At 49.7% G+C, this 142,610-nt stretch overlaps 1 protein-coding gene across 6 annotated transcripts; it reads left to right on the forward strand.

The window, feature by feature from the left end:
• Positions 1-7,252: 7,252 nt before the first annotated feature.
• On the forward strand, positions 7,253-114,981 carry Atp11a (ATPase phospholipid transporting 11A). 6 transcript variants are annotated; one of them, XM_075986174.1, is made up of 31 exons: positions 7,253-7,425; positions 58,677-58,799; positions 64,862-64,951; positions 65,576-65,656; positions 68,664-68,771; positions 69,715-69,843; positions 70,765-70,868; positions 71,118-71,168; positions 73,618-73,682; positions 74,265-74,346; positions 75,625-75,775; positions 76,643-76,840; positions 79,999-80,172; positions 81,511-81,680; positions 83,653-83,724; positions 84,219-84,292; positions 85,417-85,520; positions 90,122-90,303; positions 92,294-92,545; positions 93,757-93,934; positions 94,733-94,835; positions 95,013-95,158; positions 95,674-95,733; positions 96,674-96,801; positions 97,782-97,917; positions 98,364-98,387; positions 103,210-103,275; positions 104,052-104,155; positions 105,543-105,708; positions 107,954-108,038; positions 111,231-114,981. In XM_075986174.1, the coding sequence occupies exons 1-30, from the start codon at positions 7,387-7,389 to the stop codon at positions 108,029-108,031; spliced, it is 3,438 nt and encodes a 1,145-aa protein (XP_075842289.1). In that variant the 5' UTR covers positions 7,253-7,386; the 3' UTR covers positions 108,032-108,038; positions 111,231-114,981. The 6 variants fall into 6 exon arrangements, with proteins under 6 accessions (XP_075842289.1, XP_075842288.1, XP_075842286.1 ...); XM_075986173.1 differs by lacking the exon at positions 107,954-108,038 and adding an exon at positions 110,088-110,197; XM_075986171.1 differs by lacking the exon at positions 107,954-108,038.
• Positions 114,982-142,610: the final 27,629 nt, after the last annotated feature.

The following is a 142,610-nucleotide window of genomic DNA, read 5'->3' on the forward strand; positions in this document are numbered from 1 at the left end:
TGATGGTTTGGCTTTAAGAAGTAGCAAAATCCGCAATGGCCAAGGGGTAGGATAGCTCAGAGCTCATCCACATAGGAAAGGATAAGGAAAACGCAATGATGTCAGTCATCAGACACAGGGAATGAGACCCTGCCACGTGGAGGGAGATGGAGGGAGCCAGAGCGCAGAAAGACAAGGGCCATGGTTTTTTCTAGGTGGAAACCAAAAGACTTCGAAATGATCCACAAGAATGGTGGGTACTAGGTATTGGGGGTGCAGGGTGAGCTGGGGAAGAGTAAAATCGGATCTGGGCAGGCTTCAAGCCTGTGGAGAATGTCCACATCGAACATTTGTGTGTTCTATGTTTTACCAAAACAGAAAGGATTTTCTAGCCCATGAACTTTGCCTTCTGGACTTGAAGTCAGAATAATAGAAAATTAACTCGTAAAATTAGCTCTCATCCTAGGACACTAATTGATTTTAATGTGATAAAAATGATGTGACGTTGAATGTATCCTTCAAACATTTTGATTTCAGGGCCATCTACACAGCTACACAACATCACAGCAGCCATCATATCTCTCTCTGGGACATTATTCTGCCTTCCCAACCGAAGCTGCCTCATTAAACACCAATTGCCCATCCTCCCCAGCTCCTGGCACCCACAAGTCCTCTTTGTTGCTCTGACTTTGGTTGCTCTAGGAACCTCATATAAATGAAATTCTATAGTTCTTATTTCACTTAGCATAATGTCTTTAACAAAGCAGGTGGTGTGTGTGTGTGTGTATAGCAAATTCACAAATACATGCACAAAAGCTGGAAGTTGATGTTAGTTCTCTTCCTTGCCATCCTACACCTTATTTCTTGAGCCAGGTCTCTTACTGAACCTAGAGATCAATGCTTTTACCAGACTCCCTGGCCAGCAAGCCCCCAGAATCTGCCTGTCTCTGCCTTCCAAGGGCTGGAATTACAGACACACATTTACTGGCTTTTTACTCGGGTACTGGAGATCTGAACTCAGAACCCCATATGTTACCGACTGAGGCGTCTTCCTTCCTCTCCCTGTTCTTGTATTTTCAGGGTGAGTTCTCCTATGGCTTTGGACTTGATATGCAGCTGAAGACTGACCTGACAGTCCTTATTTTCCTGCCTCTGTCTTCCAAGGATGGGGATTACACAGGACACTGCAACATCAAGGTTCTGATTTCTCAAAACACATATTTTTGGCTTTGATATAGGTTCTCACTCTGTGTCTGAGACTAGCCTTAAGCTCCTGATCCTCTGCCTCAGCCTCCCGCGTTCTGTGATTCCAGGCACGCACCACCATACCCAGCTTCCATGTTCTGAGCACACTTAGGTAATTTCCAGTTAAATCTGATAAAATATTCTTACAAATTACAATAAATGGAAGATATTTTAAGGAAAAACATTTTATCTTCCTATTTATAAGAGCAACGGGGCAAGAGAGACCATTTTCCTTATTTTCTGGAAAGCACCCATAAATAGACCGTTCTTTAAAGCCATGTTATATCATATCCAAGAGGCTCGCTCAAGCAAAAACGCAAATTGCCTTGAATAATGACGAATCGCTAATGACTGTCCAACTCGTGTTTCAGATAGCCTACCATTTATTTAGTTTGCCAGAGAGGTCCTAACAGTTTATATTAAAATTGCTGTTCAAATAAATGGGTACAACAATTTGCTTTCATTTACTTTGTTGGTAATTTTACACACCACAGAACTTGTTTTGTTTTCCTTTTAAAGAAAACTGGGATGAAAATCATTGATCCTTCAGAGAACTAAAATAAGAGGGTGTGAGGGATAATAGAACTCCTAACATATTTTCCTTTTACACAGTCTCCTTTAACATGAAAAATAAGAGAAAATATGATGTTGAGAAACAAACTAACCCCCAAAAGTCTCGCTTCATGGGGGACAAGCAACCTCTTAGGAAAACAGAGCCTCAGGAGGCACCAGGACCCCACTGATGCTGGAATCCTCTCCCGACTAAAGAACTTGAAGAAAGAAAGACCCAGCATGCTGGGGAGGCAAAAACCTCAGAGACCTGTCCAGGAGAATTCCTGGATAGGAGCTGTGTTTACAGGGCTTAGCTGAGGAACTGTGTCTATATGGGTTAGCTGAGGAGCTGCATTTACACGGGTTCGCTGATCAGAATCACAGCAATGTGGTGAGGTTGGAATGCCACAGCTCCAGTCCAGAGGCAGTCCCTGCACTAGCTCTAGTCCCCGGGATAGCCTCTCCTTGGCTGCCTCTGTGTCAGAGGTAACATCCCATAACTAGTAGAGGAAAACCCTGTGGAATCTATTGGCTTAGCAGGACACCAGCTTCCACCACCCACAAAGCTAAAGGACACTATCAGGTGGCGTCCGAGGCCCACAGAAAAGCTCTCCCGTCTTGCTGTACCCACCCGTGTGTTTTAAACTTGCCTGGGTTGATGACTTCCTTTGTTTTGTGAAACTGTAAAACTTCATGCCCAGTGATGGTGCACACTTTTAATCCCAGCACTTGTGAGGCAGGGACAGGTGGAGCATGAATTTAGGAATAGCATGGATAGGCTGGGGAGATGGCTCAGCGGTTAGAGCACTGTCTGTTTTTTTTTTTTTTCAAAGGCCCTGAGTTCAATTCCCAGCAATCACATGGTGGCTCACAATCATCTGCAATGAGATCTGGGGCCCTCTTGAGGAAGAGACCTGGTCAATCATCCTCATCAACTTAGACCATGAAATCCAATATAGACAGCTTAACAGAACCACCCTATACCGGCTGCCCATGCATGCCCCAGCATTGCCAGGGCATATTTCAATTCAATTCTGGATGTGCTAGCTGTTTTTTTATGTCAATTTGACACAAACCAAAAGTACCTGGGAAGACAGAATCTCAATTGAGAAACTGGCCTGTAGGCAAATCTGTGGAGTATTATATTTGTTTGTTTTTTGGTGAGGTTTTTTTTTTTTTGATTGATGATTGATATGGGAGGGCCCAGCCCCAGCCCATCAGAATAGTCCATACTGTGTGGTACAAGAAACACAGGTTGAGCAAGGCATGAAGGGCAAGTCAGTAAGCAGTGTTCCCCCATGCCCTCCGCTTCAGTTCCTGCCTGTAGTTCCTGTCCTGACTTCCCTTTGCAGTGAGTGTGACCTGAGAGTTCTGAGAGAAAAAGAACCCTTCCCTCCTCAAGCTGCTCTTGGTCAGATTGTTTAATCATAGCTTAGAAACTGTAACCAAGACACTGGGCTACATTGTCTCAGGCTAAATGAATAAGCTCTGGCTTTGCCCCACAAACACCTCCTAGACACATTGTAAGGATGTGCTGCAGAACCTGGCTGCTAGCACTAACCCAAGGACATTCTGAGTCTGGGGCTTCCCTCCACAGCGTTGCTACACAGCCAAAAAACCCCTCCTGGATGAACTGCTGTGGACTGTATGCCTTTCTTTTCTTTGGCAATGCTTCACGACCTCCCTCTGTACTTCCTGCTGACGCTCAGTGGCTGAAATGGCAGCCTATGTGCAATTTAATCCTTTCACAATTTGTCAAGCACCTGTACAGACAAGGTCCCTAGCTGTGCCAAAGAGACGAAGATCGATGACGGTAGCCGTCCCCAGCAAAGTCTCTCTCACCTGCTCAGGGCTCAGCATGCTGTAACTGCTAACTTTAAAAAGCACTGGTGCTAAATGCCTGGGACAGAGTAGTCTTGGACAAGCACTATAAAAAGAAAGAAAGAAAGAACAAAAAAAAGAAAGAAAGAAAGAAAGAAAGGAAAAGAAAAGAAAAAAAGAACTTCCCCAAGTGATAATGCTCTATGAGGGTTAGAGGAGCTACTTGGAGCAAATAAGTACACGATACTCAATGATGCCATTAAAGTGCTAACAGGAAGAAGCCATTACCCGGAACTAAAGAAAACTAAGAAGGTGGAGAGAAGGGGAGGGGAGGGGGAATTTACCACAGAAGAATGATCAAGTAAGATCTTATTCTGCAGAAGAAGATTCCAGACAAAATGGTCAGGGAGCTGGAAGGGATTGTGGTGGGCCCAGGAAGTAAGATGTCCTCCTGTTGGATGTCACCTGCTGTCTTGGGGCAGCACTTGTGGTGACCTGGAGGCTCTCATGGAAATATGGCTTATTGGTGCTCCTTGTGGAGGGAGGCAGAAGGCATGGAACCTCACTTTCTCCAGGAGAGTGTGGCAGAGGAAATGCTCTGGAGACTCCAAACTCAGCCTTTAGTGGCTCTGTAGTCTCCATTGGCTCTTGAGAGAGCCAACCACCATGGGAAGAAGCGGAGGCTAGAAGCCATTTGAAAAGAGGAACAACCCACCCCCAAGCCCAGTTCTCCATCGAGAGACGCTGTGCACAGGACTCGAGCAGTGGGGACATCCTACCTTGGCAGAGCCTCCAGAAGAATGTGGCAGCTTGGAGATTCCCAGCCAACACCAGGGAGGGCAGGACAACCTGCTAAGCCTGGGAGCCCCGACCCATGCTGGCCGTCTGCTGCTTAAACACCTCCTGCATTCAAGCAGCTTGTTACACAGCCTTGACTAACAGGTTCACAGAAGGAGTTGAAGTTCCTGTTATTTTAACAGCGTCCTAACTGTTTGTTTGTATGGGTTAAATGTGTTGACATTTGTTGATAATGGAAAATCCAACTCACTTGGTTTAAACTTACTGCATTGGCTCTTAGGTCTGAAAGCTTCTGGTTAGGACAGGTTAATGGATCTGTGGTATCCCCTGCTCAACTCACTTTCTCTTGCTTCTATCCCCAGCAAGAGTACATTCCTCTCACTCATAGGTGGTTTTTAAACATAAAGCAAAGAAAACCAGCCTACAAATCACAATCCCAGAGAACTTAGACAACAACAAGGACACTAAGAGAACTTACATAGATCGAATCTACATGGGAAGTAGAAAAAGACAAGATCTCCTGAGTAAATTGGGAGCATGGGGACCTTGGGGGGGGAGGGCTGGAGGGGGAAGGGAGAGGCAGGGAGAGTAGCAGAGAAAAATGTAGAGCTCAATAAAAATCAATGAAAAAAATTTAAAAAAGAGTACATTCCTCAGGCTACCACCCAATCCTCTGATGTCTGCAAGGAGGCTACAAAACATTAGGCACCGCCCCCAGACAACAGCCTCCCTTCTCGAAAGGGGACCATGCTTTCTTAAGACTGAGGCAATCTTCACGAAACATCCTCCCAGCAAGTTCCTCTCCATGTCCATTAGCGTTCTCATTTTGAACAAGCCAGCCACTTGATAGGATGGTGTTAGCTGAAGGAGGAGGGGGGGAGAGAGCACCCTGAGCCCCACAAAAGGTGAAGGCTTGAAGGACAAGGATAAAGCCAACTCCTGTTGCATCACTTGGGACTTGCTTTCCTCAGTATGGAGAATAAGCTGGGCATGAGGGCTTATTCCTGCACTCCCAACACTTTAGAGGCTGAGGCAGGAAGAGTGCACAGAGTTCAAGGCCAGCCTGGGATAAAGATTCTGTCTCAAATATCCAAATGAGAAAAAGATTAAAAAAAGGGGGGGGGGAAGGAGCACACGCCTCTGAGCAGAGCAGATATTCTCTAAAGATAGGAAGTCTTCATCCTGAGACAGGTCTGTGTCAGGCTAATCCATTCCAATTGTAACTCGCCACCAGAAACTACAGTTTGTACGAGCAGTACGGAGGTCATGGCAGAAATGAGATGGCATCACCAGGGACATATGACCATGCAGTCGTGCCCAAAGGACCACCAGGTGCAGGAACCACCCACTAGTCCCCAGTCACAGGGCCTGCTGTTTTCAAGAGTCCACATCAAGCTAGGAGTACCAGTGACAGCTCCCTTCCAACACCAGCAGGCTCATGGCAAATCCAGGAAGACGGGAGAGAAACACCTCTCCAAGACTGGTTCAGTGTCTGCAGCTGGTGCTATGTGGTGAGACACGCGTGGAACCTAGGTGAAGGGCAAGGCAGAGGGCCATGGTGGGATGTGGTGGGGGAAATGGGAAACTGAGCTAGTGGCTTAGGGGACCTTCCTGTTTAGTCACCTGTCACTTGTCTGTCCGTTGTCATCTGTGTCTAATCCAAACTAGTAGTACCAGATCTCCCCCCTACGCTGTCAGATGGGTCTTTTTTATTATTATTATTATTTATATATTTATTAAAGATTTCTGTCTCCTACCCGTCACCGCCTCCCATTTCCCTCCCCCTCCCCCAGTCAACTCCCCCTTTCTCATCAGAATTCAGGGTTCCCTGTCCTGTGGGGAGTCCAAGGACCTCCCACCTCCTTCCAGGTCTAGTAAGGTGAACATCCAAACAGCCTAGGCTCCCACACAGCCAGTATGTGCAGTATGATCAAAACCCAGTGCCATTGTTCTTGACTTCTCAGCAGTCCTCATTGTCCGTGCGTTTCTAATCTCCAGTTTTGGTGCTCCTGATTGGCCACGGAAGAGCCTCAGTCCCCATCGGGTTCTACGGTTATCTGAAGCAAAAGCAAAGGATTTGGAACCAGTAAACATCAGCTAGGTTAGGAGGACCTGGAGGTAAGGAAAATTGTGCAGGCTGTGTGTGTGCTGCTTCACACTTGGGACTGGGGGTTTTAGCGGTGGTGATTTAGCTGAAAGCTAGTAGCAAGAAGATACCTGACAGGGTGCTGGACCACCAGGCAAAACCCAGAGGCCTGGGTCTGGATGGAGGACCTGAGACGGGGCCTCAGCAGCAGGTAGAAAGTAGTCCTAAGAGCTGAATCAGGACGTGTTTGGTTGGGTCTCCAAGGGAGCAAGTCCTAAAAGGGGTGGTGGTGGCTGCTGCACCGTGCAGCCACCTGAGGATTCCATGTCTTCTGTCCACAGCAAGGTGAGAGGCGTGACCCACAGGCTCAGGGACTCAGGCCCCACCGCACCCGCTATCGGCCTTGGGCTCACAGCCAGGCGTCCTTTCTAGAACTGGAGTGAGCAAGGGAGATGGGGAACCGGCACCCGACGAGCCACCCGAGGGCGGTGACAGCGCCCTCCCGCCCGGCTGGGAGGCGGAAGCAACAGGGCGCGGCGCGCGCTGGGGAGTCGCGGCGCGCGCGCGGGGCCGGGGCGGGGGCTGCGGCGCGCGCATGCTCACACAAGGCGCCCGTGACGCGCGGGGCGCAGCGGGGCTGAGCCGGCTCCAGAGGCGCGGCGGCCGCGGGACGAGCAGGCGCCGAGCAGCAAGCGCAGGCCGCGCCGGCCCGACGGGAGCAGCGCCGGTGGCGGGCCGCCTCCTCCGAGCCGCCTGCGTGCGAGCCGTGTCCCTTGGCCGCCGGCGGCGGGGCATGAGCGCGGAGGGGCCGCGGCCGCCCCCCGCGCCGCCCAGGCCGTGACCGGGCGGGGGGCGGCTGCACTAGCGCCCGCAGCCGGGGTCTCGCGGAGCCCGGAGCGGCAACCATGGACTGCAGCCTACTGAGGACGCTCGTGCGCAGATACGTGAGTGGCACGCTGGGCCGGGGCCGGGGCTGGGATCGGGATCCGGATCGGGGGTCCAGGCCGGGAACGTCCCGCCGACCGGTCAGTGCTGTGCTCCACCTGCGCTCGGCCAGGCCCACCCGGGTAGGCAGTTGCAGCCCTGTGGATCCCGGGGTTAAGGGACATCCATCCCGGGGGTTCGCGCCCAGTTGTAGCGGGGCGGGCCCGCGCGGGGGACAGGGACCGACTGGAGGATGCCTACAGGGCTCCGGGGAAGCGGGGGAGCCTCTGCCGGGGAGTCAGAAGTGAAGTTTGCCATCTCCGAAAGTAGCCGGCCAGGTCCGAGTGCGCAGTTCCCGGACCTTCTGGATGCCGCTGCGCGGGTAGTGACGGAGCGTGCCTCACCGGGGGAGATCAGGGAGGTGGCAGCCAGCCACGGGTCTGGACGGAGCGAAGGGGTGTGTACAGAAAAGAGAGAATGTGCCCCGGGACGGAGCATCTTCCCCTGCGCTCGGCACAAGGACCTATTGTCCGGCAGCTGGCGCCGGGTGGTCACAGGTTTGAGGAGCGCGTGCCGGGCGCGGGCTGGGTACGGAGGATCGACCGGAGCCGTCTCTTTCTGGCTTCTCTGAACACTTGGCCTTAGATGTGGGTTTTTCCTGAGCGGGGAATGTACCCACTGTGTTTTCTCTAGTTAATTCCCTTCCAACTTTGACCTTTCAATAAGAAAAGAATGAGACTAAGAACTGAAGTTCTCCCGCGTGGGTAGTGAAAGGCGGAGGGGTGGTCGTCTTGTTCCCAGTACAGACTTCCCTGTGGCTTGTGCCAGGTTCCCGGGGACAGAGGACACGTATTCGTCCCGAGTGGGTGCTGTCTTTTACTTCCGAACTGCCCCCACGCAGGCCTTCGGCTGTCTTAGGTTTCCTCAATGTAGGTAAAATGTCAGGTTAGCTTCTTTTTGCTGTGCTATTTCACCTTTGAAATGGCTTTTTCTCTCAAATCTAGGAGGTAGATATTCCTTAACGAGCTTTCCACTCTTAATTATTTGATAATGCATCTGGAATGCAAGTTATGGGATGTTATTCATTTTTTATCTCATTTTTTTTTAACCTCCTGCTTGCAGGTGTTTTCTTGACTCCTGTCATATGCCTGGTCACAGCTAGTCATATCTATGACTTTAAACTCGAGTCTAAGCCATGAAATTAGTTTGACTTTTCCCAGAAACAGTTATGATTTTTCTTGTAATATGGTTATCTTCCAAGATGTGAGATTATATTTTCTTTAGTAAGAGTAGAAAAAAGGAGATTGGATATTCTTATCTCATGGAACTTGCAAGTTATTCTGCAGAAATGAGCCTCTCCTGTTCCTCCTTCCTCTCCTCACACCGTCCAAATTTCTGAGATGATAAAGGCACAGCTTCCTCTGAGGCCCGAGGTTGCTAAAGATGGAGTCATCAGTCCCCGGAAAACATTGTCGTGTGTATTTTGTCTTGGGTGAGTGCAGGCAGGTAAATGAGAGAAGTCTTGTCTAGGCGAAGCCAGTAAACACTGCAGTGTACCATGCTGTCTGTTTGAACAGCCACACAGTCGTGAAGGGGTTCACAGCTCCTCCAAGCTCCTCTACCAGAAGGTAGCCAATGTCATATTGTGTACCCTAAACATTTTAAAGAGCGCATGAGGAGTTAGGTATGTGAGGTGGGGAGCGTGGACCTTTGAGAGGAAGCAGTAGAGCGAGTACCTGGGACAGGTGGTCTCTGCTGTCCTGCTTTGGGGCCTTTGTCAGAGGACAATAGCAGCTTGGTCTTGTAGTTCTTGTGCAAATTCAGTGCTGTAGTCCAGAAAAGGACTAAGAATGGGGCCTGGGTCCCAGGAGAGGCTCAGCAAGTTTACCCCTAAAGCTGACTACTAGGGTCCCCTAGGACCTGGGCGGCCTTTAGCCCTGGGCTGCCAGTGAGAAGTTAGCAAGTACTTGGATGTTGAGCAGGGTGGAGGGCTTGGTACTCTTCCAAACATTACTTTTTTTTTGAGAGAACCTCACTGTGTGCCTCTGGTTGGCCTGGATCTCACTATGTAGACCAGGCTAGTCCTGAATTCACAGACATCTGCTTGCCTCTGACTCCCTAGTACCGGAAGTAAAGGCATTGGTCACCTGGCCTAAGCCCTTTAAACTTTAAAAAGAAGGGGGTGTTGGTTGGTTCCTCCAACCCCGCCAGGGCTTTGCTGGGACAGTAGGTGGGAAGAAATAGTGGTGGGTATGATTTTTGCAACGATAAACAAAATAATTTAAAGCAACGTGTGGAGTACCTGCTGCTGGGCAGCCAGGAACAGTTTCCTAGGCTGCTCCTCACAAAGGCCTCTGGTTCATGCAGAGGGGATTTGATTTCCCCTCATATTCCTGTAGGTCAAGAGCTTCATTATGTCATGTCTGGGTGATTGGTTTATTAGGTTTTAGGACTTGCCAGAGCTTTTGTGAGCCTCTCTGCCTTCCAGAATTTGCACGCAACACCCTTTGTTCAAGACAGAAAACCGGGGAAAACCTGAGGGCTCTCCTTCCTGGGTGATGTCTGATGATTGAATACAGGATTTCCTGAGAGTTAGGCTAGTGCTCTACCCCCTAGTCATAGCCCCAGGTCTTTTTTACTGAGACTCCCGAAGTTGCTCAGACTGATCTGAAACGTTGTATCCAGGCTGCTCTCAAGCCTACTGCCGTTTTGCCTCAGCCTCAAGAGTAGCTGGGGTTGTAGGCCTGCACCACTACAGCTAGCCGATTTAAAATTTTCCTTTCTTTGATGTGAATGGCCTCCTTGCCTGCATGTATGTAAACACACCACGGTCATGCTTGATGCCTGCAGAGGTCAGAGGAGTTGGAGCTGACCATTAGGAGTGGGTGCTGTGAATTCAAACATCTGGGAGAGCATCCGGTTCTCTTAGCTGCTGAGCCTCCTCTCAAGTCTCCCATTTTTTCTGTATTAGAAAAAGACGGTGTTGGCTCCTGAGATCTTCAAACACTTACTCTATACTTCCCCAAAAGTTTAGAAATTTGTAAGCTTGTATCATCATCTACAGCTTCTTCCTCCTCCTCTTCTTTTTTGAGAGAGGGTTTTACTATGTAGCTCTGGCTGTCCTGGAATCAGTACATAGACCAGGCTGGCCTCAGACCAGAGATCTGCCTGTGTCTGCCTCCTGAGTGCTGGAATTAAAGGCATATGCCACTCTGCTCGGCTTCATCATTTTTATCACCAAGTGCTTTGTAGCATGGACATTAGGATACATGATGAGCTTGCCCTTTGTCTAAGAGACTTAACTCACTGGCTCGCTGTTCCTGATCCAGCTCTGAGAATCCAGGCCTTCCTCTTCAGCCCCCAGAGTCCGTATTCCCGGACATAAAGTGAAACCACTTAACCACCAAGGCCCTTCTGGTATTTGAAATAAGTGGTTCCTTAGGCATAAACCCCAGGCTAATGGATGGTCTTTCTCCAGCACGGAGGCAGCAAGCTATAGGGTGGACTAGTAAAGTTTGTAATTAACACACACTTAACAAGGCAGTAGCTAGGCAAACTTGTCCAGCACCTGCCGTCTTCAGGCTTTGGTGTGTTCTGATTGGCCATTTCTGAGCAATCACCCCAGCTGTATATTTAACTTTTATGTTTCATTCCTTGCCTTGAATCTTCCCCATTGCTCTACATGGAGCCCTACTGAACATCTTCTCATCAGGACAAACAAGCCTCAGATGCCTTAATTTCATGCCAGCGGCTGGATTTAATAACCACGGGGAAAGAGGCTTCTTGTGTCATCACAGCCCGTTACATTTCTAGAAATAAGAGCACTGTCCTCAGTTTACAATCAGCTGAGATGGCGTGCCTATTAACAGGCACCGTGCCTTACTACCCAGGAACTCGGTCTGCAGGTGGGTTCCAAATTGAACATACAGATTGTTACTGGGTGCCTGCGCCTTGTGCCCGACACAAACAGGGTGGATGGAAGATTCCAATGTCTCAGACTTACAAATGTTCTTTTAACCAAGTTAAACTCAGGTAAGAGTGCTATTTATTTGCAATACAAATCGATAGAAAGCCACTTTTTACAGCACTGGAAATACAAGATTGAATAGGTACTATTTTTGCTCGACTGGGATGCTGATGGCTGAGAAACTCAGGGTCGATGTAGAGCTTTGGAGGTTAGGCATCTGTCTCCTGGAGCCTCACTCGCATCTCTCTCTGCCTCCGCCTGTATCTGGGGCTGCTGGTGAGATTCTTCAGACTGTTTCTTCAGTAGTGCCCACCCCCCGGTGCCTGCACTGTCTAGGACACAGCCCTTGCACATGGTTCATGCTCCGTAAGTGGTGCCAGTGTGGAACTGACACCACGAGTCTGTGCTGCCCTGTTTTTCAGCGGACTGCTCCCCCTCTCCATGGGGGCAGCAGACAACCTGCCTAGATGTTTGAGAAGAAAACAGACAGCACATCTCCCTGTAGAGCCCACAGCCTTGCTGTTTCTGTCCTGGCCTGCCTCCCTGGTTTGGGACAGTAGATTCCATTTTGATAGAGCCCAGTTCTGACGCTTGCATTCCCCATCCTCTTCCTGTTTAGATGACATCACCGCCCTGTGGCACGCAGTCATGTCTTCCTCTGTCTACCCTTTATCTAATGGTTGACCAGCTGTAGCTGACCAGACCGTCTTCCCTCCCACGTTGTCTTTGTCTTGCTCCTGGGGTGCTTTCCCCAGGGTCTTCATGACCTCACTGTGGCTCACATGCTCACACTTCAGTTGGATGGAGCTTCCCATCCTTGGGTAGCCACCTCACAATGGAGATGCAAACTGAGCATAATAAGCAAGTGTTAGTGGTCGGATGTGTTCTTTTTTTGGCATCAGAGATAACAGTTAAAAGGAAAAAATAGATTTTTGGCTCCTAGTTTCAGACCAGGCAAGGTGCACTGAACAGAAAGGTAGGATTCTATGGAGGATCAAAGGGGCTTGTTTACTTCTTGGTAGGTAGCCAGGCCCCTTCCAGTGACCCCCCCCCCATCCTTTTATGAATTCATCACTATATCAATTCGTTGATTGGGTCAGAGCCCTCACAGTCCAGTTACCTCTCCATGATTGACTCTAGCAGCTGGGGACCAGCCCATGAGCCTTTTGCAAGGGAATGATTTGTATCTTCACCATAATATTGGTTTGACCGGCCTTGTTGGGCAGCATCCTGAGGACCTCAGGGACCTACTGGGTCTGGACTGGGTAGTGTGTCCAGTGGAGGAAAAGGCCAATGCAGAGGCTGTAGGGCCCTAGGTGTCTGGTACCTTGTTGCTTGCCTGTGCACACTTAGGATTCTTGTGGACTTTTCTTCCCCTGCTAGGATCCTGGTCTCAGCACACCCCTTGTTACTCCCTTGTCTTGGGAGGGGAACCTTCCTGAGCATGCCAGAGATCTGTGCTTAGCCCTTTGCACAGCTGCTGCTCTGTGACCTCCAATGGGTGACTCTCACCATCCTCTTAACCGTGGCTGGAGGAAGTGCTGCAGAACCGTTCTGAAGGGAGCGCCATGGTGTGACCAGGCACTGGGCCCTTAGCAAGTCTTTCAACAAGGCTTGGTCAGCACTTGACAGACTTGAAGGGAGCACCATGGTGTGACCAAGCACTAGACGCTTAGCAAGTCCTTAAGTCTTGGTGTTGGCACTTTGGCAAACTCTAGATTCTGTTTCCTTAGCTCTTAACAATGTCAGCTGGACCTGACTCTGATGGCTTCTGGCCCTTCAAGCCAAGTTCCTCAGCTCTCAGCCTTCCTGCCTCTGATGATGTCCCTGTGCCTCTCATAGGTGTCTCCCCGGGGCCCCTGCTAGCCAAAACTACCAGAACTGAGCTCTTGAGGCTTCATTCCAGTTTTCTCTGTCAGTTCATTGGACCTTGGGGCTGGGGGAGTAGCACCAGTGCCCTCCACAGAGCCGGGTTCAAGAGCAGAGCTCTGAAAGTCCCCAGAAGTTTAGATTGTTGATGCCCAAGAGTTCCCTCTGTGACCCCTTGGAATGTGTTTCCAAGTTCTGTGTCTTTTGCAGGAACCAGTCCTAGATCAGGTATGGATCAGGTAATTGGCCCTGGGCTGGTTGGGTTGGCTACTCAGTGGCTGGAACAGTAGTTGAATTTCCTGTTGATATTTAACTATAGCTGAGTGTCTGCTAGCATTCACACTTCTTGATTTTTCCAGAATACTGGTGGGTCCTTTTCCTTATGGCCCTTGCTGCTGTGGGTAACAGCTGTTTAGGGACTGCCTGTGCTGGCTTGGGCTGTTCTGAGCTGCCTGACCTGTCTCTTGCATGTGACCTGTCTCTCACCCACTGATAAGGATTCAGGCCTTTCTGGTTTGGGCCCCCAGGTAATGAGGGTAAAGCAGTTTGTATGCTGCTTTTCAGGTTCCTATTGTGCTTTGTCTGATTCTCTCTCTCTCTCTCTCTCTCTCTCTCTCTCTCTCTTTCTCTCTCTCTCTCTCTCTCTCTCTCTCTCTCTCTCTCTCTCTCTCTCTGTGTGTGTGTGTGTGTGTGTGTGTGCGCACGTGTGCATGCACGAGCATGCTTGCTCTCTCTCAGGCTTCAGTGCTGTGACTCACTGCTGAAGAGGAGAGTGGTGTGGATGTCAGTGCACAGCACTTAACCTCAGTGACCTGGGCTCCTGGTGGCCCAGGCGTGTGACCACTCTGCCCATTAGTCACTATCTCCACTGTCAGTCCCTTAGCTGTTCCTCAGCACTTTAACAGCAGAGCGAGGAGCTGTTGATGTCATGAGTAGCACATGAATGTTTTCTTCCTCTGAGCCCACGTGCTGGAATTGTTAGTGGCAGAGCCCCCACAGAAATACCCTGAGCCCTTCATCCTCCAGGACAGAGGTAATTCAGAAAGAATTGTATTTTCGAATTCCTGTTCTGAAAACTGCGGTAACCACCTTCTAACCTTCCTGATGCTTTGCTGTAAACGGTTCCTCTGCTTCTGTATTTTAAGTTTTGTGGGTGTCAGAACCGGGTACTTCTTGGGATTATGTTGAGAGGTTCGTGCACATTGGACACTGAGGTGAACCATACTTTGTGGGTGACTTAAGCTACTGGGGAGTGAGCTATCTTCCTGGAATTGAGCCATGTTGCTTTTGGGGATGAGCTCTGCTTCCAGGATGCAAGCCAGGTTGGGGGAGGGAGGTTCACTTCTGGAGTGACCCATGCTGCCAGAAGATGATGTGGTGCCTGTCTTGTTTGGTATTAGTTGTGGCTCAGAGTATCCAAAGGAACATCAGCCCTTGGGGCTGGTGTCCATTGAGACCCAAGCCAGGTGTTTCTTGTTGTTGAGACAGGATCTCACTAGTAGCCCTGGGTGGCCTGGAACTTACTGTGTAGACCAGGCTGGCCTCAAACTCACAAAGATCCGTCACCCGCTGCCTCCCTAGTGCTGGGGTTGAAGCCATGTGCCACCACATATAGCGCTATCCAATTAAAAAGTTGTTTTTTTTTTTTTTTAAGGCAGAGTTGGCCCATGTAGCCCAGGCTGGCTTTGAAATTCTTCATCAGCCTTCTAAGAGTGCTGGAGCCACTGTGCCGGACCTGGTTTGTGTCCTGCATGCAGAAATTTTCAGGAAGAAAGGTGTTACTGGCAAGAAGCATTATGGCCTTTCAAGTCTTGACCTTGCTCACCTGGCGAGTGACTTCAAAATCCTAGCCCTCTAGCCCTCCCTGTGAGTCAGACCCTCTGTGGTTCTCAGGTGATCCAGGTGGCCATTGAAGTCACCTTATCTCCCTAGGGAGAGGGAGGGAAGGGGTGGAGGCTGGTGGGGTGGAGGTGTGAAGAAGAGGCAATGACAGAGGCAGCTGCTTCCCTGAGGGTCCAGGTCTGAGATCAGATAGCCCTGTGAAGGGCTTCTGGAGTTGCTCACCAAAGTCTGTGTGCTCATAAGGAATTGTTTTTCAGCTTGAAAAGGGGATGAAAGTAACTTTTATTTTCTAGTTGGAGGATAAAGAAGAGATTTTTTTTTTTAAAGAGAAGATTTGTTCTGTGAAAACTGTACTTGATTGGCCTCCCAGCTCGCCAATCCCAGAGAAAGGGGAAAGGCCCCAGGTGAGAGAGTCGTGGTTAGATGGGTCTGGGTCCGCAGGTGTCTCTGCTAGTGGAGCAGATTCTTCTCTGCTGTCTTATGGGCATGCCCTCCCCTGAGGTTGGTCTCCAGACCCCAGGAGGAACACAGTTCTGGGTTTATGTCATGGGGTGGTTACAGATGCATGGGCCTTCTAGGAGGTCGTACACCTGCTTTGCCCAGCATAGTTAATAATCTTCCACAACATCCCTGCCATAGAAGTGCCTCAGTTTGGCAAGTAAATTAGGTGACCCTCTATTAGATGGACAGTGGACCCAGATTATTGTGTTCCCCTGTCCCCAACCTTGCCGAGAGGTGCATGTGACCTCAGGGCCATGCTGGCCATGCTGCAGATTCATGGTAGATCCTATTACCTTTTTGGAGAGGACACAAGCCTACTGCAGTCTCTTGAGTAGGCAAGTGGGGTTCAGGGTGGCTTGACCCTCATTGTCACTGCTGTGGTTCTGCTCCTGCCTCCTTGTATCCTTTCCCTTGACGGGACCTATCTCACTGGGAATCCTATGGTGCTGGTCACACATTGCACCTCCGAAATCACATGTGTGTAGCTTGGTGGTATATGCAAGTGTCCGAGGAACATTCTGGTTGGTATTTGGTTTATGCAACACCCCATAGAGACAGAGAGTCCTAAGACAGGCACATCCCCTGTTGTGTTTAGAGCCTGGCCAACTGCTGACGTGGCCTGACATCCATGCGCTGATCTGTGGCAATACTCTGTCCCAGCGATGGCAAGCCTCTGAAGCTGCCTCTCTCTGAAGTGCATCGGACATTATGTAAAGATGACGTGTGAGCCCTGAAGAGCCCTCACTGCCCTGACTGCTCCGTCCCTGTGCTGACTGCAATAGCATCGTCTCTGTGAAGTGTCTCCTCACTCAGGGAGGAATCCATGTCGGGGACTCCTGCCCCGTCCCATTCCAAACAAGGCACAAAGCCCTTCGGCCTCAGATGTCTTCTGGCTGCCTGCATCTGTCCCCTCTCTGGCCAGCTAACTAAATTTGTCCTCTCTAGGTGAAGTCAGAGCAGGCAGGCTGGAGGTTTGCACGGAGACCTCAGAGGTGTTTATATAGTGGGTGACAATCTCTCTCTCCTGCTAGTGTCTCATCAGGTGACATCTGCAGCTGGGGTTTCTGAAATGGGGATTGATGGGCATTAAGTCGGATGGCTACGTCTCCCAGTGCCAAGGATGGGTGAGAAGGGAAAGGGCTGCCTCTTGCTGAGTCTGTCAGTGTCAATGGCTCTGTTGGTACCCTGACAGCTTACAAGCAACACTGGAGTGGATGCCATTCACACATCCATGAGCTGGGCCTTAACAGCCCACCTTAGCAGGAAGCATTCCTTGGGTCTGGAGGCTGCGCTATTAGCAGGGCTGGGCTCTGATGTCCCCACCTGATCGAAAGAGAGGCTGGTCCTCCCAGATTAAGACATTAAGACTTTTTATCCGCCTAATCTTCAAGTTTGGTTAAATATGACAAGGGCTTCAGCACCTGAACTTAGGGATAGAGTTCACCCTGAAGCAGTACATGGTTTAGGAGACTGTTTAGATAGTGTTCAGACCAGTGAATTTCAAAGTGGATACTTTGTTTGCTTTCTGCATTACCAAATAAATTACAGCCCTTTCTACAAAATCTGGGAAAACGGCATAGACTAGACTTAGTGATTTGTTTTTGTTTTTAATAATGAAATAGGTGAATCTCTTACTATTACATGCGATCTGATGACTTAATCTCCATCTTCCTAGGGGTCTGGCAGTGCAGAGGGAGTTAAGGCAGTAACGTAACACCTTGTTTTGGTTCAGATGCATAGCATCTGGCTTATTGACCAGACAGATGTTGCTAGTTACATCACAAAGTGGATTGGGCCTGCCTGCTAAGTAAGGATACAGGCATGTCCACTCGACCAGTAGTTGGACTTTCTACCTCTCTCGTCTTCAGGCTGGCATTTCTTTCCTGGAGAACATTTAGAATTGGTTGCGGGGAGGTGGGCAGGAAGTGAAGGAGTCTACTGGGGGCTGCACCATCTGCACAGCTATCTCTGGTAGCAGAATCATAGCACACCTGCACACCTTGGCCCTCAGCTCCTCGCCAACAGCTGTAAGTCCCCACGCTTGTCATTGTCGTGTGTTTAAAGAGCCAGAGTCTCACTGTCTGTCACTTGGAGACTGTTATATCAAAACCATCTTCAGTCACGGCTCTCCTTCCAGTCAGGTGTCACCTGGACTCCATGCTTGTGACTTCTGGAGACTTCAACCTTTGACTGAAAATGAAACAAGAGGATTTGCCTTTTCTTTTTCTTTCTTTTTTTTTTCTTCAAATTGAGCTTTTTATTGATTCTTTGTGGATTTCACATGATGCATCCTGGTCCCACTCATCTCCCCGTCCCTTCTCATCCACCCTTGCAACTCCCATGCTCCTCCCCCCCTCCCCCCCGGCCAGGGTAAAACAAGATAAAATTAAGAGAAAAAAGTCTGACTATGGAAGCTGTCGTGGGACACAGTGAGTCACATCATCCTTTAGTCCATACATTGTGACATGGAAGTGCTCATTGGATGTGTTCTTTGCATTGAGTCATTGGTCTGGTTTGATGTCTCTGGCTTTTGCTATATCATCAGTATAGGGCTCTGTTGTCCTATACCATGGAGGTCCTATAACTTTGGATCTGCAGGACCAACCCCTTCACATGCTCCATAGATGGGGTGGATGATGGGATGGACCAACTCATAGCTCTGGTTCTTGGTCTGGGTGGTTGTTGAGTTAACCCACTAGCTTTCTTCATCCTCAACACCAGGGTGAGCTCTTTGGTACGGCCCCAGCTAGCCCACCCCATGTAGTAAGCAACAAGGGGCGATACTGAGTCTCCTGTTCTTATGTCCTCTGGTTGGCTCGCCCACACTGACACCACCAAGGCCAGCTCTACTGTGTTGTCTAGTGAGGTGTAGGGACCACTTTGCCTACTGTTTCAGCTGGTGAGAGGCAGGGGCAGCTCAGGAGAGTCTGTCTTAAGGAGGAATTCCACCCAGCTGAGGTACCTGGAACTTACACAAGGTGTGGAGCAAGGCCAGGGCAAGAAACTGCTTTTCACAGATATTCAGCCCCACCGGAACAGGGGAGGGTCTGAGCAGGCTTGTTGTCTCTCACCCCAGATCTGTGACCTCCTCCTCCCAGGGTCCTTCCCGCTGCCTGGGAGGAGGACGTGCCTTAACAGTTAAATATTCTGTGCCCAGGGAAAAGAGGATTTCCCCAGACTATTTTCAGCAGGGGATTGAGGACAGCAGACTTCTGCTGTGAGGATTTCATCCAGGTTTTTGTGTAGTTTTTCAAGGTCTCAGAGAGCATCTGCACTTGAAGGTGGAAATGAAATGATAGGAGGGTCATTGATGTGGACGTCTGTGATTTGAGGTCAAGTCTCACCTGCATTTGTCACTCCAGATAAAATGTTTTGCATTTAGAATCAACATTTGTCTCTAGAAAGTATCGACTCGGTTGTTTTGGTTCAGACAAATAGGAACCTTCAAAGTAGTGCGTTTTTCCAGTAATGAAGGACTCTGCTGTGAATTGGGAAGTATCATGTGTATGAAGAAGGCTACTGTGGTGGTCAGTGATCAGAGACCTTTCAGTGGTCGTTCCTGATCACCATTTCTTGGATGTAGAATACGAATAAAGCATCATTGGGGAGTATCTGCAGGCACCTGTGAGTGTCCCACACAGAAACCTGCCTGCACAAATCAGCCTTGTTTGTTTTTTGTTGTTGTTGGCTTTTTTTGTTTGTTTTGTTTTTTAAGACAGGGTTTCTCTGTATAACAGCTCTACCTGTCCTGGAACTAGCTCTGTAGACCAGGCTGGCCTTGAACTCTCAGAGATCCACCTGCTTCTGACTCCCCGAGTACTGGGATTAAAGGCACACACCACCACCACCACCGCCCGGCCAGTCTTGATATTTGATGCTCCTCCCATGGTCGTTGAGTGTGTGATGTGTGCACTACACATTCGGTAAAGCAAACTGGAGACTGGATACCACGCAGATAATAACTGAGTGAACACGGTGTTCTGGTGTTAGAGGATGGGAGGTGAGGTGACCAGAGTTGTGTCCTAAAGAGGTCTGGGCCCGTGGCCTTGCAGCCTGTGGACCATCAAGCAGAGGAAGCTTGAGACTTGGAGACTAAGTGTTGTAGCGTGGAGCTGGGTAGACACAAGAATGAGCCCTGACTTGTCTGCCTTGGAGTTTTCTGTCTTAAAATAGGTAATATGTGTTGTATATTGAGAAATGTTTGCTTGTCTGTATTCTTAAAGCCTAGGTTGTCTTTAAATGCAGGGTTCAGTTCCCCCTGTGCTGGAATTACCAGGGTACACTGCCATGCCCATCTTTTTATACAAGCTTTAATTCTATCTTGAAATAATATGGCTAAAGAAATAAAATTACACAATAGAAAAAATCAGAATAATTTAAAAAATTGGATCATTGTTAACATTTTAGATGACACGGTGTATGTGTGTTCGGGGCACTGCATGACATTTTAGTGTGACCAACATGTCTACACATACCTTTTCTTTATGTTGCGATGGAGCAGCATCTATATTAACTTTGCTGGTTATTTTGAAATATTTCCCTGACTGTTGTCAATTCCTGTGTTGCCTGTCCCTGGCCTCTGTGTCTTTCCCTGTACTGTCCTCAGACTCTCCCCAGTTCAGACACTGTTCTGTTCTCTTTCTTTGACATCAGTTTCAGATGTCACATAAAAGTAGGAACACACAGTGCTTGTGCTTTTGGCCTGGCCTAGTTCAGCTAGGGAGTGGCTTTTCTTCTAAGGTACATGCATGTATGTGTGTAAACACCTAGACACTTGTGCCTGTGTCTAAGTGCAGGTGTGTGCAATACTACACATGTGGAGGTCGGAGGCCGACTTTTGGTAGTCCTCCCTCTGTGTTGGTCCTAGGGATCAAACTTGGATCGGCAGGCTTGGTAGCATGAGCCCTCACCTGATAAGCCATCTTGTTCCCCCAAAGGGATGAGTTTTAATAGTCTACTGACATGTTGATTTATTGATTATGAGCAATTTTATTGTAGTAAAATGGTACCCATGATACTAAATTTACATTTAAGTGCAGTTCCCATGGTATCAGACAGCACTGTTTTGCTACCATTAACACAGCCCATTCCCAGAACTTATTTCAAATGAAGCTGATTTGTGGGCAGTTTTAAATATGAAATTTATTCTACATTTGATATTGTATACCTTGATTTTTGAGGAAACACTTTTTTTCTTTTTAATCTATAAAAACTAAAAAGATAGCTAGGCATAGTGGCAGAGGCAAGTGGATCTCTGTCAGTTCAATACCAGTATGATCTACATATCGAGTTCTGTGCCAGCCAGAGTTACCCAGTGAGATCCTGTGTTGAAGAAACAAGACAAACCCAAACAAACAAAACCAAAAAAGAACTAACATGATGACTGAAACTTGAGCACCAATTAAAATTTCATGGAGAATGTAGCAGGGTAGGGTTTCTCTGTTAAGTGATTGGCAGTTCTGAGCCAGGCAGGGTAAGATTGCACCAGGCCTCATCCACTGCTTGACGTCTGCTTAGGCTGAAGGCAGTGAGTGGAGACTGCCAGAAAGGGAGGTCTGCTAACCTGGGCAGCTCAGGAGCAGGGGTGGCTGTGCCTGGGTGCTACAGTGTTAGGTCCCTGTGTTTTTTCTAGGTACACTGTCGCAGTCAGAGCCATGACATTCTGTCTCTTTTGGCTTGAAGACATTTTGATACAAAGAAACAGTAAGAAATGGATTGACTACATCTACAATTGCATTTTTTTAGTAAAACTGTTGGGTCTGTGAGAACAATGTCAGACTGCTTAGAGATTTTTGTTTTGTTTTGTTCCTGTCTTTGCAATTGAAATTTTTTCTCTATTTCATAACTTTGTTGCTTTTTAAAGGAAGGTATATTAAAGAGTTCTAAGTCTTCTTGTTCCCAATAAGGTTCTGTGTGTGTGTGTAAGAAAGAAACTTAATTGTAACATTAATTAATTGAAAAATTGGGCTAGCTGCCATGTTACTTCTGTGGGTTAAGGTTCTCCCTTGTAGTCCTGAAGTGAGTTGAGTCTGATGGGCACTTTCCATAGTAGCCAAGGAGACACTGTCGCCCAGCCCATCCAGCTGGGGGCTTTCTTACTGTGGGCCAGCTGGTCTGTGACTGGCTTTACTTAGTGAGTAGCCGCTGCCTGTGTGCTGAATGCCTCAAGGCCTGAGTCTGTGTAGAGAACTCAGCAGCACTTGTGTCTGATTTCATTTCATGTCAAGAGGTGGGGAAGAAGAAGAGAAAGAATTTTGCCCGCGTCTCCCTGTAAAGTAGCAGAGGCTGGACTTTGCAGCTCCAGGGGGCCAGGACCAAGTGTCTATTATGGATCCAGTTTAAGAAGGAAGGTAAAATAGGAAGCTTGACAGGGCAATGGGAGCACATGGATACCACCAGCCCTGTGGGGAGCAAGTCTTCTCAGGCTCAGGTCTGTGTGCCTTTCCCCTTCTGACTCCTTCCCAAGATGGGGCTGTCCTCAAGGATGTGCCTGGGGTTCTGTGTACTGGCCTGCCCCACTGGACTTCATCAGTGAAACTGGCTGGTCACAGGGTACTGACTCTGGCCACTGTGGTGCCCAGCCCTCCTGCCTGCCAGTCCCCACAGTTCCCTGGAACTAAGATCAGGGGTACATAGAGGCCTGGATGAGTCCACTCATATAGCTCACTGCAGCCCCTTGGCAAAATGAGGTGCAAGATAGAGTGGGCAGCTGGCACCAGCACTGTGATTGACCTCTGGAATACTTTCTGTGGTTTTATGTGGAGACATGCTGGAGACCATGTCCTCTGAGCAGCACCTACAGGCCCTGTAGACCCTTCTGGAAAGACACTTGCTCAGCAAGAGCACACGGTCCTGATAGACTAGATATGAATGAACATCAGAGCAGGTGTCTGCCCCTGCATGACTGGTGGAGCCCCTCTCTGTCGAGTGTAATTCCTGTGCAGGCACCTACTCTTTCCTGCCTATCTTACCCCCACCCCAAACACATACCTCATAACACACAGTAGTCACCCCATATCTGCTTGGTGCAAAATTGGCTTTTTCCAACAGGGTGTAATGATCTTGGATGAGGCAGGCACAGCCACTCCCTAGAAAATAACCGCCTGGAATTTTCCTGTCTCCTTTCTACCCGTGGGAGCTTTGCATCATGTGTGAGGACTTCGTATCATCTCATTGCTGTAATTTTAGCAATCAGGAAGGAACCAGAGGGAAGAGAAAGGGCTTAGGGGGTGCAGCTAAGCCTTTCATGGTCAGCATCATTGGGAGAAGTCCCAGCAGGAGGGGCAGGCAGGACCTCGAGTAGTAGCCTTTTCCAGCCTCCAGTTCAACTACCGTGAGGTCACAGGAAGCCATGGCTCCTCCTATACCTTCAGTTTGCAAACCACGGTGAGGGAGGTTGTGTCCAGTTGGCCAAGGCAGCAGTGGTGGGGAGAGGGCCAGTTCTGGATAGGTACTGCTAATGATTATTTGTGTGTGTGTGTTTGTATATTTATGCATAGATATTATACACATATATGTATACATACATGCATATACACACACATATATAACGTAATTCTTTATTGAGTCTTTGGGGATTTCACATCATGCACCCCAATCCTCCTCACCTTCCAGTCCCTCCATATTCACCCCTCATCCCTGGACCCCCGAAAAGAACCCTCTCCAAATAATTAAAAACAAAACAAAATAAACAAAAAAACTACCTCGCTCCTCTCTCTCTCCAACACCTCTTCATTGGTTCTAGTAACATTGGGAGCCACAGTGTGTCACACAGTACACCCTTTTGTTCAATAAACCCCGCCCACAAATGTGCGTTGCAATGAATCATTGGTCTGGTTCAAGACCTCTGACATCTGGTACACCATCATCACTGGACCCTCACTGAAACTCCTCTCGGATAGCCTGCTGTTGCTCTGAGTCGTGGGGATCCTGTTACAATGATCCTAAACACATGAGCAGACAGGTCATGGCCAAATGTTGTCCTTCCGTGTTATGACTCTCTTCAGGGCTCCAAGGCCTTGGTAACACGACCAGAGAAGTCTCCAGGGATGTTCAGGTGGAGTCATACATGTCACCTGGGGCCAGGGAGAGTTACTGTGTACCTGACCCGTGGGTCTAAGGCTTTCATGGCAGAGGTCAGAGTGGTCACGGGGTCTTCTTTCCCCCCAAAGCCACTTAAAGCTTTGTTGGAATTTAGACTTAGCACTCAGTACAATATTATAAACATGGCTTGAAGTAATCAGGAAAATTGTTTCGTGTCATTGTTTTGTTAAGAATAAAAACTCAGGAAGAGGAAGACATGGATCCAAGGCCACCTTCCTGGCTTTGATGGGGCATCTTTGTACTCAGCTTGCAAACGAAGTAGCAACCCTAGTTTTCCTGGACAGGTCATCAGGACAAGAGACTGCCATGCCACCGAGTGAAGCCAGCTCTGTCTGATAGGAAGAGGTTGACAGGGGTCTCTCCATCTCTCCTCTGCATCTTTGTGGAACCAGGGGAGATGCCACTCACTCTTTGGAGCTAGAGTAGTGCTCTAAGCCAGAGGATGCTTCGCTAGTGCAAGTTAGGGGGCTCGCACCCCAGACTGCCATTGGAGGCGCAAGCCCCTATTGATGGTTCTAGAACCTTTGCAGAATAGGCACTACTGGCTTGGTCCAGTGCAGCTGAATGCCTCCTTGAAGCCTGATTAGTGCAGGAGTCTTCGTTTTACTCCAGGTGCAGTGACCACCAGCACTGGGGCCGTCCATACCCTGTCTGTGGCCATTTATACACTGCCTGGTGACAGACTGTGTCTCCAGCTGCCTGAAGCCCCCTAGGGCACCTCAAAGGTAAAGGTGTGTGGTGAATTCTCTGCTGTACGAACTTGGAACCCATAGAGTAGCAGCCTAGATGTGAGACTAAGGAAGCACACCAGCCCTCCCATGCCCACTGGGAAAAGGGCACAGGTGAAGTCCCTACCTCTGGAGACCATGCAGGACACAGGGGCCTCCTCATTGCTGCTGATGGACTGTGGTGGCTGGAGTCGAAGGCCTACGGGGAGAGGTTTGCCCGCAGTTCTGCAGTGAGGAGGATGGACATGAGAATAAAGGGACCAGGAGATACACAACAGCTTCCTTCCTCCTCACAGCTGTGGAAGTGAGGGGCTCCCTCTACACTTAGATAGGCTGGGGGCTTTCTCTGTCGGCTGGGAGAGGTTGTGGGCTCTTGTCTGTCTGCAGTGAAGGGGCCGGGAGTCTTGTCAGAGAAAGGCTGGAGACACTCATCTTCCGGAAGGAGGCAGGCCCTGCTGGGGGGGGACCCCCTAATAGTAAGTAACTTTAGAGCTCTTGCAGGCAGATTCCTGGATCCATCCAGCAAATGAACACAAGCTGTCATTAGCCTGGCCCCTAGCCACAGCTCTTACCGTCTGTCTGCCCTGTTTGTGTGTCCCTAGCAACCTGTGAGCGTCCTGGTGCAAGGACTGCAGGGAACAGAAAACTCACCCCCTAGCTTTGCAGACTGGGAGTAGCATGCATTTTCTTGGGTGATTTGAGAGGCTAGGAGGAGCAGAGAATCTGGGAAGCTTCAGAGCTCACAGTTCATGCTAATCAGATGCAGAAGAGCAAGCTCAGCCGAGAGCCTCTGGAACTCAGTTCTCCAGGAACTCAGAAACCTCAGGAACATGAGCTTTTTGCTGAATGTCCAGCTTTAGACCTCCTTTACGATGTGTCAGTCCCATACAGTCCCTCACTTAGGTGTGGCTGAGCCTGACTGTCGTGGTGAGAAGCTGCTGCTCCATTTTTTCAAGCTTGACTGCACTTTGTTTAGTAGCTCCTGAGCATCCTCTCAGGGCCAAATGTTGTGCCAGGCACCGGGAATATTGACAACAAAACAGGAGAGTCGGTTCTTCCTGCTGGAATTTAAAATCTAGTGAGGGAGTCACAGAGTTGCCTTAAATAACTGATGAGCAACAGGCCCTTGTCACCACATGTGGCACACTGGGGCACCCAGAGGTGAGGGCCTCCAGTATTATGCTTGTCTTGTATGTTGGAGATGCTAGGAGGCTTCCCTTTTCTCTCTTCAGGAGGCCTTTGGGCCACTGGCCTGGGAGACAGTCCCATGACTTGAGCTTGCCCTTATTTGCCTCTGGTCTGCAACCAGGGCACACTGGCAGGTCAGATTCAGGGCTTAAGTAACCAGGGGGATGGGACCTGTGGTTAAAGGGCGTGCCTGCAGTCCTCACATTCCTTGTGGGAAGGAGTCTTTATTCTGCAGCCAGGGCTCTCCTGCTCAGTGGAGGTCATAAGAGTCCTTTCCTCTCTTCTGAAAGGATACTGTGGCCTGGTGCCCACTTCTTTCAGGGTGCAACCACAGGCCAGGTATGAGGAATGTGGTAGCCCCAAGCCAAAAAGCCTGTTTGCAGAGCAGTTGACTGACTCTTCAGAGAACAGGTATGACTGCTAGGGACAGTCCAGAGGGGTTGGGCTGCATGTCACTCTGAGTCATGTTGTCACTGCCCACTGACCCCACTGGCCTCTGTGGTTCCATCTTTCTCTCCCTCATTGCATTGGTTGTTTGGGTGAATGATGGGGATTTAGTAAATGCATAAACACACAGGCAAATGAGGAGAGGATGTGCAGTGCATTTCTGCCCCTTGTCTGTCTTGAGTCAGCTGCTCCTGTGTGGCCCTCGGTGGCAGCATTTTGCATACTCTGTCCTCTGCTTAGGTTGATCCAGGGTAGGGGTCCAGGGATCATCATGACTCAGACACTTGTTAGTACACCTGCTGAACAGCCCTTCTAATCTCTGTTCCCACACTGTTTCTGTGATTCCTTTCTGAGGCCTTGTCTCCCTCCTTGTGGTCTCCCCAGGTTTCTTCCTGCTTGTGGAAGGTACCCAGGTCCAGCTCCTCCTTCTGCATTGCTCCAGAGTGGCTAGGGTGTCCACATGTGAGCAGTGTCAGAAGGGGCCATATTAGTGCTCTACTATTTTTAGTGACCCTGCTATCTTTAGCTGAAGTTCCCCAACAAGGCCAGCAACTGCCGCGTCTCATAAGAAGTCTAAGAGAAGGCAGTTCTGGCCTTGGTCCTTCTAAAGGTAGCAGGGAAGACAAGGGCTCTGTTGGAGGTTCTTGTACATGGTTCCCTTGGCCAGTTATGACTAAATATGGTTGGAAGCAGATTTTGGGAACTGACCATTTTTAAATAACTCCTAATAATGATTTTGTAACAAAATAAACATCAGTATATGCTTTCATAATAGCCACGGTTTACTGCTAGTTCAGAGACTGGAGGTCCTGAGGGCTGTGCAGCAGCCTGTTTCTCTGTGGGACACTTGAGTGGCAGTAACCATAAATCATAGGTCCTGCAGGTCTTTGGCCAGCTGCCCCTAGGGTGGAGGACATTATGCAGCAAGTGACACGTGCAACTCGTAAGAGCCAGTCTGGGAACATCTCTGCTCCCAAGACTCTTGACTCAAAGAAAGTTCCTGTGCTTGCCTGGGTCTGTGTGACTCCCCGAAGCCTCTTGGAACAAAGGTAGATCAGAGATGAGGACAACAAATTCTTGCCCGGGAGCAGGTTACTAGCACCGACTATGTAGTGATTTGGGCACATCCAGTGTGATACTGATGGCAGATTCCGGAATGATAAGACCCCTCAGTTTCTGGCAGTGCTGTAAGGAGATTGGGCACTGCACCCTTTCCAGAGCAACAGGCTGGACAGCCACCGGAGCCTACACGAGTTGGGGTGATGGGATCATTGAGAGGCATGCATGGTGAATGACAGAGGGACATGGAGGGAAGGTAGTGTCTCATAGAGATGTGTTTACAGTGGACCGTTGCACAGGTGGGCTACAGTAGGTTGTAGAGCTGGCTGGCTGAGATGCAGAGGTATGCAGTAGTCAAGGGTTAAGCAAGTGGCTTGTTTAGGATCTTAGGTTGTCCATGGTGGTGTGGTCTTCTCAGGCTCTTCTCAGGGAATGGCTGTCTGCTCTGCTGGGTATAGAGCCAGGTGTAGTGTAGTCTGTAATAGACCTTTAAACACTTAGAGATCTTTCAGATTATGTGTCTGTGTAAATTTGTCAGGCGAAAGTTAATAAGTATCCTTCCCCTGTTGGCAACATTGGGCTCTTTACTGTGATTAGCCTTGGTGTCACATACACGACCTGGGGCCTTTGTGCTGTACCCAAAGGGTCAGCTGGTTTCTTTGGGAATTCGAGTGGTATTAGGTTGATGAGACAGGGGCCCCTGTTGGGGGAGGCTGTGGAAGACTCTAGATCTGAGGCCTCTGTGGTCACATAAGGCAGCCTGGTGGCCTTGGAGCAGCAGCAGCTTGTGTGCATGTGGTCTTGCGTGTTGATCTTGAGCAGCAGCAGCAGCAGCAGCAGCAGCAGCAGCAGCAGCAGCAGCAGCAGCAGAGTCTGTGTGCATCTGGTCCTGCATGTTGATCGTGAGCAGCAGCAGATTGTGTGCATCTGGTACTGCATGTTGATAGTGAGCAGCAGCAGTAGCTTGTGTGTATCTGGTCCTGCATGTTGATTGTGAGCAGCAGCAGATTGTGTGTATCTGGTCCTGCATGTTGATCGTGAGCAGCAGCAGCATTCTGTGTGCATCTGGTCCTGCATGTTGATCGTGAGCAGCAGCAGCAGCAGTCAGTGTGTATCTGGTCCTGCATGTTGATCGTGAGCAGCAGCATTCTGTGTGCATCTGGTCCTGCATGTTGATCGTGAGCAGCAGCAGATTGTGTGCATCTGGTCCTGCATGTTGATCATGAGCAGCAGCAGCTTATGTGTATCTGGTACTGCATGTTGACCACCATCTGGGACAGTCTCTCTTGGAAGAGAGAGAGGAGAGAGACCATCACTTGTGCTCATGACTGTCCCATGATACCGCATCTTCTTGGGTAATCTAGGAGCAGGCACTAATGTAGGTGTAGGTAAAGATGGAGGGAGATGGGCCTGTCTGGGAAGCAGCAGAGGGGCTGGTGGTAACGGGGCCAGTATGGAAGGAAATGGGGACTTTTAGTGTTAGGAAGAAGAGATACAAGGCCTGCCCCTCCGCCCTGTGCGAGGCAGCAGCCATGGTGACCTTATGTCGGGATAGTTATAGCTGAGGTGTAAGGCCTGTGGTTAGGGTGGGTCTGAAGCCTCAGAGTTGTACCTGGTACGTGGTGGTAATTACCTCCAAACTGCCTTTCATGTAAGGAGTTGGTAATTTTTGAGGGTTGGGGTGAGCTGGATCTGAGAACCCATGCATTTAAAACATTTTGAATTAACAGATTCTGATTATTACAGCAAGGGATGAAAAATTCTACTCAAAAACACAAGAATAAACACAAGCTTAAAGCTGTGGTGTGCTCCTGTGATGTCTGGAGGCCAGAGCCTATAGTCCTCCCTTGGCCTCTCTATCTCCAGCCCACAGGAGCTGCAGTTCCAAGCACACCTGTGCATTTGACTTAGGTGGGAGGTGTTGAATTGCAGAGCTACGTTAGAGCCCTTCTGTTTTAAATTTGGAGCAGTAGACACACAGTGTTTACAGCCTGTCCATATCAAAACTTACTTATATCCTTTCCATGTTTTCTTCTGAAAATATGTTACATTGTAAAAGTCACACATGGTACACGGCTTAAGAACTGTTGTTGTTGAGCACAGTTAGGCTTGTAGTCAGCAATGTCTCCACCGGCTCATTTCTTGAGTACTTGGTTTCCGTCTGGTGGTCTCTGGGAAGGTGGAACATTAGGAGGTGGAACCTGATGGGTGGAAGTAGGCTGGCAGGAGTGGGCCTTTGGAGGTCTTAGCCTGCCCTTGGTTCTGGCCTTGGTCCCTCTGTCCAGAGCAGCATCTGCTGAGTACGTTCACTGTCGGAGACTGGTCCTTACCTTCCATCCTTCCCCACTGTGATGGCTGATAGCCCTACAGAAGCGGTGAGCCTAGGTCAATATTTCCTCCCTTGGTTGATTCTGTCAGATATTGGGGTTATGGTGATGAAGTGACTGATGGAGAATATCTGTGTCAGAGAGATGGGGTTCTTCCTGTGACCAGACTCGACCCCATGGTGCCTGGACCTTCAGGACTGGCTTGTGGAAGGAGTTCCTAACAATTTGGAGCTGAAAGCTGGAAACGCTACGATGCTGGACATGTAGCTTACTGGATGGTGGGAGTTTGAAAGATCAAAATGATGGCAGAAATGCAGATAGTGACGGTCAAGCTCATGAGGCTTCAGATGGGAAGGAAGATGCTTTTGGGTGACTTGGACCAGCAGGTCATTCTTCAGTGGCAGGTTCCTGGGGGTGGGAGGAAGACCAGGGGATGAAAAGATAAAGGACACAGGAAACTTTGGGATCACGGAATCTTGGACAAGCGGATGGCTCATGCCAAGCAAGTTTGTAGGAAGCACAGCACTTTACAGTTTGCGAGGGACAGGGGGAGGTGGGACAGGGGAGGGTGGGGAGTGGATGTGAGGCTACTGAATCCATCTGACAGTGGGATGACATCACCAGGAAGCTAGTCACGCATGTTGCGCAAAAAAAACGCAGGATATCTCAAGTGCACCACAGGCGAAACTCACAGCAGCCTTAGGACTGGGGGGATAAGTCAAGATTTTAGGGTTTAAAGCTGAAGCTCCCACAAGGCCATTATTGGCCTTGCGTGTTTCTGGTTTCAGGCGAGGAGCTATGTTCCTTCTCCATAATCAGGGCCTCAGAGAAAGACTTGGATCAGCCTGGCTCCCTGCAGACTGTCAGGGATTGTCCTAGAGACCATTGGTGCTTCATTCTGGTGGAGCTTACCTCGGCTCTGCCCATGTCCTGAGGGTTTTTGGTGAGGTTGAGTTCAAAAGTAATGAACTAACCCATTTGATGACAGCACAGTCATCAGGCTGTGGCGTGTTATCACCAGCTCCATTTAGTCAGATTCACAGTGAAATTGTGAGAGGGAAGCAATATGGAAAGATCTGGAAGATGTGCAGTTTGACTAGCAAGAACACGTTGATGTTGTGGGACGAGTGAGCATGGACAACGCGGCTGTAGTTGCTCAGACCAGCGCCTTGAGCAAGACACCAGTCACTCTGTACGGAGACCCCACCCATCCAAGGCTCTGGTGGGTGAATGTGCAAGCACACCTGAAGTATTTCTCTTTTTAAAAGGAGACTGTTGGGGTCCTCTGCTGGAAAAGGACTGCCTGCGTGCTCTCCTGGTTCAGCCCCACAGACGCTCTACTGCGATCATGCAGAAGGGCACAGCATTGCCCACGAGGTGCTGGATGTTTAGGCATGGAGGACTCGGGGTTACTAGGTGACAGAAGCTTATAGCAAGACTTTTAAGGTGAGCCTGGCTGCCAGACAGTGCGAATGGGGTTGTGTTCATACGAGACGATAAACATTTTTCATGACCTAAGTTGTTTTTGTCAAGTGTTGTGGTTGTTGCAACCTAGCAGTAAGAGGTTTAGAGCGTAGGTGTTCATATGTCTCCATATCTCTGTACCTCCATGCACATCTGAGGCCACGGCCCAGTGGGCCCAGTCCTCACTTTGGCTAGTTGTCATGGTAGCACTGGTTATAGATGCCATCAGAACACAGGTCCCTGTCTTCCAGAAACAGGGCTCACATGATAAGAATTTGTCTTGTTAAGTAAGTATGTGTGTGTATGTTTGTGTGTGTGTGTGCACACGTGCATGTGTGTGCATCCAAAATCTGCCTACTTTGCCCTTAATTAGAACATCTCTGAAAGCCAGGCGGTGGTGGTGCATTCCAGCACTCGGGAGGCAGAGGCAGACAGATCTCTGTGAGTTCAAGGCCAGCCTGGTCTACAAGAGCTTGTTTCCAGGACAGGCTCCAAAGCTACAGAGAAACTTTGTCTTGAAAAAACCAAAAGGGGGGAAAAAAAAAGCTACCATGGGACTTCATGGAGCATCCTCCTGATGCAGCAACCTGGATTGCTAAGCGCTCTGAGCAGGCCTCAGCTCTAAATACAGCGTTAAGTAGTATGAGCCACAGTTGCTTCATGGCTTGGAGAACCCAGCTGATGACGGGAAAAGAATTCTAATTAGAAACAGGGCTGCCTCTTTCCAGGAATGGTTTGAAGTTGCTTATGTAATTAAATGCAACATAAAGGGGGGGGGGGCAGAACAAAACCAAACCTGAAAGCAAACAAGCAGGTATTAACAAACCCCTGAGATGAACTTAGCTTCTTGTTTTATGAGTTAAATTGAAAAACAGAAATTCTCTTTGTGTAATGAAAGACTTTCCGTACGTTTGTTTGGGGAAATAAACTTTTTCACTCAAGGGGGAATTAATTGTGCAGGACGCTGGGAAATCCACACACTACACGCTGTGGTTTTGCTAATGCTTCAGAAGTGTTCAGAATACATTTCTTTCTCTTTAAATAGCAAGTTGATTTTTCTGAATTTCCTGAAAGTATGGCATCCCACACAGCTTGGCTGCAACATTCTTTTGTGTGGGCGAGGGCTCAAGTTTTCAGCATGGGAACTGACACAGGTAGAGAGGCCTGGAGAAGAGGTCAGGATCCCGGCATGTTATGGGTAGGTGGCCAGGTAGAGGTCATAAGTGGGATGCTGCCTGGCCCTCCGGGGAGGTCACCAGTGCTGACTCTTCACCCTTCCTCGTCGCATGTGGTGGTCAGAGTACCATCCCACCAACTCCATCATAGTTCAGTGGAAGGAGGAGATAGTCAGCATTTTTAATCTTCAAACATCAGCTGCTGGCTATAGTGGAACCTCACTGGTTTTCCCCTTGTATGTTGCAGACACCTGTGAACTGTAACATTGTTAAAGTGTCCCTGACACTGTGTAGACGTCAAAAGAGATGTCATGCAGAAGGATTGTTCTGAGAGCTGTAGACATTTCGGGAATTACGTCATTTTGGGACAGATTTCTGAATCTGTAGCAATGTTTTCAGACAGTGGAAGTGTAAGAGAGAAACTGAGCACTGAAAACTTTTGCCATCAACCCCAGACCTTCCGGTTTAAACCATGAGAACCTGGCATCAAATCTCAGGGTTTGTGGAGAAGGGAAGAATAGTATAGCTTTAACCTGTCAGAGAGAGTCCCTTATAGCAAGTGCGGTACACTGCATGTACCAACATAGTTCCCAAAGTCATACACCTCTCTGATAGGACAGGTTACATAGGTGACTCACAGATTGTTATAACAATCCACCAAGCCTCCGTGTTCCAGGGTCACAGGGTGCCTGACCTCATCACCCGCCCAGGTCGGGTTATTCCAGTGAGTTACATTGGCCACAGAATCTGCTCAAATGTCACAGATGTTGTCGAGAAGTACCCTGAAGAGCTTGTTGGAGGTTTAGGGTGGTGGCCACCCACTTCTTGCTGCAGCCATGACAGAGAGCTTGCTAGCTTGCATTCCTCCCTTTGTGAGCTTGGTGGCCAGGTCAGGTGTTGCTCAGACCTTTGGGCCCCAGTTTTCTGAACTGTAAGATTGGAGTAACGATGGTGATAACCATACAAGAATTGGAGGACCAACCAGCTACCGTGGCAAACGCGTGGTTCTGCCTTGCATGCCGCTGGCATCTGGCTGTGTTGATGCCACATCAGTGTTTGTCATCTAAAAGTAATCCTTTTTGGATTGTCCCCACCCAGAAATGTAAGTTTACATATAATACTCTAAAATTATTATTTAACTTTAATAATATCAAACAAAACCCCTTGTAGTGTGAATCTTTCCTGAGTTGTTTTGGTGTCAGAACCCTAGGAGCCAGGGCTCCCCAACAGAATTCATAGAGAAGGAATGGCTCACCCTCCTGCAGCAGGAAATTCCTGCAGTAAGGAACTTGTACCCTATGGTGCTATAGTCGCTGCCTGTTCCCCACCTCTCACACTGCAGCATGGTCTCCCAGCTCCATGTAGCAGGCATAGGTGTACCCTGAATCCCAGGTCCTCCTTATTACAGGAGAGAAGCTCCCACCTTGTGGGTCTGGGGTAGGCAGGGTGTGAGCCCCATCCTCCTTGGCCTCTTATCTCTGCATCCACCCCTATTCTGGGCCTGGCCTGTTCCAGCCTGCTCTGACCCTGCAGGTGTCCTGAGCCTCCTTTCAGGGCAGTTAGGAAGGCCAAGGATAGACAGCTGTTCATAGACTCCTCCAGTGATCTGGACATGGGTGGGTGGTAGGAGCATCTTCCCCACACTGATGAACCCCCTGCCCACTGCTGCCCCCCGCTACCTGCATGCTCTCAACCCTTGTTTTCCTGAGCCTGAGCAGAGGGCGGTAATCAGCCTTCACCCCTTCCTCAGGTTCCCCTCTGTACACACATGCAGGGCATGGCGGTGTTGTTTGAAGGCCTGTTCTTCCCTCTGCTGCAGCACGGTGGGATGTGGATCTACAGAGTGAGGTGGTCCCTGGAGCGCTTGTAGTTTCCTGTTTGCCTAGACATCTATAAAAGCAAATTCAGTCTAATTTCATGCATGAAATAAAAAAAATCTGCTCAACCAGTGCCATGCTGAGGTGTGTGGAGGAGAGCAGGGGTAGCAGACTGTGGCGTTTGGTTGTCCTTCTCCCTGTGGGGCTGGTCATGGGCAGACGGAGAGCGTTCGCTTTGGCTACAGTGCAGAGTGGGGGTGCTGTGCCTGCCACCTAGCTTTCAGCTGAGAACGGGCACAGTGTGTCACTGTTAGAGATCTGGCCACAGTGGGGACAGGCTGATTGGGGTGATCTGAAGACCTAGGGTGTGGATCTTTCTGTGTGCTGACTTGAGCCTCCCTCCAGGCTGACTTCACAGTTAGCTTCTTGTCCACTCCATAGCAGACATGGGGACTCCTGCTCCCCTTCTCACTGACACCAGCATCTTCGTTATGCTATGTGTGGCAGCAGGCTTGTGGTTTCCTACAGTGTCTAGCCTGGTTCCTGGCCCCTCAGGTCCAGCCCACTGTTGGTAGCCCTGCTGCTGCAGATGTGTCTCCTTTGTATTTTACATTCTCTCCCACTTTAACCATCCCCCTTCGCAGAAGCGAGTGTGTCCTTCATCCACAGGAAAGAGCTGAGCAAGACCTGGGCTTGGGGTACGTCTGTGCCCGCTACATGACCTCACCCTGTCGGGCACACTGCATAAACCAAACCTTCAGATTTGGTGTTGGTAAAGCTTCATACTCACCCCCTGAGGGCCCTTGAGAGTCGAGTCAGGTGGTGTCATGACCTTGACCTTGCTTCCTGCTGCTGGGTCTGCTGGGTCCTAGTGCAGACTTCCTGGGCTTGCCAACATGTGGAGTGCTCAGTGAATGGCTGGTAGGACGTGCAGGCTGCGCAGACCCAAATGACCCCCGTAGGGATAGTAGCTGCATCAACCCCCCTTAGGGACAGTAGCTGCAACAACCCGGTGATTGTGACTCTCTGAGCATATGACCTGGCACCTTCTGCTCTTACAGAGGTCCATGGCACTTCTGTGGATCCTGTCCAGCCTTACAAGTCTTGGCTCTGTGTTTAAAAGCAGCATTGACTGGGCAGTCTGGATGGCATCCCATCCCAGCCTTCTGCTGTGATGCCATGGCCTCTTTCTTTCTTTCTTTCTTTCTTTCTTTCTTTCTTTCTTTCTTTCTTTCTTTCTTTCTTTCTTTCTTTCTTTCTAGAAAGCTTTTGTGTTATTTTTAACATTAACTCTGAAAGCCTTTCACTATTGAAGAACTATCCTTTAGATTAACAGTGAACTCAGAAAATGTACCTAGTATTGACTAAGGAGTTATTGAATATTTACAAGGAGCTGCAGTTGTTTTTCTATTATTATATTAAAAGCCCTGAAAAAAAAAAAGCCCTGGAGGTAAAAATGGGCAAAGGAGATACCCAAAATGAGAAGGAAAAAGCATCCATCATGATACTAGAGACAGTGGAGGCAAGCGAGGAAGTCAGTGCTCAATAAGTGGGGGCTCTGCTGGAGCACCAAAGAGGAAGGTTACCTGCATCTTCAGGGACACGTGACTGACAGCCAGCAAGCTGGGGGCAGCGCATCCCTCACTTGTGACATCAGTTCCTCGGGCTGCTTCCTTGCTAACCCTGTGTGGACAAGGCTCTCCCCTGGGAGGATGCTGAGGCCACAATCAGGCAAAGACAGAGCTGATTTGCCTGCCCCTAGGCTGTGTTTGTGTGGCTTTCCCATTTTACAACATTTAAAATCTCCGTCTGAGCTGCGTTTGTAGAGCAGGTGGCTCTGTGCCACAGTTTCTGGTCTCCCAGGGTGGAGTAACACTGCCTGCCGTTCCGTTTTTTTCAGGTGTGAAGACACAAACAGTAGAAAGTTGCCCCTTGCAGAGGTGCCGACCTCGGAAGTGTTGCCCTGGGTCTTGCCACTCTCTGCTGTGAAGGCTAGCTCCTCACTAAATTATTCCTCATTCCTTTTTCTGACCCAGCCACTCCCCAGCAGAACTAATACCTGCCGGTGTGCGTCTCCATCCCCACTGTGGACCTGTTTGTTCTGGCGCCTGTGTGTGGATCTGTTGCTGTTTGTGCTGGTTTGTTTGCCCAGCACTGCCGGCAGGGTGGCCACATACCCCTTACAGCCCTGTGTCCCTGACGGTGCTCCCTTCTCCTGGTGTTGCAGGTGACACATGGTGTCACATTGCTGTGTCATGGCATGTCCGTAATTATGAGTATGCTGTTCCTCTGGTGTTTTTGTGTCTATGAATACCTGTGAGAGCGCCTTAAACTCTGAGTTGTTCACATGTTTTCTTGATTGTTGAGAAGTTTGTTTTTACACTAAAACTTTTACTGTTTGTGCCTTGATTCACACCTGAAAGACAGGAATGGCGGTGGCCCTCTATCCCGAGAGATGCTGTGAAGATTAAGCACCAGAAACTGTGTGTTATAGAGCTTCCTGCTCTATGACTGCAACTCATATAAACTCAGATGCAGACTTTAATTGGTGTAAAATGGGGAAGCCCCACAAATGCAGCCTAAAATTGGACTCTGGAATAATCTCAGTGCCGTGAATAGTTCTGCGGTTTTTTACTTGTCTTTTAACATTTGGATGTGGTGTGTGTGTGTGTGTGTGTGTGTGTGTGTGTGTGTACTCACATGCATAAGATAGTTATATAGCTAAATTACCCGCTGTGGTCTCTGGCATGGGTTTTTCAGAGAAGGTTCATTCTGTGTCTCACACTGACCTGGAACTCACGATGATCCTCCTGCCTCAGCTTTTCTAGTGCTGGAACTACAGGTTTATGCCACCATTCCTTGCTTGGGATGGTCTTTTAGGAGACCATCTGCCCTTTCTTGGTTGCAAGTCCCCGGGCCATTGCTCACAGGGAATGTGACTCTGGCAACTTCCCAGGAACATGTTCACGGCCTCCTTTCAATGTATAGCATGGGTGAGCACTTGACCTGAGATCCCCTCGTGTTCTGCCGGCAGTGTCAACCCTCGGTACAAGGTCTCTGCTGCTGTGCAGGAGTCTCTGCAGTGTCAGACCACTGTCCAGGCCTCGTGCTGTGTCACAGGGTCCCTGGGTAGTAGACCTGGGGTCGTGGTCTCTGACAGTCCTCAACTAGTGATGACAAGGCCCCGTGCACTGAGGTTGTAATAGGGGAAATGTGAGCAAGTGTTACATAAAGTTCACATTTATCTTGGAGTAAGGACATAGGACCAGGCAGTTCGCCAAGCCGTCAACAGAGCATGAGCAGGGCCTCCATCAGTGCTGCTTGCCTGTGCCGTCCAGCACCTGTACTCAGGACTCTCGCCTCCAGGCTGCGCTTGCTGCCGCTGCAGCCACTCCCTTACTCCGTTATTCCCTTACTACTCTGCACTGGTGTCTAGAGAGGGATGTGGGCCTGGGGCTGTTCCCAGCCTGATGTCAGAACACTGGGGAAGAGGAGAGGCTTCCGGAGGGTGGAAAGACTCCCCCAGATTCGTGGTGATTTTGCACTGGCTCTCTGAGGATCCTATAAGTCATATGGATGAAGTGACAGGTGAAGACGTTTATCTGATGGTGCCCATTCCTCTCTTGTGAGTCCTGATAATGAGAATTGGCCTTCAAAGGAAACGTGAAAATTAAAAATTTATTAATGGCTCATTTTCACAGCAGTACATTAACCAGTTTGGCGGCCTAATTCACTGCATGTTAATTGCATGTTTCAAAAAAACTACGTTTTATTTTATTTAAAAAATATATTGTAGGCTGGAGAGATGACTCAGTGGTTAGCCACTTGCCACTGTTGCAGAGAACTGGGATCAAGTCCAGCACCCACATAACAAGTGGGGAACAACCATCTCTGATTCTCATTTCAGGGGATCCAAAGCTGTCTTCTGAGACTTCCTTGGGCACTAGGCATGCATGTGGTACACATACATATAAAATAAATCATGAGGTCCACCACTTTGTTGCTGTAGACACTGAACATCTCCCTCACGGTTTCCATCCCAGACCCCCAGAATAGCAGGAGGGGCTTAGGGAGCCCTACTCTCTTGAATACCATCAATAAAGTTCATTGCACCCCTCAAAAAAATAAAAAAAAATAAATAAATCTAAACAAGAATAAAATAAATAATTAAGGATTTGTTATATTTAATGACTTTGTGTGTTTGTGTGAGTGAGTGCACACCTGTGTGCGAGCAAGTGCATGTGTATCTGTGGGCGCACACTTGTGTGTGAGTGAGTGCGTGTATGTGTGTGGCCACACATTCCACAGCATGTATGTGGATGTCATTGTCTGTGGGTTTTGGGAAGTAAACTTGGGTTGTCAGGCTTGGTAGTAGGTGTTTTTGCCCCCTAAGCCATCTACCAGCACCAGCAACCACATTTTAAAACTTAGTTTTGTGTGGATTTATTCCCCAACATGGGAGTACCAGCTGCTGTTTATTTGGGTAAAGGATGCAAAATTATGACTGACTGAAAGCATTTGAAATGAGCCCCTGTCCATCACAGAAGTGGGGGCAGGGAGTATTACAGGACAAAGCAGCTCTATGTTCCCTGTGTCCTGCACATTGGTGACAGACTCAGGAAGCTGTCACTTTGAGAGTAAACAAGGTATAGAACACCCAGTGTGCTTTGCTGGTGTGTGTTTTTAGGTGCCAAGCAACCCTTGTCTTCAGCTTTTCCTTGTGCCTGTCTTAGTTGGCTCTGTGGATATTTGTGAATACTAGAAGGTGTATTCAGATCAAAAATAGGTCTTGTTCTTATTTATTTAGATTTGATGTTTTACCAACTCAAGCTGCGTTTTCAAAACCTGCATAGGAGAATTGATCTGATTCAGGAAGTCTCAGGTTCCCTTTTGGAGCTGGACCACCACTCTCTCTGCCTGTTGGCTTGAGAGCATCCCACCACCACCCGGACTAACCTTCTGAGGTCATCCTGATAAGGAGTGCTTTATTTTGGCTCAGAAGTCTTGGTCCATAGTTGTTTGGTCCCATTACTTTGGGCCCTTTCTTACAGACACGCCATTATGTTGAACACAGAGCCAGCCAGCTGCCAGATGTCCAATAGTCTTAGGTCCATTACTGAAAACTAAATTATATAAATGAATAATTAAGCAAGTTATGTTAGAAGCGAATGTAAGAAAGACTAGGAACTTACACTTCCTAACCCTGTCGCTGGACTCTTGCCACTTCTGCTTTGGTGGATGTTCCTCTCTGAGCCCTGTGGTTTGTGACACACTCGTCTGTGTCCACATTATCCTGTGCCTCCCAGAGCCTGGCGCGACGCTCTTTCGGCATTTCCTGGACAGTGTTTCCAGTGAGCCCACAGAACATGTCACATTCTGACTGGCACTGAACACATGTAGCCCATGTTGCTTGGCTTCCATTAGTTCTAGCATTTCCTTTTCACCTGAAGATACTTGAAATGAAGTGAGCATACTGCACACACTTCCTCCATCTGCCAGGCTGCCTCCTCTCACAGGCAACCAGAGAGCTGCCCCAGTGATGTCAGCGTCTGCGGGATGATGTGTGTAGGTGGCATGAAACTGTGGTGGCATCTTACAGAAGGGCTGTGAGCACAGTGGACCTGGTGCCTTGGGGCCTTCTGGAGCCAGCCCCTTTCCCTGGGCACAGAGTGACTGCTTTCCACAGAGTGTCTGATTTTCACAAGCACACAGTGACTCAGATGCAGCAGTCAGAGAGGAAATTGACCCTGGAACTTTTAATTTTCTAGATGACCCTTTGGGCTAGAATGTAAAAATCCATTTGATAGAAAACACTGGGTGAACCTGAGGTTTCCCAGCTCAGTGAGTGAACACTACCAAGTGCTTCCCCTCTTTGTGAAAATGACAAGCTGTTTAGGGACTGGAGAGCTAGCACTATATCATGGTTTGTTTCCTCCCTAAGAGAACAAAAGATTTGCTCTGAAAGAGTGAGCTCAGGTGCTGCTCACACGTGAAGTTCCCCAGCAGAGCTGAGAGGTGGCTCAGTGCTAGGTGTCTGGCAGAACAGACAGCAGATGCCCAGAAAGGCGGGAGATCCACACTCCTGCCTCTCTCCTGGAGAGGTGAAGCCTGGACTGAGGCTGGCAGCCTTGGGGAGGTGCTGCGGCTGAGTGACTAGGGAGCTGTGACGTGACATGGACAGGGCTTCTTAACTCCCTCCTGGGGCTGAGCGCTCAGAGCTTTCACACAGTTTCAAAGGGCGTGCTCGGTTTGATCGTGTGTGGGAGTCTGTGTGGACAACAGGAAACAGGAGTAGAGTTTCCACTCCTACTCCAGGTCACCCTCCACTCAGCATGCACATGGGTTCACCTTCTGAAGTACGTGGGTCAGGTGGTGGCGCTTTACCTTGATGGATTCTCCTACTCTGGGCTCTGTATTTGTTCGGTTTTGGCTGGTTTCGGTCAACATAATGTCATCAGGATTCATGCATGTTAACAGCAGATATGGGAGCTTCATTCTTTTATATGGCTGGATTGTTCCACTGTAGGACGGGCCACATTGTATCCACTCACCAGTCTGTAAAGATTTTACAGGATACATACATGTTATGCAGATATGGGAGCTTCATTCCTTGACATGCTGGATTGCTGCACTGTAGGACGGGCCACATTGTATCCACTCATCAGTAAACATTTTAAAGGCTTCTGCTTTCTGCAGTTGTTCTGAATGAACAATTTAGCAGCGAGCGTTTGTGTTTACTACTTTGGGGACACCTGCTTTTGATAACTGTTTTCCAAACTGATCATTTCCACACCTGACAAAGGGCAAGCCACCATCATTTCCTCATTATCCTTCAAACACTTTACATCTCTGTTTCCTTTCATGGTCACGTGCACGGCTGTGAGACACACCCTAGTGCGGAGGACGGTCTACTTTCTACACTCTACTCAGACCTGCAGAAACTCAATTCTGTTAATAGGAGGAGCCATGTCCCAAAGCACCCCCTTACACCATCTCTAAGGCCCCCAAGCCTCACAGCCCCTCCCCAGCTATCTTCTTGCTCAGGTGCAATCATTTAGACTTGAATCCGTCTTGCTCTGAGGTAGAGGTTTTCAGCTGGGAGTGATTCTGCCTATCCCTCCCACCCCAGGACACTTTACAGTGTCTGGAGATTTCAGAGTTGACATCCATGGAAGACAGTCATGCTCTGTTGGTGCTGTCTGTGAGTCTGTGCCCTCCCCCAGCAGACACCTACACATGTTCTTCACATGGTCCGCCTTGCACAGGCCCGGCCAGGGGGATGAGACCTTCCTCTTCACCCTGTGTGGGAATTCGTTGAAATCAGAAGTAAACTCTCCACTGTCATCAGTAGCTCTGTGAGTGTGCTCTCCTTTACCAAGGGGAAATTGGAGACAAACACTCTTATTCTGTTAAAGATGTTTCCAAGATCGTCTAGAAGGTTTGCATTAATTTCTCTAAGCTTTTACTTTTCTGTTGTTGTTTTGTTTTATTTAATTAGACAGATTGGTTTTTTCCAACCAGACAAAAGGAAGTTGGTTCATAAATGGGGTCTAATTGCACAATCCCTTGTTGGTTTAACAAACTCCCCTTGGAGAACCGTCATGGCTTGCCTGTTTCATAATGGCTCATGAAAGCTGATTTCGCCTTAAGAAAAGAAAGAAAAAAACAACAGAAAGCACAGCCCTGTCCAGTCAGTGCCCTGTGCTGTTCCTGCACTGTGGACTGGTGGGCCCTGCAGCCAGCCCTCTGCTCTGCAGCATACCTTACAGTCAGACGCAGGAATGTAAACCTGGTGGGCCAAGGGTACCTGTGCCCCCTGAGCAGGGCTGTACAGGACACAGACACCACAGAAACACCTCAGCCTCATCCACATAATCTATCCAGACACCAGACAAGGGACTGCCCTTGGTTTTCTCTTCCAAGGTAAAGCTCGTGGGAGGATTGTTCAGGGAGGGGTCTTTAGAGGAGGATTCTGATCTCTCCACAGAGCAGGTATAGGACCTGCTGCAGGGGCGTGGCCTGCGAGGTGCCCTGTTCCGTACAGAGGTGCACCAGTAAGGGGAAACTTGAGCTGGGCTCAGCAGGAGGAAGATAGCAACAGAACATAAGTGCACTTCAGGGTTCCCCCTCTGAGCACGCCTGTTGCAAGGGTCCATCTGAACTCAGACTCGGTTGCCAGTTCATGGCAGCTCACGCAGGTGCTCAGTAACAGCGGTGCAGAGGCTGCACCGTTGTCTCCGGCTCGGAGGCTCCAGTCCCGTGCACTTATTTGTTCAGATATGGCTATGAGTCAGTGCTGCCAATAAATATTTATGGCTTTACCTGAGTTTGATAAAAATCCAGCTGATGTTTGAAATATGGTGGCCTGTGAAAAATAAGGAGCAATTTCCCATATAAACTTAAGTTTGTTCCTCTTGAGGGTGCTGGGTGTGGGACTTGGAACAGCTCATACCCACTGGATGTGACCACAGCTGGATTCTGTGGCCTGTTCTGGGTCTGATTTTATAGAACCATGTGACACAGCGGGCCTACAGCAGCTGAGGTCACTCTTGACAGCTTGGTCTTCAGCCTCCACCTGCCCCTGTGAGTATCTTAGGGTTGTAGGGTGACTCTCCACCCTGTTCTTTTTCCCTGGGAACATGCCTGCCATGCCTTGGTGGCTAAGACCTGGAAGACACTGGAGAGTCTGGCAGGTCGGATCCCTGTTGCCCATAGTTTCATCTGATCGAGGCCATGAACACGCTGCTCTTCTAGTCTTTTCCTAGAGTTGGGTGTCAGCATCTCGATCTGGTCATGTGACATGTGTCTGTGACCTTTGAGTTCTGATGAAGGACAAGGTCAGAATCCAGACCCCACAGTTACCAGGTCACTTCAGCTCACTACAGGGCTCCTTCATTAACCAGCTCAGCAGTGGAGCAGACAGCCAAGCAGACAACCACCAAATCTATATCCCCAGGGAGGAGAAGTTGATCATGTGCCTTTAGAGCCATCAAGGTTTTGGAAGTGTTTTCAGAAACACTGGTAATTCCAAGTCATCAAATGTGAAACTGTCATTCTGATGAGGCACCAGAAGCTAAAGTGCTGTCCTTAACATTGTCTGCCTGGCTTCCTGTAAATTAGCATCATTACCTGTAAAGGAACTTCTACACCTCTGTGAGAAAAAGGAAACCAAATAGAAGGTGAGGGCCAAGGAGATGGCTCCACCAGGAAAATGCCTGCTGTACAAGAAAGAAGACCCCAATCCAAACCCCTCAGAACCAGGCCGGAAGTGTGCATCTGTGATCCTGGTGCCGTGGAGGCGGAGGCAAGGGGATCCCTGAGGCATGCTGGAGTAGAGCCAAACAGGCAGGCTTTCTGGGCTCAGAGAGATTCTCATAGTCTCTCTCTCTCTCTCTCTCTCTCTCTCTCTCTCTCTCTCTCTCTCTCTCTCTCTGTGTGTGTGTGTGTGTGTGTGTGTGTGATGTGAGTGGTGTAAGGAAGCCCACATTAGGGGTAAGGGAACACTCCTTCATTGTTGGTATGAGTGCAAATTGGTACAGCCACTTTGGATATCAATATGGCAATTCCTCAGGAAATTAGGAAACAACCTACCTCAAGACCCAACAATACCACTTTTGGGTATATACCCAAAGGATGCTCATTCATACTACAAGGACATGTGATCACCTATGTTCATAGCAGCATTATTTGTCATAGCCAGAACTTGATAACAACCTAGATGCCATTCAACTGAAGAATGGATAAGAAAAATGTGGTATGTTTACACATTGGAGTACTGCACAGCAGAAAAAAATAATGGCATCTTGAAATTTGCGGACAAATGGATAGATCTAGAAAACATCATATTAAATGAGGTAACCCAGACCCAGAAAGCAAATATAATATGTACTCACTCATAAGTGGCTTTTAGACATAAAGCAAAGAAAAAAGAGCCTACAGTTCACAATCCCAGAGAACCTAGACAACAAAGAGGACCCCAAGAGAGATCTAATCTGCATGGGAAGTAGAAAAAAGACAAGATCTTCTGAGCAAATTGGGAGCATGGGGATCATGGGAGAGGGTAGAAGGGGGGGGGGTTGTGGGGAGAAAGGGAGGGCAGTGGAGAAAAGTGTATAGCACAGTAAAAACAACTAAAAAATTTAAGAATAGTTGAAAAAAAAAAGGAAGCTCACATCAATAAGAGCTAAGCCCACATTAATAATCAGACAAGCCAGTAAGTAAAAGAAACTTGCACAGGACAGCAATGAAACTTGCTGCCTGGGTCAGAGGGTAGAGGTAACAAGAGTCACGTGAACATGGGGTTCAGTCCTTCTGGCCCGTCTTGGAGAGCATCTTCCCCTGCAGCTCACCATGCCTAAGTTACAAACCTGGATTCTGTTACCTGGCGAAGCCTAGAAGCCTCTCTACACAGCACAGTTTGTAAATGGGGAGGGGGAAAAAAACGGGAAAAGGTCTCAGAGTTGTGTAAATAAATCGTCCATTGATTCTATGGGCTATTGGACAGAGGTTGAAAGGAATGACCTGTGTGTTTATCAATACAGATAAGTCATTATCTCATTTCTGTTGGTACAAATGTGATACTGATAACATCTACCACATGTACAGATAGCGTCAGGGGAGGCACTTATCCACATACACAGGTGGATAAGAGTGTAGCCTCATCCCAGCCCCACTGTAGCTAGACACAGATGTAATAGCATGCTGTGCACACTCAGACTACAGGGTTGGCTAGACTTTGTGGACCAGGGAGAATGGAAACAGGAACCATGGGACTGCAGCATCATCTGCTCTGCTGTAATTTGTTTTAATTTGATTATTCATTTATTATGTGTGTGCACATGTGGAGGTCAGAGGGCAGCTTGCAGGAGATCCTGGAGTTTGAACTTGGATCATCAGGTTTGGTGTCAGGCACTTTACCTACGAAGCCCATTGCTGGCCCATCCTGGTAGTTCTTAATGAGCCTCGGAGGAATGGGAAGCAAGTGTGACTGGGGTGCATTGTATGGAATTTCAAATAATCAATAAAAATATATATTGGGGAAAAGAAAAAGAAAAAGGCAGTCTTGGCACAGCCTATAATTCGAGTTTGCCAGCCTAGGTTGCATAATGAGACCCTTCTCCAGCATCCCCTGCCAATACCCAAAACACAAAAAAACGCCAGATGCTCTTAGCGCTTGTAGTCTGCAAGTGAAGGTTTGGGAGTTTGTCCCTTGTCGACTTTTTTCCCTTTGCTAAGGAAGTGTAATGATTACCTCAGACCCTGGGTTCATGGGAAGGCCCAGGCCTTTCCCCTTTGTCTTCTGACTGTGTGCCATCCTGGCGGATGTGTCAGTGTGCTTCTGTTTGTCCCTGTCTTGAAGCCTTTCTCTTCCTGTCCAGGCTTTTTCACTGTATGCTCCATCTCCTCTCCTAGAGGTCCTCTCTCTATCTGTCTTGGTATTTCCAAGTGCTGAAGTACAGGACCTCCCAAGGCCCAGGATCAGGCAGCATGCAGCCAGTGGATGTTCTGACAGGCCTGTGGCCCAGCCAGGTTTGGAAGCTTGGGGCAGATGTTCTCCACCAGCACTGAATTTGGGAAGTGCTCGCCTGAGTTGACTGGGTGCTGCGCTTCTAGTGGCCGTCCACTGGGTCTTCCTCTGTGGTGGTCCTCTGTGGTGGTCCTCTGTGGCCAGGGCTGACTCCAAGCCTGCTGGAATCAGACATCGTGTGGATGTCACACCAGAAACAACCAGAGTGGCCATTCTTGTCTTACTTCATGTGTCCTTACTAGCAGAATCCCCACACTGAAACAGTGACCTCCAACCCCAACTGAGTTCAAAGGAATAGCTAGATAGAGCCCTCACAAGTCAAAGGCTCATATTTCCTGCGCTCCAGTGGCAGAGTTTGTGGATGAGTCTTCCTGAAGGTCAGTGTGGCTCAGACCCTGAGACCCGCAGCCTCCCTCTTCCTGATCCTCTCCCTGAAGTTGGTGAGACCCGAGACTTGTTTGAGGGGCTCTTACTGCTTTCTTCCTGCTCTGGTGTCTTCTATGGAGCAGTAAGCATCCCTGCCATGGCCGCCTCTCCTGAAGGCATGACTGGTCTGTGTGCCGCATAGAGCTCAGGGAGAGGCACGAAGTGCAGACTCCCCACCCCTGGGAGCTTCGTGAGGAAGCTACCTTCTGTGCGGCCAAATTTGAACCTGTTCTATCAATCCTTCCCTTCTCCACTCCTAGTTGTAGAGCTACTGAACTCGGGCTCATATATACTAGGCAATGTCCCACCCTAAGCTGCGTTCCCAGCTTGCTTTTTTCTTCTATTTTGAGATAGAGTCTGATTAAGTTTCCCAGGCTAGCTTTGAACTCACACAGTTCAACTTTTCATCCTCCTGCTTCAGCTCCTGAGCAGTGCAGGTGGCAGGTGTATACTACCAGGCCCAGCTAGACTGTTAATTTCGAAAGGTACTGACAATAAAAACATACTAGAACAATCTTTAACTTGATTACTAAATACAGAAGCCACCCTCGCCTGTAAGGATGACCTGAAAGACAGATGTCAAACAAGACTGAAAGTCATTTCAGATGGGATCAGCAGTTTAGTTTTGGGTACCATTCTGTTACTGTCAAAATACTGGATGCTTCCCAAATCCCTGGGCTTCTCTAGCCCTACATACTCCATAGTCAAAGGCAGACTTTAATTCAGAGACCTGAGCCTGGTGGATCAGCAAGCGCAGCTCTGTCTAGGTCTGTAGCAAGGCTGAAGGAGGTGGCAAGCAGAGAGGAGCTCCTGCCACCCCCACACCTCTGTTCCCAGGCTGTGAACTGTCAGTGTGAAAAGCTCCATTATTAGAAATGTCAGGGGAAGGATGAGTTTGATTTGTGGCTGTATTTGCTGCGTTAGCTAAAACCTGTCCCAGCCATGTTTTAATAATGTAAACCAGAGCTGGGAGGTGGTGGTACACGCCTTTAATCCCAGCGCTCGGGAGGTTAGAAGAAGGTGGATCTCTGTGAGTTCGAGGCCAGCCTGGTCTACAAGAGCTAGTTCCAGGACAGGCTCCAAGCTAGAGAAACCCTGTCTCGGAAAAAAAACAAAAAACAAAAAATAGTGTAAACCAGTTGTATTCACACAGGAGTGCCTCGCACCCCCATAGACTGGAGCTTTAAATTACCCATGCGTGCCAGTTTCCATGGAGATACTTCATAGGGCTTGCTGCCTTCCAAACCTGTTCTGCTGGGTGGGGAGGCGTCCTCTTCCCTTGTGTCAGGAGGCCTATGAGGACTGAGGCGCCGAGGAAGACTCGGCCATTTTCTTAATTCACTTGCCTCTCCTGATTCATTCTGGGGTTCTGGAAGGAGTGATGAGGACAGGGACTCCAGTCAGCACAGCACCCTGCTCTTCACGCCACCTAGCAGGCCTGCTCACTGTCTTACGGTGGTTTTCTATCGGGAGCCTAGTGCCGATGATCCACTGATGCTCAGGATGCCTTGGGCATCTTGGCAGTTGACATTTTAATAGCAGGACTGGGCATTGGCATTGATATTTCATAGTGTTGGGGACAGCTTACATGCTGAGAATCATCCGTACTTAGAGTTGTCCTGAGCCCATAGCCCAAGTCACATGTAAAGTACAAGTCAAATTGAGCTGGTTTTCACGTGCACTGTTCCAGGGACACCACTGTAGTATACCCAAAAGGCACAGAAACAACCCTCCTAGGCTGTGACATTGAGCCATTGTCACCACCTCATCTGGTTTTCCATTAAGCAAGTCTTGGCCCAGGCACCACCTCGCAGAGATTACTAGGCAGAACCAAGAGGCAGAGAAGCTTTGTGTGGGCGCCTTTGCCTCCCATGGCCTCCTGCTTCAGGGACAGCCATTGAATAGAAGAGGTCCGTGCAAGGTGTGCATGTTGTGCCTCTGCAGTTTCTGCTCCTCCCACTAGCCTGGAACCCGCCTGGCAAAGAGCTAGCCATAGATCACATAAGCTAGACCAACTCTACCCTGGTGGAGGGGTAGCTTGGGAAGGTGTGGGCACACGGCTGGTCTTGTCCTAACCCAGAACCGCAGGCTCCTGGGATGTTGCCCGTGCTGCACCCCTTTGTCGCCACCCTCTATGCACCTCATTTGGCCTCTTCCCTGTTTGATCGGCACTACTCTGAGTGTGCTTGTATCATAGAGCCGAGATTGAGAAATAGTCCAAAGAATCGAGAGGAAAACTGGCATTTCTTAAGTGAACTTCAAACACAAGTGGAGATGTTTAACCGTATTTTCATGGTGAAGATTTGTTTCATTATATTTTCATGGTGAATCATAGCTTTTGAGAGTGAAGACCTCTTATGCTGACTGAAACATGCATGCTCTTCAGAGCATGTGACCAGTTCAGTGGGTGCTGCCAGGTTCCAGCCAGAGGAGAGCACGGGGACCTGAGTGTAACCTTTCCCCTATTGGTACTGAGCTTCGCAGCTCAGGAGCAGCAGGTACCATGTTCCTGAGTATGTATGAAATGCCTCTGCCTCACCTGAGGACCCTTCTATGACAGCAGTGTGTCCCCAGGATAGCATCTCAGGCATGGACATGGACTTCTGAAGTGTGAAGTTCTTAGGAAGGCACTGGTAGGCATAACTGCCTCTTCTATCGTGACGAGTGCCCTCTGCCTCCCTCGCTGGGGACACACTATTGCCATGAGGCCCTCTTGTACCCGCCCCCCCTCCCTTGGGACAGCATGCAAAGAGATGCTGCCTGGATCGCTGTCTCAGCATCTAGGGCTGTGGCTGCCCTAGCAATGCACCTTAAGGGCAGAGACTCAGGGATGTGCTTTTCCTGTCAGTTTCTCTCTGATGAGGATGCTGTGTGGGAGTGGGAAACGACAGCACACGGGCCTTTGCCTCCTGGTTTCCTGCTTCAGTGTGCTGCACTCGAGTCTGCCATGGGGATAGATGAGACATATGGAGCAACAATGCATGCATGGCAAGTATCCTGAGAATGCAGGGGATGCTGGGCTGTGATTCTGGGATGAGACATATGGAGCAACAATGCATGTATGGCGAGTATCCCCTGAGAATGCAGGGGATGCTGGGCTGTGATTCTGGGATGAGACAGATGGAGCAACAATGCATGCATGGCGAGTATCCCCTGAGAATGCAGGGGATGCTGGGCTGTGATTCTGGGATGAGACATATGGAGCAACAATGCATGCATGGCGAGTATCCTGAGAATGCAGAGGATGCTGGGCTGTGATTCTGGGATGAGACATATGGAGCAACAATGCATGCATGGCGAGTATCCTGAGAATGCAGGGGATGCTGGGCTGTGATTCTGGGATGAGACATATGGAGCAACAATGCATGCATGGCGAGTATCCCCTGAGAATGCAGGGGATGCTGGGCTGTGATTCTGGGATGAGACATGTGGAGCAACAATGCATGCATGGCGAGTATCCCCTGAGAATGCAGGGGATGCTGGGCTGTGATTCTGGGATGAGACATATGGAGCAACAATGCATGCATGGCAAGTATCCTGAGAATGCAGGGGATGCTGGGCTGTGATTCTGGGATGAGACAGATGGAGCAACAATGCATGTATGGCGAGTATCCCCTGAGAATGCAGAGGCCCAAGTCAGGGCAAGGGGGCTACCTTTTAGACACCTCCATGGGTGAATGGTTCAAAGGAGGGTTCCCTATGGAGGGTCATACATAACTGCCTGTCCTTTGGAGAGGGTCCAGGGAGTCCCCACTGTTAGCCTACCACAGTCATGGTATCTTTGTGGGACTTCTGGAGCTGTAGACACCCTCCCCGTTGAGTGGACCACCTCCAGCCTAATCTGCTATTTGGTGTCCTCACGCCACAGTGACTGTCATAGTGAATGTAGATGAACTTTAACATGCCCCAAATGCTACTACATCATGCTGCCAGTGCAAGTAACTGTCAGGGGTACTTTGCATTCTTATTTTCTTGGCAAAAATCTAAGTACAGTATTGTTCTTCCATGCAGACCACTGTCCACGTGCCATCCTGGAGTCTAGTGGGTGATGATGCCAAATGCAGCCTGAGTACCACCTCACCCTGGTGAGGTTTGGCTTCCCTGGCAGTCAGACAGCACATCTATGTCACCATCTTGGCTTGGGCAAAGATTTTAGGTGTGTGTCTGCTTAACTGGGCTGTGCTGGGTCATCACCATGAGGGTGGAGGTTGAAGTTGGCCAGGGTCTTATCTGACCCTCCAGGTCTGCTTTCTGGGGGCAGCTCCTTCTATGCTCAGATCCGCTTTGCCGTTTCTTTCCTCCCAGGATTTATCCAAGGATGGTTTGTCTGGGAAGTTTCCTCCCTGTCCTATCTTTTTATTCCATGCTAAGCAGGAACTTTCCCCAGAGCTGCCGCAGCGCCAGTGATGGGAGCTACGTGAACCTGGCAAGAGCGCCTGTCTGCTTAGCCTGTGCCGCCTGCAGTGTGGCCGTCATGCCCGCGTGGTGGGAACCCTCGGAGCTGAGGCTCAGCCCCAGTTCCAAAACAGTGTTGTCTCCAAGGTCTCAGGGTTTTGTTTGTGATTTTTGAGATTTCTCCAGCTGAACTGCTTTCTGAAGTAATTGTGTGTGGTGTTGTTACCCAATTTGTCAGTATTTTCACTAAACAGTGTCCCATAATTACTGACTCAGCCCTGCACTTGTCTTCATTAGAAATATATTCAGTATTTTGTAAATATGCCCACAGTGCAGTTGGAAGGTATATAATTTCAGATTCTTAAAACTCACATGTGTACCCACAATGTTTTCTTTTTGAATTTGGGTACATTTGCTGATCTTTCTGGCGCATTCATCTTTGGAAGGAGGGAACCAGTTGTAGAAGATAAATATAGACTTGGCTCTCATGCCTGGCCACTCGTGACAGGTTTGGCGTGACTTTGGGAGATAAAGGGCTGGGTACCGCTGTGGACTCTCTGTCCTGCCCCGACCAGCCCCGACCAGCCCCGACCAGCTTCGCTGCTCTCGGAGCTGCGTTGCCTGCCAGCCCACCAACGAGAGGCCCTTTCTGTAGGGGCTGCAGTTGACTTCAGACATCTGTTGGCTTCATCCCCGCTTTCCTGTCAGGAAGTAATGGGAACCACGTTGTAAGTTTAATAACTAAGGACACGAAGATCTGTGTCTAGCATGTTCATGGTTCGTGGGCAACTCTGTAGGTGGAGACATTGATAACTTTTCCATCTTCCTTATACCTCCTCTTGGGTGCTTGGCCCTCCTCCTCTCATTAAGTACCATCACCACCCATGCCTGACAGGCAGTGTATTGGTGCCACCAGCACTGATCTTCTGCACTCCAGCTCATCTCTGTTCTGAGTCTGGCACCATGCCAGGGCTAGAGGGCCAGGCAGGATCTGCCAGGACCAGAGCTCTAGGGCACAGGTGAGTGGCAGCAGAACCAGCGTCCCTGTCATCTACAGCCAGGCAGGCATCACGGCCTCCAAAAGACGTCTTCCCCTTTGGCCAGTGTCAGCTCAGTCTCCCCTGATGCCGGAGGGCAGACTCTGACCTCAGAGCTGACACCTGGGTTCACAGTCCTCCAGCACCCGTTACCCTGCGCCACCCAGGGGAGAGTGGGTCCTGTGGACAGACTGTTGGTAGCATACGCACCACAGGCACATGGCCCAGAGACATTATTCATCTGCATGGTGGAAACAGCTCCCAGTTTCCCGACACTAGGCCTGAAGTTACTATTAATTCTCCAGTCAGCAATGCTGGTAGTCCTGGCATGGCTCTGTAGAACCACTGATTAAGCCTTCAATGCTTTCTTATGAGTCACTGGAGGCCAATAGGGAAGCTGCGATGCTGCCCAGGGCGGTCCGCCCACCCCCTGCCATCCTCACCAGACTCCTATCAAGGCTAGAGAGAAGCTGCAGCTAGTTAGTACATGTAGCAGGCAGGATCTCAGTCTGCCCACTGCGGGTGAGTCTGGAGGGGGTTGGCTGCCTTAGCCCCAGTGGCCTTTCCTCAGGCTGGACTGTCATCCCAGTCCCGGCATGCTGGTCATTCTGTGTAGCTCCCGCTGTCACTGCTCTTCCCCACCCACCTGTTCACCCTGCACCACCAGAAACCCCAGGAGCTCAGTGCCTCCTGCTGCTGCTGTGCACAGTGAGGGCGAGCCCAGGGCAAGCCAAAGTCATTTGTGGTTACAATTTCTCTTTCTATTTTAGTTCTGGATCCGGGAAGTTATGTTTTAGGCAGTGAGTGTTTAATGGTTTTCACATCGACTATTTCCAAATCAGGTGGATGGTCGATGTCCTTTTGCAGTCTAAGTGATCTTGTGTTTAGGAATCGTGTTCACGGCAGAGGAATACCCCATGAGCCTTGCAGGTAGCTAGAGGGGCAAGTTGAGTCTGATGAGCATGACAGGATGGCTTCCGGATTTCTACCCTGGCCTTGAACAGGCTTGTTGGGGTTCCCCCTTCATTGAGCACCTTGGACCTTGGCCACAAGTCTAGACATGAAGAAGCTGGGAGGAGATGGCTGCCTGAAAGCTGCTGAAGGCTGCATTTCCCCTTCCTGTCCCTGAGGCAGCCCTAGGGCTGCAGAGCGAAGGACTCCCTCTCCCAGGATAGACGGGACTGGCCTGGACTATGGGAGACAGAGGATGTACTGGGGAGGGGGACCCCATCACAGAAAGTGGCCATGAGGGAGCAGGAGCTGGCAGGGCACCTCTTTGACCTGAGTGCGTGCTGGACAGGGGATTTTCCATTTACAGTCATAAACAGACACCACAGCAGAGATATGTCACTGGATATCATCCTCAGGAGGAACTGCCTTCGTTAATCGATCAGGAATTGAACTCAGTGACATGTTTGTCCTGTCCCCACAGTGTAATTTGGTTAGTGGGTTTCGCTTGTTTCAGCTGAAATTCGAAGCTTCCATTAGGTGGCTAACGCTGGCCAGGATGGACTTCCTGTGTATTATTTAAAGCTTGCCCCTGTCCCTTGTGCTGACTTCTGTAGCTGAACTGGAGCAGCTGATGACTGATGGTGGAGGTGGGCTGCTGGGAGAGGTGGACTTTGTGACTGGGTCATTCTCTGGTTGAATTTTGAGTTCCCATGCAGATTGTCCCTCCTAGGGCAGCAAGATTGTCATCCATGTGCTTGCAGAGGCACCTGTGAGGATTCCTTCTGGGCCACCCACCCTCCACCTGGCTTCACTCCCCCATTCTGCTTCAGGCATCTCCTTTGGGGACCCACTGAACTCAGTGAAATGCTTCATTAAAAACTAGACTCGGGGCGGGGGCTGGGAGCTCTGGTACCACCCTTGTAGAGGACCCAAGTTCGGTTCCCAGCGCCCACTCTGGGCCTTCACAGCCACTTATAACCCCAGCTCCAGAAGATCTTACCGTCTCCTCTGAGGGCACCCACACTGACATGTGCAAACTCCCACAGAAACACGTGATGAAGAAGTAATTTTGACTGCTGTTTGGGAGGTCCTGAGTTCAATTCCCAGCAACCACATGATGACACACACCCATCTATAATGAGATCTGGTGCCCAGAACACTATATATATAATAAATAAATTTAAAAAAATAAAATAAAAACACAGCTAACCAGAAACTCTCCTTAAATCTTAAGAATATTGCCTTTTCTTCTTAAACCTGAGAGAAGACAGCATTTAGGAAGTCAGCTTCCTTCCTTTCCCTGCAGTAGTAGAAGGGGAAGGTGTGTCCTCAGCCTGAGGGGAAGAGCAGAAGCCATTAGAGTTTGGCCACGCCTATTTTGAATCATGACCTGACTTAGAACCTGGTGATCCTGTGACGAGCCTGTCTAGAAAGCACAGTGCAATGATTTTGTGTATTTGTCAAGTTGTGCCGCTGTAACCACAGTCTCACGTACCATACTCTTATCCCTACAGCGAACTCCTCATCTACACCCTCCTCTCCCCACGCCCACCCTACCCGGGCAGCCATTCCTGCTGCTTCTTATAAGTGGAACCACATGGTCCCCACCTCCTGGTGCCTCTTCCGAGTGCCTGTGGCCCTCCGTGGCCGGCCTCGCCTGCCTGAGTTCTGAGTCCAGCACATGACGTGAACATCCTAGTTCTCTCTTTCTTGAAGCTCCTAGTCACAGAAACACTTTGTGTAGTTGCTGTCCTGCAAGGATGAGGTCCTGGTCTGTCATTGTGTGTTAGCTGCTTATCTCCCTCAAGGTATGGTCCACTTAGACAATGATGGCCACAGGTCCAGTCCGCCTGTGTGACACTTGTAGGTGCAGCCATACCCTGCAAGAAGTGAGCTCTGTTCGCCTCTCTGCCCTGTGTGGATCATAAGTGAGGGCCGATCTGTCATGCCCGATGACCTTTACCCTAAGGTCTGGTCACTCACCCTCCTTGCCAGGGTCAGGTCCAGTGATCAGCAGAACTCTGGTTGTTTCCCCTGGGGCAGGGGGTTGCGGGGTGAGTGTGGGTAGTTGGCAAATTCAGAGTAAGCTGAAACCACTTTCCATTTAAAATTGGATACATTGGCCTTGAAATATGGGGGCGTGCAATGGGAAACTGGGCTAGTAGCAGTCGTGCTAGCCATGTATCTCCCTGTCCATCATTCCGGAGGGTCCAGAATCTTCACTATCTCTGGATAGAGTAGAACCAGCCAAGAATTGCAAAGGGTCCCAGACTTCCAGGAGATGCTTTCTCCAGTGAACAGGGCGTGTCTTCAGTGGAACCTCCATAAGTGAGTTTCACTTGACTGAGGACCTGATTCCTTCTTTACTTTTCCTGTTCCTGATGACTGGTTCTCTCATCAGCCTGAAAACTAGAAGGCAGATTCTTCATACTGAAGCCCACGTGTCTCCTGGCTCAGAAGTGGTGAACCGTCTTCCCTGAGAGATGCTTTGAGATACTATTTATCTCTAGAGATGGAGATGACATAATCCACAGACTGTGTTCACAAGTACACACAGACACGCTTGTCCTTGGCTGAGGGAAGATGTGAATCTGATGTGTGCACAGCAGAGTTCTATGTAGTGCTAAGACCATCACTGTCCCTGGAGAACTGTCCATTGTGGTCCACATGTCTGCCTACAGATCCCTGACTGGAGGGGGTGGAGGGCAGCCCCCAGCCTGAACCTTCCCTCCCAGAGGAAACTTCCGGGATAACTCTGGAAAAAGGTGGCAGAAGGCTTGTGCCTCAGAGCATCGCATCCTGCAGATGAGGGGTCATGGGACCCTCTCGAGCCCTGCTTGAGTGATACCCCTCAGGTGCTGAGACTACTCAAGTTCTGAGTGCCCTCGGGCTTGAGGCCAGGAGAAGAGAGTGGTCAGTGCTGCTCGTGTTCTCCCACAGCAGGCTGAAGATGGGTGGGAAGCTGGCTTTCTAAATCCCTTTTCTATAGGGATTCAGCATTGGGATGTTCTCCCAATGCAGTTTAGAGCTCTGCGTGCTTCTTTCTTCAAGCAGGGGAGCCTGCTCAGCCTGACGGAAACCCGCTGTCTCCAGTCTCCCCCTACCTGCTAGAAGAACTTCCCAGGGTCTGTGTGGGGACTCAGAGTCACCAGAGATGAGCTGTCCTGTGAAGGGCAGTCAGCAGAAGCTCAATACCTGCCCAGACCGTAGGACCCTTTAGGAAAACCTGCAGAGTACAGCAGTCATCCTCCAGCAGCTCTGCCTTGGTCTTTAGTGTGACTGTGACAGAAATGTGTACCAGTCCATAGTCAGCTGGGGGAGGGGGGCACACCAGGGGTGGAGAACACTGCAGCTCAGGTGGGGAGAGGATACTAGGGTGTATACCAGTCCATAGTCAGCTGGGGGAGAGGGGCACACCAGGGGTGGAGAACACTGCAGCTCAGGTGGGGAGAGGATACTAGGGTGTATACCAGTCCATAGTCAGCTGGGGAGAGATAACCCAGGGCTTTGAGAGGGATGCAGTGTGGGCTGGGTCTAGCTAAAATCACAGAGTTCCATCATACAGGGACACAGAGACACGATGAAGTGCTGTGATCGCGACTGGTAGGGGAACGACAAATGATATCTCTACAATTTCTTTCCAGTTTTTTGATTAGTGGCAGGATGATGAGTCTTCTTGCTAGAGTGGCTTTGTCTTTAGTGTATTCTAGAACATTTCTTGTCCTGCTCTTGTGAGCTCTACCAATTGGACGCTCATGCTTACAACATGAGTGACGTTATTGAGGTTAGACCGTTTACCATCTGGGCACAGTGTGTTTGGGAGTAAAACATCCAGGGACTCTGTGCCCCTCAGGTGTGTTAGGTCACCGTAGTCTCCTGTTTGCTTGTCCATTACCCACAGTGAAGTAATGGACAAATAGTGCAACTGACTATTTGAAAAAAATCTGTATTTTAATTTTATTTTCTTAAAAATCCATCTGACACCAATATGGCAAAAATATTAGAGTTATTTCTGTGCTTCAGAGTTCTGTGTTTGAGTTGTTTTATATTTGTCGCCTATAGTCTGAGTGGAAGTGAGGGCTAAGGACAGTAGGCAAGTCTCTGGGCAGGACATCAGCCCATTGCCTCTTTGCTGCACTTGGCAAAGGCCGTTGGGGTTGACTCAGTGACACACACCTGCTTGGTTCTCACATTTAAGAAAATGCACCCCTCAGGCTAGCTGCAGGCTGTTCTGCTCACGAAGCCTGCATCTTCCCAGGCTATAACTCTGGTGCTCCTTTGCTGAGCCTCTGAAGTGCCTACTGGCCTTTCTGGGTGCAGGCACTGCCCCCACAACCTGCTTCTTTCTCTCCAAGATCTTTGGAATAGGAGGTCTTAGAACCACCTAGTCCTGATTCTGCAGTGATAGGCTGGAGGGTCTTCTGCTGACTTGTCACCTCTGCTCCGGTGATGCTCAGGACAGAGCCTGGATCCTTGCCTTATCATGAAGTGCTGTCTAACCGTTCTCGGGGTTATTGATCTGTTCTTTTTAGTACTTTATTAATTAGTCATGCGAACAAGGTCCTGTGGCTGGTCTAGACTCTGTTGCTGCTACTAAGTGCCTGTTTGTTCTGGTTGGGCCAAACCCTAACAGCCTTCTTCCACCCTGAAGGTCTTCTTGCTAATCTGAAACCCTTGCTGTGGTCCGCGCCTCCTGTGGTCCACCTGAGTTGGCGTCCGTCGAAGACAAGTGCTTGCAGATTTTATTTTAAAAACCGAGGCAGTCAAATGATTCGTAGGAGCTCTGCTCTGGCTCCTGGCTTTGGTCAGGAAGAGCAGGAATTAATATTTAACTGTCTGTGTTAGCACATTGAGAACAGATCCTGACCTTCAGTGTCTCGTCCAAACCCTCACTGCCCTGTGGTTAACCCTTCCCAGGTTAGTTCCCAGCTCAGCTCAGAGGCATCCCCAGCCACTAAGCCTAGTGCATCTGTCACAGCTGCACTGATGGGCATGAGGATGAGACCTTCCCAGGATCCAAGATGTGAGAAGAGCATCGAGGAGGGGCCAGAAGGAGCCAGGGTACCCCAGGAGCTGCTCTGTGTGGTCACAGCGATTTTCTCCAGGGCTCCTGTTTTATAGACTTGGAGGTGTTTTCACCCCAAACATCTCTCCTCCTGAAGGGTAGAGAGGAAAGTGTTGTTCCCCTCTAAGTGGATGTCCCTGGGGCTGTGGTGTGACTTCAGCCTTCAGAGTCTCAGTGGGGACTCATGGCTATTCCTGAAGCTTAGTGTGATGGTTTCTGGGGATGTTACCAGGCACTGAAAAGTGTTGTGCCTTCTTCTCTTACCCCTGTGTTACAACACTCTCCTCAGTGTAGAGACCTGGCCCCTAGGAGTGAGGAGCCCCAGGACAGCTGTCTTCTCCATGAGCAGGGAGGGGTGGAGCCCTCCCGGCCTTCCTGGCAGAGGTCTTACGTGTGGCTCTTGATGAGTCTTTGGTCCCCATCCCCTATACTCATCAGCGTTTCCACAAAATGAAAGGCTAGAGAGGAGGCACATGAAGTCATCTCTAACTGGGCGGGGCTGCTGGGCTTTTACTCTAAGGTAGTACCTTCTGGGCAGCCATTAGAGGGTTTGGTTTAGTTGGAAGCTCCCTTTGAGGAGCCAGATCCTGAGATCCTGATGAGGGAATGCTCACTCGGCTCATTGTGGGCTAAGACCAGTCACTGCTCTGGGAGTGGCCATGTTGTATCTGACCCCAGGGCTGGGAAGTTGGCTCCTGTAGCAGAGGCTCCCAGGGATGTAGCCACAGTTGGAACTGTTTATTCTGCACAAATAAAGCTGGGCCCTTTTGAGAAAAAAGCGCAGGTGGGAGCATGCACAGAGACAAAACGAAACACAATAGCAGAATGTACACATTTATGCGTCTTGCAGCCATAGTATGGGACAAATGGGAAGGGCTTCATGGCCTCAGCAAGCAGGTAGCTGATCAGAGGGACTGATGTTTAAAAAGACTGGAGAGCCAGGAAGGATGTGGCTGGAACAGAACACAGGAGCCAGGCTGCTAGGCAGTACCTTCACTGGCTGTGAACTGAGAGTTTCCCCAGCAGCAGAGGCCGCCCAGGAAGGTGATGCAGTGTTCTGTGCCTGGCAGCTAACCACTTATTTGAAAAGCACAATCCCCCAGCCTCATGCAGCTCCTGTCGGTGCCCAGTATGAGAGTGCTTTGGGCCTCTCCCTGAGCGGAGAGCCACTCACTGTGTCAGTGTCTGCCTGGGGATTTGGATAGAACTAAAATCCCTCACCTGTAGGGCTAAGCCAGCCATGTCCAGGCTATGGTAGGGAACCCGGGAGCCGCATTGGCCTCCGGGACATCAGGATGGTCTCTGTTTTCAGTGTGGCAGCATGGTGGGGAGGGTCTGCACTCCAGGCTCCCTGCCCATGCTGACGTGCTCTTTGCTCCACAGTGTGCAGGAGAAGAGAACTGGGTGGACAGTCGGACCATCTACGTGGGACACAAGGAGCCCCCTCCAGGGGCAGAGGCCTACATTCCACAGAGATACCCCGACAACAGAATCGTCTCCTCCAAGGTAGCCTCACTTTCTGCTCTGAGTTTCTGCCTGAGGGAGGGTGCACAAAGGACAGCATCTCTGAGCAGCCCTGGTGCTCCTGTGCAGCTGCCCTAGGCTGTCACTCTCTCCCGCAGTCACAGTGCTCCTGACTACTGTCCTCGTGCCAGGCAGCACCGCTCCACTCCTACAGGGCTGTCAGGGTGCTTTGCTGGGCCTCACCCTCTCCACTCCCCTTTAGTCTCCCCCAGTAGAGCTTCAGACTCGAAGTGTAAGGCACGAGTCCCATCTCAGTGCTGCCCTTTCCCCATACACCACCTGGCTGTGGACTGCCAGCTCAGTGCCACAGAATGGGAGGAAGAGTGCAGCTGGGTCTCCTCACTCAGTGATTTCAGACAAGAGGATGAGAAGCAGACATCCCCCAAAACATGCATTTGTGTAACATGTCTGTACACTGTGTGTGCATTGCACGTGTTGCATGTGCGTACCGTGTTTGGGTGTGTGAGTGTGTGTGGCCAAGGTGCAGATATGTAAGTGACACCCAAATGTTCTGAGATGCAGGTAGGGTCCCAAGAAGGGAGCCGGTGTAATGGGCACCTGGTTGTTATGGCATGCACTGCTCTCTGAAGGAGCCGCTGGCACCACAGCTGCTCCCGTGAATGTGCTGTGAGGTCAGCTGAGCTCTCTGAACTCAGAGCCCTGCATCTGTTGAGAAGGTTTTATGACCCTAAAGGGTACCTTCTCTAGGATTTTTTTAAATATGGTTATTTATTTTGTAACAGCACCATCAAAGAATTTGCAATAGCTTTTGTCCAGAAGCACAACACAGGCAAGTAAAATACACTCCTTAGTAAGACCCACCACACGAGTGTCCCCTGAGGTGACACGGGCTTGATAACGAGGAGACAGCTGACAGAAGCACGCCTCCCGTCCCATCTGGGAAGGGGAGTCCTCCGCTAACAGACCCAGTACCCCCCCTACCATGGTGTGTGCATGCAGTGCATGTGTCCACGTGTGTGTGTGTGTGTGCCATCTGCATGTAGACATGTCTGCCAAGGCATGCTTGTGAAGAGCTGAGCATCCTGACTGAGCTGAGAGCAGTGTTTGGAGAGCGAGGGAACCCCATCCTCACTCCTTTGCTCTCGGCCATCTGTGGCCTGTTGCCCACGTTGACTCTGAGAGGCTTTATCTTCTGTTCTTGTCCCTGGAGAACAAGAACGACCACAGCCTTCTTGTTTTCTGGAAAGGAAATCCACAGAGAGGTTGTGTGGGAATTGCAGTTCCCAGGGGTGTTCAGGAGCAATTTCTCCTAGAGAGGCTCCTTCATACCAGGAATCTTTTGAGCAGGAACCAACAGAATTAAGTCAACACTCTTGGCAGAGAGTGGCCAGAGGGAGGACAGGCCAGGAATTGGCAGAACCACTTGAGCCCGTAGAGCCTCCTAGCAGGCTCTCGGCATGAGGAGTGAGCACCTGTGGCGCACACCAGTGCCTCATCTCAGTGACAAGTAGCCAGCGATGTCTCCAGAAAGTAAGCACAGCCTGGCCCTTGGACAGGAGGCAGGGCTCTGGGCCTCCCCTGACACTGGGCTTATGCAACCCGAAGTGCAAGTCTGTGAGGCATTGCCGGGAATTTATAATTGTTCCTTAAATAGCAGCTCAGGTGCATGGGAAGTGCTAAGTTGTTCAACATCGTACAAAGGCTCTGTAGATTATGTCTATAGTAGTGTGTCCCTGCATACAAGGCTGTTTGTTTCCACCTTAGAAATGTCAGAGTGCCTCAGAGCCTAGCAGCGTGGTTAACAGAGAGCAGTAACAGGAACGTCTCAACATGCCTACCGTTGCATTAAGCCCCAGCCTGTGTACAGGCAGGGGTGTTGTTACTAGTGTAGCGGTTAACCAGAGTTTCCATTTCAGCTGTGGGGACTCACTCTCATGGAAAAAGAGAGATGGAAATGACTGCCTTCCTGGCTCCTCCTGGCCTCTGGCCACACATGAGGTCCCCTGCCCTGTGTCTGGGGAGACTGGTCTCAAGGACAGTGCTGCTCATTGCCTTGTGCAGAATGGTCCAGGGCATGAAATTCGCAGGGATCCTTGCTTTGCCTTCAGGAGGTTGCCAAAGTAAATACTGGCTCCACCGGCACTGCCTGCTGCCCCAGCCCATACCCCGTATGCTCAGGATTATTGTGAAACTGATTACCTCTGCCACTTTGGAATACAGTTTTATTGATGGATGTTTATACAAATGACTCCATATTTACCATGTCGCTTAAACACTGAGCAACCTTCTGAGGCTACAACTTATTATGAAGAAACTAAGGCTTAGGGGCAGGAACATGTCCGTGACCACAGGGAACATAAGTGACCTTCAACCATTATGTTCTCGGAGCATGGACTTCCTTCTGCAGGGCCATTATCCCCCATGGCTTGTGATATACTCACCTGTCGTGATAGACCCTCATCTCCCAACACCAGCAGTCCTGCATAGGTAGCATTGATAGCCCTTTCCTGATCACAACAGATAGTGGTGTGTTGACTCCACGCGAGCTGATTACGGGCCAGCATCTGGCTCTGTGCTTTTGTGGGGTAGTCAGGTACAAACCTGTGGGCTGGTTCCATCTCCAGTGGATAATGGCTGACACTCTGGGACCTTCTTGTTTCCTGGCTGCTGGCAGAGCAGAAGAGTGCCTCGTTCCTCCCGTTGTGTCCCATGGCAATGTGTGACAACGTGTAGAATAGGTAGGACTTCTGTGAGCCATCTTCCAGGCCAGGGACAGAAAGCCAGAGATTAGCACACCCAGGGGAGCAGGAGGCTGTATGCACATGAAACATGTCAGCAGGGGTACCGCTGCTCAATGACAGAATACAGAGAGACCAGTGGGTACCCTCAGCTCAGTGTGAACACAGGCCAGTGGGCACCCTCAGCTCAGTGTGAACACAGGCCAGTGGGCACCCTCAGCTCAGTGTGAACACAGAGAGGTCAGTGGGCATGTTCTGCTCAGTGTGAACACAAAGAGGCCCATGAGCACCTTCTTGTCAATGTGAGAACACAGACCAGCAGGATGATCTGCTCAGGATGAGGACAGATAATTCAGTGGACCTTGGCCTAAAGTCTCCATGAGTGTGAGGAAGCAGGGCTTATTAACTATCTCTTGGAGTTCAACATGCCTCAAGACATCCTCACAGGGGAAAAAGATGCTGTGACCTCCTCCTTTTTCCCAGCCCTCTTATAGCCCCTTTACAGCAGCCGCTTGGTTCCTCTCCCTCATCAATGATAGCAGACTTTTCCAGGTTGGGCTACTTTCCACTGCTGATCTGAGAGTGGAAATAGAAGTCGATACGTGAGTGTGGATGACAGTGAGGCATTGTGTGCTGGCCACGATCTCCACAAATACATAGACAAGCACAGAGCAGTGAGATAAAAGATGTGGCTGACCTGCCACTATCGCATTGCTGGTACCAGCTCTCACAATAAAGTGCTCCAGTTATGGGCTGCACGTGTGCACATACGTGCATGTGCACGTGAAAACCATAGGTCAAAGTTGGGTGTCCATCTCAATGACACTCCACTTTTTTTTTTTTTGATACAGTCTCTTCCTTGAACACGTAGCTTACTAACTGATTAGACTGGCTGGTTCCAGGGTCTTCCTGTCTCCACCTCCTCACTGGGCATTTCTGTGCCTTACTATTTGTTGGGTATTGGGAATCCAAGCTCTGGTCCTCATGGTACACGGCAGGCAGTTTGTCGACGGACTGGGCCACCTCTCCAGCCCCTTGTTTCTCTGTTACAGAGGCGTCACACGTTTATGGACATTTAAATTATCTCGTTGATTTCCTGGTATATGTAGTCAGCAGTAATAACTGATTAACATTTTGTGAACTTGGGATTGCATGGTGGTTCTCAGCCATGGCTTGGTCTTCATAGTGGTGGTCTGCAGAGCAGTCCTTGTTCTCTGGCACACGGTAGAATCTCAGGGCACTAGAACAGTAACACTCAGGGACCACGGGTCCAGACATGCACACAGCCCTCTGCATGGAAATGCACTGTGTACACCAGGGTCACCTGCTGTGTCCCACTCACCTCCTCCAGGGACAGCCCACAGAGCCAGTTCAGCCACACCATGGCGCAGTCGTGAAGCCATGACCTTAAAGCCACCTGTGCTTCGTGGCTGCTACAGCTCAGGATTCTATGGCCTGCATCATAAATCCCAAGTTCTCCTCTATGATGTAGACACGCCAGAGGCGCATGGTCTCTTCCAGATTTTGATCCTTTTCTTTATTTCCAAATAAATCTTTCTTCATTGACTGATAGGAGAGTATCATCAATGTGTTTGGAAAGATTCTACCAGAACTTCCAAATAGAAAATATTTATTTATTTACTCATTGTAATACTGGGAGTTGAACCCAACACCTTGTACATGCTAGTCAAGTGTTCTGCTACTGAACCGTGTTCCCGGCCCCACCCACAGTTCTTAAAAAAAATTATAAAAATAGAAACATATTAAAGCTCTTCCCCATATACAGCAAGTGGTTGGTTACCCCATACTGAACTGTGTGCCGGCTGCTGCACCTGTCTCTCCCCTTTATCCTCTGAGATCATTTTGAAAAAAAATCCTGATGCCAAATGATTGTCACCTATGAATATTTCAATAGTGGAAACATTGGGTTTCCATCTATATGACTTTGTTGCTAAGTAACAGAAATTTAGGGGATTTTTTTAAAACAGGGTCTCTCTATATAATCCTGGTTGTCGTGGAACTTACTATGTAGACCAAGCTGATCTTGAACTCAAAGAGATCCACCTGCTTCTGCCTCCTAAGTGCTGGATTGTGTGTGTGTGTGTGTGTGTGTGTGTGTGTGTGTGTGTAGAGAAATGTATATGTGTGGGTACAGGTACCTGTGGAGGCCAAAAGGCGGCATCAGATCCCTGGAGTTGGAGTCAGAGGCAGTTGTGAGCTGCTGGTTGTGGGTGCTGGGACTCTCTTGATTAATTAATGTGAAAGTGATGAATCTTGGCTTGGAAATAAAGTTGACTTCATAGGATGGGGCCTAAAAATCATTTCGTTTGCCTTTAATCCTAGGCAGGACTCGGGAGGCAGAGGCAGGTGGAGCTCCACAAGGTAGAAGCCAGCTGGTCTACAGAGTGAGTTGCAGACAGCCAAGGCTACACAGAGAAACATTGTCAGAAAAACAAAATAATAATAACAGAAATATAAATTCCATTTGGTGGGGGAATTTTATAAAAAAACACAATATATTTAAAAAAATCCTATGTTCATCCTAGAAATGTGACAGAAGAAGGACACACAGAGACACCGCCAGTACAGAGGGCTTTGTCTTTACTGCTTCCTGAGAAAGCAGTGCTCATGGGCAGGAGAGGGCGTTGTTAAGACGTTCATCCCATTGACATGATCTGCAGAGTCTCCACCAGTGACTCTGAGGGTCTCCTCATACTCCTATATTCATGCGGAAAGGCAAGTGACCATGGATAGTGACACACAGAAAGGGCGTGGTGAGGGCAGCACTGTTCTCAGCACAGACAGAGTGGTCAGTTTGGAGAATACGGAGTGTGGGAACCACCCTCTTTCCTCACCCTGCAAACACAGCCCTTGCATATGGCTGCAGACAGATGCAGCCCCCTGCAGCGTGGACACCCTACCCTGCCATCAGGGAAGCAGTCTCCAGGCAGCTCAGACTCTGTGTCTTCTGCCACATCTCCCCATTGTACTGGACAACAGAGGAGAGATGAGAAGGCTCAGGAAGTGGCTACTCTGGCAAGGGTTGTGCCAAGTCTCCACTGGGCACTGAGTGTTGAAATGCTCTATACACACACAGTAACCACTGCCAAGTGCTTTGCTTTCTGCCTTGACCTGATTGGCCGGGGCATTTGGACGTGATTACTTCGGAGGGTACCTACCCTCTGTCTCAGCACCTTGACAGTGTACAGCATTGACAGAATGTCAATAATCTAAATTCTGCTGAGTTTGTATCTAAAACCGAACATTTTCTACTCTGCACCCCTCCCTGCTCTTATGTGGTAGAACACGGCGTAAGTGGCCTACTTTTGCTTTTGTTTTACACAGTACACATTTTGGAACTTCATACCCAAGAACCTCTTTGAACAGTTCAGAAGAATAGCCAACTTTTATTTTCTCATCATCTTCCTGGTGCAGGTAAGGAAGGTCCTGGCTCACTGTCTCAGTAAATGTCATTTGTTTCTCAAGTAAGTGACCTATAATCACTTAAAATTAGCAAGGATGTGACACCCCTCATCTGCCATTCATTCTTGGGTTCTCTGATTCCAGCCCCAGAGGAGACAGTGCAAGGTCTCCAGCCACACCTGGCATCTCCATTTGCTCATTCTTAGTACTCAGAAAATGCAAAGCAGATGTACATCCAGAGAGACAGAGAGGCAGGCCCCAGCAAGGGTGTGGGCAGGGAGCAGCAGGTGGATTACACTCTGTGAACAGCCATGTTACATTTCTCTACACTATTCTAAGTATGGCTATAAACGACTGTAAAGTCTCCTCAGCATGGGCTCCGTCAGAACTAACTCAAGCGTGGCACCTGCGGAGTGGACTAAATGAACCAGTGTATCCAGAGTCACACGTGTGCCCTCGCCACGGGCTGAGACGGCTTCCTTAACCACACCCCTTAGTCAAGGAGTCTCCCTCAGCATGATAGTCACTAGGACAGGGCAGGGCAAGGAGGGCGCCAGCAAAGTGCTTTAGGTAGGTGGAAGCTGGCGTGGGAGAAGGCGTGTTTTCAAGGTGACTCCCTGGCTCTTGTCCTCACAGTTGATCATCGACACACCCACAAGTCCAGTGACGAGCGGGCTCCCTCTCTTCTTCGTCATCACTGTTACGGCCATCAAGCAGGTAAGACTTGCCTGTGCTTTCTTGTGCTCGAGGTCCTGTGCAACATGGCGTGTTTCGTCTTTTCAGTTAGGTTGGGGTTGGGTTTCTGAGGGCTGACTGCAGATGTGCCGTGCCATTTTTTAAAATCAAAAGTCTGTGCCATCAGTTTGACTTAGCGCAAGGATGTCAGCCAGACTCCATCATCCACATGCGGTACAGCTGCCTGTTATCTCCTTACCGTGAAGTCCTTTTGCCTCCCCCCTTTTCACGCTGTGCTTTGGAGCAGATTATCAAGCACAGCCTAACAGTTGTGCTCCGTCTCCTCCGTCACCACGTATGTAAATGTTTCAGGTTCTTACTCAAGGAAGATTTGTCTGATGCCCATTTACTTTTAGCCAGTGGTTTACTCATATCAATATGGATTTATAAGTATTTATTTTAAACTTTGCGCTATAATCCAGTAATGCTTCAATGTTTAAATTGTTCTTGCTTTAGCCATTACTGGTTCATTCAGTTAGATTCTGTATTCCTTTAACACGCCTTTCCATTGGGTAATGTATTTATTTGTTTTGTGTGAGTGTGTTGGGAATTCCTTTCTCACTTGTTGAGCTAACATTAGCTATAAGACAGCACAGCAAAGATTGAGACATAATTTCAGTGCTTTAAATAGGGTAAAATGCTGTTTACCCTAGCATTTCCTCAAAAGTTTTATAATTATTAATTTAGGTAATGTTGCATGCTAATTTTGAATATGATAAGTATATAAGCTGGATTGTCTATGTGTTTATTCTGCGTGTGGGTATTCAATAACAGTTAGTGAAAGACCCTTTTCCGCGTTTTAAGTGTTGTATCTATACTGAATTTGTTCAACTGATACGTCTCCATCACGAGACTTTCTTATACACTGGCTTCATTACTGTAGGTTTGTAGTAAAGTTTTGAAGTTGAGTGTATAGATGGAACAACTGTTATTTTTGGCCTCAACCCTTTCATTTTTGCATAAATTGTAAAATCAAATTGTCACTTTTTAAAAATGTTTGTTCAATTTTTTTTAATTAAAAAAAATCTCAAAAGCAGGAAGTCAGGTGTCTATGCTGCCAACAAGGGTTTGCCTTCACTCAGAGTGATTTGTTTCAACTAACTCATAGGGAACGTAAGGCTGTGGAAAGTTGGTTCTGCTTCAGGCTGAAATGAGTTAGAATCAGTTGGTCACTACTTTTCTGCTGTTAATAGGAGAGGAAAGTAGGTCTGTACATTGTGAGCCAACCAGAGCAGTCTGGTGTACTGTCCAGCTTCCCAGGCCCTGCTCAGCCTCACCCCAGAATGTGCGTCTGCCAGCCCCAGAAGGGAGTGCTTTCTCAGTGACTGTATCTGCGAAAGCCTCGGGACACACTTTTCTAACTGGTCTTTTTCAGGTAGCATAATATTCTCAAGGTTTACCCACACGGTGTCATGTCAGAGTTCCAACCTGTGTCATCAGTGAGAATACTCTGGGGTGTGTGTGCTTAGGACCACCCCCCCATTACCTTATCCCACAGTCTGTCTGTGGGCATTTGGTGCTCTTAACATTGCTGAAGCACACTGCTCAGAGCATTTGTGTGGACACTGATTTTCTCTTTGTTCCTGGCTCTTTATATATTTGCTTATTTTGATTTTCCCATTTCCTGCCCCTTTGTGCTTATTTTTAATTAACAAATAATTGTGTATATTATGTCTGTGGATAGACATAGATTGATGGATTTAGATCCTTAATTCTGGGGGTATTCTACAGGTAGAATTGCTCTAAGCCTCCGAAGAACTGGCCAGATGTCTCCTGGCAAAACATCTGCCTGTGGTCTGCAGGCTCTGCCACTGATGCTTGATGCATTTGGCCCATCATAGCTCTCTTAGTGTGTGCCTGGCGGTGCCTTACACATGGGTCACCGATAGCCAGCAAATGCATTCGGCCCATTGTAGCTTTCTCCTCTCTCCGTGTATGCCCTTCAGTGTCTTACACATGGGTCCCCAATGCCAACCAACAAGGTTGGGGATCTTTCCATGGACTGACAGTCATTTGTAAATAGCGAGAGGAGTGTCCGTTGCCTGCGTTGTGTGCTCTAGACCTTCTGTCAGAGCCTGTGAATTTGCATTTCACTATTTAGCATTCACCTTTTCATTTGAGTCATCTGGATAATTTGTACAATGTCTGCTTCAAAGTAAATTCTTTCCCTGAAAGAACAGCACAGCTACCCAGCAGTACGTGCTGCAGGTGTCTGACCTCAAGACTCAGCCTGGAGTCTTTTGACAGGTGTGGACATCTCCACATTGCTCAGTCTGTTTTTTTAAACAAGTGAGGACCACGTGCCCAGGTGTGGCACCACCCAAGTGAGCTGGACCCTTGTACATCAATTGTTGGTCAAGAAAATGCCCAACAATTGCCTATAGGCCAATCTTATGGAAGAATTTTTTCAATAACTCTAGCAAATATTAAGTTGAAAAGGAGAGAGAGAGAGAGAGAGAGAGAGAGAGAGAGAGAGAGAGAGAGAGAGAGAGAGAGAAACAAAACCAGGGCAGAGATCTTATCTAAAACAATAATTTAAAAAAAAAGAAGTGCAGTTACTTGCTGTTGTTTTATGTCTTATTGTTCACTTGGTAGCCATCTGGAAATGCAGGTTTGAGAACAGTTTGCCTCTGTTTCAGACCTATTAGGTCATGCTTGAAAGTCCGCAGAGCAGGTGGGGTGAGCGTGGTTAGCAGACACCATCAGTACCTGGGAACTGCTGAGCACTGTGGGGACTTTGTCATTGCAGAATCATGTAGGCTGGCTCATCTTTTGACTGAGACGTTTCCTGTGGAGGAACTTTTCCCGAGGATAGGTCCTGGGTTTCTATGGAAGTCTACATACAAAGATTTTATCCGTTTTAACTGCAGAAACATAGTTGGTGTGAGAATGACCAGCCATAAGGACCAGAGATGTGAGGAAACCCCAGGCTAGACCATACTTTGCCATAATTACTTCAAACACATCTTCTCTCCCTGTTTGGCTTTAGGGTTATGAAGACTGGCTTCGCCACAAGGCAGACAATGCCATGAACCAGTGTCCCGTGCACTTCATTCAGCATGGCAAGCTGGTCCGGAAGCAGAGTCGGAAGCTGAGAGTAAGTGGCACGTACGCATCTGCCTGGTTCACTAGTGTTTCTCAGAATCATTTTTAAAGTAACTTTTCAAAGTAGGTGTAGCCACACTGCCCTGTCTCATTCCGCTGAATGTTTGAGTGGTTTAAATCGTTGGAGCAGCTTGCTTTCTGCCTGTGCTGGCCACTTGAAAGCCCTTGTGTATATGCAGACAGAGGATGGCTTTTCACCCTTGTCTCTGGGTCACAGTCCAGCTCTGGCTTCAGCCGTCATCTGAGTGTAAATCTGGACTCATTCTCTTCCTGTCTCTCTTCCTCCTGGTACTCCTCCCATGCCTAAGTCTTCCCCCACTCCATCCCCTCCCTCTTAGGCAGCTCTGCTATCTGTCCTGACCATATCCCGGATAGCAGTCTGCCCCAGCCAGGGAGTTCAGCCCACCCTGGTATAGGATGAACTTTTCCCCAGCCTGACACCAGCCAGCTGTTGAGCTTGAGGTCAGAAGGTGTCTCAGGATGTGGTCACAGCACCCAACCACCTACGGTAGAACAGCACCCCACCCGCAAGGATCAAAGACACGTGTGTGTTTGCTAGCCCCATTCCACTTCCTGATCTATTGATATGTGGCTGTGTACACGTTTATTTTAAACATGTTTGATGCATAAATACCCTTTCATGTACTACTGCTTCCAGGAGAGCCTTCCCTTCTGTTGGATTTTTCTCTGCTTTCATTGTGACAGTTTTTCCTGGTGTTCCCTACAGCTGCTCTGGTCTTCAGTGGCCCACGGGACCCAGAAAGCTCGACAGAAAGCCTCGGCATGGGTCTTTCCTAGAATCATGTTGTCATCCCATAAGGCACCATGATGGTGTCTTAGCACCCTCTGGATACAATAGGAGAGTGAGTTCCAGTCCAGAGTGAGCTGTCACACAAATGTGACCTCTCAGTGACCACTCTCTCTGTATTCCGCAGGTTGGGGACATTGTCATGGTGAAGGAAGATGAGACCTTTCCCTGTGACCTGATCTTTCTCTCCAGCAACCGGGCAGATGGGACCTGCCATGTCACCACCGCCAGCTTAGATGGAGAGTCGAGCCATAAAGTAACGTTCCCGGATTTGGGTGCAACTCGGGGTCTTAGCAGACTGGGCTTTGGCAACAGATGTGACATCCTGGGTGCAGACTAAGCATATCTATGGTTATGGAGTTCTCTGTGGGGGTGGGGTGGGGGACCCCCAAATTCTCAACACATCGCGAGTGCTTCAGTGACTTAAATGGTGATGTATGTCACCTGTCCACTTGCTCTCAGTCATACCACCACTCCAGCGCTTATCACTAGAAACATAGCAGAAATGCAGGGGTGCCTTCCCCTGAGAGCCGCTGGCACACCTCTTCCTCTCCTCTCCCCCTCCCTTCCCTCTTCTTCCTTCGTCCCCATAGATGCTAGCTAGACAATGTGGCCCTGAATAGCAACACCGTGTTCGCTGGTATCTTCTTAGGCCTCCTGCTCAGACCCACTACGCTGGGTTCTGAAGAGTGGCCTGACACCAGTGGCCTAGCAACCTCCTGGGGATGTTGGTGCAAACTTAGTTCAGATTTGAGGGACCTTCTGGTCCAAATAGCTGAACAGCTGCATAGGAACAATGATAGGAGGACAATTGGTAGCAGAACTTGGAAAATGAAACCAATGGCTGCTTTTGGTACCTCCTAGGAACAATAGTACTTGGCCTAAAAGAGGAGGGGCATGTGTGCTCTTACCAGGGCAGGCACATCAAGTATCAGGTTTAAAGGAGTCCCAGGCTTGCCCTCGGTCCTGCTGCTTTAAGATGAGGATTCTGGGTAAGCATGAGGAGTCAGAGCTCGTGTTCCTCGCCAAGTCAAGCCGTAGCAGAGGCTCATCTGTAGTCCTCACCTAGACTCACAGTAGAGCTTAGGATGCACCTGAAGACCAGATTCTGGGGCGGGCGCCAGAAGCCAGGTGGAATGAGGTTTGGGGGTAGCTCATGGTTCCTCTCCACCCGCAGACTCACTACGCTGTGCAGGACACCAAGGGCTTCCACACAGAGGAAGATGTGGATGGATTGCACGCCACCATCGAGTGTGAACAGCCACAGCCCGACCTCTACAAGTAAGCGGAGCTCACTGACCCACAGGAGTGGGTGCACAGCTGAAGATGTTGGAGTAGCTGCACAGAAGGAAGCCTGCGCTCTTGTCCTCTAGGCCCTGGGTGGGGTGGCAGAGAAGGGAGATAAGAAAGGAGGAAGAGCTGTGTGGCTGGGACGCCCTGGTCGGCTGCAGAGCAGGACCAGCTAGCTGTGGTGCAGACTGGGGGCCCCACTGCTCCTGTGAGTAACAAAGTGAGCTTTTCTGTTGCCAGGTTTGTGGGGCGCATCAATGTTTACAACGACCTGAACGACCCTGTGGTGAGGTGAGTTTCTGGGAGTCCAGGCCTTTATCTTCTTTGCTGTTATGTTAGTTAGGTGTTCATTCTTTGGTGAGTTCTTCCACGTCGCCTGTTCAGAAGGCAGGGCCCTGTCTCATCAGCAAATCCCCTCTCCCATGTTGACTCGGGTTCTGTCTGCAGGGTTCTGTCTGCGCCTGTTGATGCAGTGAAGCCCGTGGATGGTTGTTTTTTTATTTAAATTTTTTATTTAAAAGGGTTTTTTTTTTTTCATTTTACATACCAGTCACAGTTCCCCACACAGTAAGCCATCACTGGAGTCTCCATAGCTGGCCTGTCTCTCGTGGGACTCCGTGAGGAGCTGCTTTAAGGGACGGCCTGTGTGCTTCTTAGCATGTGTTTTTGTGGTTATTTCTTGTTTGTGTTACTTATTTTTGAGACCTTCTCTTGCTACTAGCTAGAAAGGCCTTGAGCACTGGATCCTCCTGCCTCAGCCCCCTGAATAGCTGGATCACAGTCTGGTGCCACCATTCAGGCTCTTGTCCTGGCTTTGTGGACACCATCTGTCAGCAGGTTAGTAGGGCATTTACTCGGAGGAGGGTGGGAGCATAACTTTAGTTTTCAAAGAAGAGTTTTTTACTGCTTTGGAAACTAGACAGTGTGGAGAGCTGATTTTGTTTAGGATGAAAGAGCAGATAAGGTTCTCCTGACCATCAGCGAAACTGAGGGGGCTATGGACCCTGAGCTCCACACTGAGCTGAAGCTGTGGCCCAAGCTGGGGACCGTGGTCCTCATGCACTTTGTGTTTTAATACTAGCTTTAGCTCAGCCTTTCAACATCAGGCCTGTTTGTTTGTTATTTGGATTTTTAAGGTATTTATAAATATTGGAAATAATATAAACAGGAAGAAAATGTTTGCTTTTATTGATCCCCCATTCAAATTCCCAGTCCATTCAATTATATTTCTTCTTCAGTCTGTCCACACTAGAAGCAAAGTATTTTGTCAAGTACATTATATTTAGAGCTGTCTGAGACCATTTAAGGTGAGGCCATTGTTTTAATTAACGTTTATAACATGAACTGTAAGCAAGTTACTAACAGAAGCCGACATCCCCCAGCAGCCGGGGAGCTGTTGTCAATGACTGTCAGACTAAAGGACCTGCCTGCTGCCTGCCAACCACCTCAGGGAGGCGACCGAGTAGCTTACAGCCCCTCCCTCCCTGGCGTCCTTAGGCACATCCTGAACCACGTTGGCCAAACACATTGGCCCCTCCGAGGGTGTGATATTCTGTGTGTTCATTTCTGCCCTAAAGAACAGATAAGTAAATAAGTAAATTAAAGGCAAATGGGCTCTTCTCTGACACACTGGGATGCTCTTCTCTCTGTTCCCCTGGGGTCACTAGGATGTGCTGCTCTCTGATAAACGGGATCACAAGGATGTGCTGCTCTCTGATAAATGGGATCACTAGGATGCGCTGCTCTCTGATAAACAGGGGATCACTAGGATGCGCTGCTCTCTCATAAACGGGATCACTAGGATGCGCTGCTCTCTCATAAACGGGATCACTAGGATGCGCTGTTCTCTCATAAACGGGATCACTAGGATGCGCTGCTCTCTCATAAACAGGGGATCACTAGGATGCGCTGCTCTCTCATAAACGGGATCACTAGGATGCGCTGCTCTCTCATAAACAGGGGATCACTAGGATGCGCTGCTCTCTCATAAACAGGGGATCACTAGGATGCGCTGCTCTCTCATAAACGGGATCACTAGGATGCAGCAGTAGGATTCACACATTTAGTTCAGCTGCTTTGAATTCCCCTCGCTGCTTAGAAGAAAGGCTCACACTACTATCTGTGGGTAATTTAAGTGTCTGAACTTCCACCACAGAGGCCCCAGAGGCCCAGCCTCCGTTCACACTTGAAAATGTGCTTACACTAAGGAAGAGTCTCCTAGTCCTAAGAATGGGAGAGAACCAACTGAAGGAGGAGTGAAACTCAACGTTTTAGCCTTTTCAGAACACCTGGAGGTCCCGCAGCCCAGCCGCCCTCACACTAGAGGTGTGTTGGGAGAGGCCCTGCCCTCAGATCTCTTTTGTAGTCGGTCTGGGTACCATTTTCACATCTAGGTGTTGCTGGTGGTGCAGTTATGGACGCTATCTGAAGATTCTGTCTGTGGCTTCTTGTGGAAATGTCACTGAAGCATTCTGGCTCCTGGTTATTTGAGAGTGGGGTGTCCTGCTTCCTTGAGGCCTTTCAAATGCCACTGTGAAGCTCCAGCCTCTGTGAGTGACAAGCCAGGAAAACGAGACTAGAAACAATCCAACAGGCAGTGTCTCCCCCTCAGAGGAGTGTTATGCAGGTAGACTTTGGTAATCTCAGTGTGAGCAAATCCACACTACACCGCTTCCTCTTAGGATGATTGAATTGATTTTCAGTCTTGCATCCCACCATTTCTTGTCTCCTTATCTTCCAGGCCATTAGGATCAGAAAACCTGCTTCTCAGAGGTGCCACACTCAAAAACACGGAGAAGATCTTTGGTAAATATTTTAATTTGCCAACCACTGGTAATCATTTCCAAAATCTAGGACACACTTAGCAAACTAAATTCTACATCACCCTGAGAGACCACTAGATGCCTTAACATACAACAGACTTGGTGCGGGATGACCTGCTAAGAGATGAGTGTTGTGGTATAATCTGAACCCACGAGCCATGACAGCGAAGATCGTGACTTGCTTGTTAAGGACCTCCTCAGTTCATGACTCAGGAACGTGAAGCTATATCCAGGAAGATATTCACCAAGCATTGTAATGCAGGAGAGTTCTCTAAATCTGCTTGTCACTGTTAATACCTCCCATTGACAGTGCACTGTTTCCGGTTTTAATTGACTGAAATAACTTTTGAAATATACACTATGCCCTGCTGCCTGATCACCCAGTATATTAGTATTTGGACTGAAGAATATAATGTGAAGATTGGATCTTACACAGGACTTCTGAGTGTGAGGAATCCAGCTTCCTTGAGAAGCTCACTTCCTGGTTAAGTTGGAGATGTGACCTGTTTGTGTGAGCATCCTTTTCTCCAGAGCATGGGCTTCTCACAGACTCTTCTGCTTCCAGGTGTGGCTATCTACACAGGCATGGAGACCAAGATGGCTCTGAACTATCAGTCCAAGTCCCAAAAGAGATCTGCTGTGGAAAAGTAAGGCCACTCCCCTGCTGCCACCTTCTAGCCATCACTGGTCCCCGTAGATGCAGCAGTGCCCTTGCAGGACCCACAGCATTCTCAGGGGACCCACAGTGTCCTGGAAAGCCCAAGCATCCTCGGGGGACCCACAGTGTCCTCAGGGGACCTACAGCATTCTCCAGGGACCCAGAGCATCCTTGGGGGACTCACAGTATCCTGGGGGACCCACAGCATCCTTGGGGTACACACAGCATCCTCAGGGGGCCCACGGTGTCCTCAGGGAACCCACAGCATCCTTAGGAGGCCCACAGTGTCCTGGGGGTCCCACAGTGTCCTAGGGGCCCCCTCCTGCAGGGACTGGAGCTGCTAACCACAGAGCCCATTACTCAGGAGATTTTCTTGCTTTCTTCCCAATGAGATAAATGGCCTCACCCCTTTCTCTGCTAACACATTACCTGTAAGTCTTTCCCTCAAGTTCTAATTTTAGATCAATCACAGATGTCTCATATCCCCAGCCATTGATTCAGGCAAACTTCAAAATGGGGGTCATACTCAGCCCCTTCCATCCCAGGGACTTGATAGGAACCAAGTGTGTCCTGATGTGGTTTACTGAGGTCACTGTGAGCAGAGTGAATATTTTCCATTAGACAGTAAAGCCCTGACAACTGCCATAACGAGATTAGGTTTAGGAGAAAGTAGAGTCTGAGGTTTTGTCATCTCTGCCCCTTGCTTGGTGTGGACAGCCTCCATGTCACAGAGTGAAGCAGCAGGAGCTAGTTCATTACCAGGAGTAGGACACTGGCAGGCACGCTAGGGGTGCCATCCCTGGGTCTGTCTGTGGCCGCGTTAAGTGTGAGAATGGAGATGGGCTTTTTATCAGCTAGGATGCTCTGCTTGCAGACATCTGGGTGTGATGCATGGGCTTCAGAAGAAGACCGTGAAAATTACCTTGATTCAGTACAGCCGTGTTCCAGCCTCAGGCACTTCTCTGGTACTCACTTCTTGCTCACCCTAGAGTGAGAATCACCAAGCTCTAAGCTGACTCTGGCTGTCTTTCCCATGGTTCAGGAACCTCAGGAGAGGTTCATCAGCCATGTGGCAGCATGTATCTTTCCCTCTCCTCCCGTGGCTCTGGTCCTGCATTGGCAGAGGTAGCTGTGAACAAGCTGGAGTTTCATCTTCCTGGGTCAGGCTGGACAGTGCCCTCCAGGGCATTGCTGAGTGCCTGTGCTGTCCCTTCATGGTGAGGAAGGACCAGGAGTGACATCTGAAGGCTGGGCTGTTTCCCTGTAGGTCAATGAATACATTCCTGATCGTGTACCTCTGCATCCTGGTGAGCAAGGCCCTGATCAACACGGTGCTGAAGTACGTGTGGCAGAGTGAGCCCTTCCGAGATGAGCCATGGTACAACCAGAAGACCGAGTCCGAGCGCCAGCGGAATCTGGTATGGAAGCACTTCCCTTGTGTTAGGCCATTGTCACAAAAAAGATGGCACCAGGAAACTACAAAGGCAAATTTGCTTCAGGCAGAATGGAGCCTTGCCCCAGCTTAGGACAGAGGCCATCACTGGCACCTGGTGTAGGCAGGTGGGAGCTGCCTGTCATCCTTGGGTACTAGAATGGATAAGCCTGGAAAGAAATGTGTAAAGGACCAAAATCATTTTGGTATTTTCAAAACTCAGCACATCATTGAGATAAATGCTGCTTTTTGTGGTAACTTGGGGACAAAAGACTCTGGCCTCAGAGCAGAGCCATATGCACTGACGTTACATCAGGGCTGGTACAGATGTAGCCCTGTGTGCAAGCACAGACCCTGCATGATGCTGTGTTCCGTCTCACAGATCACCTCTCCCTAATAGCCTCAAAGAGGAATAAACTACACAGAGAAGTCCCCTGGAGCTGAGTGTGGCGGGCGTGCCTGTAATCCCAGAGAAAGGCAGAGACTGGGGATCATGAGTTTGAAGAGAAAGTCACTATATAGCAAGGTCCCATCTCGTCCTAAGTTTGAGGATTTTTAGTTACAGAGGGACATCATGAGTACTCAAAAGTGGCATTCCTTTTGGGCCCTACTCAGCATGGCCTCTCCACATCCCTGACTGTGTGGTTAGTATGAGCTTCTGTGCCTGTCCCTCCCCATCTCTCCACCAGCACAGACCTCAGCAAGACATGACAGACAGCGGTTCCCAGTGGGTCTTTGTCTGCGGGTGAAAGTGCTTATGTTTACTTATCTGACTGGGGTAGGAGCTGACAATCTGAGGTTTCCTGTCCCTTCCATGTGACCTGCCATTTCCTTATGCAGTCAATGCTCTCAGTTTCTCAGGGCCTTCACCGACTTCCTGGCCTTCATGGTCCTCTTCAATTACATCATCCCGGTGTCCATGTATGTCACAGTGGAGATGCAGAAGTTCCTTGGCTCCTACTTCATCACCTGGGATGAAGACATGTTTGATGAGGAGATGGGGGAAGGGCCTCTGGTTAACACGTCTGATCTAAACGAAGAGTTAGGACAGGTAGGTATCTGCTAGAGACTCTGCCTGCTTTCTTAGTCCTACTAAGGCTAATTGACTATGCCCTAGTGGTCTGGGCTCTCCTTGATTACTGGCAGTTCATGCAGGTCTTGCACTCGGCCTGCAGATATCCTGCAATGGTGAAAATCAGAAGTAAGGGCAGCAGTGGAAATACACTGACAGTTTTGTTTTTCCTGAGTGTATTTTTTTAAACTTGATTTACATAATAACAGTCAATAAGGTTCTTTTAACTTTATAATGTGAAAAAGTGATTATTGCCCTAGCTGAGAGGAGTAAGCACAGTCCCAGGGCTTGCTCACTTATCCTGGGCTTCGTAGCTAAAAGAATGCAGAGCATGGTGGGAGGCCACTCTCACAGCACTTCCCTGAGGCTCTGCTCCCTTCACCTCACAGCAAGCAGGAGGAGCAAACGAAGGACCATAGTCCTTTAGCTCAGAACCAGGGAGTCCTGCGTGGTCTGTGCTATGATTTCCAGAGCAGTGCAGAACGAGACAACGAATGTGAACCTACAGTCACAGCATCTGGGACAGCCATGCAGGGCCTCCCTTCGTGAGGACAATGCTCATGCACAACACAGCTGTTGCCTGTGCTCTCTGTGAGGCCAGCAGGGTCCCTCAGAGTAAGAGGGCTGGTACACACTCAGTCTGCTGACTGCAGACCTCCGTGTTGCTGCATAGGAAATACCCCAGAAAGACTGGTTCCTTCCTTCTCATCCAGCCTCATGGGGAGTCTCTGACCTTTTCCCATCCTTACGTCACCGGAAGGGCCTTTTGGCATGTGGCAGTTCATTAAATAAATCATCCATTTGAATTGGACCTGCCCTGCAGTTGCCTAGTAATACCATGTAAACAGTCTAGACTGACAGGCACGTGTCCCCACCTGCCTTGGGGAAAGCCTCTGTTACTGCAGAGGACACTGCCTGTCAGAGTTCCATCTTTCTGATGTGTTCCTCCAGGGTATTTCATGCCCCACCTCCTGCGTAACACATTGGTCTGTTCTTTAGAAATTAGTTTAAGGCAATGTCCAGGGATGCCCTGGGACAGGATGTCTCTCCCAACCTGGAGTCCATCACAGAATCACAGAATTCAGCTGTCCTGTCCTGAGCAAGGCAGGCTGCAGCCTGTGTTCAGTGTACTGGGCCACTGGGGTCAGGACCAGTCAGTGCCTCCCCAAAGCAGTGGTTTCACCTGGTGCCCAGTGCCTCCCTGTACATCTTGCAGTGCAAGATGGCAGTTCTGTCTGTGAAACAGACACTGCCTACCAGCCAGTGTCTGTGTCTGAAGCAGAAATGACTGCCTTCCAAGTAGACCTCATTTAGGGGCTTTGCACATTTTCCTGTGTGACCCTCCCATCCCTGTCATATGGAGGGGGAGCTGAGGCTGGAAAGGCTTTCCCAGCATCCTAGGAGTTAGGTGTGGAGTCTCTGTGGTCTCTGCCTGTGTCGTGTGCTACAGGTGGATGAGTGAACAGTCTGTGCCTAGCAGGGCAGCTCATGCCTTTGATCACCAGTGTCCTCAGTGGGCACAGGTGCAAACTAGCAACAGAACCAGAATGACCACTTGACACGATCCAGTGGGGCTTACCCCTGGCCTGCCAGGACGGCCGTCACACACAGATCATTAGAGAGTGTCCACACCACGTCAGACAAGCGTACAGACCAGGCGACCATCCACAGACACAGAGGGTGTGGAGTTTTGTGGCAAGTTAGAAGCAGAAGGCATATCCTAGCACAACACAGGTCACATATAGCAGCCCTGTAGCCAGCGTCACACTCCATCAAGAAATGTCAAACTTCCTCTAGGTTTGACAGCAAGATCAGGAGCAGCAGAGGACTCCTGCTCTTCCTCAGCTCCTCAGAAAGGTGACGCAGGAGAGGAGGAGGAGAGAGGAGACACACAAACAGGGAAAAAGAAAGTTAAATCGCTCCTGTTTGCAGAGCTGTAGAAAACCCTGAAGACCAACAAGAAACTATTAGAACTCTGCCAGTGGCACCAGGATTTATCCCTAGTGCTTGTACTGGCTTGTTTGGAACCTGTTCTCTTTTGGATGGACACCTTGCTCAGCCTAGGTATAGTTGGGAGGGCCTTGAACCTTCCCCAAAGCCATGTGCCTTACCCTCTCTGAAGAGTGTGGAGGGAGGGGAGTGTGGAGGGAGGGAGAACTTGGATTGGTATGTATAATGAAAAAGGATAGTTTGTTTTCTTTTAAAAAATAAATTAATTAAAAAAGAACTAATAAATTCAGTAAGGTTGAAGGGTATGAGCTCAAACACATCACACTGGAGTCTAACATTAATGTCAGACCCCAGGATTAAAGACTCTCGCAGACCTGTCTAAAATAGCAATAGCCATGCTTCCTTTGTGTCTCCCACCAACAGAAATAATGGGACTTGTGTCTGGGTTTTGACTGGATAGATGGCACAGCAGTTAGAACACTTACTGCTTTCTCAGGAGTCCCAAGTTTGGTTACCAGTTCCCTTGTAGGGCAGCACACAGCCACTTAAAATTCCAGCTCCCAGGGATCCAACACACTCTTCTGGCTCCGACAGGCATCTAAACTCGTGTGTGTATGCCCATACACAAACACTCGTATGTACATATAATTGTTTTGTTTTGTTTTGTTTGTTGTTTTTGTCTTTCAAGAGAGTGTTTCTCTGTATAACAGCTGACTGTCCTAAAAGTAGCTCTGTAAACCAGGCTGACCTCAAATTCACAGATACCTGCCCTTTTCCTTGTGTGTATTCTGTCTTCTAAACCTTTTCCCATCCTGGGAGCCTCAACCTCTCAGCCCTGTAGAGAAAGTTCTTCCTTCTCTCATCTGTGCCGCCCTGCTTAAGGAGAGTCAGGGCTCCCCTCATCCTGCGCTGTACAGACACTTGAAGCCCTGGCTCCCTGGAGGCCAAGTTCTGTGAGGCCACATTTTATTCCGTCTTGTATTTGTCACCAGTATGAGGAGGGGAGAGCCTCTTCCCCCGAAATGGCACCTGTGTGGGTGAAGAGGGGTGCTGTGGGTACCCACACGTGGTAGTGGATCTATCTGGACAGACTCTCAGAAGTTCCTGTCCCACTAGGATTGTAATAGGTTTGGGCTAAGAACTGTCACCTGCCTACATGTCTTACCTTGAGTGTGTGGTACCCTCAGGTGGAGTACATTTTCACAGACAAGACAGGCACCCTTACGGAGAACAACATGGCCTTCAAGGAGTGCTGCATCGAGGGCCACGTCTACGTACCTCATGTCATCTGCAATGGGCAGGTCCTTCCCGACTCTTCCGGCATCGATATGATTGATTCTTCCCCAGGAGTCAGTGGAAGGGTAGGTTGCAGGCCCTGGGGGTGCAGGGTGTGTCTGTGCCACATGATCAGGGATGTGAGTAGGTGGGGCACTCTCACACACACAAGCTGCCCCGTTCATGTGGGCAGTATGGCAAAGTCAGTAATCATTGTAGGACTTCAGTGAGGTCATGGTTGGACTCTACCATGGTGTGTCCCCTTCCAAGAGACACGAGGTCTTGACAGTGATTCCTCTGATAGAATTGACCTGGGAGGAAGAAACAAAAAGCACAAGTAGGACAGGCAGTATTCTGAGAATGGTGTGAATATGCACAGTTTGCATGTGTGCAACTTGCATGTGCATACAGATATGTGCATACATGTATTTACATGCACATAGATACATGTGTATATATGATGCACTTGTGGTCACACACATGCATACACACACCAGAGTGCCATAGCCTCGGGTCTTAGTGTCTCCGGTCAAGGTTCAAACCAGCGCCAGTTGTATAGTAACTAAAGGGTAAATCATGACTGCAGAACACTGGCCTGTTAACGACAGATGAGCAGTTCACAGTCAGAACTCCTTCAATGCGAGCTCCAATTGATACCATTTTTCATTAAAGGGGAAGGAGTAGATGCCCCGTGGCCATCCTGAGATCTGCCATGGCTCCACACCCTCCCAAACCAACCCCAAATCCCGCCCATCACATTGGTTGTCAGGGAAACCTATCATTGGCCACTGTGCTTCCCAGCTACTGAGGACCTCAGGAATCTGACTACAGGGTGTAGCCATCACTGAGGAAGCTGAACTCTGAACTGGGTCAGCTCACGGTGCCCTCGTGACTCTTTTCAGCTCAGCATGGGGCTCCTAGCATCTGCTTCCAGGGCTGTGTTAGGACTGAGCTTCAGGCTGCAGGCACACAGCTGGAGATTAAGTCATGTGAAGTACAGCACTCTTTGCCAGTAGCAGACTGCCACTGCCACACAGGCGCTGTGGCCAGGAACTGGAGAGTAGGGTTTCCAGGAATGAGTGTGCCAACTGCATGGGTGACATTTTCCCCACAGGACATGGCCATTCCTGAGTGTGTTTATAACCATGCCTTCCTGCTTCCTAGGAGTGTCATTATGAGCAAAACCCCTTCTTTCAGTCTTTACTGCCTGTTAATACTTATATGAGTTGCCATGGCAACTCTGGAGCATGAAGGAGTCCCACGTGCTTCTCTTTTGTAACCACTGAGACAAGCTAATGACAATCCCACCTCCCACCCCCGGGAGGTCTTAGCCTCTGCTTTGTGGGCCTGTCCAATCTGCTGTCTCTTTCATATTTTCCCCATCGCAGGCAGAGGTGTTACAGTTTCCCTGACTGTCTCCACAGGAGCGGGAGGAGCTGTTTTTCAGGGCTCTCTGCCTGTGCCACACTGTCCAGGTGAAGGATGACGATCCTGGGGACGATGTCGATGGTCCCCAGAAATCTCCAGACTCAAAGTCCTGTGTGTATATATCGTCCTCGCCTGATGAGGTTGCCCTGGTTGAAGGTGTGCAGAGGTGAGTCGGGCGGCTGGTCTCAGAGTGTTGGTAATGGGTCTGCAACCCAACTCATGAGTCATTCTAGAAAATTCTGTATTGTGACCTCAGGGCCCTTGCATTTTTTGTGGAGGTAGCTTTCCTGTCAGCAACATAAGCCCTTGTTGCTGTGTTTTCTGTGCGTATTGCTGTCAAAAAAAAAAAAAAACCCTCCCCAGGCCTTCTTTTTGATCCCAAGATGCCAAGCACCAAGGCCGACTCTCTGCAGCTCTCCCTGTAACCTGACCTGGAGAGCTAACAGCTAGATGCAGTCTCTGCCTGTCACTGTTTTTTCTTTGTTTGGGTCTTTCCACCTGGGACTTTTACACTGACGAGGGGGTCTTCGTGGAGTTCTTTCTGCTGTGTGAGATGTGGCATGAGACACAGACATCCAGAAAAACACTCCAGACGTGTAACACAATTTCAGGTCAGGGATATCACTAACCTTCTCAGCTCACAGTTCTTATGGAACAGTAAACTCCCAGTGCTGCCACCAACAATGTGTGCAGCCTTCAGAGACCGAGAACACAGAGAGAACATTTTCATACCTCATCTCTCAGAGTAGTGAGCGGGCTTGTGACTAAGCAAATCTGCTTTTCCTGTAAAGTTTAGGTAGTGGCAAAGATATGTGAATGATAGTGCCCTTAGTAGGTGTGCAGGCCACCCCAGTACACACACACACACACACACACACACACACACACACACACACGCACGCACACACGCGCATGCCACCACCTCAAGGCCCTTGAGGCTAGTTTTAGAAGCATTTATAGCAATAGTTCTCAACCAGTGGATCACAACCCCTTTGGGGGTCACATATCAGATGTTTACATTATGATTCATAGCAGTAGCAAAATTACAGTTTTGAAGTAACAATGAGATAATTTTATGGTTGGGGTCACCACAACATGAAGAACTGTATTAGGAAAGTTGAGGACCATTGATTTATAGAGGGAAGCCATGACTGCTGCAGGTAGGAAAGTCAGGTCAGGCTGCCCCGCCGTCCATGAACTCTTCTCCTCCCAGGGGTCTTTCTCTCAGCTGAGGACAGCGCCCAGTGGAGCAGGTGGCCATCATCACCCATATGCCCAGCCCCTGACTGCTATGGTAGTTGGTGCCGGATGGGCTAGTGTGTTCTGTCCCATCTTTTATTAAAGCTACTCAAGATCAGACCTTTACTGTCCTGGCAGGTGCCTCATGGCTAGAGGTATTCATTTTTACAGTAGAGAGAGTGTGGGCCAGCATCACTGCAAATAGTCACTCTGGGCCTATATCCTGTCAGATAACTAGGTTGACCAAGGGCTATACATAATTTATATTTTTTTAAATTATTTTTTTAAAAAAATCCCAGAATGTATTTCTCACAGTTTGGGGCTGGGAGGTCCAGGGTCAGAGCACGAGCATCTCAGAGGGTTTCTTCTGTGCCCAGAATGGTGGCAGCTTGGAGAGAGGACGAGAAGGCAGAATTATTCTGTGTGTGAGGAACCCTCTCCTGTGGTGGCCATACTCATCATTTTGTGAAAGGCAAAGTCTCCCCGGCCAACCATCCTTGACATTTCTACTAGGGTTGTTTCTACCCGGGGCCTTTGGTGGCTGTTCACACTGTGGCAGATAGCCTCTGAGGTTTCTATTTCTACTGAAGTCATTCACCAGTTAGTGAAATGTGGTTAGAAGCAGGAAGTGCAGCCCAGACACCTGGTCCTGGCTTTCCACAAGCCACCAGCATCCCCAGAGTGCACCTTCTCAGTGTAGGGCGCAAACTCTTGGGTCATTTTCTGAGGTGGTAAATAAATCTGAGTTCCGTATCCTGGCTCTGTAATGCACCCAGCAACCTGTCCTGATGAAAGTGCTTTCTTAAGAAGGATGGCCCAGCATAAAGTGAAGACGCCCTGGAAGAGGCCTGTCTGGATTTCAGATTCAGCCCTGGGTTTGCCTTCTCTTCCTGCTGCAGGCTTGGTTTCACATACCTGAGACTGAAGGACAATTACATGGAAATACTGAACAGGGAGAATGACATCGAGAGGTGAGGAGCTGTCTGCACGAATTTGTGTCACTGGGAAAGAACTAAGTCTTAATCTTTGAACTAAGCTGCCCGGGACCATGTGAGAGGCAAGTCTGCACACTGCGGTGCTTCAGAGGCCCTGTCTGAGCTGGGCCCTGAACTCAGTGGCAGCTCTGGCTCCAAAGCCCCAGCCAGTCTCCCAGAGAGATGGTCAGACTTGCCGTGAGAGTTGCAGGCTCAAGCGATATTCTAAGTGAGACACAGATATTACGACCCTTTGGGCGGAGTCATAGCCTGGACTGACCCATCAGCACTCTTAAGCACTGATCCCAACACAGGGCTGGAGCTGGGCATCCTCTGAGGCCCAGAACATCCACAAGGGCATCCACACAGTGTGGAAAGGGCACAGGGAGCGGTGAGAATGCCCCTTTCCAGCTGGTACGATCATTTGGAAATCATTCAAACTCAGCACCTTCTTGGCGGCAGAGAATAAATGCCCCACGTTTCTGTTTCAGATTTGAATTGCTGGAAGTCCTCAGTTTTGACTCTGTGCGGAGAAGAATGAGTGTGATCGTAAAGTCTGCCACAGGTGAGATTTCTCCTGATGTTACATGGTGGTGGCTTTATTCTGGTGGATAATTCTCTAGGACCTTCAAGGGTTTAGGACATAAAAACCATTCCACATTTGTACACGTACATGCAGGTGCATCTGTATGTGTGTGTACATTCAATAGAGTGTTAGCATAGACAACATGGGCTGTCATTCCGCAGGCATTGCCCCCCTTGGTTTTTTTTATCTTAGACAGTGTTTCTCACTGACTAGGACAGACTGACTGGCCAGCGAGCCCTAGAAATCCTCCTGTCCCTGCCTCTCCAGCACTGACATTGCAGATGTACGCTGCCTCTTTAAGCATGGGTTCTGGGAATTGAACCCAGGTCATCATGCTTGCAAGGCAGATTCCTTACCATCTGAGCAGGGTAACTGAATAGGACCTGAGACAGAGTTTCAGAGTAGGCAGCCGAGGATCGAGGGTCAGGCCGAGACAGTGTTTCACAGAGTAGGCAGCCGAGGGCCGGGCTGAGACTTTCTGCAGAGCAGCTGGACTGAGCAGGTGTCATCAGAGCTGCTTTCTCTGCTTGGTGGCTGCTTCTTTGCTGTCTGTTAGTGTCTGCTACCTGGAAGGAGAAATTTCTTTCCTGTTGAGAAAAGGAACATGCAAGCCAACCCGAAGGTGCTCAGAGCTCCGAGGACAAGGCTAGGGATGTGGAAGATCGAGTTTCCCATGAAGCTTCATGAGACAAAGGATGGCCTGTCCATGGAAGACTCGCTTTGGGAAGAGTCATGCACTCGCCTCTGGCATTTCATGGAGTTTGAACACTCCTTTTGGGCCAGGAGCACACTCTTTGCTCTGTTATGCCCACCCTGCCTACCCAACCCTGACCCAGGAAGTATTTGCTTCTCACGGGGAGCCCTCATTGTTCATGGCTCCTGACTGTCTTGAGACCGGTGGGCTATAGGAATAAAATGGGGCCCTGGCGTATTTCATGGATTGCACCTCCTTCAGATCTTAGTGTGTTAACTGGTCTTTAAGATGTACTTTGAAATGGTCTCCGCACTGGTCTCATTTGTTTTCATTAATAACAAGCTGAAAAGTAAATGTGTCTTCCCGTGTAGTAATTAAATCCAGCATTGTTTTCTCCCTCATCTTCCAGGAGAAATTTACTTGTTTTGCAAAGGAGCAGATTCTTCAATATTTCCCCGGGTCATAGAAGGCAAAGTGGACCAGGTCCGGTCCAGAGTTGAGCGCAATGCAGTGGTAAGACGCTGCCCCGTTCCAGCCCCTCTCGCCCTGCACTCTTCACTCAGCCCTGTGGCTTTCTATGCTGGAGGTCATCCTCCCGTTTAGCCGTTCTCCTGCAGAGGCAGCTCACATCCTCTCAACTGTTCCTCCCAGGTCTGAGGAGCCAGAGAGACCCCATGCCTGGGATTAGATGACTTTCTGCTGCAGTCTGCAGAGGCTGTACTAGATAGACATTCAGATACAGCTCGGTTGCATCCCCTCAGAGAAGGTCCCCGTGTGGTGCTGCAGAAGGCATGTGCTGGCTTCACTGAACTTATTAGGACAAACTTCTTGAAGCCCTGGTGTTCACTGTCATTAAGTGGGTACATTGGGGATTCTGACGCCTTCTGCCCGCGGTCACCTCCAGGAGCATCACTAGAGACACACTTTGTGTTAATGAGAACACTGACATAATGCATACTGCATTGTTCTGGATGGTTCTCCACACCAGAGAATCATTTTCCTTAAGGGAAGTAGTTAATTGTGTTTAAAGTACATCTTCTTAAAATACTTTATTGAGCTATAGTCAATATATTAGTGTGTTTCATCTTAAAGAGAAAAGTGGGTAGCTTTTGATTCACACTTGTAAAAGCCTTGCCACACAGTGTCCTCCAGACCTTTGTATTCCCCTCCGTCAGCTCCCATCAGCCCCCACTGTTTGCCGTCACTGTAGATGAGCCCTGACCCTCTGGCATGGTCTTATCAGTAGCATCACAGCATCCTTTTCCCTCTGAGCAGCTCATCTGTGCTGATGCCCGACTTACTCATTTGTTCACCTGTTGATGGACATTTGAGACTGAATCTCAGCGAGAACTGTGGGTCCTTGTTTAGACAGCCCTTCTCTTAGGAAATGCCATGCTGGGCTGGGCTTGCTCTCTGTGTTATGTTTTCTTTGCTGCTTTCCCGTGGATGGTCTCTGGTTGTGGTGAGTCTGTGTGCTGTGATTCTCTTTTCCTGCTCGGGAGTCTGGAATGTGCTCTGTAGGCCTTTACCAAGATGGGAAATTCTTCAGTACTGCTGTTTTAGTGGCCTGCATCCCACTCCCATCCCCATCACTTGGTCTGCCGTAGCTGGCTAGTTGATCCCTCTGGGCGTGGACTCCATCCTGTATGCAGGCCGCAGTGAGAACTTCACCCTCTGGGCTGCTGGATCTTTCTTGCTTCCTGCAGCTCTAGAATTTTATTCAGAGAAGTGGCCAAACTCCTCAGAAAACACTTGTTCCTTCAAGCTGTGGCTTCATGTTGTTTAATGGATTTGGAACAGTGCTCTGCCTGGCGCCTTTGGGAATTTCCTGTCAGCCTCCTCATGACTCGTGCCTGACCTCTGGGCCTGTCCATCCATTGTCCTTTTCCAGATACTTCAGGGCCATTGGTTCTTACAGTGCCTATCTTAGGGTTTCTGTTGTTGTGTGTGGTAATTTAAACATAATTGGCCCCCATAATCTCATAGGGGGTGGCAGTATTAGGATGTGTGGCTTTGTTGGAGTGGATATGGCCTTGCTGGAGGAAGTGTGTCACTGTGGGTGTGGGCTTTGAGGTTTCCTATGCTCGGAATACTGCCCAGTATATGTCAGACCATTTCCTGTTGCCTGTAAGAGCAGACTCTCAGCTACTCCTACAGCAGCACGTCTGCCTGCATACTGCCATACCTCCGTCGTGATGATAATGGACTGAACCTCTGAACTGAAAGCCAGCCTCCCCAACTAGCTTTACGGTCATGCTGTTTCATCACAGCAGTGGAAACCCTAAGTAAGACACTGAGGCAAAACACTTTGACCAAAACAACTTGGGGAGAAAAGGGTTCATTTCAATTTTCATGTCCCAATCATAGTCCATCGTGAAGGGAACTTCGGGCAGGAAATGAAGCAGGGAAATGGCGATGAAGAACGTCACTTACTGGCTGGCTCAGCTGCTTTCATGTATACCTCAGAACCACCTGTCCAGGAATGGCACCACCCACAACGGGCCAGGTGTTCACACATCAGTCGCTAGTTAGGAAAATGTCTGTAGGTTTGCCTACATGCCACTCTTGGGGGCATTTTACCAATTAGGATTCTCTCTTCCAAGATGTGTCTAGGTTTGTATCTAGTTGACAAAAACCAACCAGGGCAGCATACTTTAGATATGTCCTGGAATACTTAGCCCCATGCTATAGGTCAGGTAATTCAAAACTTCTGCCTGAGTTCTCCAGCCCACACCCAGCCCAGCAGTTCCTCAGGCAGCAAACTGAGGACCTGCAGGTCCCACATTCATACCGTTATTATTAAACAGCTGAAGCTTTACACTGAAGACAGCTGTAGGTGATGCTGAGAGGACCATTTTCCCTTCAAATCCAGTCGCCCATTTCTTCTTCAGTTGCCTGTTTTGAGCGTCATAATTAAATTGTGCCAAATACAAGATTAGGAAGACTTTACCCTGTATTTTTCTAAGAACTCTATACTTCTAGGTTTTAAATTTAAGACATTGATCTTATGTGTTATGGTAGGCAAAGGGGACTGTCTTATTTTTTATAAGTGGGTGTAGTTTATTGAGCATCATTGTTGAAGGGATGGTTTTATCCCTGTTGAGTGATCTTGTTCCTCTTGTTAAATTGTCTAGCCAGATGTTCTAAGATTTGTTTCTGGGCCTCAGTTCTGTCCTGCTCTTCTCTCTCAGTCTCTGTCTCTCTCCACACACACCAGCCCTGTACAGTTTAATGTACTGTCGTGTGCTAGTAAGTTTTGAAACCAGAATGTATGCATGCCCAACTTTATTCTTATCTAAAATCCTTATGCTCTCTGAATACCCCGAAATTCCCTGAGTTCCTGCGGAGATCGCCATCGGGAGTTCCATAGGATCACAAGACTCCAAATGGCTTTGAGTAGCATTGTCATCTAAACAATATGAAATCTTCCACTCCACGGAAACACACGTTTCTGTTATTTGCTCTTCTGTGATTTTCAGTGTTGTGTAGTTTTCAGTCTATGAGTCTTTTCCTCCATGAGTAAGCACATTCATGAATGTTTTCTTTCTGGTATAATTGTGGTTAGAATGCATTCTTAATCTCCTTCCCAAAGTGAGTATTGGGAGCATGTGAGGTGCTGCCAGCACGCCTGTGCTGATGTCACAGTTGAGCTGTTGGGACCTGTGCTGATTACAGCATTCATGCAATAGCTCTGGGATTTCCTGAGAGGAGGTATACGTTCTTTATGGTTTTCCAACTGCAGGAGCTGGCCATCTGCATGTGCAGTCTTGAGAAAAGCATTCTTTTGGATTTGGGTGCCCCTCTTCCTTACCGAATTGCTCTGGTAGAATTTGTGGTGCTGAGTTGTGTTTAGCAGAAGTGAAAAGGCGGGAGAGTCCCGCCCTCTCCTCGCCTTGGAGCCGTTCTCGGGGAACCACGTGAGGACGTCTCTGTTATGTTTTCAGCTACTTCCTCTGCACCAGTTCAGTCATCACGTGGGGCGTCACCCTGGTCACACCATGTGTTCCGTTAGTCCATTTCCTAGGCTGGATCAGTCTGGCATCTGGGGACGAGTTGCGTTCAGCCGTGGCTCACATTCCTTTCATGTTGGAGTAGTGCTGTTGGATCCAGTTTGCTGGTGTGCATTTGAGGTTCACTTCATGTGTGTTCATAAGGGGCGGTGCTCTACAGTGCTCTCTGGGTGTAATTGTGCTTTCTATAGCTTGGTAGTGTTTCACACAGGACTTTTGTCCTGCTTTCAGAAAGGCGTTCCACCTCACGGCGCGCCACAGTAGAAAGTCCCTTTCTGCCTTCACAAGCAGAGGCTCGTTCATTCCTGAAAGTGCAGTTCACCACTCCCAGCACCCTCCATCCTGGACATTCTGTCTTTAGAGACCTCCTCGTCTGACTACTCTTCAGACTTGTGGCTGGAGCACAGTGTTTGCCCGTGCCCTTCCTTCCCTCATGAGGGTTAGAACTGTTGACAGCAGGGTCTGTCCTTCACACACATTAGGAAGGCAAAAGAGCTGTAAGAAGTTGACAACACATAGCAGGAAGTGTTCTTAAAAGTCTCAAATCCAGGATTTGCGGTGCATGTTGAGGAGGCCTGTGAGTGTCACACTGTTGTACATGGTAAGGTGAAAGAGCAGGAGACGCCCAAGGGAGCCACACCAGGAGCCATCACCCAGGACAGTTTGGTGTGACTTGGCAGGTCACCTTCTTCACGCATGTCAGAACCCCTCATCCTTCGGGCTTGTTTTAGTTTCCCGCGTACCCACAGTGTGGATGAATAAACTTGCAGTCTTCCTTGGTATTCACTACGGTCAGATTCTGACAGGCTCCCAGCTTTGGATAAACCATTACCACAGCATTACAAGTTATCTCCCCAAAACACAAATAAGCTCTGTTTGTTTACATGAAGAGAAAAAGTCTATGCTCTGGTGTAGTGGCCTGGTAGAGGTATCGTAGGTTACAGTTCTAGATGTACATGATTGTCCATATTTAATGTAACTCAGTAATTCCTTGAGGGTGGCTGGGTTATGACTCACTCTCTTCAGATGGGTATGAAAAAGGCCTGAGAATACATTCAGCAGGCAATGATGGATTTACGTTAAACACTGAGTTGTGTTCCGCAGGAGGGTCTGCGGACCCTGTGTGTTGCCTACAAGCGGCTTGAGCCAGAAGAATATAAGGATGTTTGCAGACTGCTGCAGACTGCCAAGGTGGCGCTTCAAGATCGGGAGAAGAAGTTAGCAGAAGCCTACGAGCAGATTGAGAAGGACCTGATTCTGCTTGGTGCTACAGCTGTAGAGGACCGGTAACGCTGCCATGTGTGTCTGTTCAGCAACAGATGGGAGAGGCCGTGAGAGTGGGGTGGGCAGATGGTACACGTCCACAGTTACAGGTGGAGAGGCCGTGAGAGTGGGGTGGGCGGATGGTACACACGTCCACAGTTACAGGTGGAGAGGCCGTGAGAGTGGGGTGGGCGGATGGTACACACGTCCACAGTTACAGGTGGAGAGGCCGTGAGAGTGGGGTGGGCGGATGGTACACATGTCCACAGTTACAGGTGGAGAGGCCGTGAGAGTGGGGTGGGCGGATGGTACACGTCCACAGTTACAGGTGGAGAGGCCGTGGGAGTGGGGTGGGCGGATGGTACACACGTCCACAGTTACAGGTGGAGAGGCCGTGAGAGTGGGGTGGGCGGATGGTACACATGTCCACAGTTACAGGTGGAGAGGCCGTGAGAGTGGGGTGGGCGGATGGTACACGTCCACAGTTACAGGTGGAGAGGCCGTGGGAGTGGGGTGGGCGGATGGTACACACGTCCACAGTTACAGGTGGAGAGGCCGTGGGAGTGGGGTGGGCGGATGGTACACACGTCCACAGTTACAGGTGGAGAGGCCGTGAGAGTGGGGTGGGCGGGTGGCACACACGTCCAGCTCCAGTGTGTTCTCTCTGAGGACAGCTTCACTGTTTCCCTTCATGTAGAGCGACAACCCAGAAAACCAGAGCTGGGCGATACGTTCCTGGCCACACATAAGATCCCTGAAAAGGCACTTTCTTCCAGATAGTGAAAGTGACATCTTGACATCATGTTACACATGGAAGATCCAGTTTCTCTTCTTGCCTTAGAAAGGAATTAGTAGTAATTTTCCTACTATTTGTAGGAAGCTGCTGCTGGCTCTTCTGAGCACAGCTTGACTCTTTAGATTTTAATATCTTCGACATGTTTGTCTTTGTTGAAGAAAGTTAACAGATTGAAGTGGACTAACCCAGTAGTCACAGCTGATAAAATGTGAGAACACTTCTGAATTCTCAGTTACAGGGTGAGAGCCAGGAGCTCTTGCCATGGCCTGAGGGCAGTGATGCAGAAAGGGCTTTAGGCTGCTCCAGGGAGGGAGCTTCTCAGTGGATGTGCATTAAGCCCTTGTGGGCAGCTGACATGGCTGGAGTTTAGGCCACAGAACATGGAGGATTGACACCCAGGAGCACTAGGGATCAGTGGCAGTAAAACAATGTTCTCTTCTAGTCAGGGTTTCGCTGTGTAGACCAGGTGACATAGAACACGTGTCCACCTGGGATTACAGATATGATGTCCCGTTGAAGTGATGAATGATCACAAGTTTCTTCTTTAAAACCCAGAGTCAGCAGCCTTACCAGTCTAGACCTTGGGCTCCTTATCGTTGCTCAGAAAAGTTACAAGATCGGAGGTAGCTGTCTTCATTTGTGCATCTGTAGTGATGGCGTCTCCACACTTCAGGCCAGGCGCTTCCTCCCTGGGACTCGATGGCTTTGCAGGGTTATGTAGAGGTGAAAGGTCATACCAGATTTCACACCATGCTGGCACATGCTGAGCCAGCAATGAATGTTAGCGAGCTGTGGGGCCACTGGTATTATTACCAGCCTCTGAACTGGACTCCAATAGAGCCTGGATTCCAGTTTGATAAGGAACAATATGAGAACAAATGGTACCAAAAGGAAAAATAATGCCATATTTCCCAGTTCCATTTTCCATTTCGTTTCTGGTTTTAATGATTCTCCTAAGTGGAATGATACTGAATTGTGGATGGATGTTAGGCTCAGGGAGAGGACGTGGCTCGGGACAGCCCCTTAAGTAGCTCATCCGTGTTTGTTTGGTAGAGCCTCGTGCACATCACTATAAGGTGTGCACTCTGGGAGCAGCTTCAGGTCCTGTGCATGTGCTGTTTCATAGAGCTGAATATTTTGATGGCTTCATGTTTCTTGAAGTTCTTTTTTTGGCAGCCTTGGCTCCTGAGCCCACTGTCTGGGTTCTACTTTCCCAGGCTCCAAGAGAAAGCTGCAGACACAATCGAGGCCCTGCAGAAGGCAGGTATCAAGGTCTGGGTGCTCACTGGAGACAAGATGGAGACGGCCTCAGCCACCTGCTATGCCTGCAAGCTGTTCCGCAGGAGCACACAGCTGCTGGAGCTGACCACCAAAAGGCTAGAGGAGCAGAGCCTGCACGATGTCCTCTTCGAGCTGAGCAAGACAGTCCTGCGCTGCAGCGGAAGCCTGACCAGAGACTCCTTCTCAGGGTAGGCTGCTCCTCCCACCGCCTCTGCAAACCAGACCCACCTCGTGGGATCCTGCACCTCTGTGTGCCCACAGTCTGTGGGTCACCTAGAGGCTTTGAGTGGCACGGAAGCCTTTCCACGGCTGGATGTGCCTGGGCAGGCAATTTCAGGCCGATAGGTGGAGAATGCAGAAAGATGTTTTCAGTGGTAAACTTTTCATCTGCTGTTGTGCCTCGTGGGTCCCTCGTGGGTGCCTTGGGGTGCTGCCAGAGAAGGTGGTTAGTAATAGCGGAGGCAGCAGTGTCTTCCCAAGAGTGTCTACCGGTTTGTTCACACGTTTCACAAGGGCCTCCCTTACCAGGGCTGGGCGAGTCATCTGAAGGTTGTCTCATCTGATTCTGATGAGTCATTATTTTATGTCTTTATTTGTGTGGGTGTCCACATGCATGTGCCACAGTGAACATTTGGAGATTTGAGGATAAGTTCTCAACTTAAGACAGTTGGGCTTAGAGCACATGCCCTTATTGAACCGTCAAGAGTCATATGTATTTGGCAGGATAAGCCAGCCCTCTAGGTGTGTGCAGATTTTAGGTTGTTTCTAGAAGAGCACAAAGTTATTTCCCTATTGTTCTGTAGAACTTCGGGATTATGGGTGTTGTTGTCATTCTGAGGCCTTGCAAAGGAGCCTGGAGAGATAGCTCAGTCGTTAAGAGCATGCGCCGCTCTTCCAGAGGGCCTAAGGTTAATTCCCAGCACCAACGCCAGGCGGCTTCCCACTGCCTGCAACTGCAGCTCCTGGGAGGTCAGACTCCGCTGGTCTCAGCAGACGTGTGCCCACACCTACTTACAGATTATACATACTTTAAAGTGATAAAAATAAATCTTTATAGCCCAGCAAAGGGAGACTTTGACCATGTTCTCACAGTGAAGTCACCAGGGCAGGAAGCCTACGAGGTATTAGCCATACAGGTAGAAGGAGGCTGGCATGGAGAGCAGACGTGAAGACCTGCCCTTCCAAGCCCACCTTGTGGTGTCTCAGCGTGAGACTTATACACACTCTCAGGAAGCTGTAGCTGTGATTTCACAGTGCTGTCACAGAGGTAGCTCCAGTTCCGCAAAGGTCGGAGTGATGGAGAGAGAACTAGGAGCCTCCTGACCCCAGGCACCATGCGAATGCCCCGGGTATGGTAGAGCGGTGACTGAGTGATCTCCCCTTCTGTGTGCTCCAACAGACTTTCAACAGATATGCATGACTATGGTTTAATCATCGACGGAGCTGCGCTGTCCTTGATAATGAAGCCCCGGGAGGATGGGAGTTCCTCGGGCAACTACAGAGAGCTCTTCCTGGAGATCTGCAGGAACTGCAGTGCCGTGCTGTGCTGCCGGATGGCCCCCTTGCAGAAGGCGCAGGTCATGAACTGGCCTGCATGGGGAGAAAGCCTTTCCTTAAGTCTCACTGTCTCTGATAGCCAAACACTTAGTGGGAGCATAGAAATGTCAGACCTGAGTCTTAGATTCTCCTTGAGGGTCAGGCATGGATGGCCCCTCCTAGAGAGGTGCTTTAGTGCCTTGGGATTCCCAGTGCTATTTTTGGGTTCTCAATTGATGTATACAAATGCATGTATACTTACTTACATTTCTTGTATTGAAATAAGAAAGCAATCTGTAGTTTCCCTACTTCTCTGTCTCATCCTAAAATGCATTGTACTTAAGCACGGTGCATGGGGGAAGTGCATTGTACTTAAGCAGGGTGCATGGGGGGAGGTCTATGAAGAAATAGACTTGGAAATTAAGAAAGAGAAGTCATGAAGGGTGCTTATTACGTTGACATATTTGATTTTTATGCATGACGGGTTTGAAAATTAAAATAGCATTAGAAACAGCTTCTTTTTAAAAATTGTTTGATACCAAGTGGTGTAGAATTACAGCCCCTTCCTGCAGACTGCATTGGTCCCAAGCTTTTCCAATACCTGGATATTACTCTAATTTTGTCTTCCTGCCTTTGTGAAGTCACGTCATAGATCATATCTTAGTTTCTATGAGACAGTTTGACCCTCTGTGGAGGAAATAGTCTGAGAGCTCTAGAAAGGAGTAGTGAGTAGTTTCCCTCTGACCTACACCAGCTGTGTGGCTCAGTTGGTTCTGCCCAGCTAATAACCCTAACGAAATCCAAACAGAAGATAAACTCCATGTTTCTTTCTTTTCCAGATTGTTAAGTTAATCAAATTTTCAAAGGAGCACCCTATCACCTTAGCAATTGGTGATGGTGCGAATGACGTCAGCATGATCCTGGAGGCCCACGTGGGCATAGGTAAGTCATTGCTGCTCTAGTTGGGCTCTGTGCTTTTGGTAGACACAGGCTGTGCCCTGTCATGCAGAGGGACCTTGGGTGTCCACCTGTGACTTGTTATTTTGCAAGCAGATACCAGGCAGTAGTCACCTGGGCTTAGCTGGCTCTGGTCACCAGTATATGCACCTTTCTTTCTAGGCGTCATCGGGAAGGAGGGTCGCCAAGCTGCAAGGAACAGCGACTACGCAATACCCAAGTTTAAGCACTTGAAGAAGATGCTTCTTGTCCACGGGCACTTGTATTACATCAGGATATCTGAGCTCGTGCAGTACTTCTTCTACAAGGTAGGGAGTCCTCAGTTTCAGCGCATGAGACCTTCGCTGGTGACTTAATGCTTCCGGTCATTTATCTGAGTGAATAAGTGACCATCAGAAAGTAGGTTGCTCCTGTAACAGGATTCCTGACACTTCTTGAGCCTCCTCAGACTTTAACATAGAGCCAGAAGGACAAGTTGTGTGACGTTTGAGGGCTCATGTCTTGTTCCTTTGAACAGTTCTCCCCATGCAGGCAGGTCCTTGCTGCTGACCTCTCTGTCACCACCGCCTTCTTTCCCTCTTGTGTGCCTCCTGCTGCTGCCTGTGATCACCAGGGCCACACTATAGATGTGTACATTGCATTTGCCACACAGGGAAGAGAAGCATTTCCAAAACCCACTCAGCTGTCTTTTAAGATACTGGGCCTGCTTGTCACGATCCCCCACGTGAAACAGTGTATCACTGGTGGCTTATGAGCCCTAGGCAAGCCCGGGAGTCTCTGCAGAATGCCCTTAAACTAATAATGCTCACTACTTGCCTTTCAGAATGTCTGCTTCATTTTCCCTCAGTTTTTGTACCAATTCTTCTGCGGATTTTCACAGCAGGTCAGTGTGAGATCATAAGTCGGAAGTTCATCAAAACCGCGTCTTCCTTTCCAGTGGGTGGCCTTAGTGAGGGGACCCTCTTCAGGATGCAGACAGACCCCTGTGGAGATCCGTTGGGGCCCAGATGCACCCATCCTGTCGCTCCCAGGGCCTGTGAACAGACAAAGGGGAAAGGGCAGGCCATGGAGTTGAGTTTCCAGCCCCAGACTGGATGTCAGGAGGCCAACATGTTCCTAAACACAGGCCTCTTAATGACTTAGCTGATGGGCTCTGGGTTGGACTGTGTGTGACAACCCACACCTGAACCTTCATGGGCGTGGGGGTCATCTTGGAGTCTTAGACATTGAAGTATACAGGATGAGACACTGCACAATGTGTTCAGATGGACAGTGGCCAATGGCTAATATCTGGAGCCACCAGGGCTGGGATAATTGAAGCTAAAAAATGTAAAAGTGAACAATTGTGAATTTTTGGGTCCAAGCTCTGCCTGGACCTGACGATTTTAAGCCTGATGATTTTAAACCTGATGAATTTACTTCATGAAATTTGAAATCTGTCCCTGTTGTCTGTCTCTATAGAATAGTGGCTTCTATGCATTTTAGGTGCACTTTCTATATTTTAAGCTTCTTTACTCAGGGCCTCTAGGGACATGGCTCAATTGGTAAAGTTCTTGCTGTACAAACATGAGGACCTGAGTTCAAATCCCCAGCACCTATATCAAGCTGGGTATAGCAGCATAAGCCAGTGGTAAGGAGATAGAGGCAGGAGGACATGTGCTAACCGCTCTAGCTGAGTCAGCTCCAGGTCGCCTGATGCTGACCCCTGGCTTCTACACACGCATGCATTTGCACATACCTGCACACAGTACCACACTAAATCATGACATCAGTCTGTCAAAGCCATCTCACAGCCCCACTCAGATCCCTTCTCCTTCTTGCAGACTTTGTACGATACTGCGTATCTGACTCTCTACAACATCAGCTTCACCTCCCTCCCGATTCTCCTGTACAGCCTCATGGAACAGCACGTGGGCATTGAAGTGCTCAAGAGAGACCCATCCCTGTACAGGTACAGTGCAGAAGCTGCCAGCCGGCTCCTGCTGCCATTTTTTTCAAAGCTAGGGTGCACTTGCTTCCTCTGGATGGTGTCTAAAGAAATGGGGTCTGCACTAGGCTTGAATGCACGTGAACCTTTCTGCATCCCACTGCTTGGTAGAGGCAGAAAAGCTAGGAAGGGAACCTGCATCTGTCCACCCCTGTGAAGTCGTTTCTTAGTATTAATGAAATAACTTTTATACTATCCCAGAACTGCCCAGATTTTCTGACAGTTACAGTGTTTCATAACAGGGAGATTCCCATGCTCTTGAATTTCTCCAGGTAATAATGAATTGGATAGTGCAATGCAGCAGCCAGTCAGTGGCTACATTGTCACCTTCCCCTACCTCATTCAGGTTTCCCAGGACCTTTGTCTTACTCATGTTTGTACACACATGTGTGCTTACTTCTGTGAGGTTTCTTCAACTGTGTAATTTCAGAAACCACATTAACATCAGACAACCTTCCCCTGTCCAGTTCACAGGATCTCATGTCACAGGCTTTGGGGACCTTTATTACATTGTTTAGTCATTTATGAGACCTTGAAACTTGAGGAATTGTGCGTGTGTGTGTGTACGTGTGTTTGCGCGCGCACATGCATACATGCACACTGTTTCAGACATGTACACAGAGGGAATGCTACGGACAAACCCCAGTGCAGTGAACAGGCCTAGAAACTCATGTAGGTTGGTAGCAGGTCCACGTTCAGTCTGCTGATCAGTGTGTCAGACAGTGCACGCTGTTGTGTGTTATTTCCATCCAGAAGACAAGAGCGCCCCAGGTTTCCTTTAACAGCATTACAGCAATACGGGAGAAATGTTCAGAAGCTAGTGGGGACTGAAGAGCGTGTGCGTTCTGCCCTGTTCATCGTCATGGCTGAGGCTGTTTAGTACCAGGTGGACAGAGATGCTGCTGCAGAGTGGTCACAGTTTTCCCACTCTTTTCCTCAAACAGAGATATCGCCAAGAACGCGCTGCTCCGCTGGCGGGTGTTCATTTACTGGACATTTCTCGGCGTATTTGACGCTTTGGTATTTTTCTTTGGTGCTTATTTCATGTTTGAAAACACAACCGTGACCAGCAATGGACAGGTCAGTACTGAACGTCTTGTGGTTTCACTGATTAGTAATAAGCCCCACCCTGTGCGGTCGTTGTGTAGAGCAGCCTTGTGAGAACAGCTCAGCCTGTGGTTAGGTGAGCACGAGAGAGGTGTGGCTCTGTGGAGCCATCTAGAGGAAGGACCAAGTCACATTCGCCAGCTATACGGGAAGGTCGTCCTGAGGTTTTCCTGACAGGTTCACAACATGCATCCCACCGTGAGCTAATCCCGGTGGCTCCATGGTTTCATCCAGCCACCGTACTTTGGTATGGGAGTTAAGTTGTGTGAGTGTTGCTCCACGGTGTGTGAGCATGGCCCCTTACAGTGAGTAGCTCGTAGTTCTTAATGGACAGCACTGTTGTTTGCCTACTTTCTGGGGTCTGTTTTATTTGTATCTTGCTTTTTTCTTTTTGCCACTTGCTTCCCTTCCCACCTCAGATAATGACCACCAACACAAGCATGGTAAGACACCGTGGGTTTGTTCTCTCTGTGTTTTTGGAGTGCATTACAAATAAAATATTTCTTGAAAATATTTTCAAATGTGACTTTTTCTGTGTGCTTTGTTGGTAGAAAAGCTGTTAGCCATCCCTGCCCTCTACTGGCCTCAGAGCCCCCTGACCCTGCAGGGTGTCTTCTCCCTGAGTCTCTGTCAAGGCTTCAGTGAAAGGGGGTTGCTAAACGGACCCCATAGGTCTGCATGTCACTGTAAATAAAGGACAGGAGGCCTGCTGGGGACCTTGCTTTGGTGGCATACCTGTGCTACCTGGGGAGAACAAGAGGCATCCGGTAAACCTTAGACCTAGATGCAAGTGCCGAGCCCAGCCTTAAGCCCAGTTAAGATCACAGGTTTTGATGTGGCTGTTCGAACAAACACTGCAACTGACATCAGAGAAAACCCCTCCCAGCCATCACCTCAGGGAGCTTGCAGACAGAAATGCTTTTCATTCCTCATTTAACCAACTCCCCTCTTCTCCCCCTGTTGTCTTCCCCGTGTTGATCCCTCAGAGTGTGAGGTTGAAGTGCCCATGTCTGGCCAGTGTGGGCCGTTTGTTTACCTGTGTATGTGTTTCTGTTGCCTGTTAACTAAAGGTTCTCCCACGTTAGATCACAAATCAGCTTTTACTGTATTTGACCCTGAAGACTTGCTAAAATTCATTCCACCGTTTTAAGGATTTAAGATTTTCTGTAGCTAACTGTTGTCTTTTATTTTAATCAAACAGTGCCTGCAGCTACCAGCCCATAAGCATGGTGACAGTGGTTGTCTGAGTCTTAGTTGACTCAGACACCATTTCCTTGTAAGTCAGCCTTTCAGAAGCTTCCCGCCATCTCTTGGCGGCTCTTAAATGCTCAGGTCCCAGCACGCAGCTTTCTTTTTCACTTTCAAACCACATCTTGCCACTCACGCACCATTCATCTGCTGGTCGCTGGCGTGGAAGGTTGAGGAAGGAGTGTATACACGCTGGAAGCTGGTGTGAGCTCAGGTGATGAGAAGCAAGCCAGAGCCCAGACCCTGATCTGTGCCAGCACGTGGCATCCTCCTCAGCCCACGCTGTCTCTGAGTCTCAGAGGAATGATAGACATTCTCCAGAGCACTGGGGAAGGACTCGGGTGGCTCTCGGTTTTAGGAATGAGGCAGGGTGCTCACTTCCCAGGCCCCCAGAGACCGTGCAGTGTCTCCTGCAGGCCATGCTAGCTGACATGTGTAGTGACATCTCTGCTGCCTGTCACGGAAGCTCAGGAGTCCTGTGTTCCCTTGCCTGCATTCCTCAGACAGTCCTTTTGATCTCATTAGGTTCTGTGTGGGCTGAAAAGATGCAATGTCCTCACAGTAATGGACAGTTCTCACGTGTCCATTAGCCATTGTTAAAGTGTTCATTAGAACCAGAAATGAGACTAGACAGCAAGTGTTACAGGGATTCACCTAAGCCTCCTACTGGCCTGCCACTGAGAAGGGCATTGGTGGCCACCTTCACTGCACACAGACTTACAGGCAGAGATTCAGCATGTATGATGCATGTCTTGACACAAAATTCCCAAAGGAGGCTGGCAGGGTGGACCCAAGCCAGTGCTAGTCAGGACAGCCGACACTAATTGTTAGAACGTGTATTCAGAGTCAGGCATGGTGGGGGCGTGTCAGACTGAGAAGATAAGAGACCAGTCAGACACCCTATGACACACGTTCAAGGTAGACACTGACACCTCTCTGTGAGGTGGGAATGGCAGAACTGGAATAATCAAGGGCACTGCACAGGTTGGGGAGGTCAAGGAAGGGATTTGGTTTCCTGTCAGGCCCACCACCCTTGCCCTCCACCCTGGTGTTTGGGAACGTGAGAACATTAGGTTTGCAGATCTCAAGTGCTGGAGTGCAGTCTGGTTTAGTGATCATGGTGCTCCTCATGGATCCAGGATGCATCTCTCAGGTTCTTCTGTTTAGAAGTTTATTCTGTTAGTGGCTGTTAAAGACCTTTCTAGAAAGATCTTCAGTGCTCCAGGGGACATTTATAGGTCACACATAGTGTAAGAACTACAGAATTATGAGTAATTTCTTAAAATTTGTTTGTGGATCATTTTTTTTCACTGACATCAAAAGCCATAAGTATTTCATTCTTCTGATGCTGGGGAGGCAATAATGACCAGACTCTCGCTGACCCCCGGGATGTTCTTAGCCTGGTATTCAAGCTGGAATGTGACAGTAGTTAGGACACACCAGAGGATAGCTGAGACGGTCGTGAGCTGTGGCAAGTGAGCCCAGCATACAGCTGACAGAATGGCTGTGGAGTTGATCCAGAGGGGTGCAGAGGTGGCATGACCATGACCTTAAAAAACAAGAGCCTTGTCTCTTACGGAATACTGCTGCATATAAAAATTAAATTGGCTTGGGTTTAAAGGCTTTAGTGACCAGAACTCTCTTTATGAGAGTGCTCATCCTCAGGACAGAGGAAGAATCAAGGAGACAGGACTGAAGAGACACCAGGTAGATAGGAACTACTGGCTGAGGGTGTTCCTTCAGGGCCAAGACTGTCAACCAGGCCACAGATGGAGGCATATTGTTGAGGTCCGTGTCAGTCAGACACACAGTAAAGGTGCTAATCACTCAGACCATCCAAAGCTATCAGTGGAGGTATGATTATTAAGGTGTGAGCCAGTCAGACCATCTGTGTTGGTTTATTTTGGAGCTGTCAATCAATTTGACATCAACAGAGGTGTGCTTTTTAGGTTCTGAGGAAGTCAGAAGCAGGAACCTTAGGAGCATATGTAAAGGTGACATCCGGCCGAGGGGCCGGTGTCCCCACCCCGTAGATCCTTAGAGGATCTAGTTCAGAAGGTACTAAGTAACTTGGTAGGTGGCCAGAAGTCTCCCACTGGAAACAAACAAGGGAATGAAGGTTATACAGAAACGGCTCTGTGGCCATCTGTCCATCCCAGTGAGCGGGCACTCACTGACCAGGAGCCATGGGCACAGTATTGATTGTGTGTCCTATAGGACTTGGCCTGGTGTCCCACCACGGCCCCCCAGGTCTGCCATAATCCACCAAATCCGGGGAAATCTGGCAGTGGGGAGCATATGTTCCTCCTGGAACAGGTGTGGGAAGAGCAAGCTGTGAGTTTCCTTTGGCTTGGTGTGTGGTGCTGCTGGGGTCTGCATGTCCCATACCCGTGCCATGCTGTCATTCTGTGCCAGCTGATGGCACAGAAGAGCGGAGATGGAGGCAGTGGGGCTCCCTTCTGCCAAACAGCCTCTGCAGGGGCAAAGCCTCCCCTGCTCTCACTGCAGGTTGCCATTTGGTCAACACCTATAGCTTTCCATTGAACAAATCACAACTGCTCACTCTCCACCATCTTTTTGGGCGGCTGCCAGCCTACTGCCCCTGAGTTGAAAAACATTCCTGCCCTAGAGTTAAAGCCCGTGGCAGAGTGCTGTGACACTCTTGTGTCAGTCACACGATGCATTGGCACTGAAAGCCAACCCCATGGTTCTTGTCCTGCATATCTTACAGCACCTCTGGTTCCTCCCTGCCAGTTACAGCAGTGCCCACTCTGGTGTCACCAAGTGGCCCCCGGCTAGAAGCCCCCCACATGCAGGTCTGACGGTTTTTATCGGTACTCTTTCCAAGCCCAGGAAGGAAGGTGTTTCCTAGTAGGTTGAAGAACAGGGCACAGGTCTCTAAGCCCAGGAAGGAAGGTGTTTCTCTAGTAGGATGAAGAGCAGGGCATAGGTCTCTAAGCCCAGGAAGGAAGGCATTTCTCTAGAACTCTCCACTGACTCCCAGAACTCCTGCAGGCCATAAATTTTCACAAAACTCTAGCTTAGAGTATGATTGCTTCTTTTATTGAAAACAGCATAGACAAAAGTGCTGGCCTCCCAGCCTTTTGATTCTTTGTGAAATAAACTTGAGGGACCTTCTGGGAACATTGTCTGAGAGGCCCAGTTCATAGACCCCCACAGTGTCCACCTCGTGTGTTGTGCAGGGAACCGTTCTCGCGGATGGCTTCTGCAAACCAGCTTTCCCGAGAGAAAGGGATCGCAGCCACTGCCCTCACACGCGTCTGTCTGTAGTTGAGAAATGTGACACATGTCTGTCCCTCCCACCGTCCTGCTTGCCTTCCAGCTAGAAGGAGGGCAGCCCACACCTGCTGGTCTTCCCTCCTCGTTGATGAGTTGTTAGCAGCCATGGCTGTGACCAGGGGTCTGACTGTTGGAGGAGCAGCCTTTGTCCAGTGTGTGCCACCTGCCCGCCTCCTTCTTGTCCTGAGGTCTTCTCTTCACGGAGAAGCCTTCCCTGATGCTGTCACTTCTGTGTTCTGGTGTCTCCTCTGGCTGTCTCCTGCAGTGTTCTAGCAGCTGTGCCCCTCAGCTGCGGGCATCTCCGTCACCAGCAGCAGGTTCCCTGAGTTTGCCCTTGAGACACAAGACCAGACCTAGGCAATAAAGTGGACAATGCTTCTATCTAGAAAGCCCCATGTGTATTGACTGCAGCCATGAGGTTTCTCCCTGCTGAATCTGAGACCTTAGGACCCCACACAGTGATGTGCTAGTGCCCAGCAGGGCCAGTGTCGGGGCCAGCAGGACACTAACTCAAGTCATTCCTGAGCCAGGCTTGGCCATTGTGCTGGCCTAGGGCCACCTGAGCTCTTGCCTTTTCTAGCTCAGGAAACTGTAGTGCCCATCTCTTGAGACTAAGAGGTGCAGAGGCCATGGGTCATGCTCTCTAGCGTCCGTGTTCGGGATGAGGGAGGAGAGGTGAATGGCACCAGGCACTCACTTGGACTCTTGTCTCCACAGATGTTTGGGAACTGGACCTTCGGGACACTGGTGTTCACCGTTATGGTGATCACTGTCACACTGAAGGTGAGTCAGTGGTGTGGTCACACTCGGGCCATGCTATGCTAGCCTGCTTGCAGCTCTCCCTGAGCTCATGGAATCCTAGGTCCATACTGATGCTAGGTGTCCAGGCCATCTTCTTCAGCTCATATACAGGACCCAGCAAATGCACACTGCCTCATACATGAACTTCCAGAATTGCCCGAAAGGAAATGAAGAGCTGAGTGTTTACAAAAGGATAGAAATTTTTTTATGTATATGGATGCTTTGTCTGCATGTGTGTCGGTGTGCCACATGGGTGCGTAGTGCCCTTGACTAAAGTTAACAGACGGTTGTGAACTGCCATGTGGGTGCTGGGAATCGAACTCAGGTCCTCTGGAAAATCAAGTCAGATTCTAAGAAGAACTTAATTATGAAAGTCTCTGAACCCATCACATTGGGTCTTTAAAAGTATGCAAACAAACTCCTCAAACCATCTTCTTAGGCAGCAGAATGTCATCATGGAAGATGCTTCTCTCTCTCTCTCTCTCTCTCTCTCTCTCTCTCTCTCTCTCTCTCTCACACACACACACACACACACACACACACACAAAACCAGAGGTCCCAGGTGACTTGGGACAACCTGGCCATCCCAGCAGTTTCCTCCTGTGGAAGCATGGGTTTGGGTTGCTGTGGTTTTCCTTGTAAGCTTTTGTAGGCATTCTGCCATCGCGTTTCAGTTTTGCCTCGTTTTTTCGTGATTTTCTGGCCCTCCTTTCTCCATGCCCTGGCGATGGCGCTGTTGACACCTCCTTCTCCTGCAGCTTGCGCTGGACACGCATTACTGGACTTGGATAAATCACTTTGTCATCTGGGGGTCACTGCTCTTCTACATCGTCTTCTCCCTGCTCTGGGGAGGGATTATCTGGTAAGAATCCTTAAACCCCACCCCCCACCTCTGTCAAAAAGGGCCCAAGAGGTTCTGCACAGCCTAAGGCCTCCTACACTTGAGCAAAAGTTCCTGTTGGGACTTCTGTGTCCCCAGTGTCACAGTGTGTTCTGGGCGCTCTAGCAGGCAAGTGGTTCATAGTGACCTGGGTAAACGGTTGATCCCGGAGTCTGGAAGACACAGAACATGGCAACAGCATACATAGTTTGCTCAGCACCCAGTGAAGGTCGCATGCTGTGTCATGATGCAGTTGTGGCAATGGGGCACCAGTTCCTTGTAGCCTCATCTCAAAATGCCATTCATAGAGACTTACTTGTGTTCCTTGGGGACACAGACACATGTGGGGCAGGGTATGTGGCCCATTTTGCTGTGAAACCCTGACTGAAGGACATAGTATCCCCTTGAGCTGATTTAGCACCATGGCCTAAAGCCCTGGAGAGGGCAAGCTCTGTGACCTGAGTGCCCAGGCTAGAGAGTAGTGGGAGGGGCAGCCACACAGAGTACGGCTTGTCTACATCAGTCCTCGCCTGGGTACGCTGACCTTGCCCCAACCCTGGCCAGAGCAAGGTTTCTTCATTCTGCATCATAGCCCTGAGGAGGAACAACTTTAGGAAGACCATCCTAGCCCTCTGCCTGACACTCAGCCAGGGGACCTTTGTGAGGGCTCCCAGAGCCCTGCAGAGGCAGGAACAGCTTTGGGTGTTCTCTAGCCCTCTTGCCCTAAAGCAGAGAGCCAGAACTGAAGTCCTAGGAGGCCCTAAGTCTGTGGGGAGGGGAGGCTACAGTGGGGGCCTGGGACCTAGGGCCTGTACATCTCAGGACTGCTGCACCCTCTTTTCTGAGATGTTGGTATAAGCAATGGGGACCTTCCTAGCAGCCCCGGCACCCCGTCCCTGAGCGTATTTACCCCTCTCCATTCCATTCTGATCGCCACCTTGTGTCTAATGCAGTCTGTGTAGCCTTGAAGGTGGGGCTTTACTCTTTCCCTGGGCTGTACGTGGTGCCAGGAGATGGAAGGTGATTCCTAGGTCTTGGGAGGAAGCAGGGAGCATGGAGCCAAATAAGCCATCGTCAGCATACCAGGAGCTACCCCTGTTCCTCTGTCTTCTTGGGAGGGAGGCAGGTGTTCAAAGTATTTGGTGGCCTCTGGGCCTGCTGGTCAACGGTCCAGCTGCCCGTGGGGATGCCACTGCTGGTGTGAAGGACGCCCAGACGCTGACCTGCAGCATCCCCGTTTCCTGTGGGAAGCCAGTCTGCAGTTCCTTCCTCCCGATGCACAGGACTGAGAGCACCGAGAGTGGCGAGTTTGGGACCGGCATCCTTCCTGGCCAGCAGCATCTCACCAGCGTCCTCTCTCTCCTCCCAGGCCATTCCTCAGTTATCAGCGGATGTACTACGTGTTCCTACACATGCTGTCCAGCGGGCCTGCCTGGCTGGGCATCACACTGCTTGTCACTGTCAGCCTCCTCCCTGATGTCCTCAAGAAGGTCCTGTGCAGGCAGCTGTGGCCCACGGCGACGGAGAGGACTCAGGTATGGAGGTTGCCTAGCCTGGCCAGCCACTTTCCTCTCCCTGTCTTGTGATTGGGAAGTTACTGAGAGATGGTGCAAAAGGTCTGGGCATCATAAAACTGAGCAGCCCACACCTTTCTAGTTAATTCTGCAATGGCATATGTGTTAAGTGTTATATGAGATAAAATTCTAGGTGAAAAATGTTTAATTTTTTAGGCCTGAACAACCAACTGAAAAGTAAAAGAAATGAGAACAAAAATTAATAGAAAAAAATTATTTTCTGTAAATCCACAAAAAATGTAATTAATTGTTACTTCAATCATTGAATTATACAATGGGCTGTTGCCCCGTGATATGGCACCTACTTAGCATGTTACAGAGCCTAATTGTTCATTCCCTAACTCTGGAGGGAAAAAAAAACAGATTGTTATGTCAGTTTTAAGGATGTTGGATTTGATTTTGGCTCAGTCAGCTTTACAAAAGGAAGGAATTATGGGGACACTGCTTCCCCCTCCCAAACTGGCCAGCAGGCTAATGCCCAGCAGGACCCTGCCACCAGGGTGTCTGGGGGTTCACCAAGACACAGTTTCAATTTCACCCATGAAAGTCCTAATCTCTGGATGAGGCAGGGCTGTGGGGTCTGCATGTTCAGCAACCTCTCCGTAACTGTTCGCAGCCTGACAACACAGGGCTGTGTGCGCAGAGGGACAGAGCTGCACATTTCCTGCAGGAGAGAGCCAGTCCCTCAGTACCTGGCTGTGCCTGCCACCCACGTGTGGAACCAGCGTAGAGCCAGCTGGCCTTGTTTGGGGTGGGAAGCAGATACCCCTACCAGGGGACTGGTGAGCTCCACCCACCAACCCCACCTTCTTGGTCATCCTTCTCGGGACTCGGTGCCGCTGGTTCTTCCCTGCTTTATGCCTCCTGCCACAGTTATATAATCTGCTGTTAGAGCTCTTACCCATGCCTCTGTTCATGGGCGTGGACCTGTTCACCCTGTGCTGCTAGGAGCAGTCCCAAGGTAGTGCCTCGCAACACAGTGATGCCAGGCAGTGCTAACTCTAGGGCTGGGGACCCCTCAGCTCACAGAGTGAGAGACAACAGGAAGGGTTACCCACCTGCCACTGAGACCCACCACCACCACCTTATTCCTGACCCTCCACCCCAACCTGCCCCCCCCCACACACACACAGAGCAGTTAGTCCTGGAGCTGTCGGTGCTCAGCTGCTCTGGTTTCCGTGGGAATGGCATTCATTGTTCCTAGCCTGCAGTCCAGCCTGTAGGAACTGGAAGGCTGTCCAGTGACTGTTTTCCACACAAGCCTGAAGTCTTTGCTCTTCACAAGTACAGCTCCAAGGCTGACATGTGTTCTCCTGACATCATCAGTGTTGCAGTAGACACGACACAGTGGTTGCATGGTCATAAAGATTCTCTGTACCCAGGGATACATGGACACTGTGTTCACAGTACCAGGACACTGGATGAGTGTGTTTTTTAGGATGCCTTACGCACAGAGGTGCTCTGTTCATGACAACGCCCCCTGTATAAGGACAGAATGAACACGCATGCACTCCTCATGACCACTCCCTGTGCGTGGGGATGTGGGAGCACACATTCAAGGCAGTGTCTTGACACTTGGGACATGGGGCTACATGGTCATGGCAGCATGTGTGAGCCCAGAAAGAGGCGCAGCTCAGGCCGTCTCCTGGGTTTCCTGGCTACAGCATAGATGTGGTCTCAAAAGCACATTCTGCCTGAGGCCCACATGTTGATGGACTGTCAGGTGTTTGACTTGATGCATTTGAGCAAAGAGTTCGGCTCTGCAGGGTAGCAAGGGCACCTCCCTACAGGACTCCTGAGATTTGACTTCTACTGTGGAACTCTGCTTTGCGAGAATCTTCTGGAATGGCCTTAGAATGAGGAGCTTTCCCATCCCCTCCATCAGCGGTGAAGGCCATTGCTGTGTTGAGATTTGAAGCCTATAGGAAGTGTTTTACTATAAACTGTCCCCAGTTGCAACACAGGAGGCATAGAGCTAGGAGGAGGCAGGTGTGGACCAGGGTAGGGAGGAGTGGGCCAATGGGGTCCTGGCCTGGCAGCGCCCAGACACTAGGGCAGTGGTGTTACTGTGAGCTAGGATGTTTGCCTGTAACCAACTTACCTCTTGTCTCTCTCTCCTGCCTTCCTGGCCCTCCACTGCTTTGCCTAAATAACCACTACTTGTTCAAACATTCTGCGTGCGTGGGCTCCGGACTGCGGCCTGCAGGCCAGGAACAAGTGCCTTTCTGTTGAGCAACCCACCGTCTTTATGCTTTCCCAGACCGCCAGTGGTCTGAGTTTCTGACCAACAGGTGACCATCTCTGCCTTCTTGCATGCTGGGGTGATGGCCACAGGACCAGGTGGGAAGAGCTTAGCGTTGAGGCCACCCAGTGTGCTCCCTGATACTGTCACTCATCACAGTTACTTCGTCAGGTGACCCGGCGACAGTGCCCCACCCGCAAGGGGTGCACTAGTCATGGGCTTTGTCTTCCTTCAGCAGAGGCTCACAGCACCTAGGGCATCCACAGCCTTCACCATTGCTTGACGCTAGTGGCTCAGCCCCTAAAGCACCTGGCAGGCAGGCCACACACACAGTCCAGCTTGAGCAAGGTGACCTTAGCATGGCCCTGTTCTCCCAACAAACCCACCTCTGGGGTCCCACTCTTTAGTGTGGAAACTGAGGCCGGCCAGGAAGAGTACATTGTGAGGTGGAGTCACACTCCCCCTGGCCTCTACTTACCAGATTCCTGTTCTACTTTTCAAAACAAAAACCCTTTGATGTGCTGCTTTTAATGACCACCGTGGCAGCACAGATCTTCTCCCCAGGGCCTTTTCCCTAGGTGGCTGCTGTAGCCAGTACCTGCTCCTCACAGCCAAGAAGTCAGAAGCAGACAACATCATCACATAGTGCTGTGACAGTGTGGCTGAATTTCCCTGTACCCAGATACGACAGCTGCATGTGCTTCATCGGTGAGGCTTGGAGGATTACCTGCATGGGGTTCCTGCCTCACCGGGGCTTATGCCTAAGAGACGCCCAAAGCAGAAAAAAAGCAGTTAACATCTATATACCTTAAACACCATATTTAACAAGATGAGACATTTTGAAACAATGGCAACCAAAAATGTTTCTAACTTCATGTTATAAGATCCCTTAGACTAAATTACATCATTCCAGCTGCTGTTTACACTCTTGAAAACATTTTGGAGGGGACTTTTAGGAAAACTAAAATGTCAGAAGGACTTTGTAAAACATTACATATGCCAACTCAGGCCGCAAACCCTGTTCCCTGTTGACGAAGCTTCCTAAGCATTGAGTTTCTTGGACCTGTGCAAAAGTAGACTCCAGCCGCTGGAGAGGTGGCACTGTGGTCCTGTCTGCCCCCAGGCATCATAGCAGACCACGCAGGCCCTGCCACCGTACCTCAGGCACAGCAGCACGGTCGTTCCACAGCTCTCAGTGGGCCTGATTTGACTTCAGACATCCGGGGTTCACTTTTATCCTGTTCCTGGTACAAGGCAAGCGTGACGGACACTGGGCATGTTATATATCAAGCTTGTATATATAACATTGTGCGTGTCTTCGCACCAGTCTCTGCGTCCACACACTTGCAGCCTGCCTGCCCACCCATCCCTGTGCCTATGTGGGCAACAGCGCCATCCTCTGGCTCCTTCTCCTACTGGACACTTGCCAGTTCCACCTGCTCCTCCGCCATCCGGCCTTCTCCTCCTTCAACTCTGAAAGCTCCCTCATTCCTCGGCCCTGCGAAGCTGGTGAATGAGGACTGGGAAGTGCTTAAAAGCTGCACCACGCCAGGCCAGGAGCCAGCAGCCTTCAGGACATGGCCTGTGAATGTCCTGTCTGCCAGGCAGGTTGTGCGGAAACCACTGTTCACATACCAGTGGCTGCAGAGGAGGCGGCACACAGGTGCCCATGGCTGGATGGAGAGCTTTGCAATTCTGGACGCAACCTCTGCTGGGAGCAGGAACTTGTTAGGACCTTGCAACTGGTGGCCCTCTCCCATGGTGCTGCAACTTGCCCTTTAACCTTGCCATTCTTCCTTGGGTGCAGACTTCTTCGAATGAACCTATTCAGAGCCATCTGTTCCCCTAGAGGAAACTTTGTACACCTTTGTGGACAGGCAGCCCCTGGAGCCAGCTCTGGCCACCTTGATGGCATCATGACTGATATGTGATATGACCCTGCAAGCAGAGCTCATGGTCTGCCATGGTTGAGAGCATGGGGATGGCCTAAGTCAGTGTAAATGTGGCCTTGAATCTGCAGTAGCCAGGGCACAGGTCCTGGCCTCCTACGCTGGCCTCCTTGCAGGCAGCAGCTCAGTGTCTTTCCTCGCCCTTGCAGAAGAGCACCCGACTCAAAGCATCGGCCGATGCCACTTCGAGCAGCGACAGGCCCCTGCTGAAGGAGTTCTTACCGCAGCCAAGACGTGTCTAGCCCATCGCTGGGTAACGGTATGGCTGCCTGCTGGGCACTGGGCCGGTGTGCTGTGGTTCTCAGACTGTCTGCTCCTCCTCCAAAGTTTTGCTGTGTTGTCCCTTCCACCCTCCTTTTTTTAAAAAAATAAGAGTGATTTATTCTGAAAACAAACTACCATTTTTGCACACACACACACAGACACACACAGGTAAGTGGCACACTTGACAGTGAGCTAAGCACATAGGGAAAAAGTTATACACATGTGTGTATGCACATGCAAGTGACACGTGACCAATATGCCATGTCCACTGTTGCCTGACAAGCAAGCTCCTGTCCTTGTGATAGATACAGCTTCACTTAAAGGCTCCTTGGGATAATCCTGCCTTGAATTGGAAGTAAGGTTTCACACGGCTGCCCTGGGCAAAGCCCAGTCAGTGTCCAGCTGAGACTGTTAGCTGAGCACACAGCTGTAGTCATAGTGCTCACCTGAAGGTAGTGTGATCCGGGGATTGCCGCCCCAGAGAGAGATCTGCACTGCGCAGCCTCTCGCCCCGCCCTCCTGGCTGCCCTGCCCGCTGCTCTCTGTGCATGCTGTGGCTTTCCATAGAGGCAGCACCGGCCACTGCTGTCTGGTAACTGTCGGCCAAGGGCATGATAGCTTGTTGTTGTCAGCATGACACTGACCCCAGTGCCTGTCAGGCTAGGACATACTAACCTGCACAGGTGAGTCCTGTCTTCCTGGGGTGATGGCTAGCACCCTAGTTCAGGAATCTCTGGGGACTTTGATAACCACACATGCCTGTGGTCACAGGGAAGAGGCTCAATGAGTTTAGCACTTATCCAGCTGCCCTCCTAGGTTGTCCCTGGCATGTGGGATGGCCCTTCTGTTGGCATCCCAGACCTGAATGCAAATTGCCTCCAGGCACAATTCGTATGAGATGGCCCCTCATCTGCCCCTTGGGGTGACCTAGTGGTCTGAGGTAGGCTGGTGAGGCTGAAGCCACATGGGCAGCTAGGGCTTCCTCAGAGGTTCTGGGACTCATGATGGGTCTTCTGTTCTTTTGGCAGAACATACAACTTCGGGACAGCGTTTCAGAATTCACCCCTTTGGCCTCTTTGCAGAGCTGGGGTGCTCGGGGCACCAGACCTGTGGCTGCCCAGTGCAGCTCCCGCTCTGGGAGAGTAGTGTGCTCAAAGTGGGAGAGCGAAGAGTACACTGTGCTCCCTCCCCACCCAGGCCTTTCCCACAACACGAGGTATGGGTGCTGTGGGTCCAGCCTGGAAACGCCCACTTGATGGACAGACGGCCTTCTATCCCAGCCTCTGAGAGCTGTGTCCTTGGATGCCTGTGTGTGTCTGCACCTACCCCACCCCTCATTCTCAAGAAGGTGGGGGTGGGATCACAGGTCGCCCACTCAGGCACAGTACACTGCAGTCTGGACTGAGACAGGCATCATTGTCCTAGGCCTGGTGACCGTACAGACAGTTGGGCTGTGGAGAAGGACATGATGCTTGGCTTCACCTTAAGCGTTGCAGCTATGAAGCTGGCCTTGCCAGGCCCGAGTATCCACCTTCTGCTGTTGTCATCCTTTGCTGCACTGGAGGAGAAGACCCTGTCCTTTTCTGCAGCCTTGTACATCCCGCACACGGGCTTGGCTCGTGCTGCATCCTGGTGTTCTGACCGCGTGTTTCCTGTGTAAACCACCCACACTTCCCATGTGGAAGTGGCCGTATCAGACACTAAGTGGTCTGCGTCTCCCGGACCCGTGGCCTTGCTGTGCTCACAGTCCCTGTCCCCTCACGAGCCATTTCCCTGGATCATGTCTGAGTCTGTTTGATGAGGAGATGCTGACCCTGCACATTGGAGCTTTGGAAGGTGTCAGAGTCTCCTTCCTGCTGCCGGCTGCCTGTGGAAGATGACATTTATGTATATGGATAAGTCACACTGTTAAAATCAGGTCTCTCAGGAGTGTCACGATATCCACTACATCCCAGAACGATGTTAGTTTACCTTATTGGAAAACATTTGTTTCGGGGTGCTGGGAAAGGTGGAAGTTTGGGGCACCCAGGCAGGTATTTATCTCACTCAGAGGTGAGTCCCATACCCAAAGCTGTCTGGGCCAGTGTGGACTCACCCATTCTAGTCTGCTCAGCCTGCCTCCCACTGGTGCCACACAGATCCCATCCAGGGCTTTCCCTGGCGTGGACAGGCCGTAGGAAGGCCACTGTACTGTGAATCCCTGCTGCTTCCTGCACTGGAGTTTCTGTTTCTAGTAGAGCATCCGACAGATCTGTAACAGGCCTAACAGAGGGAAGATGTTGCAGAAAGTGCCAGCCCGAACTTGGGAGAAAGCCATCCCCATCCCCGTGGAATCGTGTGGTGGACCTGGGGCCATAGTGAGGGTCACAGTCACTGGAGAGCCTGCAACCTGGGAAGCACAAATTTTGTTACACAATTATACAAGGTTTCCCTCCAAACAGTGTGCTTGAGCTGGGGGACCAGCCAACAGTCGGAGCAGTTATTGGACCTGGCAGCTGGAGGGCCGGGTGAACATAAACACCACACCAAAGATGGGGGGATGGCCTCGAGCTGTGAACAGACAGAAGAACGCACAGCTCCACTCAGGGCTGTCCCTGGCTTCATACACCCTCACGCCCGTTCACCCTCCTGCCTCGCCATGTGTCAGCCCAGGATTGGAGCCCCAGTCCACACTAGCCCTTAAGTAGTGGTGTGTGCATTTTTACAGCCCTTTTTAAGAACCCGAAACAGGTACCAGTATAATACCTGTGGGGAGGGGCAGGTTCTCTGTATGTTTAGTTAACAAATTATTTGTAATGTATTTTTTTAGGGATCTTAAAATTGCCTTTGCACTGAAGTATTTTCATAGCTGTTTCTATGTCTGTTCTTCATTTGTTGGTGTATCTTCTGATTTTTAAGTATGTTTTTAAAGCTTTCACTTTTTAAGTTTAGGAGTTTTGGGCCACTTTAAATGCTGGTGAGTGTTCCTGCTGAATGTCTCCATGTCTCCGTGTCTGATGGGTGAGCCTCCTGGTTCTCCTCCGTGCCTCTCTGTTCCATGGTGTTCCTGGAGAATGACCTGTTGAAGGCATGCCGAGGGTGTAACCATTGTCTCTTCTTGGTTTGTCACCATCCTTTGCATTTTCTGTTTTTTTATTTCCATCCTTCAGCCTTAAACACAGAATATTCTTCCTGCAGGCTCTACATTCTGCAACCCAGTCTAGGTGTGAGGACACTCTCTCACACCCTACCCCCTATAGCCTAAGTTTACATAGGAACACCCCAGGCTTTGTGCACACTCCAATGTTTTTTAAAATTGTGCTTAGGAAATTACCACGTGAAGGTGCCTAAGAGTTTGAAACAGATGAGGGCACAGGTGAAATGCAGAAACGAGACCGAATGTGAGTGCAGAAGATGTTCCTCCCCACCTCACAGCGGCTGCTTCTTACTTTCCTTAAAGCCAGTAGTAACTTTAACTCAAGTGAGGCATCTTCTTAATTGCGTTACACATGTAACGTATGTTGGCCAGAATTCATGGTTCTGTTACCTACAAGCAGTTCATCTCATGTATGTACCAGGAGCCCTGGCTTCATATGTGTTCTCTTACTTTCCCACATACTTCCTGGCCATTTACAAGCTAGTATAAACATGTATACATATGTGCGCACACACACAAACACACATGTGCATTTTCCTTCCAGCCTCCATTCTGGTAGCTCTGTGCAGAGATTTTGCCCTCTGCAACCATCAGGCTCCTTACATTTACACACACACACACACACACACACACACACACACCTAGGAAGGGTGCTTGGGCTGTGGGTGACAGCAGTGCTGGACTGACCTGAGGACCTCCCTCTGCTCCCTCAGCCCAGCCAGCAGGATCCAGGCTAACCAGCGCAAAGCCGCATGCCACCCTGAGTGCGGGTGTCTACCCCTCGCCATTATGCTAGCTAGGAAAACATGACCCTCAATCCCAGCGATCCATTCCTGAGTATAAGCAGACCAAAGGCCCTGCCCAGGGAGCTCCTGGATGGGAGGAGGCTCTGAAGGCTGATCTGGCAGAGTGGGGGATGACACCGCCAGGACTGGAACCATGGGGTGACTTTGAGTGTCTCTCCTGAGAGCATTTCCTCTGGTGGTCTGGAGAAAGCTCCAGTCTGGGCCTCTGAACTCAAGCTCAAGGTCTGTCTGCACTGACTGGTACTGGACTCAGCCAACCACATTTATTTCATCTTAATGTAATTCATCGGCAATGCCACAGAACAGCAGGCCCTTGTGTTCTACATTTCTTTTTGGAAATTTCCCACATACGACTGTAAAAACAGGAAAAACAGTCCCTTGGCGAATGCAATCCTTTGTGTGAAGAGCTAGAAGTCGGGTGAATAGACAGAGCGGTTCTGATGCTGTTGTCTGAACAAAGCTTTAACGAAGAGGTGTGTGTTGGAAGTGTTACGAAAGTGTGCTTCTAATTTTGCAGAAAAATGTCTATCAATTTATATAGCTTTATTTTTTACCTTATCAAGAGATACAGAATTTTAATATGAATATATTGTCTTAAATCATGTTTGTCTGCATTACCACTTAAAATGTCCATCTACAATGTAATGTATGAATAAGAGAGAATCAAAGAGTATTTAACATGAATGGTTATCTGTAGCTGTCATCATCATAAGTACCGGGATTTATTTTAAATTATCAAATATAGTAAATACATTAAACATGTCATTCTCCAACACTAATGTTTAACTGGTAGCCCAATAACCTGCTTTGAAAAATTAAATTGTGAATTAAACCAGATCAGATGTCTCATGAGGTTTATTTTGTGTGCTGCTGTGGACTGTTCCAGTGATTTCTGTGGGCAGTCCTGATACACTGGGTCTTCCCGTAGGAGACTTCGTTCCAGTGACTGAAAAGATGCACGTCTCTGTTTTCTTACAAATCTATGTAGTATGCAGTTGCTCACACACTTTCTACTAACAGAAACCATGGTTCAAAGCACACATGTCTGTTGGGCAGGAGGCCACACTGTATGGGTATTGTGAGAAACAGAATCTCTTAGCTTTACTGAAGAGGGGGCAGGGTACTGGCATGACCGATACTCCACCTCCATCCTTGAGCATATGGGGGCTGTAAAGCTACACTATGACCACCGTGGTCCAAGGCCTGAGGGAACATGTTGAATATACCTAGAACAAGAAACATCACCAGAACCCCCAGTGTCATAAGTCTTCATCACCAGCCCTCCTGTGTACCCCAAAGCTAGTCTTGTACCCCACCTCTAAAACACCTCCCCTTTCCTTTTTCTTCTGTAAAAATTGGGGCTCGGCCACCCCAGTCCCACTCTCAGGCAGCTATTTCCAGTTGAGCAAGCAGACTCTGGTACCATGTGAGGAACCTCCAGAGCGCTCCTGAGTCTGCTCCTCTAGGTTCCTCACTGCCTGGCACCCCCTGCAGCTGGGTGTCCTGGACGCTGATACTTCAGACAATAAAACATAAGGATATTGAGCTCCTTTGTTGAACATCTGGGCCCCAGCTATCACCTGAACCTTCAGAGTAGATCACCTAGGAGCCAGGAGGGGCCATGGGATCCAAAGCCACTTTCCTCACGTGAGTGGTTTCTAGTGAAGGGTGGGCTTCAGGCTTTGCTGTGATATGCCGATGATCAATGGAATTCTTGGCTCCTGGCCATCTGAGGGCTTCACGTGGCCCATGCAGTTGACAATCCTGAACCTGCGGGACAAGAGGGAGGACCCAGAAATGTCTGGTTAAGTGAGACGGGGATGATACCCAGCAAGTTCCTCTGGTTCTCCACCTGCTAAGTCTTTTGTAACTAAGAAGGTCTTGGTGCTATGAGCCTTCTCTGCAGACATGGGACCAGAGCGGCACCTCTGACTTTGTGCCGCCCATTTCAGGGCAACTGACACACAGGCTACCTGATAGTAACATTGGGCCTCACTTGTCACTTAGAGAGTGAGGGACATGGGATTTGCAGGTGCCTGAGCCAGTGTCCTGCCTCTGCTCTGCCCAGCTCTGCTGACCTCTGGGGCTTTGGCTTCTTCACCCCACGTCAGAACATTCGACATCCAGCTTGGCTCTCTCACCTAGAGTTGAATAGCAGATAAATAAATGCAAAGTGGTGTTGTGGAATAGATTATTTAACTATGTAAAGGTGTGTTGCTTTTGTTTGTGCTGCATTTGTTTAGGTAAAGGTGTTACATTTGTTTGTTTCAGAATATTACTTTAATTATATAAAGACATGTTGCATGTGTTTATTTTTCAGGATATTACTCTAACTATGTAAAGGTGTGTTGCCTTTGTTTACGCTGCATTTGTTTAACTAGGTAAAGATGTGTTTCTGTGGTGATACTTTGTTTGTAATTAACAAATCTTGCCTGAAGATGAGAGAAGCAGAGTGACCAGCCACTAGAGTTCTTACCTCTACCAATGCTCAGACCAGAGGGGTGATCCTGTCTCTACAAATCCTCAGAATGCTTCTCCAGACTGCAGCTGAGCTCTTGTATCCTCCTGCCTTATATTCCTCTCTCCATCCAGCCACATCACTCCCTGTCTCCCTGGTGCTGGGATTAAAGGTGTTTGCCACCACTACCTGGCATCTGTGGCTAACTAGTGGCTTAGCTCTGTGCTCGGATCTTCAGGCAAGCTTTATTTGTTAAAAGACAAACAAAATACCACCACGTTTCTGTTTCACCTTGCCTGCCTACGGCACATAATTGATAGAATAAAAAGCTGAATGGCCAGTAGCTAGGCAGAGGAGGAAATAGGTGGAGCTGGTGGGCAGAGAGAAAAGGGGAACCAGCCAGCCAGCTGCCAGGGACCAGCCAGGCAGGCAGGGGTCAGGCAGGCATAGAGGAAGCAGGAAAGTAAGACATACAGAACGAAAGAAAGATAAAACACCCTGAGTCAAAACATAGATAAAGAGAAACAGGTTAAATTAAGTTGTAAGAGCTAGTGAAACAAACATAAGGCCTAGCATTTATAACTAATAAGTCTTTGTGTCATAATTTGGGAATTGGCGATCCAAGAAAGCCTGCTTCAAAGTAGAGACTAATGGATGGGAATTCCAAGGGACCAAGGCAGAGACCAAGACCAAATGTCCCTTCTGCGTGTCTAGTGGGCCTTCTCCAACCCCTGATACAGCCTGGGTATAGGTTGCTCTGGGACCCCCTTCTGGGTTATCCATTTTCTTAGATGAAAGGTACCATCCTCTTCCTCTCACAACTGACTTCCTGTATGTGGCACAGAACACTTGTCTCCGGTAGGAAGAGACCATGGGAGAGCATGTGTGAAATCGTTACATCATGCCCTGTGCTTCCCTGTTCATGGTGTTTGATTCCGGGACTGCTGAACCAGCTCAAACTCTGAGACACTGTGGACGAATCTATCCTCACAGTTCTGGAGGACAGAGATCCAAGGGCATAATGTCTGGGTCCCTGCGCCTGCTTGGGAAATCTGCCCTGATTCCTGCCTCTCTGGTCGCCTGGCATCATCCCTGGCCGGTGCCCTAGGCCCCAGTCCTGTTGCATTGGATCTAAACCAGGGACGGCTTTACACTGTAAAGGGGTACCTAGTGAACTGGGGGCAGTGGTGGTGCACTCCTCAAGGCAAGGGCAGGAGGATCTCTGAATTCAAAGGCAGCCTGGTCTACACAGTAAATACCAGTCAGCCCTGCTGGGAACAACCAGGCTAAACAGGAACACCATACCTTCTGTGGGGAGCTTTCTCCTTTGAGAAGGAGCAGTCTTGAAGTGAGAGTCCACAAAACAAAACCAACCAACCAAAAAAGGTGTGCCTGACGGTGTCTGCAAGCCCAGATCCACTGACTGGTGTTCCTAGGGCATGCTGTGGCATCTCCAAGCCCATAGTCCCCTTTGCAAAGAACGGTCCACTGAGATGTCCTGAGGACACAAACCACTGTAGTCACTAGACAGTTACAGCCTGCCCAGGAGTCGATGTACCTGCTTTGTGTCCCAATGGAAAAGCCAGGAACTTGGTCGGTGAATGCCATAGCAAATCTGGGGCTTCCTTTGCTCTGGGAGGCATCGGATTACTAGCTGACCCTTTCTACTGACTATTTAATCAGGCAGCAGTGGTAACCAAACCTGCTCCTTCTTCCCTCCTTCCCTCCCTCCCTCCCTCTCCCCTCCTCTCTCCTGCAAAGACCCCTGAACCGACTTGATCTTCTGAGCTTCCTGCCCTCCCCACCACACTCCTTTGTGATGGTAATTTCCTGTGTCTTTAGCTGGGGCCTGGGGCTCTTGAAGCTGCCAGGCACAAAAGGCTTGCCCAGCTAACAAGCCTGACACCAGCAGGGGCTGCTGGGATGTGTGTATAATGGCATGGATGGGCTTCATCATTGTCTGCACAAGTCCCTTGCACTGCCTCACTTGAGACCCAACCTAACGTTTTCTGAAAGGCAGAAAGCTTCCTCTCGGCTTCCCAAAGCAGGATGGTGCCCTGGGTTGGCCTCATTACCAGTGGACCTGCTTAGGGCTGTGCTGGTGTTTTAATGGGTTGACAGTTTTCTGGTTGCCAAGGGATGCTTGCATAGTCTCCTAGTAAAGTCTTTATAGTCCTAGGATAGGAAGGCTCCTACCCCCCTGTGCAGTGCCACCCGTGTGGAGTCTTGGGGCACTGGCCACTTCTGGTTCCACACCAGCGTTGAGAGCTGTTTGTGAACCCACAGAAACTCTATGCATGGGGGCTGCTGCTTTTGCACTTCTGTGAACTTTCATTGCTCCATTAAATGACATTCAATACAGCTGTGTAGAGAGCGTCCTTTGATGCCATCATGGGAAACAGGAACTTTGCCTTTTTTTTTTAAAGAACCTTATGTGGAGGTTGTCAGCCGGCTCAGTGGGTAAGAACACTTGCTATCAAGGCTGATGACCCGAGTTTGATCCCTGGAACCCATACAGTGGGGAGAACAGACTCCCGCAAGTTGTCCTCTGACCCCCTCGTGTGCCTCGGGACTTGCATGGGCCCAGTTTTTGTATTGCTTTGTTTTTTGTTTTATTTTGTTTTAACTGAAAAAGAAAGAAAAGAAAGAAAGAAAGAAAGAAAGAAAGAAAGAAAGAAAGAAAGAAAGAAAGAAAGAAAGAGAAAGCTTCATGCAGGTCCAGTCTGACCCTTTGGGTATGTATGAGAGATTTCAGGACGGAAACCCAGCCCTACCCCTCAGCACCTCCTAGCAGCCAGCCAGTACAAGGCAATGCCTCCTTCTCTTCCTCGCTGGCTAACTGAAGAAAACTGCCTTTAAAGGTCTGGAGAGGTAGCTCCGTGGTTAAGGCCACTGTTTGCTCTTCCAAAGGACCCAGGTTCAATTCCCAGCACCTACATGGCAGTTCGCAACCATCTATAACTCCAGTTCCACGGGATTTACACCCTTCTCTGGCTTCTGGACACCAGGCACTCAAGTGGTGCTGACATACATGCAGGCAAAACATCCATAAACATACGGAAAATCTAAAATAACCTAAATATAAGAAAGAAAAAGCAAATAAATTCCAAGCTTCACTCCACAAGTCCTTCCCAAGCTCTTCCCCCACAGCCCTTTCTCAGCTGGTGGGGTACTCTGCTCCCCCATCCCTTCTCCCCACTACCAGCACCTGGCCCAGACAGAAAAGCTTCTATATTGAAGACTGGGCTGGGGATGTGCCCAGTTCTGAACGGGGCAGGGTGCTGAGGCTTGCCTAAGAACATCCACTCCAGGAATGGCATACCCACCCACAGGGAGGGTCCTTTAGTGGTCACCCCAATCCCAGAGGAGTGTCCATCTTACCTACCCTGCTCAGCTCAGTCAGTGCCACCCCTCAAGTGGGTCCAGCCATAGCTATAATTTCCCACACCTGTTTGATTTGCTTCCCTCTCCAGGGTCTGTTCTATTAGAAGAGGCTCCCACTTCTACCCGGCCACTGGAGACACTTTTATGCCCACCCTCTGATCTAAAGGTTTATATCTAGTTGCCCGTTTGTGATGATGAATGAATGCCTGCCTGCCCTGGAGCCGTGGCAGATGCTGGGTCAAACAGTGGCCTCCTTGGGTGTCTTCTGACAGACCTGAGGCTGTCTCCGGACACAGTGCCCTTCCTGTCCATGACACTCAGAAAGCAGGGGTGCTGTTATGAGTACTTGGGGACGGGAAAGACTGACTTCTTGCCTTGATACCAAAGAATGGAGTGCTTGACCATATGGTCTTTCTTGGGGATCGTGAGTGCACCTCTTGGCAATCTGGGGTCTGCAGTGGCGTTTAGGGTTCCCTACAGATGATAACCCACGGAACCTCAACAATCAACACGCTCTTCCGCCTGCAGGTCAGATAAGAACGCGGGACGCCAGAAAGGCTCGTGGAACCTGTCTGAAGCCAGGGGGTTTCCACCTGAGTCGGTTCTTCCACCTGGAGCAGCAGAAAAGGGGTCTTGGGAGAGCTCGCAAACCCAGCCCCGTCAGCTGGGGCGTCAGAGTGGACATAAGTCCCTTTAGGCTAGTTGTGAGTGTTCCAGGGCAGATCCCGAGGTATAGAGAGCTGGGACACAGGTGCACCTGAACCCGGGCTCGGCTGGGCTCCGAAGACCTCCGGACTGAAAGGGACTGGGGGCGCAAGCACTTCCCTTCTCCCAGACCCGCCCCTACCCCGCCCTTTTCCATTCGTGCAAACCCGCCCTTGTCCCACCTCCTCCCCAGGACCCCGCTCTTGCCCCCTTCCCTTGAATCCCGCCCATACCCCGCCTCCTCCCTTGAGATCCCTTTCCCACTGTCCGGCGGCAACGGTCGCTTCAGGGTCCCCGGCGCCTCCGCCCCTCCCCCACCCACGCTCGGGCTCCCGCCTTCCCTTCTCCTCCCTCCCCCTCTCAGTGGCCCCGGACCGACTGGCGGGCGGAGTCTGGGAGCGTGGCACCTGCGAGCAAGTGAGCTCGCTGGACGCGGAGAAGACAGTCCCCAGCACAGACAGGTGTGCACAGGGTTGGGGCGGCGGGGGACAGAGGAGAGAGGAAGGGTGAGATACAGAAGGGGGGAGCGGTTACGGGAATGAGGGTGTGGTTGGCAGAAGAAGGGTGTAGGACCGAGCTCGCTGCCCAGAACCATTCTTGTCTGGATCGCTTTGCTGTGGAACTGGGTCTCCCCCTACATTACACCTCCTCCCGGAAGGAACTCTGGCTCCGAGCGGGGGTCTCTCTTTTTCCCCATTGTTGAAAGTGTCACATGGAGGGGGAATCCCCCACACACACCAGGAAAGGTGTCACTGGCAGGAGGCGGGCCTCTTGCCTCCACTGGTCAAGTCTCAGAACTGCCCTCCCAGCTCTCTCAGAGCTCTCTCCAACCCAGTAGTTGGGGCCAGTGTCCAGGACAGGTATCATAGACAAGGAGGCTTGGTTGGGCCAGCACCTGGTTCTCTGGCTGATCTAGGGCCGGCTGCTTTGCCTTTTTGCCAAAAGAAGTTTAGGCTGCAGCAGGTTAAAAATAATTCTGTCACTTTCTCTGCTAGCTCCAAAGTCTCCCCCTCGGAGTTACTCTTTAATCCGGCTCTTGGCATGGCTACTTTTGACCCTCTCAGGCCCTAAGGCAGGAGACCAAGTACCACTCGGGTTTTTTAGAAGCTTCCTGGCCATGACAAGTCCTACCCCAAATAGCTGCAGAGCCAGGGGCCAGCAGGGATTAAGACGCCCAGCTGGCCAAAGGATGTGCTGCAGGGCCGTGGGAGGTCCCAGGATGTGTGTCCCTGGCAGCGGGTCACCACCAAAATAAAGTACCACCCTTTTTCCTTGGCTGCTGGGCCTTGGGTGTGCATGGTCCTCTCCTCCAGTAAGCAGGAGACCACTTGGCCAGGTAAGGGTGGGGTACTGCCCTGGAGGCGGAGTCACTGGGTCCTGGGGAGGTCTTCTAATGTAGACCTGTGAGCCCTGTCAATCCCAAATCTGGCTTCAAGACCTGAGCTCTCAGAGGAGGACTTCGAAGCACTGCCACAGTATCGGTCAGGGTCAGCTGCAGCAAGAGGGACCTCCACTTTGTTTTTAACCTTGCTGACCTCCAGAGCCCTGCAGGCTAAGGCAAGGTTCTGTTTTAGCTTGTCACCTTGCCCCGCGTGCAGTGCCTCGATAGAGGCTTGAGAAATGGTCACTCACGCTCGCAGGCCCAATGTGGTCAAGAGCCACTGTGCTTCCGCAAGATGGCAGAAGCCTACCCTAGCTGACTTGGCAAATTCTATAAAAACGGAGACCTGTAGAAAAGACTTGCGGAGCGTGAAGGGTGTGAGGACCAAGGATAGCCATGGAAGCCACCTCCAGGCCTGTGGGCAAAGTCTCAGTGCTGAGGATCCCCTTCATTGCTGGGTGGCTGTTCAGAGAACTCTGGCCTTCTCTGCAGAGTTACCTTAATTACCTTTAGTGGGGAGGCCTGGGAACCTGAAGAGGGACCGAATGTGCCTTCTCCATGCTGCCTAGACTTTCTGGGGATGTTCTCTACTTGTAGGTCCTAAGTCAGCTCTGCTTGGGGGTCTCCAAGTGCAGACATTGCCTTGCAAAACCTGGTGTCTTGGTCACTTCGGTACAGAGGCCCCTTACTTGAAGGTTAACTGCATTTTATTTCTGCAAAATATGATGAAATATGAAACCAAGAGAGGACCCTCAGGTAAGGAGCGGAACAAGTGACCTGGCTGTGCCAGCAGAGGCTCTGGAGATGCAGCTGTCACCGTGTAAGGGTGACAGTGACAGGAACACCATGTCCCGTGTGTACCCAGATGTTTCTGTGCCACTCCCTGGCTTTACCTTCCTGGTTCAGGTGAGAGGGTGGTCAGGACACCACACTTGATCTCTCATGGTCCTCTCAGTGTGAGACTAGTGATACCCGAGTCCTGGGTCCTGATGCGCAAGTCCCTGTCTCCCCTACATCTTAGAGAAGTAGCAGGAGCCTTCCTCTGCAGGGCCTGGCAATTGGGCAGAATGACTACTCTATTTTTTCCCTTGGAAAGTGCCCCGGAAGATGGGCACAGGAAGTTGGGGCTCTTTGGGAGGCACTACACCTGTGAGAAAGTCACTTGGGGCAGTGCCACCTGCACGGAGTGGCGACTCCGGAGTACCTTGCTCTGCTCTGGGCCATGGCTGAGGACCAGGGGCCCTTTGTAGTCTCACCACTTCAGGCTGCCACAGGCCTGGGAAGATGCAGTGCTAATCCCTCCAGGCCCTGTCAAATAGAGCTCGCAGAACATTGGGGCTTTGACAGGACAGTGAACACACTGTGGCTAGCTACCAAAAGACCCTTGGACACACAAGACAGCCAGTCACTTTGGACCAAGAGCCTAGAATGTGAAGTGGCTCAGTCGTGAGTTGTGGCCAGCTTAGTCAGCTCTGTGGAGTCACAGGAAACAGGCTCCTCCCCAGAAGGTTCAGGGTTACTTTTAGGGCAAATGCTCAGAGACCTAAGGAAGTGCCAGCCACCGAAAGCCTGCATTTCAGCTGGGAAATCTCTGGGAATGGACATCACCTAAATTTCCAAGATGGAATAAAGAGCAAAACCAAAACAAATCTACCAGGGAAGCAGCAGCGGATGCAGAGACAGTGACGACACACACCTCTTCTCACAGTTTCTAGGTCTGTCACAGACAAATGAGCCTGGGAAAGGCTCTGCACGTAGGAGGCAGAGGTGGAGGTGGGACCGGAGTTGTGGGAAGGGTTAATGACCCTTAGTGGTGGGCTGGAACCCGAGGCACTCGGGTGAGGGGGCCTCTGCACCTCCACTGCCCCTTCTTTCCGCTCTGTGTGGGCTGCAGGCCGAGAGTCCCTGGGGCCCAGGCTGCGGCGGTGGCCCATCCTCAAGGGTGTTGCCTCCTTTGCATGCATTGGCACTTGTCTCATGCTGTAGTCAGTGCCAGCCGGCAGAAGCAGGAGTTACCCTGACAGAGACAACAGCAGGTGGATGATAAACACTGGCTGACAGACCAGTGAGGCAGGAGGTGGGGCTTTGCCAGGTAGCAGGAATTCCAGCTACCTGGTGACTTTTCATGGCTGTGGATGGGTTTAACCTTCCCTGGTGTGCGCGACACCTATTAAGGCTCCAGGGTGCAGAGACCTGGGACCTGGGCCACCCAGGCTGGCCTCTCACTGGACGTAGGATATCGGCAAGCTGTCAGACATCTGTCCAGTGCCTGAGGTTCTGCTACCGGTGAGAGTTAGCTAACAAGTCCATGTGGCTGCAATCCTCAGAACGGAACTTCTGTTCCCAAGGGCAGCACCAGCTGTGAAGTCCGATTCCTGCCACTCAGGAAACACATCGCTGCCTATTGCCCCTCTGCTGTGCCCAGCCTCCCTCTCTGCCTGCTCATGATCAAATTATCAAAAGACTCGGGGGTGTTCTTACATGGAGCACGCCAGGCGTGGTGTGCAAAGCAGCTGGGAGATAGCACTCTGCTGGAGAAAGGAAGGTTTGAGCAGGAAGCACGCAGAACTCAACCATCAACCTACGGACGACCTAGAGGGCCAGGGTACCTCCAGGTGCTGCACTGGTCCTCACCATTGCTGAAGAAAGAACCTGGACTCTTGGAGATAGAAAGACAACAGAAGCACAGGCACAGGGGGCAGCGTTGAGGCAGAGACACCCCCTGGCACACTTTGAACACTCTTAAGTATGAACGCACATAATGTCAGCCTGGCTTCTCCCCAGAAAAGTGTGAGACACTAACATTCCCAAATATTAAATTCTCTTCGCTAGAATTTAGAAGACTAGAGGATAAAATAGGATTGGTTGGTTGGTTGGTTTTTGAACTAAGAAAATTTCCCTTCCAACATTTTATAGTCATAATTTGGTTCCCAGAGCCCAGAAGTAGGTCTCTGGCCAAGGGTCAGTTGTCCTTGGAATTCTGTCCTTCACAAGTCTCGACATGCAGGTGAGTGGGTGAGACAAAGCTATGCCAGGCATGTGCTGGTCTCGCCATGTGCGGCACCAGTAAAGAACTCTCACCCCATGTCCCCTGGGGTCTGTCCCCAGACCATTGCAGGGACAGCTTGAGAAACATCATAATAAACAGACACAGAGTGACAGAGGATACAGTGGGCAGCAGTAAACCACAAAGGGACTTGTTTCGTGTCAGACAGGCAGACCAGCTGTCCATTCCCAGGGTGACTGGGAGCTGGGGAGGAAGTGGGAGAGCAAAGCCTTAGCTGGACACTTCCCAGAGCTAGAATGTCTGCCGTGTTTGGGAACATGGTACTTACTAGATGGTGGGCATTCCCTGGCCAGGCCGCCTGCTTCCTCCTGAAGGGGCTACACTGTCAACAGAGGTTCTTAGGCCCTAGGCACCTCAGTCGCATGGCTAGAGCCAGACATCTTGGTACAGATCTCTACCCACAGGCGGCTAGACTCCGGGAGGGACAGGAAGCAACACCAGAGCAAAGCAGGGCCGCTGACCATGGTGTGGGTTTCCTCTGAAGAGAGGCGAGGCCTGTGCTGACAAGGAGCTTGACAGGGATTTTGAAGTTGGGATCTTAACTATCCAACCTGTACATGAGAAAGTCTCCTGCAGACAGTGTCCTCTTCCAAGACTGAACTGGGGAAGGAAGGGCTATAGCAAGGGGCCTGTAGCCTGAGGCAGGGGCATCAGAGCTAGAGGGCAAAGCCAAAGGGGCACCGTGAGAGATAAGGTAGGCTGTGGGGCCACCACGGCAACATACCAGGACTGGTTCCGCTTCTGCTCTTGGAAAGGCCTTTGGGCACTAAGCCAACAGAGAGGAGTCCTGTGGCACCTTCCCTGTGCTAAGTGCACCAGAGACCCCAGTGGGCAGTCACCTGGGGCAGGTGAAAGTCGTCCTGGTGCCTTTGAAAGGGTGTTGCTTTCTCTTTAAATTCAAGATCGCTCCCCAAGGGAGCTTCACCATGGTGTTTGCCAGAGTTTCCCACAATAATGTTTGTTCTGGACCTAGGAGCCCTTTGCTTTGCTTAAAAAATATTTTGAGTAATCTGAAAAGCCACAAGCCCGACTTTGACAGCCTGCCCGTCCAGTGAGGCAGACCTGGAAAGCCAGGGAGTTGGCACTAGCTTGTCCTTGAAACAAGAAACTAAATGTCAAGAAAGTCTAGGTTTTTCTCCTTTCCTTTTCCCTTTTTACGTTGAAGAAGTAAGTACTGTTTTTCTTATACAACCCTATTTCAGTATATATAAGTGACGGATGGTTTTTGGTTTTGGGGGCTTTCTTTCTTTCTTTCTTTCTTTCTTTTTTTTTTTTTTTTTGACTGTAAGACAGCCTGCTACAAGCTGTTGAAATTCGGAGAATAAACTTAACTTCACACATGTTACAGCCCCTTTGGAATAAATGCTAACGAAGCTAGTGGGCTTGTTCTTGTCCAGAGAAATAAGTCTTCCATCTTCCTGCACCTTGACCTCATTTTCTTTGCCATCCCAGCCTCATGTCCGACTGCTGGTGCTTCGTCTTGTGCAAGGAATGTGGCCGAAGCAGTCCTCCATTGGAGCAGCACGATGGGGGCTCAAAGGAGGAGGCCGATCACCAAGTGGATGTGTCCGATGGCATCAGGCTTGTTCCAGACAAAGCAGAGGCCAAAGCAGAGGAGACGGCCGCAGCCCCAGGTAGGTGCTGGTGGTCCCAGCCTCTTTCTGATCCTGCTGATGATTAGATTCTAAAGTCCTGTGCTCAGCTGCAGGGCACCAGATGGAGTGGCTGAGCCCCTGGCTGCGCTGGGGGTTCTTGTGAGTTAACCTGCTTCTGGGTAGCTTGCCTGCTTTTTGGCTACTTCATTAAGTATCATAGAAAGAGGTTGGCTTTGGTTAGAGATTATGAAAACTGTGTCTTTGGGTTTTAAATAAAGTACAGTACACCAGAAGGAGGAACTACTCATAGTCTTTGCTTCCTTTCTTTCTTTGTTTCTTTCTTTCTTTTTTGTACTGTTGCTTTTTTTCTGGCATGTTTTATCTTAACATGCCAAACAGCTCCCTGCTCACAGAAAGGATAGAACTAGTACCATATATTGTGTACCCTCAGACTTCCCGGGCCATAGAGTGTGTACCCCCAGACTTCCAGGGCCATAGAGTGTGCACCTCCAGACTTCCTGAGCCATAGAATGTGCACCCCCAGACTTCCAGGGCCATAGAGTGTGCAACCAAGACTTCCTGGGCCATAGAGTGTGCACCCCAGATTTCCCAGGCCATAGAGTGTGCACCCCCAGACTTCCTGGGCTATAGAGTGTGCACCTCCAGACTTCCAGGGCCATGGAATGTGCACCCCCAGATCTCCAGGGCCATAGAGTGTACAACCCCAGACTTCCCGGGCCATAGAGTGTGCAACCCCAGACTTCCCAGGGCATAGAGTGTGCATCCCAGACTTCCCAGGCCATAGTGTGCACCCCTAGACTTCTCGGGCCATAGAGTGTGCAACCCCAGATTTCCCGGGCCATAAAGTGTGCACCCCAGACTTCTAGGGCCATAAAGTGTGCGCCCCCAGACTTCCAGGGCCACAGAGTGTGCACCTCCAGATTTCCCTGGCCATAGAGTGTGTACCCCCAGACTTCCCAGGCCATAGAGTGTGCACCCCCAGACTTCCAGGGCCATAAAGTGTGCACATCCAGACTTCTAGGGCCATAGAATATGCACCCCCAGACTTTCTGGGCCATAGAGTGTGCACTCCCAGACTTCCCGGGCCATAGTGTGTACCCCCAGGTTTCTGGGGCACAGGCTTTTCCCGTGGTCAGTCTTTGCAGTAGGATAGTCATGTTGGTACATGGTCCTGGGCAGTCGACAAGCCCTAGTGTGAAAGAAGGGCAGAGTGTGCCTTGAGTTTGCATACTCTTAACTGTGTCTCCCCACCTCACCCCAAAAGTAAAGCATGTAGCAGGCTGAGCAGGTGTGTACACCCACTGAGAGGGAAGTGTGAATCTGACTCCAGGGCTGTCTGATTCTCTGATTGACCAAGCGTCAGGCTGCAGGCCTAAGGAAGCTCTCTCAGCACCAGCTCCTCGCCATCTTGACTCTTAGGGCCATGGCCCAGACTGGCATTTGCAGTAGTTGATCTAACTCATGGGCTGTTTACTCTGAGGCGTCCCCATCTTCGCCAAGGGCTGTGTGTCTTGGTCAGGGTGTCTGTGGTGATAACCTCTCTAAGGTTCAGGGCTAGTACCCTTGTGACACCTTCTGAGGAACTGCACTTTACCTGCTGACCCCCCGAGTGCTGGGGTTAAAAGTGTGCACCACCACCGCCTGGCTAAATCATTTTTTTAAGTTTATTTATTTATTAAAGATGTCTGCCTCCTCCCCGCCACCGCCTCCCATTTCCCTCCCCCTCCCCCCGATCAAGTCTCCCTCCCCCGATTAAGTCCCCCTCCCTCATCAGCCCAAAGAGATCCTACTGCACGTACTGGTTTTGGGGGAGCCTAGGCAGTTTGGATGCTCACCTTACTAGACCTGGATGGAGGTGGGTGGTCCTTGGACTTCCCACAGGTCAGGGAATCATTATTTTTTTATAGTGACAAAATATGCACAACACTACTTCTTTTTTTGTTTTGTTTTGTTTTTTTTTTGTTTTTGTTTTTTGAGACAGGGTTTCTCTGTGGCTTTGGAGCCTGTCCTGGAACTAGCTCTGTAGACCAGGCTGGTCTCGAACTCACAGAGATCCGCCTGCCTCTGCCTCCCGAGTGCTGGGATTAAAGGTGTGCGCCACCACCGCCCGGCACAACACTACTTCTTAACTGGGCATGGTGGCGCACACCTTTAATCCCAGCACTCAGAAGGCAGAGACAGGCGGATCTCTTTGAGTTCAAAGCCAACCTGGTCTACAGAGTGAGTTCCAGGACTGTCAGCGTTATTACACAGAGAAACCTTGTTTTTTATTTTATATATATTATATATATTTCCATTTTAAACATTTAGCACATAAAGTATGCTCCCATTACACACACACATACACATGTTTATGCACATGCCCACACACACGCACTCCCCCCCCCATGCCCACACACAGGTACGTGCACACATGCTCTCTCTCTCTCTCTCTCTCTCTCTCTCTCTCTCTCTCTCTCTCTCACACACACACACACACACACACACACACGCATGCACACACCATATCCAGCACTCTCATCTTCCCAGACCCAATCCCTAGTCCCGCCCCTGGAAGCCGCCACTCTACCTTTTGTCTGGGTAGTCTGGCACTCCAGGGGTCTCAGTGAGCATCCTCATTGAGCTTCTACCCCAGGTGGGTCATTTCACTCAGCGCATATCAGAGATGCTTTTGATGTCAAGACTCAGTCAGAGTACAGGGTGCACATCTTCACAACCCAGCATGTGGTCCCGCTTGCATGGAGGTGGATGCCTGGGCCTCTTCCCCTCTGTAATTACTCTGAGCCGTCCTGGATGTGGTGCCCGTGTTATCCCTGCGTGTATTCAGAGGTTGGTGGCTGCTGGGTGCTGATTGGTCAGTTTGGGAGTTGTTTTACTGACTGAGGCCCCCAGTGCCATCTCTGCCACTGTGAAGGCAGGGAGGTAGTGCACAGGCTGCTGTGTCCAGCCTGCCATGCACGTTCTGTCAACACGCTGCTGTCCCTGAGGTCATGCGGAGGTTTGGGCCACGCTGGGTAAACACTGATAAGCCTGTTTTCCAGCTCGCTTGCTGCAGTCTGTGGCCTTCTGTGTGATCTGGCATTCCTTCCGCCTTCTTGATTTCGGCGTACACTACAACAGTGGGTTTGCCAAGCGGTTCCCCAAACTCCACAGTTAACCACTTCACCATCAGCTGTGGGAGGCCTCAGGAGCATCCATGGATAAGCCCTTTCAGGGATCCCATCTGGCTGGTCAGACAGCTGACATTCAAGCCAGCCACCTGTGCAGAAGGACTTGGTGGGGGCCTCTGGTTTGCTCCTCCCTTGGCCAGTCTTTGCTGTGAACCCATCTTTGCCATAGCTGTTCTCGCTGCAAGGCCAACCCTCCCAAGGCACTGTTGAGGTGGGAGAAAGTCCACCCTATGGGCCTCCAGACCCTAAGGCTCCTCCTATACTCCTTCTTCACTGAGTTGGCTTTTCCTGAGGAAAATTACTCCTTCCATGCAGGATGAAGCAGTGCCACTCCCCAGATGGACTGAGGAGGTTCACTGGTCTCTATGTGTCACCCTCTAAGGTCCAGCCACGTCTCCAACTCCCAGTGCTGGGTTCCTTACTAGAACCATCAGCATGGCTTAGAGACAGTGTCCCCCACCCTGTCAGCCATACATCTGAGGGAAAGCCTCTCTCTCTCTCTCTCTCTCTCTCTCTCTCTCTCTCTCTCTCTCTCTCTCTCTCTCTCTCTCACACACACACACACACACACACACACACACCTACCTCCATGTGGCCGACATACAACTCCATGCAGGCAATATACAGGTCAACCCATGAGGCCCTGGAATAGAGACTGGCTGCTCTCCTGTATCCAGCCCTGCCAGAGCTCTGGGATGTAACCAGCATGGAAGCCAGGCACAGAGCCTCCCTGCCAGACACCTCATCTCTGGACAGGTACACAACTAAACAAAATGGAAACCTCTTCAGGGTAGAGACCCCCAGAGCTTGGGGAGGGCTTGACGAGGTGCTGTGCACTTGACAGGTTTATTCTATAATACAGATGAGAAGGGCACAGAGGCACAATGCAAGCACACAGGCAAGCACACGTACACGTGAGCACACACATGAATACACACATTGTATGGACACACAGCATGAACAGGTACAGATGGCACAAACATGCTGGTATACAGAAGCATGCATACACATAAACACACCTCATGGAGTGTAAGCATGGGTGTACACATATGTACATGTGCACGTGTGAGATGGACATGCAAGCATGGGCACACATGTTATCTTAGCTTCATTTCTGTTGCTGTCATAAAATATTCTGACAAAAGCAACCTAGGGGAGAAAGGGTCTGTTCTCGCTTATGATTCCTAGTTAGTCATCACAGGGAGGCGGCAGGTGGCAGACCTTGAAGCGGCTGGTGACACCCACAGTCAAGAACAGAGTGGCATGCATGCCTATAGGTGTTCAGCTTGCTCTTTCCAGTCACGCAGTCCAGGACCCAAACCCAGGAAATGGTACTCATGAGTTTAAGACTCCTTGTTCTCTGGGTGCCGAGCAGAACCTCCTTCTCCAGACGCCTCCCTTTTCAGACCCCTTCTTCTACAGACCCCTCCCTCTCCAGACCCCTCCCTCTCTAGGCCCCTCCCTCTCCAGACTCCTCTCTCTCCAGACTCCTCCCTCTCCAGACTCCTCCCTCCCCAGCCCTTCCCTCTCCAGACTCCTCCCTCCCCAACCCCTCCCTCTACAGGCCCCTCCCTCTACAGGCCCCTCCCTCTCCAGACTCCTCCCTCCCCAACCCCTCCCACTACAGGCCCCTCCCTCTCCAGACCTCTGCCTGCCTTGTGGTGTTCTCACCGCTATCACTCCACCCACTGTGAGTGCTGCTGCCTGCTCCCTTTGGTGGGTGGGAAGCATCACACTCCCACCCTGGCATGCCAGAGGGCCAGCCTTGGCAGCGATGTCCCACTTAGCTTTCTTAAATGCCCTGTCACCTGAAGCTTGAGTTTGAGAGGTGAAGAGGAAGCACCTGTGATGGTGAATAGCCCCCAGGACAGTGTGTTTTAAAGCAGAGTATATTATTTTACACGGGCTTAGAGAGACGTGGGCGATCAGTATGACGGACAGGCCGAATCCCCAAACGGTCTTCCCAGTCATGGCCTTCTCTGTCTGTGACTGCATGTGGCCAAACCTAATGGTTTAATGTGTTCTGTATGATCACTGGGCAGGGCTGGAGGCTGAGCGGGATGAAAAGCCTAGGAAGAACAGACTTGGTCCCTACCTTGAAGAATGATGGAAGTTAGTGCTCAGATGCATCCGGCCACTCTAAAGGCCTCAGGAACTGGCCAGCTGAAGGAAACCAGCTTATCATTTTGTGCCGGTGTATGTGTGTGTGGGGGTCCTAATGACAGCTTGCTGGAGAATGGATGAACTGCCCTGTTTGTGACATCTGTACCCAGTGGATGCAGATGTGTGGATCCCATGCCCTCGGGCCTGGGGCCTGCAGCCTGGAAGGACCCTGCCCTAACTCTGCCTGGGGAAATGACCTCTGATCACTCAAGGGCTGTGGGCTTTCAGTTTCCTGGCTCTTTGTATAACTCCCCTGCCTCCTCCTTGTGTGCATTTAATGAGAAACTCGGGTGTGGAGGAGTCATTTCAATGGCTGTTCAGCTGCTCAGCGCATGAGAAGCATTCCCCGGCGAGCAAGCTGCTTAGCGCTTCACTCTCTAGTCTTTTCTGGGTTGCCTTAACAGCCTGCAAGGCTCCTGCAAATGGTGCAGGCAGCTTGATTGCAAGTGATTAACTTCTCATTCCAGCCTTCCAAGTCCCTCAACATCTTATCACTTGTGAGTTTCTGTTATTCAGGAAGTTGGCAAGGGTTCTTGATATTTTTGGAAAGCATTTTTTAGTGAAAATGGGTTTGCAGTCCTTTGGGGACTGGTTTGTGTGTTATTGGTCAAAACTGAAAGTATGGTTAGCAATCCTCACCTCTGCTGCCAGGGAGAGGGGGAGGGGGCCAGTGGGGCAGGCTGCAGGGATACCACTCCAGGGTGAGCTCATCCTGACCCCTACCCTGTCCTAGAGAGTCCACAGGTCCTGCCCCACCCCAGTCCCCTCTGGCTCTTGGATGGACTGAAGAGAACTAGCCAGTGTTTATGACTGTTTAATTAAAATGAACAGTATGTGTTATCTGAACAGGTGACTATGAGACACCACAGGGACAGTCCTTCGGGAGGTGGGCAGCATGTGTCTGAGCCATCTCAAGGGCCTTGCTCACCTCTTACCAACCTGCAGTCCAGCAATGGCGGGGGAGAGAGGGAGACAGAGATTTTGCCTGCATTTCATCAGGAACTTTGTAAGTTTTCTGTCAACTGTGAGCTGTTTCTGTAGAATTTTCCATGAGAACCTTATATTTGGGATGCTCTCTGTGATAAAGGTGATGTTTAGGAAAGTCTCCTCTGAAGTGTGTGTTTGACCTTGAAGCACCAAAGGGGACACACCAGTCACTAAATGTTACTATACACACTATTCCATATTCATCATTGCTTCTTCCGGTTACTCAGTGTTGTCTGATTTGCTGGCTTCGCCTTGAATTTCTCCCTGTGTAGACACCTTTCCTCTTCCCGCCTTGCCCAGTGGGAGCAGCTGATGAGGACAGGCAGGAATGTAGCCAGTCTCAGTAGAAGTCCTAAAGCCATTGTCTCCCTGGACATTTCTGACCTTTGTAGTCCCCACTGTTGGCCATAAAAACCACAGTTCTCATCTTAAACAGGGTAAGTCTTTCCTCTGGAGCCATTCTGAGTGACCATGGCCAGAACGCAGATTTAGGGTCCCCCAAATTCCATGTTCCCTGTGGAAACAGTTTTATAAAGGTTTTATAACTTTCTAGAACAAAGGAAGCCACAAATCAAAGCAATTTTCAAATCCACTGGTGATATTTACAGTACATGCGGAGAGACCAGTACAGTGAGGTGGGGGAGCTGTTTACAGACCCGGGATGTTAACTGATGATGTTCTCAGCTTGGATTGGTGGAAGCTGCTGTCCTGCTAAGTTAACAGCATCTAATGGTCTTGTATTTATTATCGCGAGGTGTTGGTTCAGATACAAAGTGGAGCAAGGTAAAACTAGCCCAAGATACATTAGCCTCTGAACCTACAAAATTCCCATCCCCCCACAGGACTGAAATCCCAGCTGGCCTGTCACCTCTGCAGGCGCAGACTCCTTCCAGGAGGTATTTGTTCGCAGTCAGACCTGGCTTCTTTTCAGGGACTTTCGTTCACACCACAGCTTCCTGTTCTCCCAGCACAGGGCATCTCCTTGGTCTCCACCCAGCATAGGCACACTGAAATCTTTCCCCACTGAGTCCTTGGGAGCTGGCTTCCCAGCATCACATCTAATGTGGGCTGGAGCTGATAGGAATGTTATCCTCAGCTGAGGCAGGATCTGAGGCCGCCGTGGACACCACCCTGGTGTTCTTCTGACCGGGCATTTTCATCTTCTGGTCTATGACCAGGGAAATAGGAAATTCCATACTGGCACAAAGTGGGCTTGTTCACCAGTGACGAGGAGAGCTCATGGCTATCGGAAGTTACTTAGAGGTGCCTTATGTTCTAACAAAGGACCCGGGGCAGCAGAGCGCTAAAACTACACCAGAAGACACAGTTATGAAGACTAAGTACATTTTTTAAAAATGCCACAAGGACAGGCTTTAGTACGTCTCTCTCCTGGGCAGCATAATGGCGGTGACCTCAGAGAGCTGACTGTGGGGGCCGAGGGAGAGCTCAGCACAGCGGGATGGGAACTCACCCTGGGCAGCATTATAGAGTCATGAATGTGGGGGCCGAGAGGTGGTACAGTGGCCAAGAGCACTGGCTACTCTTCCAGGGGACCCAGGTTTGATTCCCAGCACCTGCAACCATCTGTAACTCCAGTCCCAGGGGATCTGATACCCTTTCCTGGGCCTCTGAGGACACAGCATGCACACAGACATGCATGCATGCAAGTCACCCATATACATAAAAATCAAAAGGGAAAAAAGGAAGCATAAATGTAACCACAGATGCCCCCCCCCCCCGTGCCCACTTGTGGACCTGATTTAAATCCATTGCTGGTAAGAGTGGAGCCTGCATGGCTACAAAGGGGGAAAAAGACAGTCGTCATGAATAAAAATCCCAGAACCACTTTTAGAAATTAGGAAATAATTCAAATATTGTCATGAGGATTCATGAGCAAAGATGTTTATAGTTGTAAAAACTAGGGGGGAAAACAAAATTATAGCCATAAGGATTTGGACAAAGTAGATATTTGTTAAGATTATAACTGTCTGCTGTCTCTTTTGCTGGTACAAACACTGACCAGGCTACCTCATGGCACGGGTGTGTGTGGTTGGCAGATTCTCCCTGTGAGGGACCTCTGTGTACTGTCTGAGGAAACCTTCTTACCTGTCCCAATTGATCCACACACCTATAAACACCTGATTTTTGACAAAGAAGCTAAAATTATACAATGGAAAAAAGAAAGCATTTTCAACAAATGGTGCTGGCATAACTGGATGTCAACATATAGAAGAATGAAAATATCTATCCACATGCACAAAACTCAAGTCCAGATGGATTAAAGACCTCAATATAAATCTGACCACGCTGAACCTGATAGAAGAGAAAGTGGGAAGTAGCCTTCAATGCATGGGCACAGGAGACCACTTCCTAAATATAACCCTAGTAGCACAGACACTGAGAGCAACAATAAATAAATAGGACTTCCTGAAACTGAGAAGCTTCTGTAAAGCAAAGGACACAGTCGATAAGACAAAAAGGCAGCCTACTGAATGGGAAAAGATCTTCACCAACCCCAAAGGACTGGTCTCCAAAATATATAAAGAGCTCAAGAAATTAGACATTAAAATTCAGTACTTCCTTTTAAAAAAAAAACACTTAGAAATGTTTGTGCTGGGAGGTGTGCAAGCCACGCAGCCATGGCCGCTGTCCGCGGTGTTCCTGCCTGTTAGCTGAAGTCATTTTTGGTACCTGCAGTCTGTCTTTTCAGTCAGGCTCTTGGCAACAGTGTTCATTCATCTTATCGGCGCCATCTGGAACTCTGAGATGCAATTTTTTATTTATAAATCAAGTAGACGATGAAATGTACTTGAGGTGCAATATCACATTCCCCCATGTCCTGGAGGGACCAACAGCCAGTCTGATTCTCTATGAGATTTCACTCTGCTCCAGCCTGAACGCATGAGTCATGCATGTTTTGTGGTTATTTTTCCTTCTTTACTATAGTAAGCCGACACCGAGTGGCTCCACATTTCTGATGAATGCAGTGTGTGCCAGCATGTGTGGCAGCCACTGTCTGGGCGGGCATCCCTGGTGATGCCCGCGTGTGTGGCAGCCACTGTCTGGGCGGGCATCCCTGGTGATGCCCGCGTGTGTGGCAGCCACTGTCTGGGCGGGCATCCCTGGTGAAGCCCGCGTGTGTGGCAGCCACTGTCTGGGCGGGCATCCCTGGTGATGCCCGCGTGTGTGGCAGCCACTGTCTGGGCGGGCATCCCTGGTGATGCCCGCGTGTGTGGCAGCCACTGTCTGGGCGGGCATCCCTGGTGAGTTCTTCCCTTGCATTTGCTGGAGGGGTAGTCTTTGAATGTAAGCAGAGTGTGGGGAGCAGCCTTGCCCTCCAGATGGTAACTATATTCATAGTCAGCAACAAATCTTTACAATGTACAAGAGCATTATCCCACAGCAATAAACTATAAAAGTCTAGTTCACCTGCTCCAGACCAAGTGGCACAGGCTAGTCCACTCAGCCCTAGAGAAGAGCCACAGTTTAAAGAAACAAGCCTATTCTGCTAAATGGATACAGTGTCAAACTGCCCTGTAAATTCCTATCTCTGCCCAGAACAGCTCTCAGACCACACCAGCAGTGGTCTCTGTGCAGTGGAAGGGCGGTTGACGGAAATTCATAACTGGTCAAAGTGCAAAGAATACAGTGGAGTGTTCAGCCACGACTGGGACCTCTATGTCATGCTCCCTCCTCAGGACTCAAGAGCCATTGTGACAGAAAGATTGTTAAGAGTCAGGGTTTGGGAGGAAGAGAGCAAAACCATTTCTTCTGGACACAGCAGGACCACGACACTCATGAGCCCACAGCACCTGTGGCTCCCTGTGCACGATCAGGCCAGTCAGCACTCCAGTGTGAAGTAGAGGAGCTTCCTGAGCCCCACTGCTGCAGAGGAGGATGTGGACAGGTGATGCCTCTAGGGTTCCCTTTTTTTAAAAAAATATTTATTTATTTATTATGTATACAATATTCTGTCTGTGTGTATGTCTGCAGGCCAGAAGAGGGCACCAGACCTCATTACAGATGGTTGTGAGCCACCATGTGGTTGCTGGAAATTGAACTCAGGACCTTTGGAAGAGCAAGCAATGCTCTTAACCACTGAGCCATCTCTCCAGCCCTAGGGTTCTCTTCCCTCCGAAATTCAGAACCACAGAATTTCACGCAATGGGTGGTAACTGAAGCGTCCCGGAGGCCCAAGGGTCCAAGGAGGAATGAGGACTGCCACAAGAGAATCAGCATGGCAAATATACAAAGCCCCTCCCTGAAGGGCAGGACTTTCAGGACCAACATTAGAAACCAGGCAAAGTAGAGGCCAGAGGAAGGGACAGATATAGGAGCCCTTGAGAGCACAGGTTCACCCGATGACTCTGTCATATATACGCTACCCATGGCCTTCTAAGTGACAAGGGAGGGCGCCACTTTCTCACCAGCAGAGGAGGTAACAGGAAGGGGTGGAGGGGTGGCACCTGGTGAGGGATGGAGTCAGCATGGGAATTCACTTTAGCCCAGTATAGATGCAGACGGTCACCTTCAGAAATCTGGGCACACCCTAGTACAGATCTTTGTCTCCTGCCCTGACAGGTGGCTGTCACTACCCCAGTACCAAGGAGCCTACTGGTAACACCCTCTTGTTGTCAAATACTCCCTCCAGGATCTTCAGAGAAAATGCTGAATCTAGGAGGAGGGCAGGAAACACAGTGACCCAGCATCTTGTGGTACCAGAGAGTCAGAAAGTACAAAAAAAAAAAACAAAAACAAAAAACCCAAACCCACAATGATGGAATGATGGGGCAGGTCAGAGGGTACAGGCGCCTAGCAAAGAGCCCAGTTGGCCAACCCTGGAACAATGAATATCAAAGTAGGTTGGGCGAATCTTGATACAAAGTACAGGTAGCCACCCATCAGTACACACTGACATCAGTGGCAGAGTAAACCAGTCCTGCTGAGGGGACAAGGCAAGTGCCCTTTGCAGAAATGTAACTGAGGTAGCTACATGCTCATCTAGCAGGGCCCAGTCCCTACTTCCTCAATGTGGGTCACTGAGCCACAAGGGGCTGGGGGTTACAGTGGGCAGAGGAGCAAGAGGGCTGGGAGGCCTGCTGCACCTATGATAATCTGCCACACCCCTGAAGACCTGCCCCTGTAAGACTCTGGGTCCAGGAGAAGGTATCCCATTCATGCCCAGCGGTGTGACAGATGTGCAGGATATCACGAGGGGAGGGGCAGGCAGGGCAGCATGGGAAGGCTCCTGCTGGGTGTGCGTGGTTCTAATGATGCCCGCCTCACTGCATCGAAACATGGAGGCAGACTTCTGCAACAACCGTGCCTCCGCAGCCCTGAGGGCTTGGCTTCGTCCAGCCAGGACAGCACTTCTTGACGTTTTCTGTCATAAAACTGTTACGTCTTTAGGCAAAGTGCGACACCTTTCATGTAAATCTTGATGCTGTGGTGGTTTTCATGGGGAGCAATTTGAAACTGGTTGGTCCTGAGACCCGTGAAAGCACTTCAATCACTCACTTCTTCCTTACCCATGTGTGTGTTAGGGACAGGTGCTGCCCCCAGTTCCCGACTTGTGAAGAAGCTCTGTATTTAAACTAAGCGGAATGGAATGCTGCTGGAATTCCACCAGGTGAACCAGATGGCCTCCAGGGTAGCCACTGCCCACGGCCAGCTCGGGCAGAGCTGCTGCCTGTTGGCTATGTAGGTCAGCTCTCCGTGGGTCTCAGGACTGCATCAAAATAGATGACTTTGACTTCAGACTTGAAACCTTATTGCCAATCACGTGACACAAACCTCTTAAGTATGCACACACTTCTGAAGAAGTACCTACAGCAAGGCTTTTGTATAGTTCCCTGTGTGTTATTGTAAATGTCGAAGCAGCTACAGGATTGTGTTGTGCACCCAGCGGCGGGTCTGTGGGCATGGGAGTACTTGCCCTCCTGTGGACATGGCCCATCTGTTGTGTAACTGTTCTGTAATCCCAACTCAGACAGCGTTACCTCTGAGACAGACCCCCTTGCACTGAGGTGGTAATTTTCCTTTTCCCTTGAAGTTGCTTTTGTTGGGGTAGTTTACCATGACAACTAGAAATAAAACCAGGACACCTATAGATAGGGTACATACCAAATTAAACATTTGCACAGATGCTATGCCCCTCTGTGTTACAAAGAGGCAAGAAAGGGAGCAATTTCCATAGGCCATCACTCTGCTAATGCTGAACATGCTCCCGGGAAAAAGAATGGAAGCCTTCGGGTGTGTGCAGAGCTCGTGATGATCACAGACATCCAGGTGTGAGTGTGGATGCTGGTGGTGTGCAGGGGGTCACAGATATGCCCAGGTGTGTGTCTCAGTCATCTGTGGAGGGTCACCGTGACACCATGACACTGTGGATGAACCTGTGAATCCTTGGATTCCAGCTCAGCATACCATGATGTCATCTGGAACTGGCCATGATCTTTAAGGCTCTGTGAATGACCTCTGCTTACCTGGGTTGGGGTGGGGTCATTGAGTAGTATCCTGGCTTCTGTTTACCAAGTACCTTCCTCTGTAAGCCGCTTTAACTCAAAGTGCTCACTAGGGGGCAGAGCAGCCATAACAAGGCACTACTTCTGCATCAGGCTGGTATGTGTGCTTTTTGGGAACCTAAGGATCTCTGAAGATGCAGCCATCCGTGTATGGGTGGCAAACCCAGGCTTCTCAGACAAGGTTTTTGTGAGAGAAAAAAAAAATGAGTCATTTTTCAGCATTGAGTCTGTGTATACTTGCAAGCCACCCCAGAGCTGTCCAGTCAGCCCTCAGCCCATAGAGCCAGGGCTAGAAGTACCCGCCTGCCAGGGGCACAGACAGAGTGGGAAGAGGCACCATGGGCAGGCTGCCGTCTGCGGTGCTCACTGCTTAGTGCCCAGGTTCCTCCTACCTGGCTCTCTAGTTTCTTCCCCTGGAAAGGAAATGTTACTGCCCCCAAAGAGTTGTGCAGAGAGCCAGCGTGGACCTTCTGGAAGTTTCCTTCAGTTTGTAGGGGACAGTACTGTGATAGAGATAAGGGGTCAAGTTGTCTGGTCTGCTAAGGGCTACAGAACTATGTGAGGGTGACTTAGAACAGGGAGGAGGGGGCTCAGTGACAGGGTAGGGTGTGTAGCTACAATCCAAGGGTCAGAAGAAGACTAAAACAAGTGAGAAAGCTTGTAAAATTATTTGATTAATTCAAATTATCTTTTCCACCCAGTCTATTTTTCCTGCCTCTCCCAGGAGAGGAGGTTGAAGCAGGGCTAAATCAGGGTGGGCAGGTCTGATCAGTCCCTTCCAAGTGTGACTGAGGGGCTCTGTGTCATGTTTGGGACAACTAGGAGGATGGAGGCAGCCAGGGTTTTTCTCAGCCCAGTTTTCTGAGGTGTTTGTTGGACCAGGAATAGTTTAAGCTGGCTTTCCCATCAGCAGGGAGCCTGTGTGTGCTGTCCTGTCCCGTTGAGAGAATAGGCACAGTCCGCTCGAGACCTGATCTTTGTCCATTTGTATTTGTTGAGGTTTTAGAGGTTTTGGTGGCTGAACTAGAAGCCCATTGCCCCTTTCGCTGTCAACACTTCATTGTAAATGCCTGAGATCTATGTGGATGCCATCTTGCTCTGACTAAATCCAAGGCCCTCCTATATAATGTGTGTCTAAGATCCCGTTTCTTCCCTCTAGGTTCTAAGAGTGGTGCAGCCTGCAGAGCCATGCCTGACCCACAGGGCATAATTACAGCGCAGCCTCAGTAGTCAGGCCCTGCTTTAGCTTTTCCAAGCCCTGGACTGATATATGTGCTTTATCTCAGGGAATAAACATCACAAACATGTCCTGGCAACAGATGCTGGTACAACAGGTCCTGTTGTGTGCTGAGGTCCCAGAGGCAGGCAGAGAGAGATCTGTACCTGTTGTCCAGGCCCTCAAGACTTCTCCGAGAGGAAAATGGACCTGGGGTTACCTGGAGGTCACGGTTTCCTCTGAAGCAGAGGAACCAGTGACAATGAACTTTGTTGTCTTGAGAATTCTTTTGAATGAACTCCCTAGGGACCTGGAAACTGGGGATATTGACAGTTCAGTAAGAAAAGCTCCAGGGGGTCACAAATGTGACTTCCCAGATGGTGGGGAGACCTGCTTATCCCTCTGTCATTTAGTGCAGTGCCCTGAAAGTCAGCAGTGGGGAACAGAGGGCATGCTGCACGCATGTCCCAGGAGCCATGACAGTGAGTTCTAGGCCTTTTTTCCATGTCTTTTAACCCTGGATTTGGAGCTAGCCTGGTCTGTTTGTGCGACTGTGATAATACCAGAAGCCGAACAGTTAAGAAAGACCAGAAGCTCATTTCCTCACGGTTCTAGAGCCCAGGCAGTTTGAGGTCAAGGTCTCATCATTGGAGGGGAGGGGGGTCTTTTGAGCCCCCCTCCCCCATACACACACAGATTAAGGCAGAAAGGCAAGCCGAAGGAACACCAGGGGAAGGACCTTCGTCCCACAGCAGAGGAGGAACATGCCTGGGTCGGTGACCCTGCACCTTAGGAAAAAACCCAGGCATCGGGGCCACCGAGACAGCCTTGGAAAGGACCTGAATTCTTATTCTGCTGCTGGGCTAAACCAGGGTGGGACTGCAGAGAACTTCGGCAGACGTGAATGGAGGACTTGGAAACTCAGGCCAGATTCACAGACCTGACCTTTGGCCTTTGACCTTTGACAGTGGAAGGAGGGATAACTTTCATAGGAGAAAGCTGGACGTCTGGACGTGGCTGGGAGAGAACCTAAGTTTTGATTTAAAGGAATTCCATAGTTGAATACAACATGCAAAACCACCAAACCTTAAGTGAAGGTAATAAGCAGTCTCTGCAACCTGGAGCTAAACCAGGGATTTCTATTTAATGCCAAAAACGCCCATAAAGAAAAACTTGAAACATTTGACCTTATTGGATCTGAAAGTTGGTGCTCTGTGAACAGCCACGTAAAAAGGATCCAGGGACTGGGAGAAAGATGCACAAACCACACATCTAACAAAGCACTAGGCAGCCTCAGATTCAGCCACAAAAGCACACAGCCCCGTGAGCAGCCTCGGGCAGTCGGGTTGGCGCTCCAGTGGTCAGGGTGCATGGATGCATAAGTGCACCAGTCCATCTAGTGGGGCGGCTAGGACCAAAAATAATGACCACCCAAATGCTGGGAAGACTGAAGAGACAGGCTCGCTCATGTGCTGATGCAAATGTCCATATTAGAAAATAGTTTGGCAGGCTGGAGAGATGGCTCAGAAGTTAAGAGCACTGGCGCTCTTCAAGAGGTCCTGAGTTCAATTCCCGGCAACCACATAGTAGCTCACAACCATCTGTAATGGGATCTGATGCCCTTTTCTGGCCTGCAGGCATACATGCAGATAGAGCATGCATATACATAAAATTAAATAAATAGCCATTTATTTATTTATTTATTTATTTATTTATTTATTTGGGGGTGATGGTTTCAAGACATGGTTTCTATTGTGCAGTTTTGGAGCCTGTCCTGTAACTCACTCTGTAGACC

Source organism: Microtus pennsylvanicus, chromosome 9, assembly GCF_037038515.1.
Source record: "Microtus pennsylvanicus isolate mMicPen1 chromosome 9, mMicPen1.hap1, whole genome shotgun sequence".
In the NCBI taxonomy this organism is placed as follows: Eukaryota; Metazoa; Chordata; class Mammalia; order Rodentia; family Cricetidae; genus Microtus; species Microtus pennsylvanicus.

What these genes read in the sequence shown, in the direction of transcription:
- Atp11a (XM_075986171.1), top strand. Translation starts at nt 7,387, where the DNA reads ATGGACTGCAGCCTACTGAGGACGCTCGTGCGCAGATAC. An exon ending in TAAACGAAGAGTTAGGACAG is followed by an intron (nt 76,841 to 79,998) that starts GTAGGTATCTGC and finishes TGGTACCCTCAG; the next exon opens with GTGGAGTACATTTTCACAGA. An exon ending in TGCAGTACTTCTTCTACAAG is followed by an intron (nt 95,159 to 95,673) that starts GTAGGGAGTCCT and finishes CTTGCCTTTCAG; the next exon opens with AATGTCTGCTTCATTTTCCC.